Raw genomic sequence first — 116222 nt, forward strand, 5'->3', positions numbered from 1 at the left:
ATTAGGTCAAACTAATTTAGCTTCCCTGCATTAAAGTCCCCGGCCACTAGGAGCGCCACCTCTGGATGAGTGTTTTCCTGTTTGCTTAAGGCGGTATACAGCTCATTGAGTGCGGTTGTAGTCCCAGGGGTGGTCTATGGTGGTATGTAGACCGCTATGAAAAATACAGATGAAAACTCTAGGTAGATAGAGTATCATGATAAGCTGTAGACCACACTACCTCAGGCGATCAAAACCTAGAGACTTCCATTGATATCGTGCACCAGCTGTTTACATATATGCATAGGCCCCCCATATATGCATAGGCACCAGAGACTGCTGTTCTAGCCAGCCGATAGAGCTGGTGGGTTATACACTATGTTCTTAATGTCGTCGTTCAGCCATGACTCGGTGAAACATAAGATATTACAGTTAATGTCCCGTTGGTAGGATATACGTTCTTTCAGTTTGTCCAATTTATTTTCCAGCGATTGAACATTAGCTAGCAGGACAGAAGGCAAAGGCAGATTTCTTCCACTAAACCTGTTTCCTTGTCCAGCCAATGACAGGGATTTGGGCCTGGTCGGGTGTCTGTAGTATCTCCTTTATTGAATATAAACTCTGTCTAATCTGAGGTGAGTAATCGCAGTTCTGATATTCGAGATGTTCGTTCATAAGACGTTAGCAGCAACATTATGTACAAAACAAGTTACGAACAACGCAAAAAAAACAAAAAAATAGCATGGTTGGTTAAGAGCCGCAGCCAGCCATCCCCTCCGGCTCCATCTTCCAATTCCTATGCAAAACAATGCCTACTGTAACATATCATCCTACTTCAGGGGAAAGTAGTCTTCCAAAGATATCAAATTGACTGCTGGCCTATAGTAAAGAGCAACAGAAAATGTAAGGCAAGAGTCACTTCATTTAAGTTGCTTGTGGCACAATCTTGTCAGCCTGGGTTCATGGCTCAACCAGCAATGTCAACATGAACAAAATACGCCTGATAGAAGAAAAGATGTTTGAGACATAATCCAGTATTCCCATTACATCGGATTTTAGTGTATTATTCTTGGACGAGCACGTTGTAAGACATTACTTTCCATTGTGTTTGTGTCTGCCTATGCATACAAGGAAAACAGTCATTAGTCCGATGTAATACAAAAGCTGACTGCAATTACACAGAGACAAGGAATGCCGACTGAGCAATATTGTGAGAATAGAACGATTAGAATGTTTTAGATTCCACTACATTCTAGTCCAAACTGAAAGAGCAGCAATTTAACACAGTTGGGTGTTAGAGAGGAAACACTCAGTACACTATACACAGGTGGTAAGAAAGGGTTTCTACTTTCCCCTTATTGCGATCAAAGTGTCGCTTATTCTGAGTAATGAACTTGGAGAAATAAGACAAATCTAGAGTTGCCAGAATGCTTTATTGGGGAGCTTTAACGGACTGTGGGTATAAATCATTGGACTTTTTTTTCTGAATGTATATCAAAAATGTCAAACCATTAACATGCCAAACCTTTGTCTGCTTCAACAGTGTGGCAAAATAGTTATAATGCACTTCCATCTGCACTGCCCGCAAAAAGAATGATAACATTCATTGCTAAAATTAGTTATATCAAAGCACTTGATCACTACACGTTGGGACAGAGTCCATTTGCGCAAATCATTTAATCCTAAAAAGCAAGAGTTGAAACCAAAACTATTTTACAATTGTTATGTTCTGAACAGAATCGTTGTTTTCATTCTGTTCCACCAGTTAGTCCACAAAAATAAAAAAGTTTTGAACAGGTCCCCAAAACAAATCCCCAAAAAGTTATGGTTGATATCATTCCTTTCTGTTTGTTTTTAAACCTTGGAAAACAAAAATTATATTCAGCTCAACATTACGTCACCAATGGATAGAGCAACTTGCTATAGAGCGGGCAAGCCATGTACATGCACTGGACAGACAAGTGTAGTGCTGGCAGGATTTAACTGAAATTTCACAGGTGAGGAGGGTGCTGGGCATCTTGTTATGACATGCATTATCTGAATTAGGCCCACAGAATTCTACCTACGGTGGAGCGGCTTCTATGAACAAACTTTGAATGCCTTTGAACTTCAGAGAGTTGGCTTAACTAGCGTTGGACCAGAGATAGCACCCTTGATCATGACTCTGTTTCACTACATTACACAATGCCGCCTAGAGTTTGAGAGCTAGATCAGAGCTAGCTAGCAATGTAGCTAACAAGCTTGTGTGTGTGTGTGTGTGTGTGTAGAGCAGCACCCGAATGTAAATAAACACATCTAACCTTTGTAGTTAATAAATCCAAAGTGAAACTTGATACTATAGGATCCTTAACCCTCAATGGAAAAGTTATTCCATTCACCTAATAATAAAATATCTCCCTAATCACCGAATCATGCTTGTAATGTCAGTCGCTACGACAGACTATGCTTCTGACGAGGTAGCCTACACACGGGGAGGTAGCCTACACACGGGGAAAAATGTATAGCTGGCAGGCAGACACTGGAATAAGATTGAGTGACAAAGTGAAGGCTTTGCATAGGCACTGTTGCGTTTGCAGGGACTGGGGGAAAAAAAATGTCATGATCGTAAAATAACGTTATTAACGGGTCTGTTCAGGAACAGTATACGGTACCAGTCAAAAGTTGGCACACACCTACTCATTCAAGGGTTTTTCTTTATTTTTAATATTTTCTACAATGTAGAATAATAGTGAAGAACTAAGAACTATGAAATAACACATATGGAATCATGTAGTAACCAAAAAAGGTGTTAAACAATTTAAAATATATTTTATATTTGAGATTCTTCAAAGTAGCCACCGTTTGCCTTGACAGCTTGCACACTTTTGGCATTCTCTCAACCAGCTTCATGAGGTAGTCACCTGGAATGCATTGCAATTAACAGGTGTGCCTTGTTAAAAGTTAATTTGTGGAATTTCTTTCTTTCTTAATGAGTTTGGGGATAATCAGTTGTGTTGTGCCAAGGTGGGGGGGTATACAGAAGGCACCCCTATTTGGTAAAAGACCAAGTCCATATTAGTGCAAGAACAGCTCAAATAACCAAAGAGAAACAAAAGTCCATCATTAGTTTAAGACATGAAAGTCAGTCAATACAGAACATTAATTATTTATTTCACCTTTATTTAGCCAGGTAGGCTAGTTAAGAACAAGTTCTCATTTGCAACTGCGACCTGTCAAAGATAAAGCAAAGCAATTTGACACATACAACAACACAGAGTTACATGGAATAAACAAAACAGTCAATAATACAACAAAAGAACAAAAGAAAACAAAAATGATATATATACAGTGAGTGCAAATGAGGTAAGAAGGGATTTAAGGCAATAAGTAGGCCATGGTGGCAAAGTAATTACAATATAGCAATTAAAACACTGGAATGGTAGATGTGCAGAAGATGAATGTGCAAGTAGAGATACTGGGGTGCAAAGGAGCAAGATAAATAAATAAATAAATAAATAAATACAGTATGGGGATGAGGTAAGTAGATAGATGGGCTGTTTACAGATGGGCTATGTACAGGTGCAGTGATCTGTGAGCTGCTCTGACAAGCTGGTGCTTAAAGCTAGGGAGGGAGATATGAGTCTCCAGCTTCAGAGATTTCTGCAGTTCGTCAAGAACTTTGAAAGTTTCAAGTGCAGTCACAAAGCCCTTGATGGTTTTGATGAATTCTGGCTCTCATGGGGACCGCCACAGGAAATTAAGACCCATAGTTCATTAGAGAGTCACCAGCCTCAGAAATTGCAGCCCAAAAAAATGCTTCAGAGTTCAAGCAAGACATCCACATCGACTGTTCAGAGGAAACTGACTGAGTCAGGCCTTCACGGTCAAATTGCTGCAAAGAAACCACTATTAAAAGGACACCAATAATAAGAAGAGACTTGCTTGGGCCAAGAAAAACAAACAATGGACATCAAACTGGTTGCAATCTGTCCTTTTATATGATTAGTCAAAATTTGACATTTTTGGTTCCAACTGCAGTGTCTGAGACGCAGAGTAGGTGAAGGGATGATCTCTGCGTGTGTGGTTCCCACCGTGAAGCACGGAGGTGGTGTGATGGTGCTTTGCTGGTGACACTGTCAGTGATTTGTATGGCTACCACAGCATTCTGCAGTGATACACCATCCCATCTGGTTTGCACTTAGTGGGACTATCACTTGTTTTTCAACAGGACAATGACCCAACACACCTCCATGCTGTCTACAGGCCATTTGATTGAGAAGGAGAGTGATGGAGTGCTGCATCAGATGACCTGCCCTCCACAATCACCAGACCTCAACCCAATTGAGATGGTTTGGGATGAGTTGGACCACAGAGTGAAGGAAAAGCAGCCAACAAGTGCTCAGCTTATGTGGGAACTCCCTCAAGACTGTTGGAAAAGCATTCCAGGTGAAGTTGGTTGAGAGAATTTCAAGAGTGTGCATAGCTGTCATCAAGGCAAAGGGTGGCTACTTTGAAGACCATCAAATATAAAACCTATTTGGATTAATTAACACTTTTTTGGTTACTACACGATTCCATATGTGTTATTTCATAGTCTTGAAGTAGGGGTGTGCCGACATGGCCATATTCATAATCGTATCCGAAAATTGACAGTTGATAGTCGGATCAGATGAGACTCGTGATAGGAAAAAAACTAAGATGTTTTAATATGCCTAAGTAGATGTTGGCAAAATAGGTTACCAATCTCTCTCCACGTTTAGACCAAACAGGCTGCAGATTAGGAGCCGGGAGGGAGGGAGGGAGTGTGTGTGTGAGAGACGGTGTCTGTGTCCTCAACTTGCAGAGGACAGACAAGTTGGCTATCAATCAGAATGTGGGTCGACGGTGTCATCTTTTTTCCCTACACTCGCCCCGCTTAGATATGATGCACTTTGATAGATTGATAGCAAACATCCTTGCCATTTATCATAGTAGCAGGTTAAAGAGAGGCAGCAGCGGTCTGAATGATCAGACTTAAAAACAGAAGAGAAAGTGATAGGGTGAAATTATGAAGTGAGTGGACAGAGAAATACAGCGTCACTCTATCCAAACAGAGCAGCAGGATCAACGTACAGCCCACCCACCCTTCTCTTTAGGCAGGCAAACAATCCAGTTATGTAGATCACCTCACTTGACTGACATGAGAAATATGCGTGATGGCACCCAGAAATTAATCCCCCCCCCTCCACGGATAATTACATAAAAATACTCGGATCATCCAGAAAATTTCCCATATCGGTTACGATACCAGTTTTGTCCGACTACTCTGCACACCTCTAATGGGTAGTGTGACATTTGCTTTTCTCTTATTGAATGAGATTGTGAACAAAACAATTTGAAAGATCTATCATATGTTCCAAATGGCAACAAGGTTCCAAAAACCAACTACCCTATAAAATCAATACATAGAACTGTATATGACGTCGTCAGAGAATGACAATAGAGTACCACAGTATGAGTCATAATACCCATAAAACCTAGCAGTCAAACAAGGAAAATAGTTCCAATCGTTTTTTCCACCATTTCTCCCCATAGGGGATTTTAGAAACAGTTCAAACAAGGTCTGTTTTGTGTAGGCTTACCCTGGTGTGACTTTTGATAACTGTGTAAATCTCTCCAGGACACTATTTCTACCCCCCAAAAATGAAATGTTAATTAGCTGCTAATGTGACTATCATAAAGAACTACAAATGTCATGATCTGGATGAGACTGTGGAATCAAGGCAAAGGGTGAGAATCTCTGGATGAACTATGAATACATTTCAACTTTCATTTAAAATTGACAATTCTGTTCACTGTCTTGTGCAAGTTTTAAATTGACAATACTTGTTTCGCAAAGCTGTCAACTAAAGATGTGCAGGAGCATGCAGCGATTTGTAGTCTTGCATGATGTATACTTTGATGCTAATTAGCATGTTTGAATCAGAGTAAATAGAGCCGAATACATTGATTAAAGTGACCTTGTCTGAGAGATTTGTTTTATCAAAACATCACGCCAGGGTAAGCCTACACGAAACACAGCCCTTATTTGAAGTGTTTCTGAAATTCCCTATGGTGGAATGACTATTGGAGCCATCTGTTTGACCGCTAGGTTTTATGGGTATTATGACTCATACTGTGGTACTCTATAATGTGTGGATCTTGGATCTCAGCCAGCAAGACTCATGGGCTGAATGGTTTCAAACTGGTGTCTAAACCAAGCTCCTTTACTCAACATCAGATTTATTTTCCACAATCCAATTCGCACCATTTCCAATAGTGTTGTGAGATAAAAAGAAAGAGATGGGTAATTGTGACAACTCTGCAGAGCTCCATTAGCCTATTATCTTTATCCATCAACCTCTTCATCTGTCCAATCAGAACGCAAAGAAGCCAATTGGACAGGCCATTCCATTGTACATGTGATGATTTCACTTAATTGCATAATCTTACATCATATATATGAAACATGAACCATGACCTCCATCCCACACCAATAAACATACGAATGGGCAGTTGGGAACATTTCATAAATGTCTTTCTTTCAAAGCATTCAGACAGGACATAAATGAAGAGCGCGGGGGAAGATGAGCATGAAACAGAACATTTATCATTGACATGGGGGACTGATGGCTGTAGATGTAGCGTTCCAGATCAGTACTTCAGGATATGGGCAGGCAACATGAAATTTCAGAAGACCTCTATGACAATAGTGCAACTCTGTACATTATAAGGCTTGGCTACATTCTCTGACAATTTGCCCTAGTTTAAACACCGCTCAAAAAAAAACCCATCTCACTCTCTTTGGAAGAGCGGGGATAGAGTGCCGTCTGAAACATTGCAGTGCGCCTCCTCGGACTTGACTTTTGATGATAGGGGCAGAGGCTGCCGAACTCTTTCGGCGTGGTGCGGGTGAATCACGGCTCCGTTTCATGCAGTGCGCCAGAGCAGTTCTTTTGAGACAAATTAAACCAATCACGAATTGTTTAAAACTTTCAATTCTGCACTGCACAGGTGTGTGAATCGTGAAAACCAATGAGCTGTTGAGAGGGGCTCAACCATGCCAGCCCGCTTAGAATTTCTATTCAGTTGGACTCGCTTATGGCGTCTGAACTGTGCGTAAGTAGCCTACAGCACACTACAGTGAAGGAGTTGACTGGCACTGTCACAACCTGTTTGGCATACCCATCCAAGGAAGTCAAATGGAGTGGAATGTGTGGCATAAACCAGCCTAGGGGTTGACTATCTAAACAGTCCAGTCTCCTTTTGGCCCCCAGCAATCATAAACAAACACCTTCTGTTCACTCCTCCCTGTGTTGTTCATTTCTGCCACCACCGCACACAGACTCCACCACATCCACTCCCTCTCCCCATCTGCCTCGATCCATTCTCTCCATCCATCCCCTTCTCTCGCACTATGGCCCGAGTCTGACGGCCATCCTAGCAGATGCTTCCCACCCCAGCACCCCTATGGAAAACAATAAAAAGCTGGCTCCAAAGCAAACAGATGGAGGTGGAGAGCGCCTGAGAGACAAACGGGGAAGTTCTCCTCCGCAATTAATCCTCCTTTTCAGAGGGATGCTTTTTTAGATGAAATCAACTTGGTAACTAGTTAGTCTTAAGACGGCTGGCATGGTCTCACCTTTTAAAAAACACTTTCAGAGACCAATTTGTTTATAATGCATCCGTCTACCAGAGTTCTCTAATGGTTTGAAAATCAATGGGTGAATTTGAAAGCCATGGGGTGGAACCATGCCTTCACTTTCCCAATTCAATACAGAACAGTGGTCTGCTCTTTCTACAATTAATATAATAGTCAGCATTACTGATTAAAACACTGTCTGTAGATACACAGACAGATCACTTAGCAAGCCGTAAACCTGGGTGCCAATACTGGAATGGCTTTCTGCTTTTTAAGAGATCTGCATTCTGATGATCAAGTAATCTGACAAAAATATTTTTTTAAAGGCACATTGTTTTAAAGACACAGCCACCTACTGTGTCTTTATAATATTTGCTAGTGTTTGAAATTAATTTGTACATAGAATACACACATCCTTTGCAGTCTGTAGTCACCAGAAACGTCTGATCGTTGATCTGGTGTTAAGAAACAATGTCCTCTGAAACACAAAGATGTAAGTCTCTATTGTCGGAGATTGAGGGCAGCCTGTTCAATCTGTCGAAACTCTGCTGTGAGCTCAGGAACATTGGCTGACAAACACAGATGTTTCAAAGATGGCCTTATATGCTCTCACGTGGTCAGCTCTCCTCAATCTAGCTGAACTCAATGCTCCCATCTACTACGAGATGATTAAAGCCAATAGCTGGAATGAAGAGCAGGAACACTGCGACTCCTTGTTATAAGACTAGGTTTAATAGCCGAGTGCTAAAAAACTATGCTGCATGGTTCTCACAATAAAGGTCCCACAACCCTATTACAGGGGCTGAGTCACTGGCTTACTGGTGTTCTTCCATGCCGTCCCTAGGAGGGGTGCGTCACTTGAGTGGGTTGAGTCACTGACGTGATCTTCCTGTCCGGGTTGCATATGTATATTTGCTATGAAACCAACCAAATAAAAGGTGAAAAAAGATCATAATAAAAACTGCTAGCAGAGAGAATATTATGTCGAGAATGCACCTGACTCCAAAAGCAAAACTATGGATGTTTGCATTTGGACAACGCAAACCAGGGCCCGGCTAAGTTCATTGTTAGAACCTTCGTAGGAGCATTGTTACATCTCTGAGCAGTTTCCCAAAACCATCGTTATTAACGTTCGTAATCGAATGCCTGCCTCAGACTACTAGTAGAACAGCTTAGTGAGTCATTAGATGTTTTGCCCTCCCGCATCACTTTATACACAGAAGATCTCAGCTAAACATAGAATCACATGGTTTATCGGGCTCTTTATCGGGCTCACAGCCAACAACTTCAGAACAAAGTTGACTACAAATAAAGTTTCCAATGACTTTGCAATTAATACAAACAAACAACACAAAAAGGTGCTTCAAATGAAAACCAAAATGACTGCATAAAAATATAAATATATTAGGCCAATAACAATCATATTGAAATACATTACACATTCAATACATTTAGTTCAATTTTGCTACAGTCTAATTTGTTTCAAAATATTTTGTGTAGCCTAACGTGTGGGCATTTTTATTGGGTAGGTATTAGAATAAGCCACCTGCTGTAGCCATAGGTGGTTATCTCTAGGAGCTGATCCGTCAGTATGCTGAAATAATTCATGTTAAGCTAAGATTTGAATTGCGAAAGCTGATCCAAGAGCTACACTGCCTTTCTGACCGATCAGTAGCGACATGCTCCAACGGCGCATTAAGCTAACTTTCTGTGTGGCGTTTTAGGAAACGCATTTTACATCTTCAGCTGTTGTAGGAAAACACTCCTAAGCCTAAGGTCGATCACTATCGAGAAACCTATCGGGAAAACGGGCCCAGGTCCCGTTAGTGCATACTGGTGCCAACCAAGGTGCTGAAATGGATTTCTGCGTTTAAAAAAAACCTAGACATTACTACATATCTGATAAACCCGAACCAAAAGATTCCATTTCCTTCTGCCTATTGGGACTCGGCATGTGACTGGTCATCTAACAGACGGTTGAGGAAAACCCTACCGTGGTTTATTGTTGTATTAATATAGCTGCCAAATTACAGAACTGCAAGAGAAATAGCAGCCGATCCTACAGAATGCATCTTCCTCCACTGTAAAATCTCAGTGGTTTTCTACTAGGAGGATGAATGAGGCAGTGATGCCAGTCATCGTTGCCTCCCCGTTACCCCAAACTGGGTGGCTGGTTGTCGCTTTTTCACAAGGGACAACCATTCCAAGAAAAGTTTAGGGGGGAATTAGTATCAAGTCCTGGTACACTCAAACATTATGCACTGCCACTTGAGTGACATGAAAAGCTTGATTTGCGTTTGCCAACGCTGATCAACAACTGAAAAGGGTGACTGGCCGCCCATAAGTTTGTTGATGCAATGTAGTGAAATGGCCAAGCCTAGGCAGATATGTACACACAATAGCATGCAGAGTACCCCTGCCTATTTACACAGCACACAGATTGGAGGCAGGATCCTTACATTGCATCATGGGTGGCCAAGTCACCTAGAGGGCTACCAGCCCTGCTCAAAACCACCTAATTCAGCTCATTAATGTCGTGGTAAATAGCAGGTTAGATCAGGGCTGGAGAAAAGGCCTGAATGTACCAAGTAGCACCACAGGAGGAGATTTGGCCACCCCTGTATTACAGAATATGTTTCTAACACTTAGGGTTGATACACTGTCTATCTAGAAGAGACGGCACAAAATGGTATTATGTACAAACACTGCAGTGTCACTTGTCATTGTACAACATATTTAGCCAACATGTTTAAATTAGGCAACCACTTAGATTATACAGCTACAGAATATAATGCCAAAACTGACCAATCATGGCCCGAATATAAAGAGAAGACATATATATATAAAAAGCATCATGCAAGGTTAAAAAAAAACTTAAAAGAAATTACAAAGCAGCTAAATGCATTGAATATGCAAATTAAAGTACTTAAACTAATCTTGCCAGAAGCTGAGAGCATTTATTGCAATACCACAAGAATATCAAATGATTGCATGGTTAATCTTCCTTGTCAGTAGAGTTGGTTTAATGGAGGTACAGAATTACCCAGTCAGAATAAATCAGTTTCATATCTCACATCCGAGTACACATAGGGAAAATGTGAAAGCACTTAAATTACATACACTTTCTACCTCTGCAAAGGTCAGCACACTTCCATCTACTCAATTGGGATTCCTTGAAATCCTTTGATTCAAACTCCTATGCAGGCATAATAAGGACCCAATCAAGAGATACAAACAGCACAAAAAACATTGACCTGTGTGAGGGATACTTATCTGCTGTTCAACTGCTTTGTGAGAAGAGATGAGCTGCCTGAGGGAAGCCCATCAACTATAACAGAGTGATAATCTGCCTGGAAGGCAGCCAAGTTCTCGGATTAGAGAAGCAGCCAGGATTAGAATGCAGGTGTTCTGCAACCTGTGGTCAGTTCTACTGTAGAACAAACTGGATTGTCCATGACCGCCAATGATCGAGCTCCCTTTTCTCATCACAATGGACAAATGATGTAGTTGCAGGGCCTGTGGATCTAAAAGTACATTTTTGTTTTTAAGAGCACTTGGTACTACAGAGGTTAAATGTACTTACTACAGTCAATTGTGTACCATTGTATTAAATTATTTGCTTTCAAGTTGCATAGAAATGAAGTTGAGCAAATAAGAGCAACAATGTTCATGGAGGGAATGCCAGTTATATGGTTGAAGTTTTTACATTACAGAAATGGTGATTACAGCATTAGCTAGGCCTAGTTAAACAGTCTACACAGTTTGGTCCTGACTGCAGTATTGCAAATCATGGGGATTTATTAGCCATTATAACATGGGTTGGTAAACAGTTTACAATAGTGGTAAGGCACCTCAGAGGGTTGTGACACTGTCTATGGCCAATAAATCACGGCTAAGGGCTGTGTCCAGGCACTCTGCTTCACATCACCGACAGCGTCATTGCGTTTTGGTACACCAGAATTACATTCATTCCCAATGAAACGCTGCGTTTGCCTTGCAGTATTGCGTTGCGGAGGCAGTGCGTTCTTTGAGGTACATACGTTGGATGTATCGAACGTATGCGTCAAATTGTATGGGTAGAGGGCTTGACAGAAATGGTAGCAGAATGTGAATGTTGAACTTTTGTTGCACACATATCAAGATGATTATGCATACCATTTTGCGCAAATACGCTGTTCGAAGCATTAGCCTTGGCCACACCGATAGTGTTTTTGCGCAAAATAGTATGCAGCATCATCTGGATGTGTGTGCAACAAAAGTTCAACCTTCTGCTACCATTTCTGTCAAGCCATGTACGTATAGTTTGACGCCTACGTTCGATAAATCCAACGTATGCAGCACACAGAACGCACACCAACTGCATCTGCAAAGCAAGCACAGGAAACGCAGCATTCCATTGAAAATAAATGTACTTCTGGTGTACCAAAATGCAATTGTAACAGTATAATTTTTAAACCGTCCCCTCGCCCATACCCGAGCGCGAACCAGGGACCTTCTGCACACATCAACAGTCACCCTCGAAGCATCGTTACCCATCGCTCCACAAAAACCGAGGCTCTTGCAGAGCAAGGGGAACTACTACTTCAAGGTCTCAGAGCAAGTGACGTCACTGATTGAAACGCTATTTAGCGCCCACGCTAACTAAGCTAGCCGTTTCACATCCGTTACACAATGACACTGTGATCGAGGCGTTATCCGTGGTATATTGGTCGTGGTATACTGGCCGTATAGCACACCACCTCGGGCAATATTGTTTTATTATATTGGTGTCAGCTACATATGTATTTAATAATCTGACAAACTTTTTGTCCAATATGCCTACACAAATGCTGGGACAGTAATGCTAAACAATTGGGCTACAATACAAAACGATGCGACGCAAAGGATGCTGCCTCATTCAGGTGTTGCTAATCATAAACAGCTGTTCAAATTGACAAGTGTGCCAAGTAGTATAATGTACACCAAATAAGGTAAGGATTAATTTCATTCCTATAATAACGGAGAAGACAAAAGTACACACATGACTCCTTAAAAAAAGTAGCATTTAGCAAAAGTTTCCATGCAAACACTTCGAGGGAAAAATAACATGCTTGTTGCTCCAACTGCACCCGACATTTTGATTCATAACAAAACATAAGGGCATAAACATGCAAATACTGTCCTACCAGTTGAAGACCGAGCAGCATCCACTCGGGCAGAAATGCTTTCCACTCTATTCGTCTTTGAATCCATGGTCATATAAGTTGCAGTTTAGTTTGAGTTCCGACGGTGAGTGTTTGGAGCGCTGTAATAGTTTGTTGTATAGATGCTCACTTGCAACTTGTACCGGAGTTATTGCAGAAATCTCGCGCGCATGACATTCTCCATGGGCGCGCGCAAACAATGTGCTATAATTGCAGACCGTAATTCCGGGCGTTTCGCTCATCGATATCTGCCTTGGGCGGATCCGATTATGCCGAATCGCGGGGCACGAAAAGCGTTGAGGTCATGTTGACGCTGCTTGGTCATGTTGTCAACAAGGCAGCATTGTGCATCGTCCAGAAACATGCATCTCTTTCCCATAAAATATTATGTTTTCATTTTCAAACTAATATTCATTGGGAAGGCAGATAAAGCATTTAAAAAAAAATCTAAATCAATCACTTTTGCATGTGAAAACAGAATCTTAATTAAGCACGAGGAGTAATGATTATGTCACTTTTCTTTTGCGCCAACTTCGCCCAGGGCTTTGAACGAGCATCTGGCTCATGCCTGTGATGCAGCTAGGTTCCAAAATGAATGCAATCAACTTTCACCCTGTGTAAAACACGCCTAACGGGGCACCTGGGCCAAGTTAAATTGGTTCTTTCTGGTGTTATGAGACTGATGGTTTCTTGACAGATGATTCGTTAACATAGCAGCGTTAACTAATGTGGCAGGTTAGGAGAGGTAAGGTTAGGAAAATAGTTAGGGTTAGCTACAACGCTACAGTTGTCCCCAACGGACCAGAAACTGGCACAGACCAATGGTGAACATCAATGTGTGTAACTTGATATCAAGAAACGCCTAAATCAGAAAAGACCGCTAATTCGGTCTGCAATTACACCCTTTTTATTCCAAAATGTGAATAAAATCAGGTAAATGTCTCACTGTGCACCCATTTAAATTCTATAGTCTGCACCGTACAGGGATATGAAAAGCTGACTCAAGGACATAAAACAAGTTCTTCCTATTGACACAGTATATTGACTATATATAATTCTGGGGCCATGCAGGAGTACGGTACTGTGGGTAGCTAATATTACAGCTGTACATGAACACACACACGTCTTGGTTTTACCATGCAGACCCTAATGCTTTAAATTCTGAGATCAAAAGACCACCCAGATTGCCTGTCAGCAAATGTAGACAACAAAACTGACGTTTCACAGAAAATGCTTCCTTTCTGCTTTTTACAAACTGTATCGAGTGCCTGTCAGTGACAAATCAAAGGATTTTGCGAATGAGTGGAAAAAGTTATACTCGGCATTACTGGGAATAGACATTTTCATCTCTATTTTGGACACTGTCAGTTACAACGGACATCTTTGGTGTAATCATTGGTGTGAAACAGGAGTAAATTTACTCAGTTGATTGCAGAATTTGCTGACAATATGTAGAAGGGACGCAATCCATTATAATCATTTTTAATATAAGAATTATGCTGTGAATGATGTATTAAACCACACATTCACATCAAAGGTGCAGTTGTCCTGCTGAGCTTTGCTGCAGGACAGGAAGGAAACTGCTTAGAGATGTCACCATGAGGTCATTGGTGATTTTAAAACTACAGAGCAATGGCTGTGATGGGAGAAAAATGAGGATGGATCAACATTGTAGTGACTCCACAATAATGACCTAAATGGCTAAAAAATAATAAATAAAAAAAATACAAGTATTCCAAAACATGGAACAATAACAAAAAGCCAACGGAAAGGAATACTACGTTTTAATAATACGTTTTGACTTAAATCTGCTTCAAAATCTATAGCAAATTGCCGACCAGCAATGATCCTCAGCACCTGGATAGAGCTTGAAGAATTTTGAAAAGAATAAATGGGCAAATATTATACCATACAGGTGTGCACAGCTCTAATGAGACTTACCCAAGAAGTCTCACAGCTGTAATCGCTAGTGTTTCTGCCATATATTGACTCAAGGGGGTGAGTACTTATCTAATCAAGGTATATAAACTTAGCAAAATAAGAAACAACACTTATTAAGGACCCTGTCAGTCAAAGATAATTCGTAAAAATCCAAAGAACTTCACAGACCTTCATTGTAAAGGGTTTAAACACTGTTTCCCAATGCTTGTTCAATGAACCATACAAAATGAATGAACAAGCACCTGTAGAACGGTTGTTAAGACACTAATAGCTTACAGACGGTAGGCAATTAAGGTCACAGTTATGAAAACTTAGGACACTAAAGAGGCCTTTCTACTGACTCTGAAAAACACCAAAAGAAAGATGCCCAGGGTCCCTGCTCATCTGCGTGAACATGCTTTAGGCATGTTGCAAGGAGGCATGAGGACTGCAGATGTGGCCAGGGCAATAAATTCCAAAGTCCGTACTGTGAGACGCCTAAGACAGCGCTACTGGGAGACAGAACGGACAGCTGATCGGCCTCACAGTGGCAGACAACGTGTAACAACATCTGCACAGGAGCGGTACATCGGAACATGACACTTGCGGGACAGGTACAGGATGGCAACAACTGCCCGAGTTAGACCAGGAACGCACAATCCCTCCATCAGTGCTCAGACAGAGAGACTGGACTGAGGGCTTGTAGGCCTGTTGTAAGGCAGGTCTTCACCAGACATCACCGGCAACAACGTCGCCTATGGGCACAAACCCACCGTCGCTGGACCAGACAAGACTGGCAAGAAGTGCTCTTCACTGACGAGTTGCGGTTTTGTGTCACCAGGGGTGATGGTCGGATTTGCATTTATGGTCGAAGGAATGAGCGTTACACCGAGGCCTGTACTCTGGAGCGGGATCGATTTGGAGGTGGAGGGTCCGTCATGTTCTGGGCCGGTGTGTCACAGCATCATCGGACTGAGCATGTTGTCATTGCAGGCAATCTCAACACTGTGCGTTACAGGGAAGACATCCTCCTCCCTCATGTGGTACCCTTCCTGCAGGCTCATCCTAACATGACCCTCCAGCATGACAATGCCATCAGCCATACTGCTCGTTCTGTGCGTGATTTCCTGCAAGACAGGAATGCCAGTGTTCTGCCATGGCCAGCGAAGAGCCCGGACCTCAATCCCATTAAACACATCTGGAAGCTGTTGGATCGGAGAGTGAGGGCTAGGGCCATTCCCCCCAGAAATGTCTGGGAACTTGCAGGTGCCTTGGTGGAAGAGTGGGGTAACATCGCACAGCAAGAACTGGCAAATCTGGTGCATTCCATGAGGAGGAGATGCACTGCATTACATAATGCAGATACTGACTGTTACTTCTGATCCCCCCCCCCCCTTTGTTCAGGGACACATTATTCAATTTCTGTTAGTCACGTGTGTGGAACTTGTTCAGTGTATGTCTCAGTTGTTGAATCTTACGTTCATACAAATATTTACACGTTACATTTGCTGAAAATAAACAGTTCACAGTGAGTTTCTTTTTTTGTGAGTTTATATATATTTTTAAACATCTTTAAACAATGATATAATGTTTCTTCCACTTTGACAGAGTATTGTGTAGTGTAGATCCCTAAAAAAAAGTGATAATTAGGAACTCAGAGTGGCGCAGTGGTCTAAGGCACTACATTGCAGTGTTAGCTCTAGCTGCCACTAGAGATTCTGGGTTAGAGTCCAGGCTCTGTCGCAGCCGGCCACAACCGGGAGACCCATGGGGCGGCGCAGAATTTGTCAAGGGTCGTCCGGGTTAGGGGAGGGTTTGGCAGGCAGCGATGTCTTTGTCCCATCGTGCACTAGCGACTCCTGTGGCGGCCGGGCGCAGTGAACGCTGACACGGTCGCCAGATGTACGGTGTTTCCTCCGACACATTGATGCGGCTGACTTCCGGGTTAAGTGGGCATTGTGTCAAGAAGCAGTGCGGCTTGGCTGGGTTGAATTTCGAAGGACGCAAAGCTCTCGACCTTCGCCTCTCCCGAGTCTGTACGGGAGTTGCAGATGAGACAAAACTAACTACCAATTGGATACCACGAAATTGGGGAGAGAAAGGGGTAATAGAAAAAAAATACAAAGGTGACAATTATATACATTTCTCCCTCTCTTTAACGCAATCAATGTGAAGAAATCCGTTTTTGTCCATTTTGGTGATCGGCAGGGTTTTCTTTAGTCTGTTTCCGCACACAAGATCGGTAGACGAATTCAGCAGTACTACTCGTAGTAGGAGTGGGAACTATGGGAATTATGGATGGGATTGTTCAATGAAGTGTTTGTCAAACAAGAGATGACAACTTTTAAAAAAAATTAAATTACTCAAGAAATACTACACTGAACAAAAATACAAAACGCTACATGTAAAGTGTTGGTCCCATGTTTCATGAGCTGATATAAAAGATCCCTGAAATGTTCCTGATGCACAAAGAAGGTTATTTCCCTCAAATGCTGTGCACAAATGTGTTTACATCCCTGTTAGTGAGAATTTCTCCTTTGCCAAGATAATCCTTCCACCTGACAGGTGTGGCATATTACATTTTTTTCACAATCACTTTGGCACTAATTTCGGAACCTTGATGTCATTTTTCAAAACTCTAGACACAAAACTCACAACCAATGATCAAAATGCAAATTTTTCAAAACTCTTAACACTTTCCAATTGCTTGGATACAATACACATAAAGCTAAGATCATTTGTTCATTGAACTAAAATCACCTGTTCAAAATGACAACTTAACATCAAAGTATTACCATTTCAAAATGCAATTCACACATTACATCTGAGATGACTGTCTATTCATTTCATTACAATGATCTAACTATCAATTGATACAACTGCTCAAAATGATAAGTAGCTGTTGCGTTACTCTAAATGCATAGTTTTATGGAAACTGACTAACGATATTCCATGTTAAGATCATGAAAGTTTCAGGATAACGAGATCCATTGACACCAATTACCGTGGAACATGAACCAATTGGACAACATTATCTATGGATGGAATATTTCATCATCATTCTTTCAGACACGGATTTTATCGTCCCATGTACCACTTTTCCAGACCATGTTTTCAGATTTGACATTACTGTACACTTATTTGGCACACCTATCTAGTGCTGGGTAGGACCCCCTTTTGCCACCACAACAGCCTGAATTATTCACGGTGTTGTACGTTAAGAGATGCCCTTCTGCACACCACTGTTTTAAACAGCTGTTATTTGAGCATTTGTGGCCTTTGTTAGCTTGTATGATTTCTCTCATTAACAAGGTGTTTCTGCCCACAGAACTGCTGCTCACTGAATGTGTTTTGTTCATAGCACCATTCTCTGTAAACTCTAGAGACTGTAGTGCATAAAAATCCCAGGAAGGCAGCTGTTTCTGAGAAGCTGGAATCACTGTGTGGCATCAACAATCATACCACGATCACAGTTCCTTAGATTATGCATCTTGCCCGTTCTAATATTAGGTCGAACAACAACTAAAGCTCTCTACTCTATATATTGAGTTGCAGGCAGCCACATGATTCGCTGTTCGAATGTAACCTCCCTTGATGGGCTAAATCAGGTCTGTAGAGCTGATGGCATGACCCATGTCAGTGTGTGGGATAATGTCAGGTTCTACCATGCTCAAATGGTGCAAGCATGGTTTCAGGCCCACCCACAACTTACCACCCTGTACTTACCCCCATACTCTCCCTTCCTAAAAACCCGATTGTGGAATTTTTCTCCACATGGAGGTGGAAGGTATATGATAGGCGCCCTCACGAACAAGCCACCCTTCTCCAGGCCATGGATGACACATGCAATGACATCACGGCAGACCAGTGTCAGGCCACGTCCGAAGATTCCAAAGATGTTTTGCTGATGAGAACCTATGGCCAAATAAGTACAGTAATCAATCCTTTGTTTTGCTTTTTACAGTAAGCCAGGTGAGGAACACTGCAGTTGATGTTTTACTGTAGTTTCTTTTTTTGTAACTAATTATTTTTGCTTTGATTCAAAGAAACTTGAGTGATTTTATTGTATTTCATCAATACATTTCCGATTTTGTTCAATGATTCCACTGTGTCTGTAGTATTCTCTTTACTAGTCCTTTTACAGTGATGTATTTACATATAGTACCATAATGAAACCTGTATCACATATTTTGTACTACAATATTTAATGATTGAACGAACAACTACACAGTGAAACTATATTGGTATCTTGTGTGTGGGTGATCTAAATGAATGTTCCTATGGTATTTCATGATAAATTAGTTATTTGAAACAATGATTCTGCAAGTGCAAGGTTTCTTTAAAGATATGAATGCACAATGCAATGTTTTGAACATTGGACAGCCTGTGTTACAAGTGATGACCGTTTTGAGTTTTGTGTCTAGAGTTTTGAAAAATGACCACAGGGTTCTGAAATTAGTGCCAAAGGGATTGTAAAAAACTGTAAGAAGCTGATTAAACAGCATGATCATTACACAGGTGCTGGGGACAATAAAATAACTCAAATGTGCAGTTATCACAACACTATGCCACAGATGTCTCAAATTTTGACGGAACGTGCAATTGGCATGATGACTGCAGGAATGTTCACCAGAGCTGTTGCCAGAGAATTGAATGTGTCTGAGCCGTTGAATTGCGACTCCCCTTTGTCCCTGTACCGGCATTTTGCTTGTTTGATCGCCTTCCGGAGAGAATAACTACACTGTTTATATTCAGCCATATTCCCAGACCACTTACCATGGTTAAATGCGGTGGTTCGGGCTTTCAGTTTTGTGCGAATGCCTCCATCCATCCACGATTTCTGGTTAGGGGAGGTTTTAATAGTCACAGTGGGTACAACATCTCCAATGCACTTCCTTGTAAACTCACTCACAGAGTCAGCGTATAGATCAATGTTGTTCTCTGAGGATGACCGGAACATGTCCGCGTGATCAAAACAATGTTGAAGCGTAGATTCCAATTGGTCAGACCAGCGGTGAATGGTTCTTGTCACTGATACATTCCGTTTCTGCCTATAAGACGGTAGAGGAGCAAGATGGCGTCGTGGTCGTATTTGCCAAAGAGAGGGCGATAGAGCTTTGTATGCATCATGGAAGTAGCTGTGTTCTAGTGTATTACCCCTGCATGTGCAATCTATTTGCTATTTGCTGATGGAATTTAGGTAGCCTTGTTCTCCAATTTTCTTCATTAAAAATCCCCAGCTATAATAAATGCAACCTCAGGATATATGGTTTCCAGTTTATATAGAGTCCAGTGAAGTTCTTTGAGGGCCGTCTTGGTGCCTGCTTGAGGGGGAATGCACACAGCTGTGACAATAACTGAGGATAATTATTTTGGGAGGTTATATGGCCGGCATTTTATTGTAAGGAATTCTAGGTCGGGTGAGCAGAAGGACTTGAGTTCCTGTATGTTGTTATGATTACACCATGAGTCGTTAATCATGAAGCATACACCCCGCCCTTCCTCTTCCCAGAGAGGTGTTTATCTCTGTCGGCGCGATGCATGGAGAAGCCCGGTTGCTGAACCGATTCCGACAACATATCCCGAGAGAGCCATGTTTCCGTGAAACAGAGAATGTTACAATCTCTGATGGCTCTCTGGAAGGCAACCCTTGCTCGAATTTCGTCAAGAGACTGGACTTTGGTGAGTAGTATGGGAGCGGTGGGCGATGTGCACATCTACGGAGCCTGACGAGGAGGCCGCTCCATCTGCCCCTTATGCGGCACTGTTGTTTTGGGTCGGCTTCTGGGATTCGATCCATTGTCCTGGGTGGTGGTCCAAACAGAGGATCTGCTTCGGGAAAGTCGTATTTCTGGTCGTAATGTTGGTAAGTTGATGTCGCTCTTATATCCAATAGTTCTTCCCAGCTGTATGTAATAAGACTTCAGATTTCCTGGGGTAACAGTGTAAGAAATAATACACACAAAAAAAAAAATACTGCACAGTTTCCTAAGGACTCGAAGCGAGGCGACCATCTCTGTCAGCTCCATCTTGCTAATGAATAGTGTTTACATGACTTCCTGTCCTGATTGAGAGATAGAAATGTGATATGTAGAACAGACATTCTATGTGAACTTTCTACTGTGTACAATTACACATTATGGTTTCACAATTCGAGTAACTTCCCGAAAATTCCCAGTTTTTCTGAATCCTGGTTGAAAAATTCCTTGACGTCAGGATGGAATAAGAAGGAAATCCATAAGTCCTCCAACCAGGATTTCTAGAAAAACTGGGAATTTTGGGAAAGTTACTGGAATTGTGCAAACCTAATTGCATACAAGCCTAGTAGGGTATACTATAGAAAATGTGTCCCACTTGAATGTTTTGTAAATACCGCTGCCAGCACATTCACTTGACTTGAATAGCATATGAATATGTGCAAATGCCCTAGAGTTGAATTGTAGTACATGAAATAAGCTAGTTTACCCAAAAAGCTAGTGGTTCAGTCATAGTAGCTTCCCCTTCAGATGCAATTTGGAGTGATTCTCACAGTAAGCTGTAACCTGCTGATTCTACTATGCAGTTGACGGGTCGCACTAGAACTGAGTGTGGCCTGGAGGTGATGAGGCTAACACACAGACTGTTATGTGTGATGGGTTTATGTAACTTCAGTCTAAAGTCACCATTTTCTGAGCTATATGGTACACAAAAAGCAGGTCCCTGGATTTGGATATTACAAACACTTGTGTGTTCTCCATTTACCGTGGTCAGTCATTGCCTTTGTGTGGATTATCCTAACGCTCTGAGGTATCGTGGGTAGTCATAGCCTAAAATGCATGCCTTCCAATGGAAATGTAAGCGAAAATCATGAACATGGCAATTAATATAGAAGACTTTAATGAGTCAAAAGATTTCAGATTATTTTGAAAGAATCAATCAATAGTGCAATATTGTGGCTTTCTTGTAAACCTGTAACATATTGCAACATTTCAACTAACCAACATATGTAGGTTTAGTGCAGCGGTGTTAGTGCAGGGCTGTAACAAAACTAAGCACTCTGGGAGTCCTACAGGAATGGAATGAAAAAACAACAAAGGAACCTCTCTTCTCCTCCTCAACTTCTACCGTCTCTCTTGCTCAACCTCTCCCTTTCCTCTACCTCCCTCTCACTTTCTCAACTTCTACCTTCTCTCTCGCGCTCCCTCCCTCCCTCCCTCCCTCTTCCTTCCTTCGCTCCCTCAATCTCAGTCTACCGCCAGTCGCCCTTTATCTTCATTCCCTCTCCTTCTACCTTCCCTCAATTTCAACCTTCTCTCTTGATCTTCCTTCCCCTGTCTCTCCCTCAATCTGATCTGCTCCCTCAACCTCGATCTCAGTCTACCTCCAGACACCCTCTACCGCCACTCCTCCTCACCTCAATCTCTCCCTTCCCTCCATCTCTACCTCTTCTTCACTTAGCTGAATCTGGACCTCTGCCCATTGCCTTAAAAAAATGGCCCCCACACCCAGCCATCTGCATAGTCAAGAATCCATTTGGATGAGCCTGAAAAGACCATGAGATCCCACTTTCCCATACTGACATCCTAAGTGACTATACCTATAGACCTGCAACAGTTGGATTCAGGACAAGCAAGCCAAACAATGACTTGCTTTTTGACTTCAGCATAGGCCATTGATGAATGTCCTCCATTTCACTCGGTTCAAGGCAAGTTCTTCCACTCGCCCAGTCAACTCCACCTGGTCTTCTCTCCCCAAGGTGTGACTGCAAACAATGCGTTCAGTTAAAATCACATGACTACTCATCATTTTTAGCTGAAAATACTAAGAAGAATACAGAATAGAGAAAAGCTCCATCCAAAGGGACTGCATGGTCTTAAAACATCAGTCCAAATGGCCCCCCATGTGCAGGAGCACACCAAACGATCAACTCTCACCACCACACGGATTCCTGGTTTCAGATTTCGCTACATGTAATAAGACAATGGCTTGACACTGCCGTAATCATTAGAAACGCTGGATGCTCATTTATAGTTCAGGCCTCTAAAGTTGTAAGTAATTAAGACGCTCCAGGTAATATATGTATTTTCCTCTAGACAGTTCGAGCCAGCTAATTGTGACTAGCACAGATGGCACGACTTTGTAGAAGGTATCAATCTTAATTCCCATGGCAAGTTTCCACAACAAAGCCAGATGCTTCTTCCAGGCAAGGTAGGCAGTAAATCGGGAAAATGTAAAAGACTCATTACTCGTCTGACCTTAACCGTCCTTCGCCTCCCATAAGAACGTGGTTGGCCACGCTCTTAAGAAATCATAGTTGATGACAAAAAAAACACCATTTGAAGTTTCTCAACTACTTTTTATTTTTTACAGGCAAGTCCTGGAAGCATTGGATATCCTTTGCCGAGTTCTAAACACACATTTGGGGAAGCAATTGACTATTAATATCGGATCTCTGCGTGATTTCATAGCAGATTGTATCAGCCCGTTGGTCGACTTGATTAGCTCAAGAAAGAAAACAGAAAAGTGTCAACCTCAAGTTAACTTCCTAACAGATGGGATCGACTCCTTGAAACCTCTGTCATTATTTGAAGCTCACTCTCTTGACTGGAGGGAATCACTGAAGCCAACACTAATCAAGCCATAACTGCTCAATACATTATTCAAAGGCCGTATTACAGATTGTCACTTTCAAGATGGCCGGGTAATACATCTCTGCCTGCCTGAAATGTGCTTTGTATTGCATCATTAGCATAAACATTCAAGTGATGTCTTTACTTTCTTTGCTGTGTCCTTCGTGGCTTCAAAAGTTAGTCTTTTTTTAATGAATCCCATCTGGACTTTCTTTTTACATGACCTTCACACAAAAGTTGAATAAAGGGCAGATTGATTCGTTATAGGTGCAGTATGTCAAACAAATGACTGTGAAAACGTATTGTGAACATTTAGGGCAGACCCTCCAGCATGGATTGCCCCTAGGCCCTATACGGGGATTACTAATAAACAGATTAAGACCAGTACATGATAACTGACAATTGGCTGCATCTAGCAGACTAAATGATGGCAATCCATCCCTCTGCGACACATTGTGCGATAAAGTACAGCTCAGTCGTCACTCCTCCCCACTCTCTCCTAACAGATATATGCAGCAATATAAAACACTGATGGTCTGCTACAGAGAGGGGAGAGGTATAGAGGTGAAGATGCACTGCACTAATGATCCTCTCATTGCCGACAGTGACTCTCGCTGTCAAATCACTGCAGGCGGTGCAAGCCAGCGGACCCCTTGAGCAAGCCAGTGGTTCCTTGAGCTCGTCAAGGAACCACTGACAGTAGGGGAACTTTTGAGAACAAAGATGTTCTGACTCGCCTTCGCACTCTTGAAATATGCCTGAGTCAAGGTTAACCGAGAACAGGGGAATGAGAGACTTTCAATTAGGTGAATGGAATTAGAAACTGTTGGTTTATTACGTTGGAACACACTAGAAAATACAAAAGAACCAGCCCAATGGATATGCACGGTACAGTAACGGTACAGACCATGCAGTTTCACGTACAAAATTTGAGAACAGTGTAACCTAATCGGGATTAAATGATGTAAAAATAGACCATTTATAAAATGTATCCTACAGAAACAGATGAGTGGCATCCAAAACACACACTTTCACAAACTCAAAATAGTGAGACTATTTATCCCGATACATTTTTCTTTTTAAATTTAAAAAAAATAATTGTACAGAAATCTAAAAAGCAACAATAGTATAAAATAAAATTTCACAGTTGAAGGGTAGAGCATGTGATATGCAGTCTTTGGTGCAGAAAACATTCGCTACACGGTAGTTTCGTGTTTCCATAGGCCAGTCTTTATGTTGGCCGAGCTCAAGCTCTCTGTGTTGATTAAAGGCATGTTCTGCCCGTTGTCTTTGAGCGTGCCGTTTTGTATAGCCAAGTTGAGCCCATACGATTTGGGCTGGCCCTCCACCAGTTCTGTGTTATTGGGCTGCTTTATGCTACTACTGCTTTTACTCGTAACGGAAGCAGCAGTCCCAACCCCCTCACTTTCTCCACCTGATCCTACTATTGTTCCTACACTACCACTTCCAACTCCTCTGACAGCCCCGTTGCCCAGGGTGCTAGTGCTGCCCCCTCCCTTGCCGTTATAGCGCGCGCGTCGGGGCAGAGACGTGCTGGCGTCGCTGCTGTCCTGTTGCATCTGGCTCTGGAGGCGCTCTCTGTATGCCATGTAGGCTGCCCGTCGGCTGCTCCGTGCCTGCTGACTGTCGTGGTGTTCGTGGCGATGCCGCCTGTGGGGGGTGCTCTGCACGCTGCTGTCCACGCTGGTGGGCACATCATAGGCGTACTCGCGCAGCACCGTGAGTCGGCTGGCCCGGTGGGCCCGCGCCCTGTTCTTGTGGTGCCGGCCCGCGTGTCCATTGGTGGCGGCGATGGGATTGTTGTTGTTGTTGACGGGCCGGAACTGCACCTCCACAGGAGCCACGTGCATCTTGATCTCGTTGTCCACAGAGTGCTCAGTCAGGCTGTTGTCCTGCAAGGCTGCGCCATTAGCCAGCGCAGGCAGGGGTAGTAGGGGCAGGGACTTGTTCTGCGCCACCTCTGCATGCAGATTGGTCAGTTTACTTCCCTGGGCGGAGTTTCGCATGCTGGGGACACTCTTATTGGTGCAGGATGACTCAGCGCTGCTGTGGGCACACTTGACTGCATCGCCGTTGCCCCTACCAAACGACCCAGCCGCGGAGGCCGTGGATGTCCCCGGCAGCGGCAGCAGGGCGTCCTCTTGCGCAGAGTATGCCCGTCTCCCAGGGCAACAGGCCTGAGCCCAGTGGCGCCTCATGTCCTGGCGGTTGACGCAGTGGTGCGCCATTAGAAAGCCACCCAGGGCCAGCGCCACTACGCCAAACAGGCAGGAGAACACCAGGTCGGCCGGCCTCTCCTGGGACACGGCCATGGCACCAAACACCCACAGCGCAGCGTAGAGCCCAAGAGCCGCAGCCGCGCCCAGGAGCTGCACCGCGAATGTATGCTCGTTCTCCAAGGCCAACAGGGACACGGCGTGGGGAGCCGAAACTGTGGAGGACGAGGCGTCGTGGAGGTGGAGGAGGGTGGCTGGGACATCTCCGGCCTCGCTGCCTGCTACCGCCAGTCGCTCCTCGGCGGGCTCTTTGAGTTCGTAGCGGCGCTCAGGGTGGCGTTGCAGCTGGAGGAGGATGCTAAGGAAATACATGCAGTCCACGAAGACAATGAAGCTGACAGGGCCGAAGAAGGCCCCCAGGCTGGGCTCCCACGCCATCCAGCAACTGAGACACACACAGAGGGAAAGGCATCAGTACAAACAGTAAATATTTAGGTAAATGTAGTACACACGCACGTTATCATTCACACAAATGTAGTATGCAGTGGTGTTGATATGTCAGCAAAAACATGTTGGCAATGGAGCCATATGACATGTATTAGGGTCCTGCCACAAAGCGTGCCTTTGATATTTTTAAGTAGATATTATGCACCAATACTGAATGTTAAAAGCCTGTTATATTAAATGAATTGTCCTTTAAATAGACCAAATTGTTCATTCAAAAAATTATTAAAAATATATATATATATATATATAAGACTTGCTAAAGTGCCAAAATTCTGAATTATCACATGTCCCTCCATCAACCACCTGTGTCACTTCTTGGGAGATTTTAACCCCAAAATTTCACCAAGTTTCACCAGCCCTAGTTATTTTGTTGCTTTACAAAGTCATTTCTGAGATAATCATTTATTTCATGTGAAGAGTGATTCATTTACATCTGTCCCTCATTTTAAGGTCAACCCTGTTACGTGAACTGAAATGTGTTAATGGTGAAACTAATCCTTTTTGTTATTATTGCAAAAGAAACATTAAACATTTTAATAGTCAAATAATAATGTTAAAGCAGGTGAGCTGGTTCTCTTTTGGGGCATTTTCTCATGTTTTGTGGTGGAAAACTAAGCATAACATCTCAACCCTGTAGATGGGCTTGAAATGTTTTCACAATTTCATTTTGCCACTCCTATTTGCACACAACAAGCTTCCCATGTCACACGGGGATTTATGGCCAATTTAAGGTGAAATAATCAACTCGATTAATACTTATTTTCCACCATAATTTGCAAATAAATTCATAAAAAAATCCTACAATGTGATTTTCTGGATTTTTTCTCTCTCATTTTGTCTGTCAGTTTAAGTGTACCTACGATGAAAATTACAGGCCTCTCATCTTTTTAAGTGGGAGAACTTGCACAATTGGTGGCTGACTAAATACTTTTTTGCCCCACTGTATATAATAACTTCATCATTTCAAGTTTGACTCAACCCCTTATCTCATTAAATCAGGTAAAGACACACGTGCACTCATTGAGCCTCATTGTATTAAACATCCTGCTTTTCCTATTCTCAGAGAATCGGTTCCAAAAAATTCCACAGGGCGGTTTCCATTCGTCTCGGTAGCTGTGAATTAATTAAACTCCAAAGACTCCCAGGTCCAGATTTCCAAATTACCCAGGGCGCTTATGCAACCCAAACAGCTGCCACCATAAAAGAGAAAGGGGGGAGAGAGGGAGAGAGCAAGAACAAGAGAGAGATGAGAATGTGAGAAAAAGAGGACGAAAGAGAACGATATATTAGGAAAATGGCAGAAGATTCGAGAGAAAAGAGAGCGAGAAGAGAAAGAGAAAGACAGAACACGAGATCGAGAGAAATAGGAGTGACATTGGCAGCAGACGTGAGGTGCCGAGACACTATAAATAGCGCTCCCTAATCGGGTTCTCAGAACTTCACAGGGACTCAGAACTGTTCCTATCCCCGCTAAATATTTGTTATTTACATAAATCCACACACGCATTCTGGTCAGTCAAAAACAAAAAGCAATTTCTCTTGGGTATAGTTTTGTCTATATACACACACAAAGCCTTCTGGCGAGATAAAAATGTAACAGAATTTCCATAAACACACAGTATACTAGAAGGACTAATTGGTTTCCATACAATGTGACAAACTGGCACTACTTACTATGCCGCGTTGGCCCGACTACCGTAGTTCTTGATGTTGGCGGCTGCGGTTATGCCACAGACTATGATCGGTATCCCTCCGCCTATTAGGTAGAACCTGGTAGGAAAAGGTATTGGAAAAACAACTTATTAGGACCTGCTTTCTTGTGAAAGAGATCAAATTGGCGGTAGAGATGGTATGTATGCTTTAGGCCTCTATAGTAACACCCTGTGATGGAATTTAAATAAACAACACAAACCAACCTTTCTCCCTCCACAAGTCACAGAGATAAGAGAAACCTTTCTAAAATATATTTCAATAGTATTAGCAACTCCTTGTAAAGGGAGAGAAAAACATTAAAATGTGAATGTACAGCATTCCAACTACAGTAAACACACTTGTCGGACTCGCTAGATGTCCTGAAAGTGGTACTTCCTGTTTCCTCTTTTTGTAGGCCAAAGATTGGCTTGAAATTTACATGAAAACGTGGTCATGTAAACATGTATTTGATGGCCAAGATTTTATTTATTTTATTTTTACCTTTATTTAACTAGGCAAGTCAGTTAAGAACAAATTCTTATTTACAATGACGGCCTAGTGGGCCTAGACAGCCTAGTGGGTTAACTGCCTGTTCAGGGGCAGAACGACAGATTTGTACCTTGTCAGCTCGGTGGTTTGAACTTGCAACCTTTCGGTTACTAGTCTAACGCTCTAACCACTAGGCTACCCTGCCGCGGCAAGATGAAGCATGAAGCCGAAAAGTAATTAGAACTACACTCTACACTTTAACTCCCACCAGCTGTGTATATATACAGTGCCTTGCGAAAGTATTCGGCCCCCTTGAACTTTGCGACCTTTTGCCACATTTCAGGCTTCAAACATAAAGATATAAAACTGTATTTTTTTGTGAAGAATCAACAACAAGTGGGACACAATCATGAAGTGGAACGACATTTATTGGATATTTCAAACTTTTTTAACAAATCAAAAACTGAAATTGGGCGTGCAAAATTATTCAGCCCCTTTAGAAGTTTAAAGCCGGATTTGGATACAAAAAGATTTCCCAAGCTTTAAACATCCCAAGGAGCACTGTGCAAGCGATAATATTGAAATGGAAGGAGTATCAGACCACTGCAAATCTACCAAGACCTGGCCGTCCCTCTAAACTTTCAGCTCATACAAAGAGAAGACTGATCAGAGATGCAGCCAAGAGGCCCATGATCACTCTGGATGAACTGCAGAGATCTACAGCTGAGGTGGGAGACTCTGTCCATAGGACAACAATCAGTCGTATATTGCACAAATCTGGCCTTTATGGAAGAGTGGCAAGAAGAAAGCCATTTCTTAAAGATATCCATAAAAAGTGTCATTTAAAGTTTGCCGCAAGCCACCTGGGAGACACACCAAACATGTGGAAGAAGGTGCTCTGGTCAGATGAAACCAAAATTGAACTTTTTGGCAACATTGCAAAACTTTATGTTTGGCGTAAAAGCAACACAGCTGAACACACCATCCCCACTGTCAAACATGGTGGTGGCAGCATCATGGTTTGGGCCTGCTTTTCTTCAGCAGGGACAGGGAAGATGGTTAAAATTGATGGGAAGATGGATGGAGCCAAATACAGGACCATTCTGGAAGAAAACCTGATGGAGTCTGCAAAAGACCTGAGACTGGGACGGAGATTTGTCTTCCAACAAGACAATGATCCAAAACATAAAGCAAAATCTACAATGGAATGGTTCAAAAATAAACATATCCAGGTGTTAGAATGGCCAAGTCAAAGTCCAGACCTGAATCCAATCGAGAATCTGTGGAAAGAACTGAAAACTGCTGTTCACAAATGCTCTCCATCCAACCTCACTGAGCTCGAGCTGTTTTGCAAGGAGGAATGGGAAAAAATTTCAGTCTCTCGATGTGCAAAACTGATAGAGACATACCCCAAGCGACTTACAGCTGTAATCGCAGCAAAAGGTGGCGCTACAAAGTATTAACTTAAGGGGGCTGAATAATTTTGCATGCCCAATTTTTCAGTTTTTGATTTGTTAAAAAAGTTTGAAATATCCAATAAATGTCGTTCCACTTCATGATTGTGTCCCACTTGTTGTTGATTCTTCACAAAAAAATACAGTTTTATATCTTTATGTTTGAAGCCTGAAATGTGGCAAAAGGTCGCAAAGTTCAAGGGGGCCGAATACTTTCGCAAGGCACTGTATATATATATATCACACACTGCTCAAAAAAATAAAGGGAACACCAAAGTAACACATCCTGAATGAATGAATGAAATATTCTTATTAAATACTTTTTTCTTTACATAGTTGAATGTGCTGACAACAAAATCACACAAAAATGATCAATGGAAATCAAATTTATCAACCCATGGAGGTCTGGATTTGGAGTCACACTCAAACTTAAAGTGGAAACCCACACTACAGGCTGATCCAACTTTGATGTAATGTCCTTAAAACAAGACAAAATGAGGCTCAGTAGTGTGTGTGGCCTCCACGTGCCTGTATGACCTCCCTACAACGCCTGGGCATGCTCCTGATGAGGTGGCGGATGGTCTCCTGAGGGATCTCCTCCCAGACCTGGACTAAAGCATCCGCCCACTCCTGGACAGTCTGTGGTGCAACGTGGCGTTGGTGGATGGAGCGAGACATGATGTCCCAGATGTGCTCAATTGGATTCAGGTCTGGGGAACGGGCAGGCCAGTCCATAGCATCAATGCCTTCCTCTTGCAGGAACTGCTGACACTCCAGCCACATGAGGTCTAGCATTGTCTTGCATTAGGAGGAACCCAGGGCCAACCGCACCAGCATATGGTCTCACAAGGGGTCTGAGGATTTCATCTCGGTACCTAATGGCAGTCAGGCTACCTCTGGCGAGCACATGGAGGGCTGTGCGGCCCCCCAAAGAAATGCCACACTACACCATGACTGACTCACTGCAAAACCGGTCATGCTGGAGGATGTTGCAGGCAGCAGAACGTTCTCCACGGCTTCTCCAGACTCTGTCACGTCTGTCACGTGCTCAGTGTGAACCTGCTTTCATCTGTGAAGAGCACAGGGCGCCAGTGGCGAATTTGCCAATCTTGGTGTTCTCTGGCAAATGCCAAACGTCCTGCACGGTGTTGGGCTGTAAGCACAACCCCCACCTGTGGACGTCGGGCCCTCACCACCCTCATGGAGTCTGTTTCTGACCGTTTGAGCAGACACATGCACATTTGTGGCCTGCTGGAGGTCATTTTGCAGGGCTCTGGCAGTGCTCCTTTTGCTCCTCCTTGCACAAAGGCGGAGGTAGCGGTCCTGCTCCTCCTGCTGCCTCTTCCACGTCTCCTGATGTACTGGCCTGTCTCCTGGTAGCGCCTCCATGCTCTGGACACTACGCTGACAGACATAGCAAACCTTCTTGCCACAGCTCACATTGATGTGCCATCCTGGATGAGCTGCACAACCTGAGCCACTTGTGTGGGTTGTAGACTCCGCCTCATGCTACCACTAGAGTGAAAGCACCGCCAGCATTCAAAAGTGACCAGACAGGAAGCATAGGAACTTAGAAGTGGTCTGTGGTCACCACCTGCAGAACCACTCCTTTATTGGGGGCGTCTTGCTAATTGCCTATATTTTCCACCTGTTGTCTATTGCATTTGCACAACAGCATGTGAAATTTGTCAATCAGTGTTGCTTCCTAAGTGGACAGTTTGATTTCACAGAAGTGTGATTGAATTGGAGTTACATTGTGTTGTTTAAGTGTTCCCTTTATTTTTTTGAGCAGTGTATGTATGTATGTGTATATATATATATATATATATATATATTTCACCACTATATCTCACTTTCAACAGCTTGCCGGTCTACAAAAGAAATAGGTTTTGTATTTCTTTTAAGTACTGGCTGGCAATGTTCAGTAAAAAAGCCACAGGTAATCTAACATAAAACACGTCAAATGGACTGTGTGCTGCCATCCTGTTAGAAGGTAACAGATTATTTTATTACAAGGGTTCAATTGGATTTTCATTGTGTGCAATGGTGTTATTTGCCCCCTAGTGGATGTTTCTGGTACTTAGAAAGACTACGCAAACAGAAAGTAGAGAATTTGTTCTGCACGCATAGAAGCAGCTACAAACAACGCTACGGTGCAGGTCTTTCAATGTAGTTATTTCTTGTCACGCTTCAGCCTTGGAAAATATTTGTTTGTAAGTTCAATTCAAGCATTTAGCTAATGGTTATAATCTTGTTATTGATAGAGTTGCTTACATGTCAATGTTGGTTGCATTTACTCACAAATTGCAATGCTTTTCATGTATGTCGTTAGCTGTATTACTTTGCTCGTGCGTCATGCAAACGAATTGTAAAATATACAATACTGTAGTTTGTTACTGTTCCTAGTGTAATATGCTTTGTTATTCTACATAAATGGTTGTACATTATTAGAGTAATGAAAGGAGCTAATTACCATATGAGTAACAATTAGCTATATGGTTTGGCATCATGCCAGATGCATGGTACCTTAGCGCGTGCTTTGTATTTATGCAACTTCAAATGTATAATGTACAGCTACTGTCGGTGTGAATTGAATACTAAAGTATATTCTTTTCTGTATTTTGCAGTTTCACAACATAAACGTTTTCAATATATTCATTCAAGAAAAGTCACGCCTTGGGAGTTTTATTGAAGACTTAGTTGTTAGCTATCTGTCTAGTTTTGCATGGGAACGCAACTCAAGGGCAGAATAGACTGTAACTAAAGGGTTTTTACCATCCTGTGAGTCCTCAACTCAAGCAAGCACGCTCCAGCATGCTAACTAGACTACAGGAATTGTAGTTCAAATGAGACTAACTTTCGCCGATGTGTCTTACGTATTAAGCATCAAATATTTTGATAAAAGGCATCAGGTACGAGCAAATTAATGCACAAATATGAATATAATTATATATCTTATACTTCGTTTTCATGAATTTGATGATATAAGCTTGATATAAGCTTGAAGCCCGTTCAAAAACTGTACAGGGCTAAAATCAGGAAGTAGGCCGGGCTTTCATAGGGTATAATGACCAAGCAGTTTCATAACAGTGCATTGTGGGAACTGTAATATTTTACCTCAGCATGGGTCGTGGAGGGGGCGGGGGCTCGTCCAGCTCTTCGTAGCGCTTGGCCTTGCGAGTCACCTGCTTGTAGATGTTGCGTGCCGTCACGCCCACCCACAGAGCTGTGGCCAGGGTAGAGTAGTGCAGAATGATGCCGACCTAAAACACATCCCATCATGGATTTAACAAATGGTGTAAACTCTCTTTAGCCAATCCAATGCATTTCAATCTATTACGGCAAGTGCACACTTTGGGAGAAGGGTGGCGGGTCGGGACTCAGCCACAAGTCCAGAATCACAGTATATTGCCAAAGGCACATCTTTCTCCACAGCATCTTGAGGTCCCCATATAATTGTGAGATGCTTTGGGCACGGGAAGGCAGGTTGGCAGTCTGCATGGTAGGCAGATAGGCTTGCACACCAGGGGGGTATGGTGGGTAGTAGGGGGGAATACTCACGGCTTGGCACACGCTGGCGTAGCGTGTCTGGTTGATGCCACCCACAAAGACGCCACAGGTGAGGAAGATGTGGAGGCAGAGGTTGACCAGCATATGCCAGTACTTACGGCTGATTCGGACAGACCTGGACACGCAAACACACAGAACTGACATGGTAAGATTCAGCAAATAAATGCTGAGCTCAGGGAATAAAATATGCCAAATGTCAACAAAAAATTAAAAAGCTATTCGTACGTTTGACTAATTCAAAATCTTTGTTGTAATTTTGAATGAGTGTGGAATGGTATAGATGTGTTTGTGGAGTGGTGAACATCTTACTGGAGCCTGGACAGTATTGGTTCCTAAACGTCTTTGCATTGTGACCCAACCAATAAGAAACCTTCTGGCCACAAATCTTATGCTGCGACCCGAAAGCGAGTCACAGTCCACCATTTGGTAATATACACGGTATTAGATACAGTACTACTAGTAAGATGGTTACTTGGTATTGTCATGTCGTTGCCCTGATGGTGAGGTTTATGACCCCTATAAATACCTTTCCCCCCCTTTCTCTACTCTACAGATTGGACTCTTAGAAAGCCCTTTGTTAACATAGAGAGAGTCTGGTAACATCAAAAGGTTGGGGAATGGAACCATATTTCGGTAATCCAACCAGTTGAAAAAAATCTGTGAGTACATAAAGAATATGATGTCAGATCAGTTGTTGTCTGATACATTATTACTGATGATAGGATGACAAACTGTCACATCCTAATTATCAGATTCACATGGAATTGTTGTGCAATTTAAATGTTTAAATATGAAACTATTTGTGAAAAGATTGAATGTAATTTTAGCTTCTAAATGAGATAATTATTTTCATGAGTGAACTATGCTCACTCAGTGGCCCTGCCCAACTGAACAGACATTGGTTGTGAACTATGCAACACGCCGTTCTTTCCATCACTACAAAAGCACATCGACGAAAGTCAACCTTGTGTTCCCGATGACGTGAGAACTGCTGTCCATACGTTTAAAAGGGCTAATATCAACTACAGAACTAAGCCAACCTCAGCATGAGCTCTGGTTGCAAATGGTTGAATGGCAACTTGGTATGAACTTTGAACTCTTATTCTCTAAAGAAGTGATACATCCTAGATGTCGAGTTAGCAGCAGCAGCTGTAAACGTGGGCTAGGAAAGGACTAACAATCTCTTCAGAAAGACAGGGTACTACAACGTATCCATTCTACCACACGGCGACAGTTCTACAACGTACCCGTTCTACCACAAGACATATTCTTCAAAGGACAAGGGAGATCTCTGCTGGGCAACCCAGTCTTCCATCTACGACCAATCTATCGAAGCGCAGCTCAGAGTAAATATTTCTTGCATTTTTCTTTTCCAAATGGGCGGTTATTTAGAATGCATAAGAATCTGTATTTACAATAGCAAAGCTTCATAAGGTCCGATAGAGACCCAATCCTTTTGTTCCTCAGTCTTCCCGCGCTTTCATTCAAACACAACCCCCTTTCTTTGTGTAACCAGGCGTCATATCGGTTCCGTCCGCTAGGGACGTTTTCTTGTATGACATAATTAGTAATCAATGTATGATCCATCTTGTGTATATGTAATTCTGTGTGATTATTTAGGTTAATAATTGACTGCTATCAATATAAAAGATTACCAGGTCTTTAAGAGTCTATTCGGAACAAAACAGCTCTATAAACATTATTCCGTGGTGCCCCGACTTTCTAGTTAATTACATTTACATGATTAGTTTGATCAGGTAATATTAATTACAGAAAAATTATTTTATAAAATAGCATGTCATATCACTTAATCCGGCATAGCAAACACACAACACGTATCTTATATACCTGGTATACACTGTATTAGATACTAACAGGATGAGTATGCAGGTATAGTTGTTACCTGTGGTGGTATATGTAGCTGATGATGATGATCAGTAGACAGAGGAGGAGGACGATAGCCGTGGCGTAAATGACTGGGTGGAGAGGCTCAATGCTGGGAGAGAAATACTCCACCCCAGTAAGATCCTGTGGGATCAAATCAAATAGTTTTTGTCACATGCGTCAAATACAAAAGGTGTAGACCTTACCGTGAAATGCTTACTTAGAAGCCCAATGCAGTTCAGGAAATAAGAGTTAAGAAAATATTGACAAAATAAAACATAACACAATAAAATAACGACGAGGCTACATACAGGGGGTACCGGTACCAATGTATCAATGTGCGGGGGTACAGGTTAGTGGAGGTAATTTGTATATGTAGGTAGGGGTAAGACGGACTCTGCATAGATAATAAACAGTGAGTAGCAACAGTGCAAAAGCAAGGGGGGAGGGGGGGGGTGTCAATGTAAATAGTCATGGGGGCCATTTGATTAATTGTTCAGCAGTCTCATGGCCTTTTGGACCTAGACTTGGCTCTCCGGTACTGCTTGCCGTGCGGTAGAACAGTCTGACTTCGGTGACTGGAGTCTGACAATTTTTGGGGCCTTCCTCTGACACTGCCTAGTTTTATAGATCCTGGATGGCAGGAAGCTTGGCCCCCAGTGATGGACTGGGCCATACGCGCTATCCTCTGTAGCGCCTTTTTTTTTTTTTACCTCTATTTAAGTCCGTTAAGAACCAATTCTTATTTTCAATGACGGCCTAGGAACAGTGGATTAACTGCCTTGTTCAGAACGACAGATTTTAACCATGTCAGCTCAGGGATTTGATCTTGCAACCTTTCGGTTACTAGTCCAACGCGCTAACCACTAGGCTACCTGCCTTACGGTCAGATGACGAGCAGATGCCTGCCATACCAGGCGGTGATGCAACCGGTCAGGCTGCTCTCGATGGTGCAGCTGTAAAACTTTGAGGATCTGGGGACCCATGCCAAATCTTTTCAGCCTCCTGAGGGGGAAAAGGTGTTGTCGTGACCTCTTCACGACTGTCTTGGTGTGTTTGGACCATGATAGTTTGGTGATGTGGACACCAAGGAACTTGAAACTCTCAACCTGCTCCACAACAACCCTGTTGATCTTAATGGGGGCCTGTTTGGTCCTCCTTTTCCTGTAGTCCACGATCAGCTCCTTAATCTTGCTCACATTAAGGGAGAGGTTGTTGTCCTGGCACCACACTGCCAAGTCTCTGACCTCCTCCCTATAGGCTGTCTCATCGTTTTTGGTGATCAGGCCTACCACTGTTCTGTCATTAGAAAACGAAACGATGGTGATGGATTTGTAACTGGCCACACAGTAAACAGCAAGTACAGGAGGGGACAAAGCACGCAGTCCTGAGGGGCCCCAGTGTTGAGGATCAGTGTGGCAGATGTGTTGTTGCCTACCCTTACCACCTTGGGACGGCCCGTCAGGAAGTCCAGGATCCAGTTGCAGAAGGTGGTGTTTAGTCCCAGGGCCCTTAGCTTAGTGATGAGCTTTGTGGGCACTATGGTGTTGAACACTGAGCTGTAGTCAACGAACAGCATTCTCACATAAGTGTTCCTTTTTTCCAGGTGAGAAAGGGCAGTGTGGAGTGCGATTGAGACGGTGTCATTTGTAAATCTGTTGGGGCGGTATGTGAATTGCAGTGGGTCTAGGGTTTTTGGGATGATGGTGTTGATGTGAGCCAGGACCAGCCTTTCAAAACACTTCATGGCTACCGATGTAAGTGCTACGGGGCGGTAGTCATTTAGACAGGTTACCTTTGCGCTCTTGGGCACAGAGACTATGGTGGTCTGCTTGAAACGTGTATGTTGACCTGTTTAAAAGGTCTTGCTCACATCGGCTACGGAGAGCGTGAGAACACAGTCGCCTGGAACAGCTGGGGCTCTCATGCATGCGTCAGTGTTGCTTGCCTTGAAGTGAGCATAAAAAGGCATTTAGCTCTTCTGGTAGACTCGCGTCACTGGGCAGCTCACGGTTGGGTTTCCCTTTGTAGTCAGTGACAGTTTGCAAACCCTGCCACATCCAACGAGCGTCAGAGCCGGTGTAGTAGGATTCAATCGTAGTCCTGTATTGATGCTTTGCCTGTTTGATTGTTTCGTCGGAGGGCATAGCACGATTTCTTAAAAGCATCCGGAATAGTGTCCCGCTCCTTGAAAGCAGCAGCTCTAGCCTTTGGCTCGGTGCGGATGTTGCATGTAATCTATTGCTTCTGGTTGGGATATGTACAGTTGAAGTCGGAAGTTTACATACACTTATGTTGGAGTCATTATAACTCGTTTTTCAACCAATACACCAATTTCTTGTTAACAAACTATAGTTTTAGCAAGTCGGTTAAGACATCTACTTCGTGCATGACTCAAGTATTTTTTCCAACAATTGTTTACAGACAGATTATTTCACTTACAGTGAATTATATCACAATTCCAGTGGGTCAGAAGTTTACATCCACTAAGTTGACTGTGCACTTAAACAGTTTGGGAAATTCCAGAAAATGATGTCATGGCTTTAGAAGCTCCTGATAAGCTAATTGACATCATTTGAGTCAATTGGAGGTGTACCTGTGGATGTATTTCAAGGTCTACCTTCAAACTCAGTGCCTGTTTGCTTGACATCATGTGAAAATCTAAAGAAACCAGCCAAGACCTCAGAAAAAAATAGTAGACCTTCACAAGTCTGGTTCATCCTTGGGAGCAATTTCCAAACGCCTTCATTCAACTGCACAAACATGCTTATAGAAATTAGGTCAAACTGATTTCAGTTTGCCTGCATTAAAGTCCCCGGCCACTAGAAGCGCCACTTCTGGGAGAGCATTTTGCTTATAGCCTTATACAGCTCGTTGAGTGCGGTCCTAGTGCCAGCATCAGTCTGTGGGGGTAAATAGACACCAACGAATAATATAGATGAGAACTCTCTCGGTAGATAGTGTGGTCCATAGTTTATCATGAAGTACTCTACCTCAGGGGGAGCAATAGCTTGAGACTTCTTTAATATTAGCCATTGCGCACCAGACAAATAGACACACACCTCCGCTCCTCGTCTTACCAGACGTAGCTGCTCTGTCCTGCCGATACACGGAAAACACAGCCAGCTCGATATTATCCGTGTTGTCATATTTCCTGAGGAAAATAGCCCTTGTTGGGAACAAACAACCTTATGTTGTCACATTTCTTCATTAAGTTCAAAGGCCAGGAACGCCCTGGCCACTCACCATGAGCACGGCATAGTTGCTGAGCGAGTCACAGGAGAGCGTGGTGAAGTTGTCGTGGTGGCCCAGGAGACGGCAGCCCTCGCTTTGCCAACCGCCCTGCCCACCCAACAGGCTGAAGTTCCAGCAGGCGGGCACGGCGTCAGTGCCGCGGGCAAACCTCCGCAGCGTGGCGTTCACCGGCATCCGCAGGCCGCGCAGTGGGAAACCATCTGACCAGAGAGAGAGGCGTTATGTTTTGACCGTCAAGACTGTGGTTCTCATCTTTATGAATCTATCAATCTTTTTTGCGCAACATTTTCAAAAACCTGTTGTAACAAAAGACAAGTTGCCACCTCACACGTAATTAATAGAGAATAAAATGGCCTCACACACTTTCACTACATAGAACTAAATGTTTTTAGCTTTTTCGCACACTGTAAAATGTCAAATTACAGACGAATCCTAAATCAAGTCTTTGAAAGCTTTAATCAACATCTATTCATTCTAATAACATTTGTTGCCCATTACATAAAATTCACTATTAAAACAAGTCACAACACCATCTTGAACAAAACCCATCTAATACTATAGAGATACAGTGAGGTCCATGCCAGACTCACCTATCTTGGCCAGGAGCACGGGGGTGGCCACGTTCCTCCTCTTTCCCCCGTCGGCCAGCAGGGTGGAATTGCCCGTGGAGGGGAAGAGCTTGCCATTGCGGAAGGCCAGCAGGTGGAACTTGTAGACGTTGTCACCGGCCTGGCCAGGGACAGAGTACTGGGAGAACAGAGAGGGGGGGAGCTGCAGGGACGCCTCCACTATGGTGTTCTAGGGAGAGAAAGAGGTGATTTATTCTATAATTGTATTTATACTTTATTTCTACAGGTGAATCCCATTGAGATTAAAATTATGGAGTGTACAGTATAACTGTGGGATTCTGGGTAACGCTTTATTCTACAGTTCATCGTTTTAATATGTGTTATGGGTGAACGTCACATGACAATGCACCTCATTAAAGACGTCCGCATGTTTCCCCATCCGAAACTGTTTGTGGATAATTATGACAACATTTTGTGACGTTTTGGTCCTTGGTATGTCTTTTTTGGGCTGTTTGTGCACACAACAAGCCAAAGTCTACGCCCCCAAGGGATTCTTCAATTAGTTGTGTTTTGTCATTCAACAAGAGTTGACTCTTTTTCCTGTGAAAATGTTTCACTAGAACAATACTGCACCAAACAGATTAGTTTAATGTAACATTTTACGACTAGGCAAAAACATCAACATTTATGACAGATTTCTTAAATGATCTTAGACTAATACTGTTTTGAGCAAGTGTATAATGGCTACGGCGTCTCAAGATGGACAAGCTAAGGTCTGAAGGGAGTTCACGTCGCCTAGCCGAGTTCTGCTAAGAGCAAGCCAAACCAAGTATTCAGACGCATTAAGGAGGCCCGTTTCAATGAACGTGACTGCTGCCGTTTGCTCTTTGCGGTCGAGACTTGGTTACTTTATAAGCACCTTGTGATCGACTCCCTTATGGACATTCCTGTGTACTGACCTTAAGAGCAAGGCTGGACAGGGTGCTGGTGATGTTACACTTGAAGCTGAGCTGGCGGTCAGGGTTGCCGTCTAGGTCGATGCGCGGACCCAGGTCTCTGATCCCAACACGTTCAGGCATCAGCTTCTGAAACAGTGTGCAGGTCATGCCGTTGAAGCTGCTCGCCTTGATGGCGTGGGCCTCCAGAGCGATGTTATGGGAATTCTGGGAACAAATAATGGGAATTAGAGAAAGAATAATACACGAGGCGAAATGAAGAACAGTAAGATCAGACGGGCTTTGAAATTCAAATAGTGGAAAACACATCTACAGACAGTAGTGCGCCTCCCAATGACATCAATGCATTTATGCATCAATGCTGCTTAGGATTTGGTCCGTAGAGTTGTAATAGGGCATTATATACTGTGATCTCATGATTTACTGTGATCTTACGGTGGAGTAGGCCTGGGCTGTGCTGGCTAAACGGTGTACAGCGATCCTCTGGAGACACTCCACAATGCGGGAGCAGGCCCTGGCCTCGCGCTGAGCCATCCACAGCAACCGCTCATCAGCCAGCATCAGGTTACTGGAGATGTCCACCATCACATCCCCCAACTGAGACAGACAGAGCAGGGTAAACACACACGCCAAGAAACAACATAACTGCATGCTAACAGTTACCTGCACATACACGCAGGGCCACAGACAGGGCACATGCATACACCAGCCGTATCAACCGAAACAATGTTATTATCATCACCGTGGTTTCTCTCAGCGCTCTCTCCATGAGTGCTGACTGGGGGCCGGAGGTCTCAACCAGGTGTGACATTCAGAGCCCTCTCTAATGAGCTCAAACTGACAGGTGCACCACTGAATGCCCTTCCAATGGAAACCAAACAGGCAAAGAAACCTGACTCGGGCCTTGCTCTGCAGTCCCTCACAGCTCAAATCCCAGACAGGAAAACATTCCAGATCCTATCTTATCCGCTCTCATTCAGATTCCTGTGGATTTAAACAGGACAGGGTTGCCTTGTCTTAACTACGAGGAACGTAGTGATAAAGTCAAGGGAAGACGCCCCAGATATCAGCAGTAAGATGGATAGGCCTACAGTAAGTTATATATTCACACTATCACTTGCACTCAGAAGAAATGTGGCAGCATTCACTTAGAATACAGTGAACACACACTGACAAACTATTACCTACAGTAGCTCGACTTAGTGACCCCATTTCTTCTCATAACACCTATATGCCCGAAGGTTCACCTCATCATGCATGGTGTTCGTATCCTCTGTTTGTGCGTCTGTGTGTCTTTATATGCAAGTGCGTGCATCTTATTCGTGCCTAAATGAGATACACGGTGGGACTGTGAGATGGAAGCGGGACTCACCTCCTTGTATTTCTCGGCAAACTTGCCAAACTTCTCGATCATCTCGGCCACGAAGATGACGTCCATCTTATCGGAGAAGTTGGCGGCCTCAATTGTGTAGACGAGCAGCTGGCGGGCCGTGATCACTGCGTTGGTCATGTTCAGAGGCATCTAGAACAGACAGACAGAGACAGATAGACAGAGACAGACAGATAGACAGAGACAGACAGAGACAGATAGACAGAGACAGACAGAGACAGATAGACAGAGACAGATAGACAGAGACAGACAGACACAGATAGACAGAGACAGACAGACAGAGACAGACAGAGACAGACAGACAGAGACAGACAGAGACAGAGACAGACAGACAGACAGACAGACACAGATTTAGGGTGAAAGCGTCAAGAAGGAATTTGAGTGTCGGAGGGGATTAATAATAATAAAAACCCTGTCAGAAGAAAGAGATGAAAATAACAGACCAAGAGTAAAGACTTGAAAGATGAAAACAAAAGGAAGATGAGGAAAGAGAGAACGGTGGAGGTAGAGAGACAACACAGACAGACAAAGAGGGCAAATCAAACATGGGCAGAAAGAGTGCCATGGTCACCTGGTTGATGATGTAGAGGATGCGGGTGACGTCCTTCTGGTACTGGCAGCGGGAGTAGTTGTCCTCGGCCCATAGGCCCCCACGGTCACAGTGCCGCCATGCCCGCAGCTCATCACCCACCGAGCCCGAGTAGATTCCCGCGCCCGAAGCCAACTTGTTGCAGGGCATGTAGGCTCTGATGCCCGCCATGGTACGAGGCCATCTGAGAGATGGGGGAGGGGGAGAGGAAGAGCCGGAGAGGGGGAGAAAGAGAGAGAAAGTAAGGGGGGAAGAGAGAGAGAGCCAGATGGAGGGGAGAGAGACAGACGGAGGGGAGAGAGAGGAGAGAGAGAAAGAGAGAGAGAGAGAGAATTTGTTCAGTTAGCAAAATGACAGAATCCCCCTAAGATTGATGAAGTGCTTAATAGATGTGCCAGGTTCACGTTTATTGTCATGAGTCTTCCTCCCAGCAAACCAGTTAATCAGCGAGAGAGTTAGTTACGAAAAAGAAGAGTGGGAATGCCAGAGTGTGGTTAGCATGAGTCACGTGGTGTGTTCCAGGAACATCATGTGATTATTTAGCCACAGCTGCTGCCACTTACTGGTGCTCAACATCATCATCTAAAACCGTGGAAAGCTTTAATTCCAGCCCTGTTCTACGATTCACTCAATGGATTAGACGCTTGTAGACAATTACAATTTTACAAATTGAAAACATTCAGCAATCAAAACAAGCTTTTCTTATCGGACAAGTTCACGTTAGTCCTTCCCTCGTTCTGTCAAGTTTTCTTCCATTTGGTGCCTAGTGAATACGACCTCGATATTACTACAATTAACAGTCTGTTATTCAACCACTAGGAGGTGCCACAGAGCCGAGCTTGTTCCACAAACAACTGACACACTTAAGGGATGGGTAGCGTCAAGAAGTTAAACAGCCTAAACAAGTCCATTCAAATTACACAAGTCAGTATATACATACCTGCTTGCATAAAACAATAGATGAGATTAAACCACATGGCGGAGATTAGATTAAACCATTAGATGAATAAAAGTACAATATTCACCTGAAAACATTTATCTGACAGATTACTGACTGACATCAACCCAGCTCACCTGAAGTCTCCCTTGTTGTTTGACACCCTGTCGGGTGGGCAGTACTTGGCAGAGCTCTCCAGAACCATGATGTGGACGGTACGTGTGGTGTTCCCACGGCTGGTCCTCACACGACACTCCCAGTTTCCCGTAGAGCCAGGCTGGATGTTGGAGATGGTCAACACACTGATAGAACAGAGAGGGACAACAGTGACATAATATATTACTGCCAAACAGTAGCTAGTTTCAACCATGATTGCTGACAGGTGCCATTTGCATCAAATTCAAGTTTTAAAAAAAAGGTAACGTTCATTACCATTTCTGACTTTGGCCTTTTACTATAACATAGGAGTCATGCACAGGATTTCCTCAGGGCTGACCGCATTGCTTTTTTACAAATGCATATACCGTGGTTTCATACACTGCCGAGGTAAAGAGGCCGCTTCAACTTCACAGTATCAATAACATTTTGTATACGCTGACCTTTCCCCCCCCCAACAGCATTTGTTACAAAGTGCAAACAGCAGCACAGTGAGCAGATAGCAGGAGCACAGTGGCAAGAAGAAACTCCCTGGAAGGAGGAAACAGACAGGAAGCAGATGGTCTTCATCGTACCTGGCGATGAGGGAGCAGTTTTGCACCATGCTCTTCTCGATGAAGATGCCCTGGGCTGCGTCGGGTTCCACCATGCGGCCGTCCTGGTACCACAGCACCTGCATGTCCTCCGCCACGAACGAGGCCTGGCACTGGAAGGGCAGGCTGTCGCCCTGGAACACGACCTGACGCTGGGATGGCGTCAGTTGGAAGGAGGGCAGCTCCAGGGGTGCGTCTGGGGAGGACACGGTTCCATTTAGGGCATTTGTTTCAGGTGTGGTTTATTTTAGAGTTTTGGCTTTTTAACTTGGTGATGTGTGTGTGTGTGTGTGTGTGTGTACACATGACCATAGGTGAGTGTCTCTCTCTAGGGGACATGTCTGAGTAGGATGGGGTTAATTCAATGCATTTCAAAACAACTTCATTCATCTCCTGCTGGGATCCCCTCAATAGTCAAATGGGGGTCCTATTCATCACTCAGGTCATGTGTGTCTACTTGTGAAAGCTGTGCCACGTATTTCCTAACCCGTGCAGTGAAGAGTGCCAAACTGATAAGACAGAGCAAGCACAAACAAACGCTGCAGTGCGACGTACTGCTGGCCCTTTCCTTATCGCCTGTGCCATTGGACAACTCCCATTCCCAAAAATACCAGCAACACAAAACAGACGACAGAGCCAAACTCACCACTATGGAGTGGGGAGAGAGAGGTTTTAAGTACATCTATATATCTGTCCTGTCTGAGAATGCGTCTTAGGAGGGCAACGTGCCAAAGACTGCTTGTGAGAGTGTGTTCATCAAGAGTTAGCCTTGAGCAAGGTGATGTATGGTGTAGGGGAGTAGCATGTATGTGTTGTTGATTGTGTTCTGACAAAACTTAGGTTTGATGAAGGTGAGTGAGTGTGTGTGCGCGCACATGTGCATTGGTGCGTGCCTATGTCTAGTGTTCTCTCTGTGTATATACCTACGTGGAGCTTAAGGGCTGATGACTAAGTGTAGGACCAAATGTGTGTGTCTGTATCCTTACCACAGGTGAACAGTTCAGGCTTGGTGGAGGTGATGAGCTGGCCCTGCAGGGAGCGAGGGTAGGAGCAGCTGGTGTCCTTCACCCCCACGTTGTTGTCATTGATCCAGCGCAGCAGCCACAGCAGGTTGCAGTCGCACAGCAGGTACGGCGTCTGGAACTCCCTGAGGTAACATGGAGACAGACAGAGTTAAAGGGGCAGTTCAACACTCCCGATGACATCGTAGAGAGTCATTTTCTTATCTTTTTGACGACAGAATATATTAAATCACCGTTTTACACATCTGTAGAGATAATAAATATGAGGTTAAAAAGTGGTAAAGTGCCCCTTTAAGTTTAATTTCCAGTCAAAAGTGCTAGCCCTATGAAGCAGTCTGGAAACAGTTTTTTTTGGCAGAACCATTTGATTTTATGTTTTGTAATGTGTTTGTAGAACTTTGAGTTGCCAACTGGGAAATGAAAGTTACAGATTCCACCTTTAAGTGGCGGCCTGAAGAATGGCGTAGCCCTACCATTTGTAAATAGCCCAGTAAAAACACTGTAAACTGCTAGAGAGACGCATTTCTTTCCGTCAGCCCTAAAATCATACTTACAATGTCTTCAACGACACCAAGCTGTCGAACGTCCCTTGGGCTAGCGATGAAAACATATTTCCTGAAAGGTTTCTGAAAAGACAAGACGAAGGCTATCAATCACCTATAACAAATTCATTCAAATATGCCAACCTGTCACATCACACCATCAGGACCCAAACACAAACTGTCATTGGTTACTCTACTGAGATGTCCAGGAATATCTTAATCCTCACCTTTGTATTGTGGGAAGAGGACATGGAATAATGTGTTGCAGCTGTAGCACTGAAGCTCGTGGGGGAACCCTGGGTAATATGCTAATATCTCAGCACCTGGCTGCCACCATTTTCTGGTGTTCTAAGAAGGGCAAATACTATTGGGGCACTGGAGCCAAATATGTAACTTTCCCGTGAATGTACTTATCAATGACTTATGGGGACGTTTTGAAAGTATTTTTTAAAGATGGATAGAGAAAAGAAATGAACAGTTTTCAAAGCAAATCGAAAATAACTATTACTTACAGTCGAACCAGACTTAAGAGGCCCTTGAATATGTCCACGTTGAGGCAGCCAATGCGGTTGTTGGACAGGTCTCTGTAGAAAGCCAAACCAATGGAGATTCTGGTTATATTCTGTCCTGATTTGCTCATGTCAAACAGCAGCAATATTTTTTGAAACATCATAGGCCACCGCAAATTGTACAAACATGGAATGCATACATTAATTGACATCATGTGGTGACTGTGGTGAATTCTAATAAATCCACGTTTTCGGTCAACAAATCAAAATCGGAGAAAAACTGTCAACTAGACTGGTGTTGTCGTTCCCCGAGAGACAGGTTGGGGCAGAGGCAGGGATAAAAAAAATAAAAACAATACAAAAAAAGATATTTTTTTTTAAATCAGGTGTCAGTTGTACAACTTTTCAAGGTGATTTGAGGCGTCTGTGTTCACCCAGAGGGGGTTTCCACATCAAAGCTTGTGTAACACACTAAACTAGTCGAGATTAACCTCTTATGATGCATGTCATACACATCAAAGCTTGTGTAACACACTAAACTAGTCAAGATTAACCTCTTATGATGCATGTCATACACATCAAAGCTTGTGTAACGCACTAAACTAGTCAAGATTAACCTCTTATGATGCATGCCATACACATCAAAGCCTGTGTAACACACTAAAATAGTCAAGATTAACCTCTTATGATGCATGTCATACACATCAAAGCTAGTGATTAACCTTTATGATGCATGTCATACACCAGCCTGTGTAACGACGGCTTATGATGCATGTCATACACATCAAAGCGTGTCTTTTTCGCCAGGACGGCAGGTAGCATTATCTATTGCCCGGGGGTCCTTTGTAAAGAAACCATGTTTGGGCAAAGATTTTTCTTTGACAACATTCTGGAAATATGTTGTTTAACTCAAAGATACAGTAGGTCAAACTAGAAGAAATTAGGTAGGCAGGGAATTCGAAAACAGCCATTCCAAAAACATGCCCCCATGTATAAAATAAATGCTGTGGGTGTATAAAAAGAAATCAAGGTTGTGGGTGTATATGGAAGCAGTAAGAGGTAGATAAAATAGCATCTGCTATCAGCTACATCCGACTCAAACGTAAACCAATGACTAAAGTGTAACACCAGTACATGTTACGAGCATGATAGTGTCGATGACATCCGTACGACGGCATCGTCCATATAAGGTTAACCCACATTTACATTATCAAGGTCTCACAATGCAATACAAACCCTAACCCAAGGCCCAATGCCAGGGCAGCATCATTGCTACAACCCTAACCCAAGGCCCAATGCCAGGGCAGCATCATTGCTACAACCCTAACCCAAGGCCCAATGCCAGGGCAGCATCATTGCTACAACCCTAACCCAAGGCCCAATGCCAGGGCAGCAGCATTGCTACAACCCTAACCCAAGGCCCAATGCCAGGGCAGCATCATTGCTACAACCCTAACCCAAGGCCCAATGCCAGGGCAGCATCATTGCTACAACCCTAACCCAAGGCCCAATGCCAGGGCAGCAGCATTGCTACAACCCTAACCCAAGGCCTAATGCCAGGGTAGCAGCATTGCTACAACCCTAACCCAAGGCCCAATGCCAGGGCAGCATCATTGCTACAACCCTAACCCAAGGCCCAATGCCAGGGCAGCAGCATTGTTACAACCCTAACCCAAGGCCCAATGCCAGGGCAGCAGCATTGCTACAACCCTAACCCAAGGCCCAATGCCAGGGCAGCAGCATTGCTACAACCCTAACCCAAGGCCCAATGCCAGGGCAGCAGCATTGCTACAACCCTAACCCAAGGCCCAATGCCGGGGCAACAGCATTGCTACAACCCTAACCCAAGGCACAATGCCCCCCCCCACACTATCGTCGCTTCAGGGCTGTGTGTCAAAGTCACAACGATCTTGGCTGTACAGTACTTCAAATCATAAAACCCGTCCATGAACTTGTAGTCTGTCCATGAAAGTAGCAGCAGAGCTCAACATTGCAGCCAGGCAGACCCAGAGCAAGCCGTCTATTGTGATATGAGCAGATGTTAAAATAGCCTGGTGTGTCAGTAACAAGGCAGGGTCAGTGACTGTTCAGCTGTTGGTGGAATGTTGAGGCTGCTGCTAGGTGGTAAGGCCCTGGAGAGGCCAGTACGGAAGAGGAGGGGTTGTAGGGTGAAGTTTCCCCCAGACGCTGATCTTTGGTCAGTTTTGCATTTTCACCACTATGGGTTAATATCAGGGTTGGGGGAGGGGGAAGTTGTTCCTACATCTGTACCCAGGGGAAACTTCACCCTGGAGTGACTTGAATAGGTGGCACTAAAACGCATCCAGTGACTCATGCAGCACAAACGAGCATTGTCATTTCATAGGTGTCATGTGACTATATTGCCAACGTATGCATTTTGCTGAATGCAGATGATATATCGACACCGTACTGAGTCGACTACTTGCTCCTCACCAGGACCTTGACTATATGTATCAGGTGTTACAACAGGGTTGGAACTAGCCTTCCCTGGGGGGCTCTCTCCTCCCAGGGTCTCTACTCCCCCACCTCTAGCCAGCCCGCCCCTAACAGCTGAGACCAGGCACCGTCTGACTGACACCAGATCAGACGTTTGTCCCGTGAAGAGGCCAGGCGCCAACCTAAAAGCAAAGCTAAGCGACCCTGCCAACGTTGCGGTCATGTTGTGTTAGCTTTGCTTTTTATTTACTACAGTGGGAGAGGATCAGTTGCATATCTGCTGTGCTGTAAGAGCCCTGGTTTGACTTTAATTTTAATTATTTAACCTTTATTTAACTAGGCAAGTCAGTTAAGAACAAATTCTTATTTACAATGACGGCCTACCCCGGGCCAAACACAGATGGCGCTGGGCCAATTGTGCGTCACCCTATGGGACTCCCAATCACGGCCGGTTGTGATACAGCCTGGAAACGAACCAGGGTCTGTAGTGACGCCTCTAGCACTGAGATGCAGTGCCTTATACTGCTGTGCCTCTCGGGAGCCAATCAATAGGCTACAACATTTCCTAACAATGTACACTGGAATGGAAAGAGGACTTTGACCTAAGTAAGTTTTGATTACAAATGATGACAATGAAAGGGGTGAAGTAATGCATTGTAGCGTGCAGGGTAGCCTAGTGGTTAGAGCGTTGGACTAGTAACCGGAAGGTTGCAAGTTCAAACCCCCGAGCTGACAAGGTACAAATCTGTCGTTCTGCCCCTGAACAGGCAGTTAACCCACTGTTCCTAGGCTGTCATTGAAAATAAGAATTTGTTCATAACTGACTTGCCTAGTAAAATAAATGTCTGTTTCTTCATGAGAACATTCAAGTCTTTTACCCATCTCTCTGACAAGATGGGTAAAAGAGGCAGGCAGCCTCGGTTTGGCCTAGCCGCCAGCGAGTGGCATGTCTCAAAAACAAGCAAAAATCTAATTAGGGTTTTTGGAAAGAGGTATAAGGACAGATGGGACAAATTTAAGATTGGCTGAGGCTGAGTGTGTGTGAGTGAGTGAGTGAGTGAGGGCGCACTGTCTTTGTCACGAGTCCGCTACCGACTGCATTAGAAGAGAGGGAGCGTGTATTTTCATGTCCTCCGTGTCAATTAAGTCGATCACCTTTTTCCAGAAGCCCAGCAGAGGGCAGGTGCAAGGGTAGGAGTTCAAGACTTTTTACCTCAGCTACTCTTTTTGCTCTTTCGTTAGCTGTGGAATAGGTTGAAGTGTAAACGATATATTGGAGACGCAGCCAGTTACCAATCAAATGCATGATTTAACGACCTGACAAGCTGTCTGCAATATGTTCATTTTGTGAAAAGACTGCTGTGTCGTTCTGAACAGAAACGCATTGATGAATTTTCACCAATTGGATATACAGTGTTTCTGATCAATTCGTTTCATTCTGACCCAACGTTGGCATTGTGTTATATAGTCCCATTCAAGATGAAATAGCTGTTGGCTGAATGATATAGGTTAGATAAGGGAAATACGGCTATAGGTTTAGAGAATATAGTTATACTGTTGGTTGTAAAATGGCCGTGGCTTGACAAGGGGAAATGAAGCTCTGTCCAAGCCAAGGAGATGACAACCTTCCCGTCTCACTCACTGCTCTGCACCAGCAGCCAAACTCTAGTTTATGTTGGCAAGGTCCGGCCAGTGTGAGATGACAATACACACGCACTCATACAGGCGCACGCACACACACACACACACGCTCTCTCCCTAACACACACGCATACCAAAGCACACACCCATCCCCCTTTTCCCTGTATGTGTGAAAGTAGATAGGGCCTCATGCAGTCCCTGGCAAGGGCCCAAATGGACTGGAGAACTGAATAGAAAGCTGCTTTACAGCAGTCACTTATAGACTGGATACACTAGAGACAGAGAGTTGGCAATAGCCTCGATACGAGATACGACAGATAGGGCCAACATGAGTCAACAGTATTGATGAAACCTGACCTATCGGTCAAAATGGTGCGATGTGGGACCATACACAGTGTGTAGGTATTTCTCTTATCATCATACCCATCTCTTTCTCTTCTCTAACAGTATTGGAAATGGTGCGAATTGGATTCTGCGAAAGAAATCTGACATTGAGCAAAAGAACTGGGTATAGACACAGGTTTGAAACCGTTCAGCCCATCACTCACTCTGCCGTCCAAGAGCTACACATTAAAGCATCTGCCAAGAAATTGACAAATGTTATTAAAATGAAAATGATTTAATGCTGATGGTAATACTGATAATGCTCACAGTCTTTTGAGTGCGAGCAGTCCAAGAAAAGCCCCCGGTTCGATACGGCTGATGATGTTGTTCCGCATGTCCCTGTGAAAGACAAAAGAGGGTAAGTCACAAGAAAATAAAAGACAAACTAAACAAGTAAGTACACAACAATTAATACAAGTACGCAACAATTAATACTTGTAGTCTTGTTAAGATATTACGAATACTTGCAACCGACTTCAGTAAAAATGAGTAAAAATCATATAACACACATTAGAAAGAGTTGATTCATATTCCCTGATTGACTGCTCAAATAAATAGGGCTACTGTTAATATAAGTGCATTGTACATTCAGGGACCTCATGAGGGCAAAAGAGACTAAAGGTGTTCGCATGCTTCCCAGCTGAAACAGTTCGGAAGAGTTTGTGCATTTTTGTTAGTTTTAGTTAGCGTTTTTCGGCTGTTTTTTTCTTTTCTTCTAGAGGCAAGTCGTCTACATCCCTTCGTCTGCGATTGGTCAACAGCAGGGATTCTTCAATAAAGTCTGTTGTCATCATTCAACGAGGGACAACTCGTTTTGATGCACATTTTCTTCATTGAGAAATACTGCACCAAACATCTTCTTTAGACGTATAATTGTGCGACTAAGATCTCCTTGGCAAAAATGTAATCATGTCTTGAGTGATTTTAGATTAATTCTGACTATTTTGAGGAAGCGTATACTGGCTAAGGCATCTCAAAATGGACAAACCGTACTAATGGTGCTTTTGTTTCGTATTTCAATAGAAGGTATTTTAAGGGAGTACGCAAGCACACTAGTTCGGTTTGGCTAGCCAAGTTCGGCTAGGCGCCAACCGAACTGAGGTATGCTGACGCCTTAAGGCCTTCACCCAAGAGCCAGCTTTAAGCTAAAAATTCAGAAAAATGCATTGACTGAAACCCCACTGCTGCTCACCCCATTAACCCCTGGTTCTATGGTACTTTGTTACAGGAGAACCACATGGCCAACAATCCTCCCATATCCCGTAGGACTCTCACCCACTCAGATCCCTGTGGCTAGGGCACGAGACCCCCCCCCCCACATCTATCAGGCCTCCTCAGCACAATCGCTGACATCCGTAGGTCCCCACACACTAAGGACCCCGCCACGCTTCGTCCTGGACCAAGTTCAAAGGCTGCGCGGTCACAGATACCCGCTAGCGCCTAGCGTTCCCCCGCGCCGCCATTTACGATCCATGTTTCAAAAGATCTCGGTGGTCGCCACCTGAGCCGCTGGGTAACTGTGACTGGGCTGTTTGATGATGAAGAGCTGTCATCTGGTTGGAGGAGGATGGTGGAGGGGATTGGGAGGCAGGGCTATACATGGATCATAGGAGTCTATTGCTTTTGATGTGAACTGGCAGAATTGGCTTTCCTGTAGAGGGGTGTTGAAAGAAAGATGGAAAAGGGGGAGGACGAAAAAAATAATTCCCTTTGAAATGCAAGGCACAAATAGAGCACAGAGTGCCTTCGACCACCTGCAAGAGGCGAGGAAGTGAGGATCTTTGTACTTGCTTTGTGCCGAAATTGTACTTTTCCCCTACTCATTTCTATATAGCCAATTCTGTTCTCCCCTCTAAAAACCTTCCAAAAGTTTCACTTTGAAATGCTGGTGTTGCCATCCCCAACCCTAGCTGTGGTTTTTACCCAACTGTTTGATGTTGCTGACCATAGTAAATCAACAGAGGGGCAAGATATCACAAGTGGTAGAATAGCAGTCCAGACTCTGGGGGAGGGTGTTCAACATGCAAAAGGTGGGTTTTACATTTATCCATGTCTTGATCAGGCTTAAATCGTGCCATGGTGGGGCCGGTGACAGTCAAATGGCCGGTGTCAAAACATCAGTGGGGGCAGTTTAGCACCAAAGCCAATCCCAATCTAATGAGCCTTTCATTTCCTCAAAGAGTAGTGTTGGAATGCTGGCAAAGGGTGAAACAGTCCAACAATTGTTCTGGACTCGTTTTGAACTCCAGTTCACATTTCTCTGCGATTGCCTTTCCTAAGTTCGTTCAATGGTTTTCCCAACAAAAAAAAAGACAGCTTGAAGTGATCAGTTCTGGGCTTCTTGGAAGGAGGTAAAGAATGGTCTTTGTTTGGTGGATTACTTGAGGCGAGTCACTGAAAGGTACCGTTTCCAATCTGTTTGCAATTCAACGGAGTGTGTCAGTTGTTTAAAGATGGAATTTGTATTAGGGGAAACAGCGCCACTGGTCGCCCCCACCGCCTTTGTTATTGTTTGAACAAGGTGAGGAGCGTCACCGTGTGGTAAAGAAGACTTGCAGTACACATTCTTCTGTTCTATCGCGAGTCCAGTATTCGTTGTTGGAAGTAACTTCTTTATTGTTGTAATAGCCCCAACAGACGTGGCCGTTTCACCATTACGGATTCCAGCTTTAAGAAGCTGGTTGATCTAGATTTTTGATTAATCGACGCTTGGGTGAAGTACCCCACTGTCAAGTTGTCCCTGCTATCACTAAGATGCAATTTGAGGGGTGGCATCAACGTGTTGCAAAGTAAAATCTTACAAACCCAACACTACCACCTTTGCATCTGCAATCTACTGGCAGAAATAGGAGTCAAAGTGCAGAATATAAAACCATTTCAAGTTTCCTTTTTAGAGAAGCTTGTGGATAACACGAGGGAGGGGTTGGGTTAATGGTGGGGGTTAAATTTGGAGGTACACCGTGCACAACCTATCCCAACTCAAATTCTAGCGTCTCTTTGCAAGAACACACTAGGCCTGCTTGCCATGCTAAAATGGAAATGACTGGATAATGGAGTGGGAATTAATTTACCTCAAAGTGCTTTAGGGGGTTCCAGAATTATCCTCATGTTCGGTCTAGTTTAAACTAAAAGGTTATGAGAAGCCAATGCAGCCATTTTGGAAAGGTGTAGAAACACAGCCAAATGCGCTGTTCAATATGAGAGCACGGTAGCTACTTGCAAACATTATGACCTTGTCATTCTGAAGGTGGAAAAGAAAGTCTCTTCAATTTCCATTTGCCACAAGCAATATTAAAAGCCACATTGTCTCTTTGGCAGGTTTCTAAAAAAACATACTCTACCAAATCTGTCACAAAAGGCTGCATTTTCAAGATGAACATTCATGTTGCGACGAAGACAAATTGCCGATGTTAAACAAGGCTGTCTGCTGAAACAAAATGATGGATGATTCCTTGTTAGCAGATCACAAGAGTCGATCAAATAAGGCTTCTCTCAACTTTGAGATTTTTCACTCCACCTCAGTCCGGTTAAGTGAGAAACAGAAATGTCTCACCCCATAATATACCTTTTCTGTAATTGCTTTGTTATCTTACGCACAATATGTACAGTTCTCTTACATGCATACAGTTCCAGACTAGCATTCCTCATAAGACGGTTATTCCCCATAATAATGCTTCCTCTTGAAAACGCAATACCTCTCCAGTCTTTCCAAATAACAAGAGATTAGTCCTGCTTCATTCGTAATAACCCTTCGCTCTGCATTGAATTTGTGGCAGCTTTGAGAGAGAATAACCGTGCGACAGGGGCTAGCTTGGGTTCATATTACTGTGTAGGAGGGCAATAATGGGGATTCAGTGGGCCCCGTCTCCATGCTAGGACACCTTTGGCCCTAACAAAACACTGCCGTCGTCACAGTTACCCTGCCATTTCACGGCTGGGGCTGGAAAGGGCTAATCAATATACCCCCTGCCTGTCACTCACAATCAGCTCCAATCACAGAGCGCACCACTGCACATAGACTTACCCAAGCAGAGAATCCCTATTTTTGTTGGCTGTGATCTGGGAAAGGGGGGGAGGAAGGTAGCAGGGGAGGAAGGAAGGTAGCAGGGGAGGAAGGAAGGTAGCAGGGGAGGAAGGAAGGTAGCAGGGGAGGAAGGAAGGTAGCAGGGGAGGAAGGAAGGTAGCAGGGGAGGAAGGAAGGTAGCAGGGGAGGAAGGAAGGTAGCAGGGGAGGAAGGAGGGATGACAGAGCTCGTCACTGCATGCAAACAGACCAGGGCCCAGCATTTTATTTTTTGTTGTCGACTGTAGTCAGAGGAGAGAGAGGAGGGAGTTGGAGGGAAGAAAAGCAGGGGGCACTTCAGCATGCAACTGGGCTGGCTGTGTGTGTGTGTGTGTGTGTGAATCATTCTGCCGACACCTCTGGTCTTGGCTTTATTAGAATGACAAAGCAAAGAGCTTCTCTGGATGAGGGGGTGGGATGAAAGGGGGTTGGAGAGGAGGGAAAGCACAATGGGAGCTGCTTTGAGGTACATGTGCCACTGGCTGCACACTTCTTCCACCCAGAGAATTAACTCGCCAGCCGAAGCGACTGGCCGTACACTATGCATTAAGATGAAGCAAAGAGCATTAAAGGCTTCCTCAGCGTGGGGGATCAAAGGAGCTTACACTCACCGTCAGAAAGCACTTCCAGTTTATCTTACGGCAGGGCTGCCCAACCCTCTTCCTGGAGATCTACCGTCCTGTGGGTTTTCAGTCCAACCCTAATTTAACACCCGATTCTACTAATTAGCTGCTCAACAAGACTGAATCAGATATGCTAAATTAGGGTTGGGCTGAAAACCTACAGGACAGAATATCTCCAGGAAGAGGGTTGGGCAGCCCTGTCTTACGGCATTCCACTCCGAAATTCTAAAATCTGACCCACTTCTAAAAACCAGGAAGGAAGGTCGCCCCAAATAATCTGGGAGCGGATGTCTTATTAACACGGCAAGGTAGTCGGAGTGAGGTCAGGCATGTGGCTGGTCCAAGCATAACTCAAAACAACTACAGTGTACGACATGCATCCGTTTCAGTGCAGTGATATTCTAAAGCAAATCCATGCCTAGGTACATCCCTGGCCGTGACCCCACTCTCCAAGGGTGTCTTATGGGGAGTTGGGACATTTCCATTTCACACCCGTACAGGTTACCCACTTGTACATGCAGTGAAACAGGACAAATATAAGCACCCCCAATTTGACCTTTGATGTCATTCTGGGTCTTCTCATTGGTTCAAGATGCATTAGCATGGATCTACTAGTCAATAGCATCATACCATGTTCAGATGAGGGATAGGTATGGTGGGGGGTGAAAGACAAACGGAGGGTAAACAGGCTAACAGACTGGAGCTAAACATGTAGCCTCACGCACAGAGGAACCTCAACAAGTGGGAATGTTTACTCAAACTTCCACTGAGCACGGTTACATGCACACAATGTGATTATTGTGGACAGACAGGTTAATATAATAGTTTGTTTAAAATGTTTACATGCTTTGCCAGAATAATCCTATTTACATGGACACAACTGAAATCAGGCTACTAAATGGGACTTTTAATAAATGCAGAAAAATCACCTATCAGAATAAAACAGTCTACCACAGTGACCATGGTATTCTTGCGGATACTTTTTGACATATAAAGTTTAAATGTGAAAACAATTTATAAGGATGCATACTCAATTCACTCATACAGAAGAGGGAGGCTTGCCCTACCCGGTGCTGGCACATGTGCAGATCAAATACACTGCAGGAACGCTGATTAAGCAGTTTACATGTCCTAATAATTTGAAAGATTGCTCAGAAATCTGGGTGTTTTAATCGGCGTGTGCTTAATTCGATTATGACCGTACGCCGATTAAGATAAGCAGAGTAAGGTATTTTACCTGACTAATGCCGCACTCGACCTTCTGCCATAATTAGTTTAATATCGAATTATTAGTGTGCATGTAAACATACTGTGACTCAACATGAGGGGATACGTTTGTCCTACTCAACCTCCAACCGCCTGGCTATGGTTTCTAGACCAATACCAGATAGCTAACTGCGGCCAAAAAAAGGCTTCCCATACCTCCCACAGAGACTCCTGTACCTTTTAACAAGACCTTGGAAAGTATTCCCTTAAAATTCCCCATTGATGCGGTCATCGGTTATTGTAGCCTTGGGTAACAACGTGGCTATTAATGGTCTGGTTATTTTATCTGCATGAAGCCATTGCGAAGCAATAAATCATCAGAGGTCCATAACACACGGCCCGAGAGCATTTCCTCTGAGTCTCGGGAGAAACCGCGGCTGATAGGATTCCAAAACAAGACTCTTTGCGTTGTGTCAAGAACAACGAATTTCCACGTGCTCACTCAATCGTTCCGACGCATATTTAATATTGACCGAGCAGAGTAGACTTGAATAAATGTCTTCGCTGCCAATTGACAAGGAGGCAGAGAAAGTACAATAGGCCTAATCCTCTCTGTATTGCTCCCCTCTAGCTTTCGCTCTTACTCTCTGCTTCATTTATCTTAAAAAAAAAATGTTATCTTCCTAACACTCATAGCTTATTGCATAATGTTTACTCCCCTTACAAACACTAGATATTGTTCTGAAATGAAACACTAAGAAATATCTGGTGTGTGAAATGAGCTCGGCTTGGATTCTGTCATAACTGTCCCTAGAAAAGCTTTGCAAGGCTGTAGTAAATAAAGCACATTTCTGTCTAACATAGCACTTCCCCAAGCTTTATTATGGTATATATAGTAAGAGTAATGGGTTTGGTTTAGGACTCATCTCACACATTATACTGAAAGGAAGCTGTCTTGTCAAAAAGTATGTGTAAAGTGAAACGTGATTCTAGATATTGATTGACACAAGACGAAAGGCATGAATTACACTTAGTCATTCTCCCATGGTCAGAGCTTGTAGGAAATATCAGAATATTATGAAAATGTTAAGACTCACAATCTTTCCAAAGTAGACAGCCCGATGAAGGATCCATTCTTCAGTTCCTGAATTTTGTTGTTGCTTAAAATCCTGAAGAAAAAAAATGATGTCAACTTCATTTAAAGAATTCCTACAAATGTACATCAGCTTTCAGCAGTAGTTAGTATTAGCAGAATTTTAACTCAACTACATTTCACATACTAAAACGTGCTCATCACCACTCAAGAATGAGTCTACTTTGGACATTTTAAAATTCCTTCAACACTGAAAAAAAGCCCAGCTCTAGTAATCCCATCCCATTGTCCCTCAACCCTCCATTCATGGAATGTTCTCTAGTGCCAGAAAGAGGCCAGGGAAAAACAACTTTAGCTTCTGCCCTCCATAGTCTTTCATGATGCTAAACTGGTAGCATGTGTCTCTACAGGGTACAATTCGTCCAGGTTGGTGAGATGTGATAAAGTCAGTGGTTGCATACTTTCCGTCAACCTTCTTCCCGCTTTGATGATTAAAGGTATGATCATTTGATCCAAAGCGGCGGTGACTCACTTTGAGATTGTTTCCAGAGTGCCACAAGAAGTCATTTGATGCAATGCTATACGCTTGATCGTAGACACCGGTAGTTCAGGTGTCTTGCCTTGACCTTCGATAATGATAGATGCGTTGGCAACCAGGCATTATCTTTTTATAGGGGTTAGATCCACAAGTCACTGATATTGCTAAATCTAGGTTCAGACTAGTTCTGGTCAGGGCAACAATGACTCAATGAAAGTATGCAGAACTTGTCTGAGAGAAATCTGATCTGTACATATGGTAAGATGCATCACCTCTATATACTATCAATCAGATAACAGATAAAGCATCGTACAAAGTGCTTAAGTATTGTACTTATTGACCCCTTATGAATTTGAGAGAAGATGCTATCAGGTAATCAACTTTGTGAGTGCCAAATACCTCACCAGAAGCACACTGCCTGCCCTCCCAGACATTTACAGCACCCGGTGTCACAGGAAGGCCAAGAAGATCATCAAGGACCTCAGCCACGACCAGTTCACCCAGCTACAAGGCGGAGACCGTACAGGTGCATCAAATCTGACACCGAGAGACTGAAACACAGCTTCTATCTCCAGGCCATCAGACTGTTAAATAGTCACCACTAGCCTAGCCGCCGCCCAGTACCCTGCCTTGAACCTTAGTAACTGTTGCTTAGGCAGTTACCACCCAGTACTCGACTCTGCACCTTAGAGACTGTTGCCCCATGTATATACTCATCGAACAATGGTCACTTTAATGTTAATGTTTGGATACAGCTTTACACATTTCATACACTACCATTCAAAAGTTTGGGGTCACTTAGAAATGTCCTTGTTTTGAAATAAAAGCTATTTTTTTGTGAATTAAAATAACACCAAATTGATCAGAAATACAGTGTAGACATTGTTAATGTTGTAAATGCCTATTGTAGCTGGAAATGGCTGATGTTTAATGGAATATCTACATAGGCGTACAGAGGCCCATTATCAGCAACCATCACTCCTGTGTTCCCATGGCACACTAATTTTAAAAGGCAAATTTATCATTAGAAAACCCTTTTTCAATTATTTTAGCACAGCTGAAAACTGTTGTTTTGATTAAAGAAGCAATACAACTGGCCTTCTTTAGACTAGTTGAGCATCAGCATTTGTGGGTTCGATTACAGGCTCAAAATGGCCCGAAATAAAGCACTTTCTTCTGAAACTCGTCAGTCTATTCTTGTTTTGAGAAATGAAGGCTATTCCATACGAGAAATTATCAAGAAACGGAAGTTCTCATATGCTGTGTACTACTCCCTTCACAGAACAGTTCAAACTGGCGCTAACCAGAATAGAAAGAGGAGTGGGAGGCCCCGGTGCACAACTGAGCAAGAGGACAAGTACATTAGAATGTCTAGTTTGAGAACCAGACGCCTCAAGTCCTCAAATGGCAGCTTCATTAAATAGTACCCGCAAAACACCCGTCTCAACATCAACAGTGAAAAGGCCGGGATGCTAGCCTGGATGTCCTTTGGGTGGTGGACCATTTTTGATACACATGGGAAACTGTTGAGCGTGAAAAACCTAGGGGCGTTGTAGTTCTTGACACACTCAAACCGGTGCGCCTGGCACCTACTACCATACCCAATTAAAAGGCATATTTTGTCTTGTCCATTCACCCTCTGAATGGCACACATACACAATCCATGTCTCAATTGTCTCAAGCCTTTAAAAGAATGTAAGGTGTCTCCTCCCCTTCATCTATAGTGATTGAAGTGGATTTAACAAGTGACATCAATAACAAATCATAGCCTTCACCTGGTCAGTCTGTCATGGAAAGAGCAGGTGTTCCTAATGTTTTGTATACTCAGTGTACATAGACTAATTAAACATCTTTCATTGAATCAGATGGTTCATTTTTCCCCCTCAGACCTGGAGAGAAGTCAAAGTCATTCCAATACCGAATAATGGTAAAGTACCCCTTACTGGTTCTTACAGCCGACCAATCAGTTTGCTGCCGACTTTTAGCAACATTTTGTAAAAATTTTATTTGACAGGATAGTATTTATCTGTAAACAAACGAAAATACTTTCAGCATGATTATAGAGAAGGGCACTCAGCATGCAATGTACTGACACAAATGACTGATGAATGGTTGAAAGAAATGTATAATAAGAAGATTGTGGAAGCTGTACTGTCATTATTGACCTTAACCTGTTGCTGAAAATAAGTGTGTTATGGCTTTTCAACCTCAGATTGCCATATTATGGATTCAGAGCTATGTAATAGAACATAGAGAGTTTTCTTTAATGGAAGCTTCTCTAATGTTAAACATCTAAAGTGTGGTTCTCTTGGCCCTCTCCTCTTCTCTATTTTTTACTAATAACCTGCCACTGGCATCAAACAAAGACTATCTATTAGAGGTTGACCGATTAATTAGGGCCGATTTCAAGTTTTCATAACAATCGGAAATCTGTATTTTTGGACACCGATTTGGCCGATTAAAAAATAAAAACATTTATACACCTTTTATTTAATCTTTATTTAACTAGGCAAGTCCGTTAAGAACTGCCTTATTCAGGGGCAGAACGACAGATTTTTACCTTGTCAGCTCAGGGATTCAAATCTTGCAACCTTACAGTTAACTAGTCCAACGCTCTAACCACCTGATTACATTGCACTCCATGAGGAGACTGCCTGTTACACGAATGCAGTAAGCCAAGGTAAGCCAAGGTAAGTTGCTAGCTAGCATTAAACTTCTTATTAAAAAAAAAATGTATCAATCATAATCACTAGTTAACTACACATGGTTGATGATAGTACTAGTTTATCTAGCGTGTCCCGCATATAATCGATATATAATATATTATTATAATGCATATAATCGATGCGGTGCGTATCGTTGCTCCAATGTGTATCTAACCATAAACATCAATGCCTTTCTTAAAATCAATACACAGAAGTATATATTTTTAAACCTGCATATTTAGCTAAAAGAAATCCAGGTTAGCATGCAATATTAAACAGGTGAAATTGTGTAACTTTTCTTGCGTTCATTGCACGCAGAGTCAGTGTGTATGCAACAGTTTGGGCAGCCTAATTTGCCAGAATTTTACGTAATTATTACATAACATCTCTAAAACTAAAAGCCTTGTATTTGGTACAAATCATTCCCTAAGTTCTAGACCTCAGATGAATCTGATAATGAATAATAAAATGTAGCTGCTGAGCAAGTTGAGGAGACTAAATTACTTGGTGGTGCCTTGGATTGTAAACATTCATGGTCAAAACATATTGATTCAATGGTTGTAAAGATAGGGAGAGGTATGTCCGTGATTAAGGGATTTGACACCACACTCCACAAAGCAAGTCCTCCAGGCTTTAGATGAATCTTATCGTGATTGCCTCGTCTTATGGTCAGGTGCTGCGAAGAAGGACCTAGTTAAGCTGCAGCTGGCTGAGAACAGAGCGCTACGTGTTGCTCTTCACTGTAATCAGAGGTCTAATACTATGCATGCCAGTCTCTCTTGGCTAAAAGTAGAGGAGAGACTTACTGCATCACTTCTTTTTTACAAGAAACATTGTTTTGAAAATTCAAAATTGTTTGCACAATCAATTTACACACAGCTCTGACACACACACACTGACTCCACCAGACATGCAAGCCTTGTGTCTTTTCAGTCCCCAAATCAAGAACAAATTCAAGAAAACGTACAGTATGATATAGAGCCATGATTGCGCGGAACTCCCTTCCATTTCATATTGCTCTAGCGAACAGCTAAAAAAATTTAAAAAACAGATAAAGCAACACCTCACGGCACAATGCCTCTCCCCTATTTGACCTAGATAGTTTGTGTGTATGTACTGATATGTGCAGGTGTGAAAGTATAATTAATTTCTTCCTGGAACAGAACCTCCTAAAAATTGTATGGGCCTAATCATATAATTGCTATTAATTCAATGGGATCTCTGTGGGCCTAGTCGTAAAAGATTTGTCATTTAACTTTAAAAACCTATTACCTTTTTTTTGTGGCATAAACACAACCAGTCATGATGTTCTCGTCTGATTGTCAAACAATCACTTAAAAAAAGGGCACCTTTACTAGGCTACCCCCGCACGTTCATCCACTTTAAATATATTTCCAGCCTCAAAACAGTTGTGAATGGAAAGAGACATCTGTTTCTCTCTATGTCTAGTCTAGGACACCAGTCTAGTTACACAAGACACCATTTGGAGATGGTTATTAAGCCAGAATTTAGGCATCGACTGCTGTCCACAAGTGTCTTTGTGTCGGCCACTCATCTCTGCTTTGGCAAAATGTCAGTGTTCTCATCGAACCACATCGCATTTTGGAGCATAGGCTGTACCACCCGTTTTCAAGTCCATTCGCTCATTTTCCATTTATCTGACATGCGGTAATGATCAAAAGTGGTGTAATGGCCTACAGTTTGACATTTTGTTTTTATTATTGTGATTGACTCATGTACCGGTCCACCTTACTCCTGGCTATGTGTGACGTTTTCATTTGAAGTAGTTCTTCCACTGAGCTGTTATTTTCTATTAATGTTCTGCATTATGTCACGTTTCATGTTTGTGTGGACTCCAGGAAGAACAGCTGCTAATGGGAATCCTAATACAAAATAAAATTTAAAAAGTGATACATTTTATGAAAGTCTCTTTATTCAAGGGTGAAAAACCCTTGAATGCTAAAACGGGAGAAGCCTCGCAGAAACCATACAAATCGGGGAATTTAGGGTTTCAAAATTCAATTACCAAAGTTTTTTTTAAATGGTGGCTTGAGCCAAAAGCATAGGGTATCCAATTAACAACAAAAACTGTTTTGACCAATGGGTAAACGAACGGCGTAGATAATCCTCTAAGAAAACCAACGGCCCAAACCGCTTGTCTCGATCACAATCCGTTTAAAAGTTGAGTTTTTACCCTTGCAGGATGGCCGGAATTAGGGTGATTAAATCAGAGGCCAGAGGGAAAAAAAGAGTGGTCAAAATTCCAATCTGGTCTCAGAGCATTTCGTATTATTCCATTTAGTATGATATGTTACATAAGACAGATGGTTACGTAAGGCAAAAACAAAAGGAGGGTGGTTGGTCAGGGTGGATGGGTATAACATCGAGTTCGAATCTCATCATGGACAACTTTAGCATTTTAGCAATTTTTCAACTACTTACTTCTACTTAGCATGTAAGCGAACCCTTCCCCTAACCCCTAACCTAGACACCTAGCTAGAATTTGTAACATAAGTTTAGCAAATTCATAACATATTTAACATTTTTGACAATTAGTAATATGTTGTACCGTTTAGCAAACTCATAACATAATACAAATTGTAATTCTTAACATATCACACAAAACGGGTGATGGACATCCACAAATTAATACATACCATATGAAACATAACATACTGTATCATACTAAATGGAGTATTTCACATTTATGTACAGAATAGTAAAAAAAGCTCTGAGACCGGGAAAAAAATATTTAAAAGGAAAATTAGTGTCAGTAGGCTGGATTCTGTGCAAGAATTAAGGCTACTGGCTACCTGACAGGCTCACTTTCCCGTTAATCGAATCCGCAGGAAATATAACGATAGAGGTAAGACATATCAATTGAGACATGTCGCATTTTCATACTTATTATACGCTTCTCAATATCAATGACAAATTCCTGTTCTTATAGAAGAGGATTTCTCACAAAAACAAGTGTCTCTCTGGAATGTCAACGAGGCACTGAGCGTATTTTTTATTTTCAAAGCCTTTCACATTTAATTCAGCTTGTGTCATGCTAATTTTGCAACCCGCTGAAACAACTTTGAAGACAAACACAAAAAAAAAATCCCCCCAAAAAACTGGACCGCTATGTCAACAGAGCTTGGTGCTTATTATCGAATGTATAAGGTTAAGATTTCCAACCTTTTAGATTTTTTTTTATATTGTTAAGAGAATGACCCCACTGAACGATTCAGAACATTAATAATTATATTTGTCTTGGTAAAAAATGTATTTTATAGCATAAGGGAGTGAATTTATCACCACCAAAGTGCTTTTAACAGTCATTGGTTTACTCTGAAAAACATTGGTCAGAAAAAATGTCCTGTGACAGAAGCAGTGTCATACATGTCAGAAGAAAAAACAAAGAGCAGGGACATTTTTGGCCCCAAAATACACTTTATTCCCCCTTTCTTCAGATTTTTAATCATGCTAGTCACCTTTCACAGTATAGTATGTTATTCAATAGTATGTTAACATCACTATTCAATTACTAAGCCTTTGGAGGAAGAGGGTGTGAGAAGAGGGGGCTTGTGGTCACCCTATTTTTTGGCTTTCTGGGGGGGATGTGGTGGGTTACACACACAACCAGTACCCACAACCCCCGGCCAGATTGGAGTCATTAAAGGGTGTTGAGGGCTAGCTTCATTACAGGGTTGGCCGGTGGAGACTCATTCTATATTTTCTCTTCCCTGCTAAAAACCCCTCAGAGAGGGAACACAAACAGTTCCTGTGTTTCACGGCTGGCCCGTGCAGACTTTTCTCCCTGCTGAAACTCCAGATGTCGGGGCTTGGCGAGGAACGAGACTGCAAAGACTATCACAGCTCTCGACAGGTACCGATGATATAGGCAGAGCCACAGGGGCCTCACATAAAGTGCCCAGGTCGAGAAAATCTCATTTGCATTGAGGAATAACTGGTTTGACTGATTTCTATAGCCTACTTGATTGCTATATTATATGGTTTAGGGAGGGATGGTCTAAAAACGCAATTCCATTGTGAATAAATAATAGGTAAAGTACATGAATGGTTCTTGCACTGATGATAATGTGCACAAAGACGAAAGCAAGCAACGCTACAAATGAATTACCTTTGTATATTTGTGGGGGGGAACAAAACTGTGCATACATTTATAACTTCGGATACGAGTTCAATATATTCTCGCTCACTGGACCTGAATGACATCCAGATCCAATTACAGCTTTGTTTATCCACAAATATCCCTGCTATTTTCTTAGGAAACCGCATAATTCACTATAGACTGGATTCAGAATATAAAAATCAGCACAGCTATATTACACATACACACACACTGTTTGGAATTCTTCTAAGTCCGTCTAGATAAATATGCACTTCTGACCTTGTGACTCTCTGACTGTCAAAATAAATCTGTGTAAGAGAATTCTCCTGAGTCGTGAAGGGAGCTGCTTAGCTTCCAGGACTGCAGGAAAACTTGCATATAGTTTACCATAAACAACTTCCTCTAAACAGCGGGTGTTTATAGTTCTGTTGACCACTCATAATAGTCACGTCTTAATTGGAACAACGGTTCTGCATTGTAGATGAATAGAGGAGCCTACGATGAAGAACAGATAGTCAACCTGTGCTGTAGAATCGATTTTGAAAAGTACGTCAAAGTAGGGCTATAGACTGTGCTGTTTCATACGTGAAAGTTCAGTTGAAGTCGGAAGTTTACATACACCTTAGTCAAATACATTTAAACTCAGTTTCACAATTCCTGACATTTAATCCAAGTAAAAAATCCCTGTATTAGGGCAGTTAGGAGTCGGGTTTGTCCTTGCTCTCACACGCTTTTTCAGTTCTGCCCACAAATGTTCTATAGGATTGGAGGTCAGGGCTTTGTGATGGCCACTCCAATACCTGGACTTTGTTGTCCTTAAGATATTTTGCCACAACTTTGGAAGTATGCTTAGGGTCATTGTCCATTTGGAAGACCCATTTGCGACCAAGATTTAACTTCCTGAATGATGTCTTGAGATGTTGCTTCAATATATCCACATAATTTTCCTCCCTCATGAAGCCATCTATGTTGTGAAGTGCACCAGTCCCTCCTGCAGCAAAGCACCTCCATGTCTGATGTTGCCACTGCGTGAGTCACGGTTGGGATGGTGTTCTTCGGCTTGCAAGCATCCCACTTTTTCCTCCAAACATAACGATGGCCATTATGGCCAAACAGTTCTATTTTTGTTTCATCAGACCAGAGGACATTTCTCCAAAAAAGTATGATCCTTGTCCCCATGTGCAGTTGCAAACCATATGTCAATATAGGACTCATTTTACTGTAGATACTTTTGTACCAGTTTCCTCCAGCATCTTCACAAGGTGTTTTGCTGTTTGTTACGAATCCCTTTTGGCCCGACAGTCTAGGGGGGATGGTAATGAGACCCGTAACATATCTCATGCAAATTATAGTTGTGACAAAGTAAGTGTGAACGAAATAACCACGACAACTGAAATAATACCGTCAAACTCAGGGTTTATTTATAAACACACGGTAATGGGGGGAGCAGGAAAAGGGGCTGAGCTGGACCCAAGGAAAGAAACAATAAATATGCAAAAACACCCCTAAGCTAGACTAGCCTACTTTAACAACAGCTAACTAACTAACCAAAAATACAGTGGGTGGTCCGCCCAGTTCTAACTAGTGTATTTAACAAAGTTCACCTACGGGTAGTGTATGCCCATGGGCGACTTGTCTTGGTTTCCCCCTTTTCCCACCAGCAACAAACAAACACCATAACCAAAACAATACTCACAGGAGATGACAAAGTGATTTGGAGGTGCTCCAACAAAAGAGAGGTTAAGACACAAAGAGAGAGAGTCGAAAAACAGAGATCTACAAACATGGCATTTACAATGAGATTGAGCTACTGAAATCTATGAAGAACAGAGATCTACAAACATGGCATTTACAAAGAGATTGAGCTACTAGAGCAAACAAATGATGGGGTTTTTAAACCATGGGGAAGGAACTGTGATAGGGTAGGAAACAGGAGGAGGTGTGTCTTCTGATTGAGGATTGATTGTTGACTGATTGGGGAGTGATGATTTTCACCTGTGAGGGGAGAAGGAGAGAAAAGAAAAGAAACACACACACACAGGATAACTGTATCCGTAACACTGTTGTTCTGGGATTGATTTGCACTTTTCGCACCAAAGTACATTAATCTCTAGGAGACAGAACGCGAGAGTATGATGAGAGTATGATCCCTGAGAGTATGATGGCGGCATGGTCCCATGGTGTTTATACTTGTTCATCTGTACAAACAATAGTACACAAACAATAGTACACGTGGTACCGTCAGGCGTTTGGAAATTGCTCCCAAGGATGAACCAGACTTGTGGAGGTCTACAAAAAAGAATTCTGAGGTCTTGGCTTATTTCTTCAGTCTCTCAGTACCAGCTTTGATGCACCTGTACTGACCTCACCTTCTTGATGATATGGGGTGAACAGGCAGTGGCTCGGGTGGTTGTTGTCTTTGATGATTTTTTGGCCTTCCTGTGACATCGGGTGCTGTAGGTGTCCTGGAAGGCAGGTAGTTTTCCCTTGGTGATGCGTTGTGCAGACCTCACTACCCTCTGGAGAGCCTTACGGTTGTGGGCTGAGCAGTTGCCATACCAGGTGGTTATACAGCCCGACAGGATGCTCTCGATTGTGCATCTGTAAAAGTTTGTGAGTGTTTTTGTTGACAAGCCAAATTGTGTGATGTGTACGCCGAGGAACTTAAAACTTTCCACCTTCTCCACTACTGTCCCGTTGATGTGGATAGGGAGGTGCTCCCTCTGCCGTTTCCTGAAGTCCGCGATCATCTCCTTTGTTTTGTTGACGTTGAGTGGGAGGTTATTTTCCTGACACCACACTCCGAGGGCCCTCACCTCCTCCCTGTAGGCCGTCTCATCGTTGTTGGTCATCAAGCCCACCACTGTAGTGTCGTCTGCAAACTTGACAATTGAGTTGGAGGCGTGCATGGCCACGCAGTCATGGGTGAACAGGGACTACAGGAGAGGGCTGAGAACGCACCCTTGTGGGGCCCCAGTCTTGAGGATCAGCGGGGTGGAGATGTTGTTTCCTACTCTCCACCTGGGGGCGGCCCGTCAGAAAGACCAGGACAAAGCTGCACAGGGCGGGGTGGAGACCCAGGGTCTCGAGCTTAATGACGAGTTTGGAGGGTACTATGGTGTTAAATGCTGAGCTGTAATCGATGAACAGCATTCATACATAGGTATTCCTCTTGTCCAGATGGGTTAGGGCAGTGTGCATTGTGATTGCGTCGACTGTGGACCTATTGGGGCGGTAAGTAAATTGGAGTGGGTCTAGGGTGTCAGGTAGGGTGAAGGTGATATGATCCTTGACTAGTCTCTCAAAACACTTCATGATGACGGAAGTGAGTGCTACGGTGCAATAGTTTAGTTTAGCTCAGTTACCTTAGCTTTCTTGGGAACAGAAACAATGTTGGCCCTCTTCAAGCATGTGGGAACAGCAGACAGCAGACTTATTTTGAAAAATGAGCCTGAAGGATCACATTGTGTAAGTGGAGAGGTGGGGGCTCTCAGAGTGAGATGGTGCGCAATTGAGTGAAGCGGCCATTGTTCCTCCCGCTGTTATGGAAAAAGCTACACACTCGATTGATATATTATCGAATATATATTTTAAAAACTACCTGAGGAATGATTATAAAAAACTTTGACATGTTTCTGTGGACATTATGAAGACTATTTGGAATTTCCGTCTGCGTTGTCTTGACCGCTCTTTCCTGTGGATTTCTGAACATAACGCGACAAACAAACATCGGTATTTTGTGTGTAAAAATAATCTTTATGGAACAAAACAAACATTTGCTGTGTAACTGGGAGTCTCGTGAGTGAAAACATCCGAAGATCAAAGGTAAACAGTTAATTTGATTGCTTTTCTGATTTTCGTGACCAAGCTTCCTGATGCTAAGTGTACATAATGCTATGCTAGGCTATCGATAAACTTACACAAACGCTTGGATTGCTTTCACTGTAAAGCATAATTTCAAAATCTGAGACGACAGGGTGATTAACAAAAGGCTAAGCTGTGTTTCAAAATATTGCACTGCTGGCCTTTACAGATTCTGCCATTATGCTACTAAAGTTACCAGCAATAGGCTGGGTGTTGGTAACCTTTTTCCATTTGGAGTGCCAATTTATCTTACCATTTCTACCGATCTGCATGACAGTTATGATTTTCATATGCACATTTTCATGGAATAGTTTAATTTTATTATTAATTAAGTCTTTGTATCTCAAAATCATTGTCATGTAGTTAATCAACGTCCTATCTAATTGAAAATGATACAAATCTAAAAGTAACTTATATTGCCAACTTAGTAAAAATAGCCTACATGAAGCCAACAAATAAAAACATTACAGCCTGCAGGTAGCAAGTATCCTGATGCCAATGCAAGGCCTGTCCACAACGAACTTGAAACATTGCTAGCATGACTCCGTTGATACAAACTTGCAACATTGTATAAAATGTAATGCAACAGTGAGCTAGGTACAGACACAGCTGTAGGATATTTGTGCAAGGGATAAAAAGTAATCAAGTATTTTATGACGGTTTAACTGGATCAGAGCTCAACATTTTCCCCTTTCATGCCAAGTAGCTTTTGAAAGGGAAAGAGCTTGAAGTGTTTTTCAAATAAATTGAGGAACTATTGTCATCCTCAATGGATTCTAAAAACAGACTGTTCACTTGCTGTTTGATGGGAAGAAAAATTACTTTGAGAAGCTCAACAGCACATTAGTGGTGGTCATTTAAGACAAATCAGAAATACTATCAGACGTCCCCAAATGGGCACATTTATAGGCCTACATTTGCGCACAGCCCGGGTAGCCTAGGCATGCATTTATATGCGCAATTAGGTGTGCGTCTTTATTCAACATTGGACAGGAGTGCTCCAAAAAAAGACAATGAATAAATTGACAAAACTCGCAAATGGAATGAAATATACCAAAATGTTGTTCCTCACAAGTGCTGCATAGGTTGTGAGCTCTGCAAACGTGTCCATTCCAACAATGAGAATGGTAACCGACTGTAATAATAATAATAATAGATTACATTAACAGAAATTACCGTAACCAAACAAGCATTGTGGAGCCTACATTATGGGAATTAACGGTAAATGAACTACTGGTTGACATACAGAATGTAATGGGGCATTGAGAGACACTAACAAACAAAGGGCAAACAGTTCACACAATGAAGTTACGAAACAATGAATGTGCACTGGCGGGAGGAAGCACATTCTGGAGAGAAGTGCCTTGTGCATCTTAGCCAAACTCCCCTTCTGCTTGGACCGTTCCATCCCTGCGGCCTCCGCAATTGATTATTCCACTGACATGGATCAGACAGCTGTCGTGTGTACCATGAAATATATATATATATATATATATATATATATATTTATATTTGCGACTGCTCGACTAAAACAGAATCTCAGTCGACCAACAGCCTATCGACCAAACAATCAACTAAATGGGGTCAGCCCTAAGAGAGATCCACACAAATCTCTCGTAATATGCTCTAATGTAATAGGGACTGTAAATCACAAGAATTGTAGCCTCTATCATACAAACCGTGCGTGTTGTCATGCCTAACTGACTGAACTCTCTCTCTCTGGTTTCACCACCATTCCACCAAATCCATTGCGATAATTCCTCATCAAAAAAATAAAAAATAAAAAATAAAAAAAAAACAGGCAAACTAAATGTTCTGTTCTCCCCGTGCTCTTCAAGTGAAGCAAAATAACTCAAAAGATAAAACACACCACCTACAATACGGCTATTCTTTCCCAGAATGGGCCTATCAGTCTTGAAGGTAAGGTTGTACTCTTTTCACAACAGAAAATCCAGCCATTTGAAGTACATCGGCCCCAGGTTATTAGCACTAAAGTTAACCAGGGATTGATTAAAAAAAACATGTATAATAATAATTATTATTAATTTTTTTTTTTTTAAATCGGCCACTATACAACCCCCCCAAAGGCAACAACAAAAAAGCCTTGCAACACTTTCTTTATGCTTAGAAGGCTTAACAAAGGACGGCCTGAAGGAGAGCTGAAGCCCTTTAGAAACACAGGGGTAACAACGTTTCTGACGGCAATTGAGCTCATAAAAATAAAAAAAACCTGCTAAAGAGACTCCACCATTCACTAAGCTCACACAGAGAGAGGGGATGGGCTGAGTTGGTGAAAGAAAAGGAGGGCTCAGTAGCTGTGGTGCTGCCGAGCTTCAGGAGGAGCCTTACTTTAAGCCCTTTACCTCTTGCCAGTCAATATTAAAAAGGGGAAACTATGAACATTCATCAAAAGTATCTGATTGAGATAGGAGGGTAGGCATCATATTACTTAATTACATCTGATGAAATAGCGGTTAAAGGTGACCCTGGCACTTTCTCTCCACTCCCTGAAACTGTGGTAACAACCAGAACGCATGGGAGACCATAAGGAAACTCCTCAGAAATTCCCATAGATTATTCTTTAACCAAGTTATGAATTGGCAGCCTGCGTATTCTGCAAAATGAAGGCCTGAATACTGTCTTGCATTTGGAAGGAAAAATGCCTCATCTTTGAAAGAATTCACTGAGGTCACTTGTCATACAAGAACAGACTATGCGGTGTCACTCTCCCACAGCTATAAGCCGGACAATATCTCCTTTTAATTCCAATGATCTACGTTAAAGCATGTATAGAAAACAGTCACCTTACAGCTCCTTTACGTGCAAGGTAGAGGTCGACCGATTATGATTTCTCAACGCCGATTGTTGCGGGACCAAAAACTGTTGCATATGCAAAATACAGGGCTAACAGACAAATTAATAGAAACCAAGAACTGGAGCCTTTCAAATAGACAAACAAGAAGGCCCACATCATTGTACAGAAATTCAGGTGCACATAAGACCAAGCCCAAATGAATAGCATAGCCTTTGAACTTGAGGCCCAAGTATGGTCTGGCGAAACCAAATGCTCAACCGGTCTGAGTGTGCAAGGAGAGACTGTGAGCCGCCTAGATGTGAACACCAGGCGCCTAGAGCCGCCAGTCATTGCCTCGCCTTCGGGATTTGGTTCTCCTCTCCAAACATCACACAACAGCAATGAAAAACACAGGGGGCGTTGCGTTAACCCAAACGCTTGCCTGAAAAGCAAAACAAACCTTTCTAGCCACCGGACATGCGTGACAGCGTACTCTTGGGTACTAGTTACACAAGCACTTCAAAAGGCCGCCAGCCTGCCTACTTCCCCTTTTCATGTAGGAGCAGCGAAACAAATCAAGAGAACAGAGAGGATTCTACCTTCAGATGCCACAACTAAATTCAGCTCACTCATAACGTAAACAATGATGTCAAATATAGTGGTGAGAGAACGTAGGCTTGTAAATTACGTCTTTGTCATGCATCTAAAACGTTTTATAAAATGTAAAATGTAAATGTATTTTACTGCAAGTTTCAAGTCAATCTATTATGGAGTTAGCTACTCCATTCTTAAAACATGGTCCACTGGCATTCACTGCAGGTTAAGTATTCAGGAAACTGGACACATACCAGGCCATCCCCCATGATTCCCTGCTGCTGTGAACCTTGTGTTTACTGCTCCTAACTGTGTCGTCAAACTGCACTCGCTTTTCCTGCAGTGGGGAAGAAATCCCTGCCTCGTGCTGACATCAGTTCCACACTCTTCGGTGGACTCCAGGTGTGCTCCGGGCCGCATAGTCAAGCCCAGGTGCCTGCTGGGAAGGATCCAAGAGGGGCTGTTCTAATGTAGGGTAAAACATGAACAGGAACAGCCTCACACACATGCAGTTGCGCATATACTCTTCAAACGACACACCTGAAATTACCACACTGTGCGGAAGAAAGAAGCAAAGGTTATGCTAGCACGAGGCCTCATTTTACAAAACACTTTTCTGACAAGAGAACAAGCTAGTTGTGTCGATGCGTTTGTGTCATTTCTCTCAGATTCCTTTGGCATGCAGTATCGGTTGGAGAGTCCAAATGCTGGGAATGCAGCACTCATCCTTTCTCCACAGAGGCATTCAGCAGCCTGAACTCACAGGGTCCCCAAATACTTTCCCTATGAGCCTAATGAGTTTGACTTTTAAACCAATCAAAGTTTTCCAGCCATTTTGATTACAAACAATGTCCAACTAACATTTTTCTAAATCATAGTCCTTAGTTACTCTGACTAAAATGTCTAGATGAATTTCGTTGAGGATTCAATAAAGTTTTAAACTTGTCTTTGTTATTCGCTTTAAAGCTGCAATATGCAGAAATCGCATCGCCATTTACTGATTGCAAAATGTTTTTTAAAAAAGGCTCTCTGATTTCGATTTATGTGACAAAACAAGCAGTCTGGATAGAGTATCATTGTACCATCTAAACCGCTGTGAAATATGTTTTCTATAACCAAAAATATTGTATTTTCAGCTGTTTGAAGCTAGTGTACAAAAAAAGCAAAAATCGGAACTTCAGAGCGGGAAGCGTAGACATATTGCACATAGAATAGATCTACTGCTTCTTAGATTTACTCTCATTGAGAATGCGAGACCTATAACTCACAATATATGTGGATTTAGTCCGTTTGCCCAAAAAGTTACATATTGTAGCTTTAACTATGAGCTGCTCAGTTTGGCTAAAGGTCAGATGATCCCTCCAGACAGGAAACAGGAAGTATGTGGGTCAAAAAGGTATGATTAATGGGTCTCTAATTACACCCAACATGAATCACTGCATCGGACCAAGTCGTTAATTTACTGACAAGCAAGTCTCAATAGACCATTTCAAATCTCCCAAATAACAAGTCTGGAAAGGGACTGATAACGATGCACCAATTCAACACATTTAGAACATGTTATGGTGGTTTCACAGACCCTAGACCAGTGTTTAAGGCTGGATACGATTGTGTGAACTCTGTCCAGAAATATCCATTATCTGCACAAGTCAGAGGTAGCTCTAGATAAGCCATTCCCTGAGATAATGGCATGGTAATCCAAACTAAACCAGATAGAAAGGTTTATTTACCCACAATGGTGGGTCTGACACAGGTCATCTTGACATAGAAAATTCACTGGGGAAACGTAACTTTTGCATACCACGGACTTAAAGATGAAATGCCCACAAAACAATCAATGTATGTGGTGTGCTTAACCAGAAGTTAAGGACTATCTTATTGGCAGTCCATTTTTCAAGATAAACCGAAAGAGCTATCCAAATTTCCTTACACTATCAATTTAGGTTTTTGCACTTTCTCTCCTCTCAACTTTAGCTTTTGGGGCCAGAAGGCAGGGTGAACTTCTTGGCCCCACAGAACAAAAGCGAGAGGTAGTAGGGCATGACTGGGATCTACGGTGTACAGGCAGGGGGAAGTGATTGATTTTCAGGGTCAGGGAAGGTCGGGTGGAGCAGCTGGGATCAGGTCAGTCCAGGCCCAGTGTAAGACCGCTGTTAACCCCTCTGACAGGACACAGAGAGGTCGTAAACGAGCCCCAAAATGTAGCAGCCAAAAAGAGAGCGCGGTTTCATGGAAAGCAGTCACTTTCATCTGGACAGAGTTGCAGTGAGTCTATTTGACGGAAACCTTGAAATCCTGAAGCACTACTGCCATTATTCCCGAAATCTGTTGACATAAACTTTAAGAGACCCATGGGGAAGTTTAGTGGGAAACCCATAGGAATGCCTGAGAACTTTGCAATGTGTGCAATCTAATTAGCGTTCTTGTTCTGCAGTGACCTACTCTCAGACCTTGAATCATGGAGCTTGGTTCAATGCTCAAGACAGGAATATGTTTCCACTCCCAATCAATCACTGTCGGGCGGAACAAAATTATGGCCATCCAAGCAGTTGAGATGTAAGGAAGGAAAAAAGAAAGATCGCATACCATGACGGGGGTAATAACATCTCAATCAATCACTGACTTAACCAACATCATGCCTAGTCAGAGTATAAAAATAATCCTTGAGGAACTACAAGTTTCTTTGGAAGAACTTAAAAATGAAGAAGAAAAAGCAACAGTCTACCACCCACATCAATCCACACCTACATCCTCTGTTTTAAAGTTCTACAGGCCCACATACAATCACTAAGCCTAATTCCTTGCATTCTTTCCTCCTATTTTTGGAAGAGGGACTGGAAGTGGCCACTAGAAGAGAGACAACTGTACCAATGAGGCTTTGATACATGCTTGACGTAGCCTCTTGAAAAGACATCCCATCACGTGGTTTGTCATAAATTTAGCGCCGTAAAAAAAAAGGCACCCAAAAACACATAGATCAAATTAGGCAAAGGCTCAACCTTTCATCAACCAAGTCACAAAAAAATACCTTTTCCATCTCTTGGGCCATTGAATTATATGGCCCAAGAGTACTAGTGTAGAGTGTATTAGTGTAGAGTACTAGTATAATGAACTGATGCTCTTGGCTGGTGTAGACTCCAAAACGCTTCAGTCTTCTCTCCATCGGGGTAACTGCATGTGCAATATGCTGTGGTGGTTTAATGGTACACAGTGTGGTTGCATTACACAAATAGCTGTGTTGTGGCAATGAAAATGATTACCAACCACACACTAGATGTGTTCAACAATCTCAGTATATGTGTCTGCTTAGCCTATATAAAACACCCTTGGGATGCCATACAATTATACACTGCATTTACCATTTTAAACTGTATTCTGGTCACTGACATTTCTATCATACAGGACTAGATTATAGTGAGACATGACAATGACATCTGTTAGAAAGGATACTACTATTGTTAAGCAGCTGACGAGGGATGGACGTGGAGGTGATACAATAAAGCTACACATGAAATAGGGACCTCTGTATCCTTGACACAAGCAATAAATAAATGTGGAAATTGAGCAAGTAGAGACGACTAAACTGCTTGGAGTAACCCTGGATTGTAAACTGTCATGGTCAAAACATGTTGATACAACAGTAGCTAAGATGGGGAGAAGTATGTCCACAATAAAGCGCTGCTCTGCCTTCTTAACAACACTATCAACAATAGCGGTCGACCGATTAATTAGAGCCGATTTCAAGTTTTCATAACAATCGGAAATCTGTATTTTTGGACACCGATTTGGCTGTTTGTTGTAACCTCTTTAACTAGGTAAGTCAGTTAAAAACAAACTGGGTGAAATGAGTGAAGACTGTGCAAACTGTGTGAAGACTATTTCTTCCTAACAAAGACAGCCAACTTCGCCAAACAGGTGATGATTTAACAAAAGCGCATTTGCGAAAAAAGCACAATCGTTGTACGACTGTACCTAACCATAAACATCAATGCCTTTCTTAAAATCAGTACACAGAAGTATATATTTTTAAACCTGCATATTTAGCTAAAAGAAATCCAGGTTAGCAGGCAATATTAGCCAGTTGAAATTGTGTCACTTCTCTTTCGTTCATTGCATGCAGAGTCAGGGTATATGCAACAGTTTGGGCCACCTGGCTCGTTGCGAACTAATTTGCCAGAATTCTACGTAATTATGACAGAAATATTTAGACTTATGGATGCCACCCGTTAGATAAAATCGCACCTTGACTACTGTTCAGTCATGTCGTCAGGTGCCACAAAAAGGGACTTAGGAAAATTGCAATTGGCTCAGAACTGGGCAGCACGTCTGGCTCTTGGATGAACACAGAGAGTTTATATTAATCATATGCATGTCAATGGAGGAGAGATTGTCTTCATCACTACTTGTATTTATGAGAGGTGTTGAATGCACCTAGCTGTCTTTTTGAATTATTGGTACACAGCTCGGACACCATTGCATACCCCACAAGACATGCCACAAGAGGTCTCTTCACAGTCCCCAAGTTCAGAACAGACTATGGGAGGTGCACAGTACTACATAGAGCCATGGCTACATGGAACTCTATTCCACATCAAGTAACTGATGCAAGCAGTAAAATTAGATTTACACAACAACAACAACAAAACACCTTATGGAACAGCGGGGACTGTGAAGCAACACAAACATAGGCACATGTATACACCCACTCGATAACATACACACTACACACACAGATTTATTTAGTACTGTAGATATGTGGTAGTGGTGGAGTAGGGGCCTGAGGGCACACGGTGTGCTGTGAAACCTGTGAATGTATTGTAATGTTTTTAAAATTGTATAAACTGCCTTAATTTTGCTGGACCCCAGGAAGAGTATCTGCTGCCTTGGCAGCAGCTAATGGGGATCCAGAATAAACACAATTTAGTAAGGGCAGGGTCATTTTATTTGAGCTGTAATGTATATGTCAGTAGTTGAATTCATCAGCAGAACTTAGTGATTAACCTAAACATTCCCAAACCAGGTTAGTGTAAAACTAACAAGATATAGCTGGCTATTAGCTAATTGAAGAATTCTGCAGAATCTAAATTGGTCCCCCAAGACCCCTCGCTAAGCAATAGTCTTAACGTTTAAAAAACAACTACCGGTATGTTATGCCAGTTGTGTTGGCCTGAAAGTTGAATAGTAGTTGGCCTCAACAGAAAGAATAAAGTGCCGGTAGTAAACAAGACAAACATTTGGCGGTTTGGTTATTTCTGTGTGCCCAAGCTGTTCCAAACAAGGGGACAGCATAATTATTCTGTTGATGCGATTTATACTTACAACGTGACTGTTCTGTTGGGGAAGGAGTCCGGGGGTAACACCTGATGGAGTTCCATATTGCTGCAGACCACTTTCCTATCCGCCGTGACCACCGACGGTGTGCTTTTACCTGCGCTTTTTGAACGTTCATCATATGATTTACAATCAGATGATAGCGCAGATCCATCGCCACCGAGTAGCAAAACAAGTAACAATTGCAACAAATCCACCGCGTTTACCCTCATTTTAAATTATATGTAAAATAATCTGGCTACTGAAGCATAGGTAGAGAAAAGTATATATTAATATCAAGTAGCGTGGAAGGCAGGGATTTGTGGTCGTACTGTGAAATGGCCTGGCACAAATAGGCTACTGTTCAAATGGTAAACCAAAACGTCCTTCAGAATATTCTGAGCTTCAATCATGTTGCAAACATTTTGTCCACCATAATGTGGATTTCCCCCTCCATTTTTTTGCAACGGTTTCGATTTGTGTTCGGCGTCAATTACTCCGAGAGAGGGTCTATACATCCTTTGTTTGCCAAAATACACGATTTATAAATCAATTTCTTTATCGGGTCTTTGCTGCCTCCCGAAAAATAAAATAAAAACATTCACTTGTAATTGTACCGATTTTTCTAGGCTACACAATTTGACTTCAACGATTGAGAAAATATTTTCTTTTGTCGCCAATAGCGCGGATCCAAGTGAGAATTGTGCCTACTCCACCAAGAGACAGCAGCAGTCATCCAAAGATAACACACTAACTTAATGAAATCTGATCACGCCTAAACTTTAAAAACGTTCTCCCTAAGATAACTGATCCCGAGAGGCGTAGACTGCCACACATTTAAATAGCCTTACAACTAACTAAAACATCTGTAAGCAACTTTTCACTTTAGGCGTCCATCGAGTCCAGTTGTTGGAGCAAAGGGAAATCATAGCACTCCTAAAAAAAAAACGAACGAAAGAAACATATTCCCACTCGAGTTAGTCAGTAACGTGTAGAAATTCTCCCAAGTTTAAATAGATATCCATAATTGCGGTCCTCGTCTCTCTCTTTGAAAGTACTCATTGGCTTCATTTCCGTTGAGAACACTTCTCCCACAGTCTTGACCCGGGCTCCATGTTGCATGCGTTTACAGCCACTGACGTCACTCTACAGGCAACACAGACTGCCTCTTGTCTCCCATTCTAGCTGCTGCTCAGGTTTACATTTTACGTGCAGGTGAAGAAAAAGATGAAACACAATAAACAAAATTGTTTCAAATCAGTTGCAGAGAAAACAACCCTATTTTCTTTTATTTAATGGAAAATAGATATGCCTAGCCACTTTGACTATGACAAATATCCAGTATTGGTCCTTGAACTTTTGAGCATTCCCGAGTGACAAATATATGTCCTTGAATATTCCTAGAAAATAATGTAATGTTGTCAAGCTTTAGGCTGCATCACAAAACAGGGAATGTCAGTTATTAACATGTATTGCCCCTCTCCTTGATAGACCGATAAAAAAACTTTTTTTATAAAAACATTTATTTAACCTTTATTCAACCAGGTAGGCCAGTTGAGCAAAATTCTCATTTACAACTGCGACCTGGCCAAGATAAAGCAAAGCAGTACGACAAAAACAACAACACAGAGTTACAGTCAATAACACAAAATAAAAAAAAATAGAAAAATCTATGTACAGTGTGTGCAAATGTAGAAGAGTAGGTAGGTAGGCTATAAATAGGCCCTAGAGATGAAAATAATTACAATTTAGCATTAAAACTGGAGTGATAGATGTGCAGATGATGATGTGCAAGTAGAGATACTGGGGTGCAAAAGAGCAAGAGGGTAAGTAATACTATGGGGATGAGGTAGTCGGGTAAGCTATTTACAGATTGGCTGTGTACAGGTACAGTGATTGGTAAGCTACTCTGACAGTTGATGCTTAAAGTTAGAGAGGGAGATATAAGACTCCAGCTTCAGAGATTTTTGCAATTCGTTCCAGTCATTGGCAGCAGAGAACTGGAAGGAAAGGTGGCCAAATTAAGTGTTGGCTTTGGGGATGACCAGTGCAATGTGGAGCTGGAGTGCTTGCTACGGCTGGGTGTTGCTATGGTGACCAGTGAGCTGAGATAAGGCAGGGCTTTACCTAGCAAAGACTTATAGATGACCTGGGGCCAGTGGGTTTGGCGACGGATATGTAGCGAGGGCCAGCCAACGAGAGCATACAGGTCGCAGTGGTGGGTAGTAAATGGGGCTTTGGTGACAAAACGGATGGCACTGTGATAGACTGCATCCAGTTTGCTGAGAAGAGTGTTGGGGGCTATTTTGTAAATGACATCGCCAAAGTCAAGGATCGGTAGGATAGTCAGTTTTACGAGGGTATGTTTGGCGACATGAGTGAAGGAGGCTTTGTTGCGACATAGGAAGCCGATTCTAGATTTAATTTTGGATTGGAGATGTGAGTCTGGAAGGAGAGTTTACAGTCTAGCCAGACACCTAGGTATTTGTAGTTGTCCACATATTCTAGGTCAAAACCGTCCAGAGTAGTGATGCTACGGGTGGGTGTTGATTTGGAAATGTAGCCTATTTAAATCCTTTCTCATCCTTGGGTAAAATTAATTTGGTAACACTTTACATACTCTTGGTGCTATATGCATAGTAATACTGCAATAACTACAGTAACAACATTGTTGTTACATAGCAATTTAATTTGTGCAATCAAATGCAATTTTTAAAATGGTATGTAACAACATAACAATACTTAATTGTTGTTAATAGTGTTATAATATAATGATTACCCGTCTACCTACACATGTCTACCATAATAACAATGCAGCCAAGACAATTAAACAATGCTTTCCTTTTCAAATGTAATAAAAGCAGGTCTTTGCGATGCACCCCCTCTCTCTTTTAGTTCATCCAGCATTGTATCTCCTCTCTTTCTGTGTTCCTTCACACAAAGCTTCTCAAACAAGTTCAGACTAGCTTTTCAATGGGCAATAGCCATGGAAAGCCAGAGTCAGTCAGTGAGGAAAACACCATATAAGAATTCACATGTGCAATACTACAATACCCTTGTCTAACACTCATGCAGAGCCAACCTGTCTTCACTCATATTTTCTATGATGGGGTAAATTGAGCATCTTGGTTTTAGAAGAGCGACAGACGAACAGATGGACAGACAGACAGAGAAAGAGAGACAGAGAGACATACAGAGACAGAAAGACAGAGAGACAGAAAGACAGGCAGACAAAGTAACCCAATTATCTCAGGAAACCCCATACCCCTGGGCTACGCAGCTTTTACTTCCATTAGTCTTGTTTGTTTTCAGGCTCACATAGGACTTTGACGTCCACTGAAAGAAGGCTGCCTGCAAACATACGGACGACAGCTATTGTAGTAACAAACAAAAAAAACAACAACACATTTTTTTTTTTTAAAGCTATTGTAGTAACAGATTTTCCTATAGACAAAGCAAGGAGTGCTTCAGGATGACACAATTAAATGTATTGATGAGGTGGTGGCCTTCAATATTTACTACCAAGAGAACAAAATAAGGTAACATAAGACAATTATATGAAATAATGTAATAATGTAATGTAAAATGACTGTAATTTATCTATTTCTCCAGATGCAGGACTTACTCCTATTATATTACCCATAAACTATGAAAATTGTCACTATGGTCCAAAGGATGTCTGTTATGGATAGTATGCAATGACTGGTAATTTGATTACTAGATTGTGCTATCCCTATAGAGGACAGAGGATTAGTCACATGCCTGATCATGAATGATTCAGGAGGTCATCTCACTCTCTGGGTAATTTTTTAAATCAATGGACTCCTGGAACCACTGTTGTGAGGTAGCCTATAACTAATGCATTTATGGATATATATATATATTTTTAAACAAATTCAGCCAGGGTACAGGACAGGTAACAAGTGATTAATGAGCAATGTGCGGATTCACAGATAAATAGAGTGCCTTCAGGAAGTATTCATACCCCTTGACTTACTCCACATTTTGTTGAGTTACAGCCTTAATTCAAAATGGATTAAATAGATTATTTTTCTCACACATCTACACACAATACCTCATAATAACAAAGCAAAAACATGTTTTTAGAAATGTTTTCAAATTGATCGAAAATAAAATCCTGAAATATCAAATTTTTATAATTATTCACACCCCATGAATAAATACATGTTAGAATCACTTTTGGCAGTGATTACAGCTTCGAGTCTTTCTCTGTAAGTCTCTAAGAGCTTTGCACACCTGGATTGTACAATATTTACACATTATTGCTTTTCAAATTATTCAAGCTCTGTCAAGTTGGTTGTTAATCATTGCTAGACAGCAATTTTCAAGTCTTGCCCTAGATTTTCAAGCCGATTTAAGTCAAAAAACTGTAACCAGGCCACTCAGGAACATTCAATGTCATCTTGGTAAGAAACTCCAATGTATATTTGCCCTTGTGTTTTAGGTTATTGTCCTGCTGAAAGATGAATTTCTCTCTCCCAGTGTCTGTTGTAAAGCAGGCTGAACCAGGTTTTCTTCTAGGATTTTTTCTAAAAATCTCTAGGCCAAGGCCCAGTTCTCTGTGACATTTTAGAGACACATTTGCGTACACACATGTACACACTTATGAAGAAGATTCCCTTTCACACCCACACCCAGAGCACAAAGAATAATGAACATTGAGAGAGAATTGACGTTGACTACGGAAAATACGAAAAATAAGTCAAATAAATGAACTGGGACTGGAATTTGATAAAATAATGATTAAGGTTAAATATGTTAAATGACAAAGTTTGAAAGCATAGGGAAATGTATAAGGGAAGATGTTATTAAAGGGTGATTCGAGTAAGGTAGTAAAGGAGTAACAATGTGTGATTAAAGTAATGCACTAAAATAGTTAACAATGTTTTAATGTTGTTTGCTTTAAGGTATGATGCATATAGACTAGTTTGTTAAACATATAGGAACAAGGCCTTAGGGCCTATAGGAGGTTGACAATGGAAGGTTCTAATGTTGAAATTTTGTAATGATGAAATGTTTAACTTGGTGAATGTTTAAGATGTAAGGGGAGTGATACATTGAGTTGGAGTAAGATTGCAATTGAGTGGGATAAGAAAGATTCATGTTTAAAAATGAATGCTTTAAAAGTTAAGATTAATAAAGTATGTTAAGGCGAAGCGGATGGACGTCCTGCTTAGGCGAGAAAAAGCCATTTTTTGAACGAGGGTGTTAAGAAAAATGGATGGTATAAAAGGGGGAGAGAAATAACTCTCTTTGAGCTTGCTAGAAGAGTTTTGCTGTGACTTTCTAACCTAAAATATATTTAGATTTTTATTATAATTATATTTTTATTTTTATTATACTCAGTTAAAGTAAAATTCTAGGAGGAATCCTTAAGGTTACCTCATTGATAGAGGTTTGGTAGATTAGCAGTTAGTGTTTTAGACGTATCTGAGGGACTGATCATACTGAGGGGGAGACAGAAAACTGTTTATAGAGTTGTAGAAGGTAAGGACCCATTTTTCTTGTTATTAAAAATTGACCTTGTCGTTTTACTCTGGTTCTCTGAAAAATGCTTGATTAATTGAGGATCTCTAGCTAATTTTCATGGTTAAAGGAATCTAACCTGAAAGCCAACTATAGGTATTATATAAGGCCATAAGTAAACAAGAAAATGCTCATCCAGAGAAGGCGCTCCTAGTGGCCGGGGACTTTAATGCAGGGAAACTTAAATCCATTTTACCTCATTTCTACCAGCATGTTACATATGCATCCAGAGAAAAAAAACTCTAGACCATCTTTACTCCACACACGCAGATGCATAGAAATCTCTCCCTCGCCTTCCATTTGCCAAATCTGACCATAACTCTTTCCTCCTGATTTCTGCTTATGAGCAAAAACTAAAGCAGGAAGTACCAGTGACTTGTTCAATACGGAAGTGGTCAGATGACGCAGATGCTAAGCTACAGGACTGTTTTGCTAGCACAGACTGGAATATGTTCCAGGACTCGGGTAGGCCGTCATTGTAAATAAGAATTTGTTCCTAACTGACTTGCCTAGTTAAATAAAGGTTCAATTAAAAAAAGGTTAAATAATAATTCTGATGGCATCGATGAGTACACCACATCAGTCAGTGGCTTCATCAGTAAGTGCATCAATGTCGCCGTCCTCACAGTGACCGTAAGTACATACCCCAACCAGAAGCCATGGATTACAGGCAACATCCTCACTGAGCTAAAGGGTAGATCTGCCGCTTTCATGGAGTGGGACACTAACCCAGACACTTATAAGAAATCCCACTATGCCCTCCGACAAACCATCAAACAGGCAAAGCATCAATACAGGACTAAGATTGAATCCTACAACACTGGCTCCGACGCCCGTCGGATGTGGCAGGGCTTCAAACTATTAAGGACTACAATGAAAAGCACAGCCGTGAGCTGCCCAGTGACACGAGCCAACCAGACGAGCTAAATGACTTCTATGTGCGCTTTTGAGGCAAGCAACACTGAAGCATGCATGAGAGCACCAGTTGTTCCAGACGACTGTGTGAACACACTCTCCATAGCCAATGTGAGTAAGACCTTTAAATAGGTCAACATTCACAAGGCCGCAGGACCAGACGGATTACCAGGACATGTACTCCGAGCATACGCTGACCAACTGGAAAGTGGGGCTCCCGAGTGGCGCAGCGGTCTAAGGCACTGCATCTCAGTGCTAGAGGTGCCACTACAGGCCCTGGTTTGATCCTGGGCTCTATCACAACCGGCCGTGATTGGGAGTCCCATAGGGTGGCGCACAACTAGCCCAGCGCCATCCTGGTTAGGTTTTGGCTGGGGTAGGCTGTCACTGTAAATATGAATTTGATCTTCACTGACTTGCCTAGTTAAATAAAGGTTGTATACAAAATGTTACAAGTATTTTCACTGACATTTTCAACCTGTCCTTGACCGAGTCGGTAATACCTACACGTTTCAAGCAGACCACCATAGTCCCTGTGCCCAAGAACACCAAGGTAAACTGCCTAAATGACTACCGACCCATAGTACTCACGTCTGTAGCCATGAAGTGCTTTGAAAGGCTGGTCATGGTTCACAACAACACCATTATCGCAGAAATCGTAGAAACACTCCAATTTGCATATCGCCCAAACAGATCCAAAGATTACGCAATCTCTACTGCACTCCACACTGCCCTTTCCCACCTGGACAAAAGGAACACCAACGTGAGAATGTTATTAATTGACTAATGCCTCAGAGTTCAACACCATAGTGCCCTCAAAGCTCATCACTAAGCTAAGGACCCTGGGACTAAACACTTCCCTCTGTAACTCGATCCTAGACTTCCTGACAGGCCACCCCCAGGTGGTAAGGGTAGGTAACAACACATCTGCCATGCTGATCCCCAACACGGGGGCCCCTCATGGGTGCATGTTCAGTCCCCTCCTGTACTGTTCACCCATGTCTGCATGTCTGCATGTTCAGTCCCCTCCTGCCCTGTTCACCCATGTCTGCATGGCGAGGCCCGACACCAACACCATCATTAAGTTTGCTGACGACACAACAGTGGCAGGCCTGACCACTGACAACGATGAGACAGCCTATAGGGAGGAGGTCAGAGACCGGATAACAACCTCTCCCTCAATGTGATCAAGACAAAGGAGATAATTGTGAACTTAAGGAAAAAGAGGGCCGAACAAAGGAAAAGGAGGGCCGAACACACCCCCATTCACATCGATGGGCTACAGTGGAACAGGTTGATAGCCAATTAACTATCATGGTCCAAGCACACCAAGACAGTCTTAAAGAGGACACGACAAGACCTATTCCCCCCCCAGGAGACTAAAAAGATTTGGTATGGGTCCTCAGATTATCAAAAAGTTCTACAGCTGCATTCTCGAGAGCATCCTGACTGGTTGCATCACCGCCTGGTATAGCAACTGCTTGGCCTCTGACCGCAAGGCACTACAGAGGGTAGTGCTTACGGCCCAGTACATGACCGGGGCCAAGCTTTCTGCCATCCAGGACCTCTGTACCAGGCGGTGTCAGAGGAAGGCTCTAAAAATTGCCAAAGACTCCAGCCACCATAGTCATAGCCTGTTCTCTCTGCTACCGTACGACAATCGGTACTGAAGTGCCAAGTCTAGGTCCAAGAGGCTTCTTAACAGCTTCTACCCCCAAGCCAAAAGAGTCCTGATCAGCTAACCAAGTGGCCACCAGGACTATTTGCATTGACCCCCCCCCCCCCCCCCTCCCCACTTTACCAACATTTACAGTGGGGCAAAAATGTAGTTAGTCAGCCACCAATTGTGCAAGTTCTCCCACTTAAAAAGATGAGAGAGGCCTGTAATTCTCATCATAGGTACACTTCAACTATGACAGACAAAATGAGAAAAAAAAATCCAGAAAATCACATTGTAGGACTTTTAATGAATTTATTTGCAAATTATGGTGGAAAATAAGTATTTGGTCACCTACAAACAAGCAAGATTTCTGGCTCTCACAGACCTGTAACTTCTTCTTTAAGAGGCTCCTCTGTCCTCCACTCGTCACCTGTATTAATGGCACCTGTTTGAACTTGTTATCAGTATAAAAGATACCTGTCCACAACCTCAAACAGTCACACTCCAAACTCCACTATGGCCAAGACCAAAGAGCTGTCAAAGGACACCAGAAACAAAATTGTAGACCTGCACCAGGCTGGGAAGACTGAATCTGCAATAGGTAAGCAGCTTGGTTTGAAGAAATCAACTGTGGGAGCAATTATTAGGAAATGGAAGACATACAAGACCACTGATAATATCCCTCGATCAAAATGATCACAAGAACGGTGAGCAAAAATCCCAGAACCACACGGGGGGACCTAGTGAATGACCTGCAGAGAGGTGGGACCAAAGTAACAAAGCCATCAGTAATACACTACGCCGCCAGGGACTCAAATCCTGCAGTGCCAGACGTGTCCCCCTGCTTAAGCCAGTACATGTCCAGGCCCGTCTGAAGTTTGCTAGAGAGCATTTGGATGATCCAGAAGAAGATTGGGAGAATGTCATATGGTCAGATGAAACCAAAATAAAAAATGTTGGTAAAAACTCAACTCGTCGTGTTTGGAGGACAAAGAATGCTGAGTTGCATCCAAAGAACACCATACCTACTGTGAAGCATGGGGGTGGAAACATCATGCTTTGGGGCTGTTTTTCTGCAAAGGGACCAGGACGACTGATCCGTGTAAAGGAAAGAATGAATGGGGTCATGTATCGTGAGATTTTGAGTGAAAAACCTCCTTCCATCAGCAAGGGCATTGAAGATGAAACGTGGCTGGGTCTTTCAGCATGACAATGATCCCAAACACACCGCCCGGGCAACGAAGGAGTGGCTTCGTAAGAAGCATTTCAAGGTCCTGGAGTGACCTAGCCAGTCTCCAGATCTCAACCCCATAGAAAATCTTTGGAGGGAGTTGAAAGTCAGTGTTGCCCAGCAACAGCCCCAAAACATCACTGCTCTAGAGGAGATCTGCATGGAGGAATGGGCCAAAATACCAGCAACAGTGTGTGAAAACCTTGTGAAGACTTACAGAAAACGTTTGACCTCTGTCATTGCCAACAAAGGGTATATAACAAAGTATTGAGATAAACTTTTGTTATTGACCAAATACTTATTTTCCACCATAATTTGCAAATAAATTCATTAAAAATCCTACAACAGGATTTTCTGGATTTTTTTTCTAATTTTGTCTGTCATAGTTGAAGTGTACCTATGATGAAAATTACAGGCCTCTCTCATATTTTTAAGTGGGAGAACTTGCTGACTAAATACTTTTTTGCCCCAATGTACATGTTACTTCAATTACCTTGACTAACCTGTGCCCTTGCACACTGACTCTGTACCAGTACCCCTGTATATAGCCTTGTTACTGTTATTTTATTGTTGGCCTTTATTGTTTATTGTTGCTCTTTAATTATTTGTTATTTTTCCATTTTCTTTTTTTGGTATTTTTTTACTTTTATTTTTTAGTAAATACTTTCTTACTTATTTTCCTTAAAACTGCATTGTTGATTAAGGGCTTGTAAGGAAGCATTTCACTGTTGAATTCTGTGCATGTGACAAATACAATTTGACTTGATTTGAGTGCATTGGTAGGAGTCGTAGGAGGGGAGATTCTGGGCTAAGCCAACCCGGGAGGGAGCCTCTCATAGTGCTCTAAGGTTGAAGCTCTGGCCTGGACGGTCCTGCCGGGATGCAGGGTGAAAGAGCACAGGCAATCGACTTTGGGGATAGCCCACTCTACCGTAAGGCCCTTACTGTTGAGTCTGAAGGACAGTCCCTAGCTGTACACTAACCCAGTGGTAAAGCAGAGTGGCATCTATCAGATCTGTGGGGATTGGTGGCAAGAGATAACGGAACTGCCATTGGGTAGACAGGGCCTAGTTGAGTCAGTTAATCCTGCAGGGGTGGTATTTTAGCTTTGACAACAGCTATTAAAATCTGTAACGGTTTTAAAGTCACCATTGGCCTCATGGTGAAATCCCTGAGCAGTTTTCTTCTGCTCTGGCAACTGAGTTAGGAAGGACATCCTGTATCTTTGTAGTTTTATACACCATGCAATGGTTGATTAATAACTTCACGATGCTCAAAGGGATATTCAGTGTCTGCTTTTTTTACCCATCTACCAATAGGTGCCCTTGTTTTGTGAGACATTGTAAAACCTCCCTGGTCTCCCTGGTTGAATCTGTGTTTGAAATTCACTGGTCGACTGAGGGACCTTACAGATACTTGTATGTGTGGTGTACAAAGATGAGGTAGTCATTCAAAAATTATGTTTAACACTATTATTGCACACAGAGTGAGTCCATGCAACTTGTTTTGTGACTTGTTAAGACATTTTTACTCCTGAACTTATTTAGGCTTGCCATAAAGATGGGGTTGAATACTTATTGATTCAAGACATTTCAGCTTTTCATTTTTCATTCAACTTTGATTTGAATTCCACTTTGACACTATGGGGTATTGTGTGTAGGCCAGTGACACAAAATCTAAATGTAATTTTTAATTCAGGCTGTAACAATAAAGTGTGGAAAAGGTCTACGGGTGTGAATACTTTCTGAAGCCAGATAGATCCTCATCTTCCAGCTATGTTTTTTTTTTTACTCCAACCTTCATGTAGCCTACAAACAGAATTTGCGCAGCGCGAGTTCACAACAACGCTTGCGAACAAGCCCTAGTGATGTAACGCATCAGAGTCTACGTAACTAAAAGCCAATTTATGCTTTGTTCTAAAGCGGGTGTGAGACCAAATTGAGTTCTGTACCGCACCGCCGTGCACTTTCCAAATGTTGTAACAATGCGGAGGGCTCCGTATAGACATTGATGGTTGACAGTAGGTAATGGCTGGAGATCCTATATAAACACAAACTCACTTCCTTGAAAACTTCCTTCACAATAGCACTGCTCAACAGTTTTGCGCTGCTCCACGTAGCATGAATGCCACGGTAAATGCTGCACGGCCAATGCAGAGGACAGGTTGACTATGTAGCTCCTTTAACTCTAACTCGTGCTTGCTTGACAATACAATATTTCACAACAAGAGGGTTGTTGTCTTTTTTATATATATATATATTTTTTGTACATGTAGGCAAATATAACCAACAGCCCTGAATGGAATTGTATCCATACGAACGATTCTGAAACCATGTTCCCGACTAACTTTGCATGGGGCGCGGCTACATCCGCTTATCAAATCGAAGGTACGTAATAAGAATTTGTTTGGCGCCGGCAGTCAAACTGTACAAGTGTTTTTTTGTGTGTGCATTTGTAGATACAGTAATTTGATTAGGAAAGGTAATGCGCGTCCCCGAGACGACTTTCTCTGGCCTAGCGCGAGAAGTAGGCTAACCTACACACAACTACTTGCAACCTATAGGTCTACCGGTAGGCTGCAGTTGGATCTCTAATGCAAAAGGGGGACTTTAACTCAAGAGTTTCTCTCAACCACTGTATCATGTATTGATAGTAGCCTAATAGTTGAAACATTCATGTAGTTATGTATACATTTAACAACGACAGCATGAGCTATATACATATACAGAATGAGCAACCATAGACTTACAGTAGCCCATTGACAGTGCATTCAGAAAGTATTCAGACCCCTTCACCTTTTCCACATTTTGTTACATTACAACCTTATTCTAAAATGGATTAAATAGTTTTTTTCCCCTCATCAATCTACACACAACACCCCATAATGACAAATCCAAACTTTTTTTTTAGATTTTCTTTGCAAATGTATGAAAAATACAAATTCATACTCTTTACTCAGTACTTTGTTGAAGCAACTTTGGCAGCGATTACAGCTTTGAGTCTTCTTGGGTATGACACTACAAGCTTGGCACACTTGTATTTAGGGAGTTTCTCCCATTCTTCTCTGCGTATCCTCTCAAACTCTGTCAGATTGGATAGGGAGCGTTGCTGCACAGCTATTTTCAGGTCTCTCCAGCATTGTTAGATCGGGTTCAAGTCCGGGCTGTGGCTGGGCCACTCAAGGACATTCATAGGTTTGTCCAGAAGCCACTCCTGCGTTGTCTTGGCTGTGTGCTTAGTGTCGTTGTCCCGTCGGAACCTTCCAACAGGATAACGAGCGCAGGACAACGAGAGCAGGTTTTCATCAAGGATCTCTCTGTACTTTGCTCCGTTCATCTTTCCCTCGATCCTGACTAGTCTACCAGTCCCTGCCGCTGAAAAAGATCCCCACAGCATGATGCTGCCACCACTATACTGCACCGTAGGGAGGGTATTGGCCAGGTGATGAGTGATGCCTGGTTTCCACCAGATGTGACGCTTGGCAATCAGGCCAAAAGTTTCTCATGGTCAGAGTCCTTTAGATGCCTTTTGGCAAACTCCAAGTGGGCTGTCATGTGCCTTTTACTGAGGAGTGGCATCCATCTAGCCACTCTACCATAAAGGCCTGGAGCTCTGTCAGAGTGACCATCGGGTTGTTGTTCACCTCCATGACCAAGGCCCTTCTCACTCTATTGCTCAGTTTGGCTGTGCGGCCAGCTCTTGGAAGAGTCTTGGTGGTTCCAATCTTCTTCCATTTAAGAATGATGGAGGTCACTGTGTTCTTGGGGACCTTCAATGCTGCAGAAATGTTTTGGTACCCTTCCCCAGATCTGTGCCTCGATACAATCCTGTCTTGGAGCTCTTCGGACAATTCCTTTGACCTCATGGCTTGGTTTTTGCTCTGACATGCACTGTCAACTGTGGGACCTTGTATAGACAGGTGTGTGTCTTTCCAAATCCTGTCCGATTAATTGCATTTTCCACAGGTGGACTCCAATCAAGTTGTAGAAACATGTCAAGGATGATCAATAGGAAACAGGATGCACTTGAGCTCAGTGTAGAGTCTCATAGCAAAGAGTCTAAATACTAATGTGAATAAGTTTTTTTTTAAATATATTTTTATGTACATTTACAAACATTTCTAAAAGCCTGTTTTCACTTAGTCATTATGGGGTATTGTGTGTAGATTGATGAGGAAAACAATTAATTCATTTTAGAATAAGGCTGTAACGTAACAAAATGTGGAAAATGTCAAGGGGTCTGAATACTTCCCGAATGCACTGTATATAGGCTACAAACAGTACAATAGGAATAGCAATTTTTAGGAATTGTAGGCACATTTTTCTTTAGAATTTTGTTGTTGTTGATATTCAAACAGTGCGTTATGGATGATCAGTACTGCTATGAATTGAACCTTGCAGGAGGCTGGAATGTGGATGACAAGGGCCCGAGCATTTGGGACACGTTCTGTCACGAGGGGGGCAGACTAGTGTTCGAGGACCAGAGTGGAGATGTCACCTGTAACAGCTATGAGCTCTGGGAAGAGGACCTCCGGTGTATCCGTCAGCTAGGCCTGACCCACTACCGCCTGTCTCTGTCCTGGTCCCGCCTGCTACCGGAGGGGATAACACGGCATGTCAATCAAAAAGGTAGCCGTACTCTGAGACTGTGTAGTGGTTACTTACGATAAGATTCCTCCAGTATTTATTTGTGGTGAATGCCTATGGCATATGATATGATAAAAAATAAAGAAATATCATACATTATTGTGTATGTGTATTGTGTTATTGTGTTTGTTTATGTAAACAATGCAGTGCCACAAACTCTGTCAAGGGGTCTGGACCCTTTTGCCACAGTTTGTTGTGTGCTACTCTTAGAAGTGCAGCGTCCCTGATTGAAGCCTAATTTAGCCTTGATACCCATGATTTACTACTAAGCTATGTGTCTCTGTCCTGCAGGTTTGCGATACTACAACAAAGTGATCAATGATTTGGTGGCTAGTGGCGTGTTGCCCATGGTTACTCTGTACCACTTTGACCTGCCACAAGCTCTCCAGGACCAGGGAGGTTGGAAATCACCTGAGATTGCGGCCATCTTTGACAGCTACGCCCGCTTCTGCTTTGAATCGTTCGGGGATCGTGTGAAACTGTGGATCACGTTGAACGTGTGCGCTAGACTGGGCCACGAGGATGGCATCTTTGCCCCGGGGGTAAAAGAACCAGGGATGGCTGCCTACCTGGTGGGCCACAACATGCTACGTGGACACGCCAGGGCCTGGCACAGCTACAATGTCCTCTACAGGGCAAAACAGGGTGGCTCGGTGTCCTTAGCGATTAATAGCGACTGGGCTGAACCGTTGGACCCGGCCAGTCCCGATGACACGGCCGCCACCGAACGCTACCTGGCCTTTACACTAGGGTGGTTTGCCTGGCCCCTGTTTGTCACTGGAGACTACCCAGAAGTGATGAGGTCTAGTATTGAGGCCAGAAGCAAAGAACTGGGTTACCAAAAAGGTTCTAGACTGCCCAGGTTCTCCAAAGACGAGCCTAGTCTTCTCGGCACGGCTGACTTTTTTGCGTTGAACTACTACACGTCTCGGAGGGTGAAGCCAGGGGAATGTTGTCCAGGGGTGTTGGGGTTGAAGAGTGACCAGGATGCAGAGGGGGTGGTGAACCCATCCTGGCCGGTATGTGGGGTGTCATGGCTGGCTGTGGTTCCTGACGGCTTGAGGAAACTGCTGAAGTACATTAAGGTAAAGACGACCAGGGTCCTGTTCCAATACTTACAAAAATAAAGCAACTTTTTAAAAGTTCCACTTCCACACGTCATGTCAGATCAGTGATTACATTAAGGAAAGTCCAAAGGTATTTTTTATTTTTATTTTTTTAACCCCTTTTTCTCCCCAATTTCGTGGTATCCAATTGTTGTAGTAGCTACTATCTTGTCTCATCGCTACAACTCCCGTACGGGCTCGGGAGAGACGAAGGTTGAATGTCATGCGTCCTCCGATACACAACCCAACCAAGCCGCACTGCTTCTTAACACAGCGCTCATCCAACCCGGAAGCCAGCCGCACCAATGTGTCGGAGGCTACACCGTGCACCTGGCAACCTTGGTTAGCGCGCACTGCGCCCGGCCCGCCACAGGAGTCGCTGGTGCGCGATGAGACAAGGACATCCCTACCGACCAAACCCTCCCTAACCCGAACGACGCTAGGCCAATTGTGCGTCGCCCCACGGACCTCCCGGTCGCGGCCGGTTACGACAGAGCCTGGGCGCGAACCCAGGGTCTCTGATGGCACAGCTGGCGCTGCAGTACAGCGCCCTTAACCACTGCGCCACCCGGGAGGCCCAAGTGCACATTTTTAAAGTATCCGAACAGCGCCCAGGTTAACAGGGTTGGCTCCATTCAAAAGCAGTCAATTCAGAGGATGAAATTAAGTTTTAGAATACATTTTTTTCTGATGATTTTACATTTAAGGATTATTCAATTCATGGATTGAATCCCCTGCCTTGAGCCAATCAAATTGAGCCAAACCTTTAGTGAGGAGAACATTTAACATTAACATAGTTGCTCGCTATTGATTGTTTTTTTGCACAGTAAACAGATTGAAGAGCCATTACAGTTGTCACACTAAATTGTGTCATATTGATCGCTTCAGGTGAAAACTGTTTTTTGAGAATGAGAAATATCCTGCTGTCGCGGTTTGTCACCGGGTTAAATTGATTTGAATGCAATTGAGCTAGTATACCATTGAAATTTAATTGAAAATGTAACTTCTAATACTGCAAAGATGACCGGTTCACCCACCTTTGAATGTCAACTTAATGTCTATTCTATTATCTATATTTCTCTGATTTTCCTATGGAGGATTGACAGTATAATTAAAAACAACATATTCCCATTCAAGTCAACATTCTCTGATGTGTGGACCTCCAACCATCTTTGTGGTACCATTTGAAAGTTTAAATTTGTGCAACTAAACCAACAAAAGCCAGAACACACACACACACACACACACACACACACCACTGTAGTTTAAAGCCTCCCACTGTGTTGTTTGACTGTCATTATTGAACTCGTGTTTTGTTGGACAATGATAGCAACCAATTTCTTTGACAGGACACATTCAACAACCCTGCGGTCTACATCACAGAAAATGGCTTCTCCCAGGTGGGGCCAGTGGACATGGAAGATGTCCAGCGTTGTGGGTTTTACCATGACATCATCCAGGAAATAGCCAGAGGTATAGACCAGAAAGTGGCCGCCATAAAGCTACCGTATATTATGGAGAATCTATCATTATTTAATGTGAATTTCTTCCAGTCGCTACTTGTACTATTTAAACCTCTGAGGGGTTGCTTCTCACTTAAAATCGTAGTATTTATACATCATCCAGAATCTAAGTTACAGGGGGCTGAGTGACTTGAATCCTTTGTTGATGAACCTGTTCTTTTGAATTAGTGACAGTATTTAGCTAATTTCAGGTCAATGGAGAAGGTTAAGAGAGTGACTTATGGCAATCATAATACAATGGGATCTTGTCCTTTTGTGATGTGTGAACAAAGTATTTTCACATTACCTCTTAATGCGCACTGTCACGTATTTGAAAAAATAAATGACAAAAATACCATGTATGTTTGTCTCTTTGTTCTAGCTCTCCGAGAGGATGGTGTTGACGTGCGAGGCTATTTCGCCTGGTCTCTCCTGGATAACTTTGAATGGGCCGACGGGTTCAGTGTACGTTTTGGCCTGTTCCACGTGGACTTCTCTCGACCGGAGCGACCACGGACTGCGTACCGCTCTGGAAGGGAGTATGCCGGCATAATTTCCAAGTACAGATCTCAGACCATGGTAAATATCTAAACAGCCAATGGGCACAGTGTTAATCAGCCAATAACAGCTATCAGCTATTTTTTTTTGCTCAATGTTCTGTTCTAATCGACTACAACCAAGCTTGGTCCATTGCAATGTTCCTACAGGCAATTTTGAATTGAAGCCCATCTGAAACAGATTGTAGCTCCACTTTTCTCTGTCAACCCCGAAAATGTTTTGTTAAACAGTGCTAAGCTTATACCGCTTCCTTCGCAATAAATTGATTTTTGTCTGATTTCTTCCCTGACTTTGGCATATAATTGCAAGGACCCGGCCAAAGAGTGTTACATTTATTCAAGTGAATGGAAAATGTATTCTATCCTGCCCAATTCCCATTCAATTTGTACAAAGGGTTTATGTTGCCAGGCCAAGCTGTTGTGGCCAATGCAGGGCTTGGTGAGGGGCACAAGTCTACAGAGGTGTGTGTGTGACCTCATATCTCAACCCTCAAGGCCCCTGTATTGCTCAGATGATAAAAAAATAAAATAAAATCCTATACAGCCCTCATGTTGAAACAAAATACACAAGGCAACTCACTGTGCCCGGTGGAGAGTTGGGGTTGAGTGAGAGCTTGATTTAACACTAAAAATGACGCCAGGCAGAAGCCCATGTCCAGGTAAGAAGGATCACATAGTCTTAAAACACAGGTTTGTATTTACAAACAGAGAATTGGAGATAATACACAGGGCGGAGTCACTTGTATGTCTGTACATTATGAGGGACGAGAGTTACGGACATTCAAATGTCCAAAATGAGGACAAACATGGAACAACATTTACCAGCCGAATGTTAGCAAATGTCAACATTGTTACTGGTGCTCAAGGTTTGCTGCTCATTGTGCTATTCATTGGCAGGAGAAGCCTTCAAAACAGCCAATTCGTCAGGGCATGGACTCTACAAGGTGTCGAAAGCGTTCCACAGGAATGCTGGACCATGTTGCATCCAATGTATCCCAACTGTTAAGCAATGAGAAACCCAGTAGCGTTGCAGTTCTTGACACAAACTGGTGCGCCTAACACCTACCACCCTACCCTGTTCAAAGGCACTTACAGTTTTTGTCTTGCCCATTCACCCTCTGAATGGCACACATAGTACCTGTGCTTCTACACCTGCATTGCTTGCTGTTTAGGGTTTTAGGCTGGGTTCCTGTACAGCACTTTGAGATATCAGCTGATGTAAGAAGGGCTTTATAACTAAATTTGATTTGACATACACAATCCATGTCTCAATTGTCTCAAGATTTAAAAAAATCCTTATTTAATCTGTGGATTTAACAAGTGACATCAATAAGGGATCATAGCTTTCACCTGGATTCACCTTGTCAGTCTGTCATGGAAAGAGCAGATGTTCCTAATGTTTTGTATACTCAGTGAATACTGTACATACTATAAAAGGGAAACCGTCCTTTTCAGCATCGAGGGAGAAAAGGCATCCGTCAGATGTGTTTTTAGTTGAAATGGTAAAGGGTCCGCCCATTGGGGGCTGAGGCACAGACAACCTATTGCTCTCTTAATGGATCCAAACACCAGTGGGATTATGATACTTCCTGTGTATGAGACCCTAGTCGAATGGAATAGCGCTGTGGCATAAAGACTCATGGACAGGAGTATTGAGAACACCAAAACAGCAAATGCATCCAACAAACGTATACAGTCACAAGCTTGATGTAGTCATTGAATGCTATGAATATGGGACCAAACACTTAACTTTTTACTACTATAACCCACATATAAGTGAATATGTCCCAATGCTGTTGGTCTCCTAAAATGGGGGGGGGGGGGGGCTATGTACAAAAAGTGCTGTAATTTCTAAACAGTTCAACTAATATGGAGGAAAATACCCTCAAATTAAAGCTGACAGTCTGCACTTTAACCAATTTTAAATCCAACCTTTTGGAGTATACAGACAAAAGACGAAAAAATGCTTCACTCTCCCAATAATTACGGAGGGCACTGAATGGAACATCCTGTTTGTGTTTCCCTGAATCGGAACCCTTTTCATACAAATGTTCCTTTGTGAACTGCAGTGTGTTCTGTACAACAGCCTTGACCTGTAGTTTTGGTAGTACCTCTGTTTTGCCATCTCGTCTTTCCATTCATTGAATTCAAAGCCACCAATGACATTCAATAAAAGGTATTAAACAGATACAAATAGATTTATTGCATTATGAGCCTGTCGGCATGGATACAACCCACTGGAACACCTCTGATCGGAATGCCATGCAGAACAACAGATGTCATCATGCCACCTGAAAATCAGGGTGGCGTTTGTGTACTGCTCTGGCTGCTCCCGCAGCTGTTAGAAACTACCCGGAGAACAAGGTGAAAATCCTCCCTCAAGTTCTGTGTTTACTTGATGGACATACTGTGGTTAATTCTGGTTTCATTTTACATTGACCGTCAAACAATGGCCTGCAAAACCTGCACAGCTGAGGCTGGTCTTTCTCTGGGCAAGCCATTGCAAAACACCACTGAATGGCATGTCATGCACCCAAATATTTTGAGGGGGGACTTAAGGGATGACCAACTTGAATGTATTTGAATTAATACAGTGTAGAATTAACTACATGTATGTTTTATTCTAACAAATGAATGAAATTTCTCCCTTAGTTTCAGTGGGCATTGACGATTGAACAGACTCAATTGAGTCTGAAAATGTTCAAATAAAATTATACTTATTTTCAGTTAAAGAATTTAATTTATTTGTTGTTTTGTTGTTAGATAAAAAAAGATATTCCTTTAACTCGAATACACGTGAACAACGTTGGTTCTTTTTGTTGGCTTACACTGCCGCTGTGTGGTACTAAATGGAACTACAGCTTTAGTGCAAAATGAAATGATCATGGACACAACGTGGCATCACACAATAAAGTGTTTTGAACCAATACAATGTATCACAGACAATCTATCTATCCACAAGTCCCTAAACCATATCTGTCGTTATGATATATTTCACATTAAATATTAATATTTCTGCACCAGTAGGATAGAAAGCATCATTTATATTATGTATTATGTGACTTTTGTTGTTTGCATTAATAAGGATATTGTGGCATGACGTATCGTCGACTATGCAGATTGTTTTCAACAGATGTGAAAAATGCCTCCGTGGCCCTCCTCTATCTAAGTCAAGCAGAATGAATTTGTCTTTTGTCTTATGATGAATAACAACCTATTGTGCGGCCATCAATAATGTCTTTGAAGTCGGCAGTGAATATTTCTATGCAAATGTCTTTTATATGTGTGTGTGTGATTTAACAACCTTTCACACCACTTCTCCAACCTGTCTTGAAAACCTTTGGACCAGACAATACATGCTTTAAAGTGCTTTCACCAAAGTTTGCCTCCTCTTTTACAGAGGGAATAACAACATTAACAGCAGAATATCAGTATGGTAAGTTATTAATTAAAGGGGCATGTCACCACATTTAAACACATCTATTCACATCTATTCTCTCCAGCACCATACCAATGTCTACGTATTTGAAAACAGCGATAAAGACAACAACAAAAAAAGTGTGGAAACCAGTACATTAACACACTACTAATCATTTTACACAACATATCAATGATCCTACTCAGTTTGAACCATACAAAACTTTGCACGTTATAATTCTACCAGCTTCCAAACTATAAGGCTACATTTAGAACACGTGACAAGCCCGTATTCAATTGGGTAAGCACAATAACTAAGTGTTTCTTTTCAGCATCAAATTGGGGGAAAAAATAAGAGATCTTGAGTTATTTCCATATGACCTTTGATTGCCAAGGTATGTAATTTTCCCTCTAAATTCTAGCCTGGACTGGGGTGAGTAATTTCCCAGCCTGTCTTTCCCAGCCTGTCTTTCCCAGCCTGTCTTTCCCAACCTGTCTTTCCCAGCCTGTCTTTCCCAGCCTGTCTTTCCCCGCCTGTCTTTCCAAACCTGTCTTTCCCAGCCTGTCTTTCCCAGCCAGTCTTTCCCAGCCTGTCTTTCCCAGCCTGTCTTTCCCAGCCTGTCTTTCCCAACCTGTCTTTCCTAGCCTGTCTTTCCCAGCCTGTCTTTCCCCGCCTGTCTTTCCAAACCTGTCTTTCCCAGCCTGTCTTTCCCAGCCTGTCTTTCCCAACCTGTCTTTCCCAACCTGTCTTTCCCAACCTGTCTTTCTCAGCCTGTCTTTCCCAGCCTGTCTTTCCCAACCTGTCTTTCCCAGCCTGTCTTTCCCAGCCTGTATTTCCCAGCCTGTCTATCATTATTGATAGATTAATCTTTCCATGTGACTAACTAAGGGACTAGTATGTCTGAGAGAACTACTTCGGGAATTGATTGCCTGAAATACGAGAAGTTCGCATTGCCCCTAACGAGCGGCAAGATTGGTCTGTTGTGATAGTTAGGATGTCATAATATGTGCCTACTGCAGGTTGGAATGCTGAAACATTAATTAAAAGGTTAATAATTCTCAGTTACAGCCTCCTTTAATCAGCCCCACAAATATTAAACTTTAATTCTTTATTTAGGGAATTAATTCATATTAGGCGGTGATGTAGAAAGTCACTAAGCAAGCCGTTTCCGAACGTGCTTTCCAATTAAGCCACAACTGTATAACGTACAATACATTCATAATACATTATTATTGTCATTATCATTTGCATTTGGACAAACTTAACTTGTTATATTTGACAGGCCCTATAAAATATTCAATGGCCAGGGAACTAATTTTCTTAATATAAGTTATCGGAATAATTTAGCTGCAAATGAACGAGGATCTCCATAACAAATGACAGTGCGTTGGGAAAGTATTCAGACCCTTTGATTTTCCCACATTTAGTTACGTTACAGCCTTATTCTATTTTTTTAAATTTTTAAATTCCCCTCATCATTCAACATTTATTAAAAATAAAATACATAAATACCTTATTTACATACAGTACCAGTCAAAAGTTTGGACACCTACTACTCATTCAAGGGTTTTTCTCTATTTTGACTATTTTCTACATTGTAGAATAATCCTGAAGACATCAAAACTATGAAATAACACATTTGGAATCATGTAGTAACGAAATAAGTGTGAAACAAATGTAAATATATTTTATATTTGCGATTCTCTAAAGTAACCACCCTTTGCCTTGATGACAGCGTTACACACTCTTGGCATTCTCTCAACCAGATTGATGAGGTAGTCACCTGGAATGCATTTCAATTAACAGGTGTCCCTTGTTAAAAGTTCATTTGTGGAATTTATTTCCTTCTTAATGCATTTGAGACAATCAGTTGTATTGTGACAAGGTAGGGGTGGTATACAGAAGATAGCCCTATTTGGTAAAAGACCAAGTACATAATATGGCAAGAACAGATCAAATGGGAAAAGAGAAACGACAGTCCATCATTACTTTAAGACATGAATGTCAGGCAATCTGGGAAAATTTCAAGAACTTTGAAAGTTTCTTCAAGTGCAGTTGCAAAACCCATCAAGCACTGTGACGAAACTGGCTCTTCTGAGGACCGCCACAGGAAATGAAGACCCAGAGTTCCCTCTGTTGCACAGGATAAGTTCATTAGCGTTACCAGCCTCAGAAATTGCAGCCCAAAAAAATGCTTCACAGAATTCAAGTAACAGACACATCTCAACATCAACTGTTCAGAGGAGACTGCGTGAATCAGGCCTTCATGGTCGAATTGCTGCAAAGAAGCCACCACTAAAGGACACCAATAAGAAGAGACTTGCAGGCCTCCCGGGTGGCGCAGTGGTTAAGGGCGCTGTACTGCAGTGCCAGCTGTGCCATCAGAGTCCCTGGGTTCGCGCCCAGGCTCTGTCGTAACCGCTGCGCGCTGTGTTAAGAAGCAGTATGGCTGGTTGGGTTGTGTATCGGAGGACGTGTCACATTCAGCCTTCGTCTCTCCCGAGCCCGTACGGGAGTTGTAGCAATGAGACAAGATAGTAGCTACTACAACAATTGGATACCACGAAAAGGGGTAAAATTAAAAAATAAATAAATAAAGAAGAGACTTGCTTGGCCCAAGAAACATGAGCAACGGAACTAGAATTTTGGTTCCTCTAGATTTTTGGTTCCAGTGTCTTTTTGAGAAGCAGAGTAGGTGAACGGTGGTTCCTACCGTGAAGCATGGATGGTGCTTTGCTGGTGACACTGTCAGTGATTTATTTAGAATTCAAGAAACACTTAACCAGCATGGCTACCTCAGCATTCTTCAGTGATACGCCATCCCATTTGCATTGCGCTTAGTGGGTCTATCATTTGTTTTTCAACAGGACAATGAACCAACACACCTGCAGGCTGTGTAAAGGCTATTTAACCAAGAAGGAGATTGATGGAGTGCTGCATCAGATGACCTGGCCTCCACATCACCCGACCTCAACCCAATTGAGATGGTTTGGGATGAGTTGGACGACCGCAGAGTGAAGGAAAAGCAGCCAACAAGTGTGCAGCCAACATGTTTCTACAACTTTATTGGAGTCCACCTGTGATAAATTCAATTGATTGGACATGATTTGGAAAGGCACACACCTGTCCATATAAGGTCCCACAGATTTCAGTGCATGTCAGAGCAAATACCAAGCCATGAGGTGGAAGGAATTGACCGTAGAGCTCCGAGACAGGATTGTGTCAAGGTAGCATTGAAGCTTCCCAAGAACACAGTGGCCACCATCATTCTTAAATGGAAGAAGTTTGGAACCACCAAGACTCTTCCTAGAGCTCTTCCTGGGTTCTTGGTCAGGAAGGTGACCAAGAACCCAATGGTCATTCTGACAGAGCTCCAATGTTTCTCTGTGGAGATGGGACAACCTTCCAGAAGGACAACCATCTCTGCAGCACTCCACCAATCAGGCCTTTATGTTAGAGTGGCCAGACGGAAGCCACTCTTCAGTGAAAGGCACATGACAACACGCTTAGAGTTTGCCAACAGGCACTTAAAGGACTCTCCGACCATGACAAACAAGATTCTCTGGTCTGATTTAACCAAGATTGAACATTTTGGCCTGAATGCCAAGCGTCACGTCTGGAGGAAACCTGGCACCAACCCTACATGGTGGTAGCAGCATCATGCTGTGGGGATGTCTTTCAGTGGCAGGGGCTGGAAGACTAGTCAGGATTAAAGGAAAGATAAACTGAGAAAATTACAGAGAGATCCTTGATGAAAATCTGCTCCAGAGCGCTCAGGGCTGGGACAAAGGTTCACCTTCTAACAGGACAAAGATTCTAAGCACACAGCCAAGCCAACGCAGGAGTGGCTTCCGGATAAGTCTTTAAATGTCCTTGAATGGCCCAGCCAGAGACCGGACTTGACCCAGATCGAACGTCTCTGCAGAGACCTGAAAATAGCTGTGCAGCAACGCTCCTCATCCAACCTAACAGAGCTTGGGAGGATCTGCAGAGAAGAATGGGGGAAACTTCCCAAATACAGGTGTGCCAAGCTTCTAGCGTCATACCCAAGAAGACTTGAGGCTGTAATCGCTTGCAAACGTGCTTTAACAAGGTACCGAGTAAAGGGTCTGAATACTTATGTAAATGTTATATTTCAGTTTTTTTGTATTTTTTATAAATAGGCAAAAAATAAAATAATAACTGCTTTTGCTTTGTCATTATCAAATAAAATTTTATTTGTCACATGCGCCGAATAAAATAGGTGTAGACCTTGCAGTGAAATGCTTACTTACAAGCCCTTAACCAACAAAGCAGTTTTAAGAAAATACCGCCCAAAAAGTAAGAGATAAGAATAACAAATAATTAAAGAGCAGCAGTAAATAACAATAATGGGGCTGTATACAGGGAGTATCGGTACAGAGTCAATGTGCGGGGGCACTGGTGTCGAGGTAATTGAGGTAATATGTACATGTAGGTAGAGTTATTAAAGTGACTATGCATACATAATAACAGAGAGTAGCAGCAGCGTAGAAGGGTGGGGGGGGGGGCAATGCAAATAGTCTGGGTAGCCATTTGATTAGCTGTTCAGAGTCTTATGGCTTGGGGGTAGAAGCTGTTTAGAAGCCTCTTGGACCTAGACTCCAGTAACACTTGCCGTGCGGTAGCAGAGAGAACAGCCTATGACTAGGTTGGCTGGAGTCTTTGACAATTTTTAGGGCCTTCCTCTGACACCGCCTGGTATAGAGGTCCTGGATGGCAGGAAGTTTGGCCCTGTATGCACTACCCTCTGTAGCGCCTTGTGGTCGAAGGGTTTTTATGGGTTAGTGTGTGTAGATTGATGAGAAGAAAAAAACAATTAAATCCATTTTTGAATAATGCTGTAACGTCTTAGGTCTTGACATATACAGGTACAGATACCTTTTCTATTTACTCTCATATACATATTACTGGCAGAAATGGTGCATTGAAATTGTTAATTTATTATCACGACAAAGAGATGTGCCCTTTGTGTACTGAAATGATAGATTTCATGTATTTCACCATCTCTTCCTCACATTCCTAGTCTCTCGATCTCGTTCTCTCTCTCAGCCAATCAGAAAGGGAATGAGGAGAGGTCTATACAGATCTCTGTATCTCTATCTCTCTCTCGCCCCCTCTCCTTTTCTCTCACATCTACAGTATATGCGCGCCTCTGTCTATCTTCCCCATCCCTCTTTCTCTTTCACCCTCTCTCATTCTCTTTTCCTCCTCTCTCTCTTCCTCTCTCTCACCCTCTCTCCTCCCTCTCTCCTCTCTCTTTCTCTCCAGAGCTCATCTCCTTCCCTCCTTCTAATCGCATTGCTGCTCAGTCTCCATTGACAAGAGAGGAGAAGAAAGAGAAAAAAAACAGGCCAAACTTTCCAAATCCCATTGACCTACTTCACCAGACATTTTGCTGGGAATTCATATTAATTCGAAACACTGAAAAAGAAATGTAGAAAAAATGTGTTCTCTTTTTTATTTTTTTCTCATCACAACCTCAATATCCCCCTCTTCTTTGAGCTAGAAGCCATTTCCAGAACATCACATTTTGAGTGTGGGGGGGGGGGGGGGGGGGGGGGTAAATGCTTTTGCGTGGCATAACTCGCTCTTTCTGAGCTTTTGTCCATCTCGTAAGAAGTGTGACATCGGAGTTGAAAAGCGATTGGACGGCCTCGACATTGATTCTTGAATTTGGGGATGAGACAAGATTGAAGGATGAGTGCTTCGGCCTCGAAGACAGGAACTGACATAGCAGGGAGCGATGCCGAGGACTAAAGCACACAGAAATTATGAAAAAAAAGAACAAACTATTCAAAGTTTTTCTTTGTGGTCCCACTGAGAGAGAGGAAATGACCTCACTGACGACTGTTCTAGCCCAACTTCTCCCGCGTACGACAGCTGATGGGAGTTCACATACCCCTTGAAAAATCAAACGCTTGTGGAATATTCAGCTGCTTCTGAGAGCACAGTGGGTGAGGTGTGAGGAGATTGGTATTCAGTGTGTGTGCGTGGTAGGTAGGTCTAGCGGGGGTGGGAGAGAGACCCCCTGTGTGTGTTGAGGTGACCAATGAGCCAAGTTCCGCCGTCTCTATCTCATGGCGGAAACCGCGGGAGAGAGATAGAGTGAGTGTGTGTGTGTTTGTGTGTGTGTGTGTCACTCCAGGACACCTGCAGCAGCTCGAAAATCAGAAGTCAGTAGTTAGGAGCCAAGCAGAGAGAGAAAGAGATAATATATTAAATATAGACACTCTTGTGACCACTGTGATTATTATCTGACCCTGCTCGTCATCTATGAAAGTTTGAACATCTTGAAGAACAATCTGGCCTTAATGGCCATGTTCTCTTATAATCTCCACCCACACAGCAAGAAGAGGATTGGCCACTCCTCAGAGCCTGGTTCCTCTTAAGGTTTCATCGTAGGTTCCTGCCTTTCTAGGGTGTTTTTCCTAACAACTGTGCTTCTACATCTGCATTGCTTGCTGTTTGGGGTTTTTGGCTGGGTTTCCCTATATGCCCAAAACAATACCTAACTATTTCCACAAAAACATCATCAATGATCTCTACCAAAATGATCAATAAAACCCCATGATCATCCGATAATCACCTTATTTTTGCGTGAAGGATTATGGTTCCAGCAATTGCTGTCGACTGCCGCCTCTAGCCTTACACCAAAAGGTATGTGCTAAATAAAGGGAGATGCCTCCGTCCTCACGCTAGTGACAGAGCAAGGAGGTGAGGTGGGGGTGGGGAGCGACAGTGTGCTACTGCCTCGCTAACCAGTGGTGGAAAACGTACCCAATTGTCATACTTGAGTAAAAGAAAGTAAAGATACCTTAATAGAAAATGACTCAAGTAAAAATTAAAGTCACCTACTTAAGTAAAGGTCTGGTTTTACGTATCAAAAGTATTACCAAAAGTGAATGTAATTGCTAAAATATACTTAAGTATCAAATGTAAAAGTGAAACTAGAAATAATTTCAAATTCCTTATATTAAGTAAACAAGATGTCACTATTTTTGTGTTTTTATTTTATTTACGCATAGCAAGGGGCACACTTCAACAAACAAAGCATTTGTGTTTAGTGAGTCTGCCAGATCAGAGGCGGTAGAGATGACCAGGGATGCTCTCTTGATAAGTGTGTGAACTGGACCATTTTCGTGTCCTGCTAAACATTCAATGTGTAACGAGTATGTAATGAGTATGTAATGTAATGGTTGTCAAGGAAATTTTTATGGAGTAAAAAGTAAACTATTTTCTTTAGGAATGTAGTGAAGTAAAAGTTGTCCAAAATATAAATAGTAAAGTACAGATACCCCAAAAAACGATTTAAGTAGTACTTTAATGTATTTTTACTTAAGTGCTTTACACCACTGTCGCTAACACTAATGAGCTCTAAGTGTTGTACGACATGCTCGCTCTCACCCGCGTTGTCACTCAGGGTTGGAGTGTGGCTATTGAGTGAGTAATCTAGGCCCCAGCCCCGGTGATAATGCATTCAAATGAACACCGCTGACCTGACCTACGGGATGGCTTTTTAATCTCACCACTTAATACCAATCAGACCGCTCGCTCGACGCTCGTTAGCTTAGCTTCTTTTTTTTTTGCCTAGTCGATGTCCATTTTCGGAATTGATCAAATAGGTGTGCTAATTCTGTTTAGTTTCTCTGTGATTTCTCCACATGTGGATCGTCAGGTGTTTTGGAGCGAGGGGGTGAAGTGGCGCACACACTTGAGTCCTGAGACAAAGTGACATGGGTGTGTGTCAGGGTGTGTAAACCCCTTATCGTGGGTATACAGTCAAGGATTAGGGAGGTTAATAAGGTCACGAGTTTACAGCGGAATTCCACGACGTGCAAAAGAGCTTTCGCTTTGTTTGGATTAACATAATCATTATCGGCTGGCGCCAAAACCCGACACTGGATTGTTGTGCAAACATTGTTTTCCAACGCAATACAAACCTTCCAAAGGGTTGCCGGGGAAATGTTATAATAATTACCTGGGTGATATTAGTAATTTAAGTGTTCACACTTTAGCAAATAAGCTTGACATTTTTTAATTGGATAAAGGTTGTTGTGAAGGAGGGAGGGAATGTGTGTCTGTGTCGCTTTCTGCCTCTCAGCCAGACAACATTGAACCCCAGCAAAATGAGGAACAACTCCCTTCAGGTGTTTGGATGTTGGTGTTTTTGTTTTTCCAAGTGATACCGGTAATACATAGCGGATCAGGCAGAGTTCAAGGCTGCGCACAAATGTGCTTATGAGTTGGCTGGCTTTTTGGGGGCTTTTATCGTTATGAATCTCTTTGGTGTTTGGGTGTGCGTATGTGTGTGTCTATGTGTGTCTTTCCGTCTGTGAATGTGTGTGTGTTTTAGCAGTGTTTTAACTCGTGAGCAGGACTATGAAGGTAAATCAAACCCCCTTGGCCCTCAGACGTCACAGGGAGCGGAGAGGATGGAGAGAAAAGAAAACGGAAAGAAAAAAGGAAAAAGCAAACTCACATCTACACACTCTCTGGAGTGACTTACATAGAAGGCCCTCCACTCCCCAAACGCACTTCTTTATATTGTGTACAAGAAATTTGAATCAAACTGAATAGCGTGCAATTAAGAGGGACTTAACAGGATTTGCTAAGAGGGTCACTCCGGGGAGATCAAGGCCTATACCTTGGATAGCCAATTCGGTCCGGAATGTATATTTCCAGTTCAATTTAAAAACGCAACAATGGCTACTCGAAGACTACTGTCATCTTACGGGAGTTGCTACGCCACCCCGGAACCTCAATAATGACGGGATTAGACACATGGCAATTGTTATTCCAGCCCTTTTGTTTAGACAAGAGCTTTTTGTTAGTGCATCCTCTCCTCTGTCACTCCGATGGACGCAGAAAACTCCACCAGCCAGTGGACTTGAAACGTGTTGGATACTGTGGAAGTGTAGTCATTCTTATATAATTATAACTCTCTTTGAATCTGTTTTTCAAGGGAGATTTGGCCATCGAGTACATGATTAATGCATAAATGTGAAGGCAATTGTCACGTTCGTCATCACGAGGAGACCAAGGCGCAGCGCGATTGGAATACATTATTTTATTTAACGAATAACACTTAAACAAACGTGCCACTATAACCAACTAGTGCTGACATGCAACTACACATAGACAATAACCCGCACAACCAAAATGGGAAATGGCAACCTAAATAGGATCCCCAATCAGAGACAACGATAAACAGCTGTCTCTGACTGGGAACCAATTCAGGCCACCATAGACCTACATTTACCTAGGCAATACCAAAACCCCGTAGATATACAAAAAACCCTAGACAAGACAAAAACACACATACCACCCTCGTCACACCCTGACCTAACCAAAATAATAAAGAAAACAAAGATAACTAAGGTCAGGGCGTGACAGCAATATGTATTCAAGCAGTGGTGTAATGTACTTAAGTAAAAATACTTTAATGTACCACTTAAGTAGTTTTTTGGGGATCTGTACTTTACCTTACTGTTTATATTTTTGACAGATGTTACTTTTACTCCACTACATTCGTAAAAAAAATATGTACTTTTTACTCCATACATTTTCCCTGACACCCAAAAGTACTCCGTACATTTGGAATGTTAACAGTACAGAAAATGTGTCCAATTCAGGTACTTATTAAGAGAACATGTGTGAGTGTGAGTGTGCCCCTGGCCAGAAGTAAATAACAAAAACAAGAAAGTTGTGCTATCTGGTTTGCTTAATATAAGGAATTAGAAATTATTCATACTTTTACTTTTGATACTTACAGTAAGTATATTTGAGCAATTACATTTACTTTTGATACTTAAATATATCTAAAAACCAAATACCTTTAGACTTTCACTAAAGTAGTGTTGTACTGACTTTCACTTTTACTTGAGTCATTTTCTATTAAGGTATCTTTACTTTTACTCAAGTATGACAATTGGGTACTTTTCCCACCACGGTATACACTACCATTCAAAAGTTTGGGGTCACTTAGAATTGTCCTTGTTTTTGAAAGAAAAGCCACTTTTTTGTCCATTAAAATAACATAAAATTGATCAGAAATAGAATATAGACATTGGTAATGATGTAAAAGACTATTGTAGCTGGAAATGGCTGATTTTGAATGGACTATCTACATAGGCATACAGAGGCCCATTATCAGCAACCCTCACTCCTGTGTTCCAATGGCACGTTGTGTTAGCTAATCCAAGTTTATCATTTTAAAAGGCTAATTAATCATTAGAAAACCCTTTTGCAATTATGTTAGCACAGCTGAAAACTGTTGTGCTGATTAAAGAAGCAATAAAACTGGCCTTCTTTAGAACTTTCTTCTGAAACTCGTCAGTCTGTTCTTGTTCTGAGAAATGAAGGGTATTCCATGTGACACATTTCCAAGAAACTGAAGATCTCTTCACTGTTGACGTTGAGACTGGTGTTTTACGGGTACTATTTAATGAAGCTACCAGTTGACGACTTGTGAGGCGTCTGTTTCTCAAACTGTTCTGAGAAATGAAGGCTATTCCATGTGAGAAATTGCCAAGAAATTGAAGATCTCATACAACGCTGTGTACTACTCCCTTCACAGAACAGCGCAAACGGTCTCTAACCAGAATAGAAAGAGGCGTGGGAGGCCCCGGTGCACAACTGAGCAAGAGGACAAGTACATTAGTGTCTAGTTTGAGAAACAGACGCCTGTTGTGTTACAGCCTGAATTCAAACTGTATTAAATATATATATTTTTTTTATCTCACCCATCTACACACAATATCCCATAATGACAAATGTATTGAAAAGGAAATATAGAAATATCTCATTTATATAAGTATTCACACCCCTGAGTCAACACTTTGTAGAAGCACCTTTGGCAGTGATTATAGCTGTGAGTCTTTCTGGGTAAGTATCTAAGAGCCATGGCCTCCTGCTAACTGTGCCACTAGAGATTCTGGGTTCGAGTCCAGGCTCTGTTGCAGCCGGCCGCGACCGGGAGACCCATTGGTGCGTCTGGCTTCCGGGTTAAGTGGGCATTGTGTCAAGAAGCAGTATGGGTTGTGTTTCGGAGGACACATGGCTCTTGACCTTCGCCTCTCCAGAGTCCGTATGAGAGTTGCAGCGATGAGACAAGACTGTAACTACCATTCGGGAGAAAAAAGTCTCTAAGAGACACCTCGATTGTGCACCATTTACACATTATTATTTTCATTTTATTTTCTTACAGCTCTGCCAAATATTTCTTCTTGCTAGCAACCATTTTCAGATTTTGCCATAGATTTTCAAGTAGATTTAAGTCAAAACTGTAAATAGGCTACTCAGCTATTCACTGTCTTCTTTGTAAGGAACTCCAGTGTAGGTTTGGCCTTGTGTTTTCGGTTATTGACCTGCTGAATTAATCTCCCAGGGTCTAGTAGAAAGCAGACTGAACCAGATTTTGCCAGTGCTTAGCTCCATTCGGTTTATTTTTTTATCTTGAAAGTCCTTAATGATCACAAGCATATCCATAACATGATACAGCCACCACTATGCTTGAAATAATGAATAGTTATACTCAGGAATGTGTTGTATTGGATTTGCCCCAAACATAACACTGTTGTATTCAGGACAAAAAGTGAATTGCTTTGCCACATAGTTTGCAGTATTAATTTAGTTCCTTGTTGCAAACAGGATGCATGTTTTTAGAATATTTGTATTCTGTACAGGCTTTCTTCATTTCACTCTGTCAATTAGGTTAGTACTGTGGCGTAATGACAATGGTGTTGATCCATCCTCAGTTTTCTCCTATCACAGCCATTAAACTCTGTAACTGTTTTAAATTCACCATTGACCTCATGGTGAAATCCCTGAGCGGTTTCCTTCCTCTCCGGCAACTGAGTTAGGAAGGATGTCTTGTAGTGACTGGGTGTATTGATACACCATCCAAAGTGTAATTAATAACTTCACATGCTCAAATGTATATGTAATGTCTGCTTTTTGGTTGAATTAACATTGTTTAAACGTAATTTGTCTACATATTGTGAAGTGGAATCTACGTGGAAAATACAATGGAATTGAAAAAAGTCCTTAACGTTAACTGTTGTTTTGAGGGTGAAATTTCAAACACAAGATTATTAGTCATCATGGTAACCAAATTTCAACATAGTCCTTTTATCAATTTGATTTCCTCACCTCCTGCATCTTCTCTCCTCCGTCCTCTCTCACCTCCTGAAAAATGTCAAAGGTTATCGAGAATCGGCGAGAAGGGAGCGTGAATGGAAATGCGCTTGCTTGAAATTAGACGGTCCTTCTCCACTTGTGCGTCATTAGGCTAATGACAGTTTACAGGGTGGAATCACAAAATAGATGCTTAAATTGATCAAAACAAATGTAGCTAGTTGTGTAAGACATTTTATAGATAAAAGGATATGTAACATATTGTTTTTAAATGTTTTCATGCTTTTCTCCTTTGAGAAAACAATAGCTGATTCAAAGGGGGTGTGGCAGATTTCAAAGCTCTTCCGCAAAGGACTCAGGTAGGATACACTTGTGCTCCCATGGCAAAAAGAGGCTATTGAGGAGGACTTCTTCCGTTTGCCTACTAACGAATTGACGCACTCCTTGACCACTCGACCACTTATCGGTTACCTGGTCACGAGAAGAGAGGACAAGGGCGACAGGACAGAGGACAGACTTTTGCCAAAACAAGAAAACCCCGTAGACAAACCTTGGAAAACATATGTTGAGTTTTTACCTTAAAAACAACAGCAGACTTTCAACATTATATCCACTATCATAAAAAAAACAACAGGCTGGGCAGCACCTCCTACAGAAGAGTTAATCTATCTACAGTTACCCTTTGGTTTCCCATCCAAGATTTTAACCAATCCCAGTTCATCTACGGTATTTGTCACTGACTATTACCGATGGGAATGACTGCTGAGAGATCTGTTCTTCAAAACGGAATAGATTCACTGTTGCTATCAAAGTCATTCCAAACGGTAGGCTTACCAGAGCAAATGAAATGTAAGCATTCTTTATCAATCACCAATGATGCTATTTAGGCCTATGTAACATTTGAATCCCAGAATTCAACTTACAATAGACAAAACAATAGGCTTAGGGTTTCAAGCTCTGAGTGATTTAAATTGTAATACTATTTAATGATATTGAATTGTGTTTGGTTGTCTATGCAATCAAATATCAACATTTGAAGGAGATGTATCTTCCGCTTGGATAGTTCCATCTGTCCCACTGACTTAGTCTGGCTTTAATTCCAGTTTGTTGACCAAAAATCGACGTTAAAGAAGAAGACTAAATCAAATCGAACTTAAAATGCCCTTGAAATAAAGTTTGGTTTGATCGTCCTATTCTTTAACTTAGATTTTTGTTTGAGATGGAGACGTGAACGTAACATATAAATGATTCATTTTTAGACAAACTTAAAGCCAGACTAAGTCAGCGGGACAGATGGAACTATCCAAGCAGAAGATACATCCCCTTCAAATGTTGATGTTAGGTCATGTTGACAACCAAACACATTCAATATCACTTTTGAAATGCAATAAATGGCCTATTAACGTGTCGACAAGTTAACAAATGATACGTTGGATTCACGTCTCCAAATCAACCTAAAATAAACATTAAATAATGGGATTAAGCCAGTTGCTCAGATGGAACTATCTGAGCTGTAGATACATCTCCTTTAAATTATGATATTTAATTGCGTTGTCAACCCCCCAAAAAATCAATGTTACTTTTTTAATATAGTAAATAGCTTAAAGTTAAGGCTTTTCTTACAAACTAATGTAACATTCAACCTTAAAATGAGTAACACATCCGTGGCCACATTTTGAGGTTCCTGTAATTGTACATTTCTTCTTATGTAATCATATCAAGTGTGCATGTTCAAGCTAACATGCATAGGTCATCCCAGGTCTGTGAGACGTTCACAATTGCTGTGATCATCCGCACAGAATCTCAAATGGCATTGATCACTTGCACCATGTACTTTTAATGTAATCTCAACTGCAATCCAGCTCCTTTGCTTCTGCTATTAGATGATATCAAATTCATCTGGTTGTATTAATCAATCTGTTGTATAAATAAACAAAACGTCTGACATTGTATTCCCATTGGAACTGCTGTGCCTTTAAATGGTTGAAAGCGCAGTGATAGACATTTGGGTGACACTAAAACAAAAATCATTGGAATTTGGTCATGCTTTTAGATGGTATAGCATAGTGATAACACAATTGGAAATTAAACTAACTTGTGGCTGTCTTATTGATTGGGTGAATATATGTTGTGATTCTCATTGATCACCGTCTCAACTAAATATGACCTAATTATCCATGTTGAAATGACTTGGTGTGCCCAGTGGGTAGCCTCTTGTTGAAAGCCAGGAGAGTGTTCTATATGGCCTATGGGAGGCAGATTCATCTCTCTATCTATTGCGGCGAGGCCCACTGTCATCCAGTGCCTCAGGTAAGAGCCCAATCGTCACTTAATCCCGTGACGACAGACGCTATCTACCCTGGCGGTGACTGATGACAGGGGTGCCTGAGAGTGTGTGTGTGTGTGTCATTTCCGAGGGGGGTCTGGTGGATGGAGGCTGTGTATATGGGAGAGATGGATGCCACCCTGGCCAGGTGCTCTGTTGGAGGCCGGTGGGCAGTGCCACGCCGTGCAGCCATGCCCATGACAGAGGAGGGGGGCGGACGGACAACCAAGGGCGACCACTGTCGCCAAGATGGATCAGTTGTCAAATGGTCGTTTGTTGGTGTGACCGGGGGGGCCCTCAGAGGGTGCCCATTTTTGTTCTAGCCCAGCACTAACACATCTCATCCAACTAACCAAAGGCTTGGTCATTAATTGATTAGTTGAATCAGGTGTGTTAGTGCTGGGCTAGGACAGAAATGTGCACTCTCTCTTGAGACAGACCCAGTGAGTCACAATCACCAGCCTGGCCGAAGTGCCTGAAGCCGTCTAGTGGACACAGGGGTATGTAACTCAATGTGACCATGTGTCATTACTGGACCTATAGCAAGGACTCGTCTCTGAGGTGCTGAGGTGTGAGGTGCTCGAATCACCACAATGAACTCTGGGTGCTGAGTGTGTCTGTGTGTGTGTGGACTGAGGCTGAAGGTGATGTGCATGTGTGGTGTGTGTGTTCTCACACAGCCTTCCCTGAGAAGATCAATGTGTCCCCATGGAACATTGTCCTGACTCTAGTGAGTAGAGACTAAGGGGTTGTAGGGGAGGAGGGGGAGAAAGAACAGCACACTATGGATGTGATGCAAATGGCACCCGAGGACATCAGAATCATTTTACCTTATTGAAACAAATGGGGAGAGCAGCTCAGCCAGGCGGGATACATTTTCTTTGGCAGCCCCCATTGTTATTGTAATTAACCCTCCCAACCCAAATCCGTGACACCCCCCTCTTAACTCTCCCCCTGCACCCCACTCCCAGCGACCCCGTTGCCGGGTCCTGCCTCAGATCCCTTTTACCTTAATGAAAAGCCCTGACGTTCTCAGGTAACATGTAAATGCAGTAATTGTGATTCATAGTCCCGGGTGACACGCTAAATGGCATATGAGATTTTACATAAAAAAATAAAAAAATGTAGAGACTTAGCAGAAACACTCTCTCTTATCTGGGGCGCACACATTTTTAAAACTTGTCCCCTGTGAGAATTTAACCCACAACCCTGGTGTTGTAAGCATCACCCTGGACCCCAGACCTGCTGTGGAAATAATTTACCAAGACGATTCCATGTAGGCTGTAGCACCCACTCTCAGCACCCCTCTGAGATGGTTACGGTCATTCCCCAGAACACTCTCACATTCATGAAACCCTAAATATACAAAATGGACCCCCCTTCGGCAAAATGACCTCGCGAGACACCAAAGCGGCCACTCCAGCACAACGATTATTTCAGTGATGTGTGTCCTATTGAGTATTTGCCATTGTTGTTGTTTTTCTGTGTGGCCACATTGACGTCTGTGGTGGCAGCTGCTATTCCTGAGCGCGGCGGGGCAATGTGATGCGGTCACAGTGGTGATCAATGCCTCCATACAAATGATCTAGAGCCGCCGCTTGACACCCGAGACGGACTTTTCGCCAAACGCCCTCCATACAGAAATGCCACGATGGCGGGGCTGCGGCAGGTCTACAGATGCCGCGGAACCATAACAAAAAGAGGCTATGTGCAAACTAACCCAGCACCCGGGAAAGTGCCGTCAGTGTAGCCCCCACAGTTTACCCTGTACTACCTGAACACAAACACGTGCACCTGAGAATGTAAATTAGCCTATGCACAGTGCATGTGCCCCCCTCTCGTGGCTTGCATTTAACAGGCAAATTGGGATTAATTTGGGAAATGGCAGGCGTGGAGGTGACACCGTGCCGTTCCGCCCCGAAGAAAGGGGGTTTTCCGTGGAGAATGTGGAGCGGCAGGCGACATTGATTGTTCCCCCATTACCCGAGTGCCATTTTGCATAAGCGCCGCTTGGCTGTGATGAAAACAAGTGGCGGTTGGTTTCAGGGGTGTGAGGCAGACACACAGACAATTAGTTTGTCTTTTTTCTCTTCTCGGCCCTTTCCACCACAGCATAATTCCGGGGAGCCATCTTGTGGAAATGTCAGCGTGTGATGGGGCCGCAGAGCCGCCGGCGTGACAAAACGTGACACCTCCCAGGTTGCCGGGCCCTGAGACGGGCTAAGTGGAATGAACGCCGCTGCACGCCTGACCTTGTGGCTGGTGATGTATGCGGCCGCATTTGCGTCATGAAAAACTGAAAACGGATGCCTCTGTCTTGGGCAATTCCATGCCAGGACAGCTACAAAATATGTTGTCTATCTCAGATTGTTCTGGTAGTTGTCACGCAAGGCTGTAATTGCTGAAAATGGAGGATTCTTTGACGAAAGCAAAGTTTGAAGGACACAATTATTATTTCAATTAAAAATCATTATTTATAACCTTGTCAACATATTGACTATATTTCCTATTCACTTTGAAACTACTTTCATGTATGTTTTCATGGACATTTCTAAGTTACCCCAAACTTTGGAACGGTAGTGTACATAGACAACAACTATTATGGTTGGCGAGTCCAAGCTAACCAAGCTAGTTGGTGATGTTAATAGTCACGTTTCCATTGATGGCACAAGGTGGAAGAACTGTCCATGGTCCTGGTACTTTTTGGTGACAGACAGTACTTGCCTCTTCTTTGGTGGAGAATGGGACTTCCCACTCACATCGTTGCCAACTAAAACAGCACTCCAGAGCTTCTTGTTCTCCATGTTCGGAGCTGCTGATAACTCTTGAGTGAGCTCTCACACCGATGACCACTTACAGCCATTATTTCCCTTGCCTCCAGGCCCGCATCTGGTAACTTTTGCATTCTGAAGTTGATACCCAAGCGACTGTTTGACCCAGTCTTCAATTCGAATAATTCTATTCATTCTACGTTGCTATGCTAAACAAATCATTGGCATGTAGCTAACTAGCAGATAGTCAATGATTATGAGAGACAAGAACCTCAATAAATGATGATTTAATAAATACCCAATAGGCTTACATAGGTCGCAATGCGCTGCTTAGTGAATACATGGAATTCTGAGTGTTTACAGTTTCCATGATGAACAATTAGGTTCACGTGCATTCTTGGGCTAGCTAGCCTACTGGCTAAAATGATGCATTGTTGCACAGGTCGTGGAGGCAGAGAGGTAGGTTTATACAACCCCCAATAGGGTGGCAGGTAGCGGAGTGGTCAGAGCGTTGGACTAGTAACCGAAAGGTTGCAAGATCAAATCCCAGAGCTGACGAGGTAAAAATCTGTCGTTCTGTTCCTAGGCCATCATTGAAAATAAGAATTTATTCTTAACTGACTTGCCTAGTTAAATAAAGGTTAAAAAAACAGTTGCAAATCTGCCATTTAAAAAAAGACCCGACGCAGCTCATTTCCTTCTTCAATCATGCAGAGATGGGCAGCATGAATATTTCGTAATTGAGTTTTGCCGGAAAGGGGAGAAATTGTACTTTTTCAATGGTATTCATATTACAGTTGACCTGGAAGTATTACGTTTTTTGGGCACTAAAATAAGGTCAATTGTATGTTACAAAGCGAAGCACAAAGTGTGTTCGCTAACTATGCAGGTCTAAAAAGCATATAAAATGGCCACATTCATCATGATTTCCTTAAAAAGAAATTGTGATACAAATGTCAAAAGCATGTCAAACATCCTTCCTCCCAATTAAGTTCATAAGTGAGAATTGCCAGAACAATTTGAGATACCCAAAAATATTTCTAGAATGTCCCAACTCCTGGCGGCAGGGATGAATATTATCCTGACGGCAAAGCTCATTTCTACTAGATGGGCCAGCTGTAAACATGCATAACAAAAATGATCTATTTTGTCTTAATCTAAGGTTAGGGTTAGGCATAATGTTAGACGTGTGGTTAAAGTAAGATCTGATGACTTTGTCAGCTAGTGGCCACGCTGCAGTGCAGCAGTCACCCCAATTGTACATTTAAGTGATTCAGCTTTTATGTAGAGCGACTTACAGTAATGAGTGCATACA

The 116222-nt window shown here is 42.7% G+C and overlaps 2 protein-coding genes across 2 annotated transcripts; one reads left to right on the plus strand and one right to left on the minus strand.

Moving 5' to 3' along the window:
• Positions 1-23035: 23035 nt before the first annotated feature.
• Positions 23036-78200, minus strand: LOC139416103 (adhesion G protein-coupled receptor A3-like). Its single transcript, XM_071164388.1, has 19 exons — positions 77082-78200; positions 57152-57223; positions 50431-50502; positions 45685-45756; positions 45185-45256; positions 44595-44755; positions 43591-43804; positions 42997-43161; positions 41905-42106; positions 41316-41465; positions 40379-40540; positions 39947-40150; positions 39009-39216; positions 38410-38618; positions 35183-35307; positions 33271-33394; positions 32827-32972; positions 27749-27844; positions 23036-26012 (listed from the first exon to the last, which is right to left on the minus strand). Exons 1-19 carry the CDS (start codon positions 77303-77305, stop codon positions 24527-24529), a joined length of 4164 nt encoding a protein of 1387 aa, XP_071020489.1. The 5' UTR covers positions 77306-78200; the 3' UTR covers positions 23036-24526.
• Positions 78201-88533: 10333 nt separating this feature from the next.
• Positions 88534-94519, plus strand: LOC139417171 (cytosolic beta-glucosidase). Its single transcript, XM_071166414.1, has 5 exons — positions 88534-88812; positions 90826-91053; positions 91363-92156; positions 93527-93650; positions 94062-94519. The coding sequence occupies exons 1-5, from the start codon at positions 88758-88760 to the stop codon at positions 94268-94270; spliced, it is 1410 nt and encodes a 469-aa protein (XP_071022515.1). The 5' UTR covers positions 88534-88757; the 3' UTR covers positions 94271-94519.
• Positions 94520-116222: the final 21703 nt, after the last annotated feature.

The sequence above is a fragment of the Oncorhynchus clarkii genome, chromosome 9 (assembly GCF_045791955.1).
Source record: "Oncorhynchus clarkii lewisi isolate Uvic-CL-2024 chromosome 9, UVic_Ocla_1.0, whole genome shotgun sequence".
In the NCBI taxonomy this organism is placed as follows: Eukaryota; Metazoa; Chordata; class Actinopteri; order Salmoniformes; family Salmonidae; genus Oncorhynchus; species Oncorhynchus clarkii.

Excerpts from the sequence above, each read along its gene's own strand:
- LOC139416103 (XM_071164388.1), bottom strand. The coding sequence starts at position 77,305 with ATGAGGGTAAACGCGGTGGATTTGTTGCAATTGTTACTTGTTTTGCTA. Across the intron at positions 39,217-39,946 it reads TGTCCAGCCTTGCTCTTAAG|AACACCATAGTGGAGGCGTC; the intron begins GTCAGTACACAG and ends TTCTCTCCCTAG. Across the intron at positions 33,395-35,182 it reads AGCTACATATACCACCACAG|GTCTGTCCGAATCAGCCGTA; the intron begins GTAACAACTATA and ends TTGCGTGTCCAG.
- LOC139417171 (XM_071166414.1), top strand. The coding sequence starts at position 88,758 with ATGTTCCCGACTAACTTTGCATGGGGCGCGGCTACATCCGCTTATCAA. Across the intron at positions 88,813-90,825 it reads ATCCGCTTATCAAATCGAAG|GAGGCTGGAATGTGGATGAC; the intron begins GTACGTAATAAG and ends TGAACCTTGCAG. Across the intron at positions 91,054-91,362 it reads ACGGCATGTCAATCAAAAAG|GTTTGCGATACTACAACAAA; the intron begins GTAGCCGTACTC and ends TCTGTCCTGCAG.